At 48.2% G+C, this 143,765-nt stretch overlaps 1 protein-coding gene across 3 annotated transcripts; it reads left to right on the top strand.

Annotated features, from left to right (window-relative positions):
* Positions 1-24,988: 24,988 nt before the first annotated feature.
* Positions 24,989-141,977, top strand: MFHAS1 (malignant fibrous histiocytoma amplified sequence 1). 3 transcript variants are annotated; one of them, XM_039541207.1, is made up of 4 exons: positions 24,991-28,270; positions 122,410-122,536; positions 129,843-130,294; positions 138,416-141,977. In XM_039541207.1, exons 1-3 carry the CDS (start codon positions 25,033-25,035, stop codon positions 129,844-129,846), a joined length of 3,369 nt encoding a protein of 1,122 aa, XP_039397141.1. In that variant the 5' UTR covers positions 24,991-25,032; the 3' UTR covers positions 129,847-130,294; positions 138,416-141,977. The 3 variants fall into 3 exon arrangements, with proteins under 3 accessions (XP_039397139.1, XP_039397141.1, XP_039397140.1); XM_039541206.1 differs by having other exon boundaries at positions 24,992-28,270; positions 122,410-122,695; positions 138,416-141,976; XM_039541205.1 differs by lacking the exons at positions 129,843-130,294; positions 138,416-141,977 and adding an exon at positions 123,234-123,652 and having other exon boundaries at positions 24,989-28,270.
* The last annotated feature ends 1,788 nt before the right edge of the window (positions 141,978-143,765 follow it).

The raw sequence follows: 143,765 nt of genomic DNA, 5'->3' as shown, positions 1-143,765 counted from the left end.
GTGGGGGAAATAAAACCTGGGTCTCTCACATCCTGGGTGGTGAGTGCTTTAACAACTTGCTGTAAAGGAGCTAGCACCCCCTCTGTCTATCTTTTATGCAGGGCCTGATTCAGCAGATATGCTTTAAGACAGACTCTGAGAATATCTGCTAGATCAGGCCTAGCCCGTGGAGACAGGCAAAGGAATGTTTAAGCTGAGGATCCTGCTGGGGCCTAGGTGTGAGTTAGGCAACTTTATCCATGCCCACTGGCAGACTTTTAGGCACCTGGGGACAGGAGACTTGTTGGCAGAAATGTAGGTGTAACACCAACAAACCCTGGTTGGCGGCAGGCGGGATTGAACCTGGGGCCTCTGGAGCTTAGTGCATGAGCCTCTACCACATGGGCAAAAAGCCACCTGCCTGTTAGCTAAAGCTGTAGAGGAAAGATAAAATGATCTGCTCTAAGTGGTCTCAGTGTCACTAGGTGGGACACAACACCATACCCAGAAGGTGTGTGGTTTATATAGGCACCTAGGGACTTCAGGCACTACAGGGTTAGGCAGCAGCTGAATGGGGTTGTGAGGCTCTATATTTTGAATTTAGCTGCCTAAAGTGGAAGTTAGACACTTAAATCCTTTAGTGGATCTAGCCCAAAGTGTTTGTGAAGTGCTTTGGGCGTGATGAAAGGTGCTATAGAAGCACACATTTTTACTATAAACACACAAGAATTGGGTGGTTTTTGCCATGCCATGTCATACCCTGTTGTGGCACAGACACAGACATTTACACTGTTATTTTTCATTTAGAATGAAACCATTCCAAGTTTCAAGGGAGCTAAAAAGCCTCATTGACAAGTCAAAGTCCTTGTGAGCAGCATTTCTTCTTTAAACAAATCCTCTGTGCAGAAAAGGTTGCGAAACCTTTCGGGGTAGCCTGATACATGGTTGTTTTCCAAATACTGGCTTGAAGAGCAGTCAGTATTGAGTTCCTCCACTTATCTATGTACTAAAACAGTCAAGGATGTTAATTGGCTGTGTCCCAGTAAACCATTTATTCCAGCATTCAACAGAGACTCTTTGTAAACAAACCATCAGTGACTGTCTCTCACAGTTTCAGCAGACCTTTCCCTATGCAGGTATTAATACTTTCATCCCAGGAGTCAGAATTTCCAGTGCCACATATTGACAGTCTTATTTATGGTTAAATATAAGGTCATTAAACAATTTAAAGCAAAAGCCAAGTTGTCTATTAACTACTTTTCAGTCCATTTTCAGGCACATTTCTGAGTGGCTTTGTTCACATATTTATTAGCGATTTACATGGTGTGTGGGTTGGAGGAGTTGAGAAATATCTATCTGCTGGTTGCCCACGTAAAGTTAGATTGGCTTAATTCAAAGTACTGAAATATAAGCCTATGTTTCTCTGGAGACCAAAGCTTTGATGTCTTTGGCTTTTACGGGTAACACAAAACAGCTTCCACTCTATTGTAAAATAAGATTAGAGTTGTGTCAGTTCTTTGGTTCCAGGATCAGGTCATAAATGACACATCCATTTCTTTCAGGTTCTTTAAAGTTTAAAACAAAACATTTTTCTTATGAACACAAAGACTTACAAGTTTGTTAAAAGGCATCATGACAACAGCCATAATGCTGTCCCATGCATTTTAAAAAAAACACTGTATTTTTGTTATTCTGATTTTCAGAATTTAATTAATTAAATATTTTCCTTTAAGATATACTGTTAATTAGGAAACTTTATCAGTTAATAATATAATAAATAATATTTAATGTTGATAGCAAAGTATTTACATTTATAAAGTACTTGTAATTGCTTAAGAACGTGTTATATGTAATTTAATCAGGAAGGTGGGTGGTACTCCTGTTCATTACATTGTTTATGAAGGAACTGTAAATGTGTTAGCAACACATTTGAATTAAGACAAACATACATCTATTGCTTTCAATGACTGAGTAATAGATCAGATTTTTCACTAAGCAAAATATCCCACTCCCAGCAAAATAAGCAAATAATGGCACACTCATTAAATCTGAATGTCAAAATTGCTTGAAAGACCATCCATACAATCAATTTTTCATTGGCAGTTTTTTTACCACTAGGTGTCTCCTTAGACAGCATAATGGGTGTGTGCAGGTATGCTCCCACAAAGACCTTTCAGGGAAATACAACTAAACTGGTTTTAATCAGGGATTTCCCTACACCTCCCCACCCCCCAGTGGTCACCCAGTTACATGCATGCAGTGTTGCCAATTTAGTCATTGGTTGGAAATTTGATTTGAAATTGAAACATTAATACACACTTTAAAAACATATACAGTGTACGATAAAATACTTGTACCTGAAAAAGTATACTACACAAACCTAGTGAGGCCTTACTGGAATTTCTGGGAGGTGGGTGGACATAAGCCCTCCTGCTTCCAAAGGCTCTTCCTCCAGCCATGAGGGAGGAGCCACTGGATCTGGGAACCAACTGAATTGGGGGGACAACTAATGAATAACAGGAACAGAAGTGTGGGTTATAGGTTCAGAACTAGGACGCCCAGCAGAGAACCCTGGACAGCACCCACTGCTCCTCAAATCTGTCTAGGGAGCCAGTGGTGCCGCCCAGAGGAACTTATTGTGGCTCCTGCTTCTTCTGTGCCCTGGAGAAAAAGAGGGGAGCTATGAAGCACGTCATCTGTCTTTGGGCAGAGGACAGCACCCCCCTCAAGGATCCGAAGGAGATGCACAGAAGGGCCAGGGCCTTCTACGCCAGCCTCTTCTCCCTTGATCCGACCAGATCCTTGAGGGAGGGGTTCCATCCTCTGCTCAAAGGCAGGTGATGTGCTTTGTAACCCCCCTCTTTTTCCTCTAGGGCATAGAAGAAGAGGGAGCCACAAGGAGATGGATGCGGGATCAAATGAATGCACCATGGACCCGATGGTCTTCCAGGGCCCGGAGCTCCTCCCGCTTCTCCCGGCATGCTCTGCGGAGGGATGGATGCCCAGGGCTGGCGGCCAGATGCCTCTCCAACTCCGAGACTGCTCTATTGCCATATCCCTCCGCCAGCTGGGGACCCAGGTGTAATTTCAGCACAAGAGCCAGGTGCACACTTTCTCCATATCCCACCACCACCATGCTGAGGGAAAGGTGCACCTCTGCCCTTGCCACGCCAGCCAGAACTTCCAGAAGGACACCACGAAGTCTCCAGCAAGCTATCATTAAAGTGCCAATAGGCCATCCCCAGCCTCTCCAAGGTGAGAGAGGCCATCATAGTCACCAAGTGGTGATCTGAGAATGGGGCTGGTTGAATGCTGGAGGAGTGGGCCTGTGCCAGATGGAAACGTGACAGATAAATGTGGTCCAAATGGGAGTGGTGTGATCTATCGACCTCCACCCAGACATAGCTAAAGGTGGTATTCTCATGTGGGTGGTAGTCACAACAGATGTCCACCAGGGACTGATGGGCGATGATCTCCCTAAGGACGCCTGCGGTGGCCTGGCTGCTGTTGAGCCCTGAGCGATCCCAGTCCTCAAGGGTGGTATTAAAATCCCTGACCAGGACCAGGCACTCACGAGGATCCAAGGTGCTGAGGAAGGCAGATGTCTGCTGATAGGAATGCACCTGCTCTGGGCCTGCGTTTGGGCTAGATTCAATGTCAGCCCCTCCATACAGGCCTGGACGTGCAGCAGGTGACCTGGCACGACCTTGGCGACCCCCAGCACCTTGGACTGTAGGGGGAACAGGGTGGTCACCTCAGCCGAATGAATGCAAACGGGGCGGCTCTAGGTATTTTGCTGCCCCAAGCACAGCAGGCAGGCTGCCCTCAGCGGCTTGCCTGCGGGAGGTCCCCGGTCCCGCTGATTCAGCGGCATGCCTGCGGGAGGCAGCGACCGGCAGACCGGCGACTGGCAGAGCGCCTCCTGTGGCTTGCCACCCCAGGCACGCGCTTGGCGTGCTGGTGCCTGGAGCCACCCCTGAGTGCAAAGGTGGCTAAAGTACTCCCCATTCCCCCCTCCAGCAGCCAGCTAGCCTTGATGGCTGGAGCCATGTGGGTCTCCTGCAGGAAAAGCACAGTATATTCCCCCCTGCCAGAGGAAGGAGAGTATCTGGCTCCTGCAGACACCCACCCTACAGCGCCTAGTGTTCAAGGTGGCAAAGATGGTCTGTCTCATAGTGAGGGTTAGAAAGGATCCTTGAGGGCAGGGGTGTTGGTGGCCCCCAGAAAGCCTCACAACAATCCGTGGTGGACCCCAAAAGCCAGCAGGGAGTCACGGAAGTTGTGGGTCCGCTGAGAGGCCATAGTGTCCTGCCTCTAGGTTCCCCCTCCCCCCTTCGAAATGGCCCTCATGGCCTGGAGGACGAGATGGAAGTCCCCCCAGTGCTGGAGCGGGAGCTGCACCTTGAAGCCATGGGTTTCCAACAGGAAACAACTCATCCTGCAGCACAGCAGGGGAATGGGGTCATGGACCCGCTGTCATCCTCCAGCTGTCAGTCCCACACAGTGATTTCCCTACACCCGCTTCCTTGAATTTCCCCAACACCCCCCCCACCAGTTTTGTGAACTAGTTACATGCCAAACCTGGTGGCTGAACTTTGTGACTTTGTCCTCACCACAACTATTCCACATTTGGGGACAATATATACCTTCAAGTCAGTGTCACTGCTATGGGTACCCACATGGCCCCACAGTATCCCAACATTTTTATGGCTGACTTAGACCAACGCTTCCTTAGCTCCCGTCCCCTAATGCCCCTACTCTACTTGCGCTACGTTGATGACATCTTCATCATCTGGACCCATGGAAAAGAAGCCCTTGAGGAATTCCACCGTGATTTCTACAATTTCCATCCCACCATCAACCTCAGCCTGGACCAGTCCACACAGGCAGTCCATTTCCTTGACACTACTGGGCTAATAAGCGATGGTCACATAAACACCACCCTATACCGGAAACCTACTGACCGCTATACTTACCTACATGGCTCCAGCTTCCATCCAGGACACACCACACGATCCACTGTCTTCAGCCAAGCTCTAAGATACAATCAAATTTGCTCCAATCCCTCAGACAGCGACAAACACCTACAAGATTTCTATCAAGCATTCTTACAACTACAATACCCACCTGCTGAAGTGAAAAAAACAGACTGACAGAGCCAGAAGAGTACCCAGAAGTCACCTACTACAAAACAGGCCCAACATAGAAAATAACAGAACACCACTAGCCATTACCTTCAGCCCCCAACTAAAACCTCTCCGGCGCCTCATCAAAGATCTACAATCTATCCTGAAAGATGATCCCTCACTCTCCCAGATCTTGGGAGACAGTCCAGTCCTTGCTTACAGACAGCCCCCCAACCTGAAGCAAATACTCACCAGCAACCACACACCACAGAACAAAACCACTAACCCAGGAACCTATCCTTGCAACAAAGCCCGATGCCAACTCTGTCCACATAGCTATTCAAGTGACAACATCTTAGGACCTAATCACATCAGCCACACCATCAGGGGCTCATTCACCTGCACATCTACCAATGTGATCTATGCCATCATGTGCCAGCAATGCCCCTCTGTCATGTACATTGGCCAAACCGGACAGTCTACGCAAAAGAATAAATGGACACAAATCTGAAATCAGGAATGATAACATTCAAACACCAGTAGGAGACCACTTCAATCTCTCTGGCCATTCAGTAACAGATTTAAAGGTGGCAATTTTGCAACAGAAAAGCTTCAAAAACAGACTCCAACGAGAAACAGCTGAACTGAATTAATATGCAAACTAGATACCATTAACTTAGGCTTGAATAGAGACTGGGAATGGCTAAGCCATTACACACATTGAATCTATTTCCCGATGTGAAGTATCCTCACACCTTCTTGTCAAACTGTCTTAAATGGGCTATCTTGATTATCTCTACAAAAGTTTTTTTCTCCTGCTGACAATAGCACATCTTAATTAATTAGCTTCTTAGAGTTGGTTGGGCAACTCCCACCTTTTCATGTTCTCTGTATGTATATATATCTCCTCACTATAAGTTCCATTCTATGCATGCAGCCAATGAAGTGAGCCCATGAAAGTTTATGCTCAAATACATTTATTGCTCCCTACGGTGCCACAAGTACTCATGTTCTTTTTGCAGATATAGACTAACACGGCTGCTACTCTGAAACATGCCAATTTAGTGACTGTTTGGAAATTTGAATTTAAATTGAAACATTAATACACACTTTAAAAACATATATAGTGTATAATAAAATACGTGTATCTGAAAGTATAATAGATTTGAAAAGTATGAACATAGACTAGCTTCCTTATACAGCCATTGTTTTTTAATGACAATGTCAGTGCATTCATTTCAGTGATGTTGGCCAACCTAATAATTTCAAATGATGAGTTGTAAGCAAAGTCTAAATGAGCTCTCCCTGGCAGCTAGTGATGAGCTGGGGGGAAAGGCTTCTGGACCAGAGTGTATTTACATTCACACCTAATCTACCTAGGTATCCAGCAAACAGAGCTGCGTTGCCCAAGTGATAGATTTTGGCTGGGGTTGGGTTACAAGTCACTTGAATGCAGGGGGTGGGGTGAGGTGGGGTGAGGGAATGAAATGTTCTTATTCCTTCTTATCCCATGTTGGTTTACTTTTCAAAAGTCAATTTAAATTAAATATTTTTTGTAATTTATAATTTTTTAGAAATCTAGACCTGTTATGTGTTTTGGTGTATCTTGCATTATTCTTATGTTAAATTTGCATCATCCTAACAAAACATTTACTTTATTCATATCTCTTTTATATATCTCATTGATCTTGACACACACACCCCGTAAATTTGAACACGTACCCAATTTCAAGTCTTGTGGAAACCTCTGGTTCCACAGCCCACCGAGACAGGCAAACGGCATGGGCGCCAACTTATATGGGCTCCTGGGGCTTTAGCCCCAGGAATACTCAGAGTCAGGGGCTCTGCTCCAGCAATATTTGGAGCTAGGTTTCTCCCCTGCTCTGGGCTGCCGGCAGCCATCGGGAGCCCAGAGCCTTTTAAATCCCAGCCGCGGCCAAGAGTCAGAGGGCTCTGCGCTGCCCGCTGCGGCGGGGAGCCCAGAGCCCTTGAAATCCCAGCCGCGGCCGAGAGTCAGAGGGCTCTGCGCTGCCCGCTGCAGCGGGGAGCCCAGAGTCCTTGAAATCTCAGCCGCGGCTGGGATTTCAAGGGCTCTGGGCTAACTGAAACCGCGGGGAGCCCAGAGCCTTTTAAATCCCAGCCCCTGGCCGCTGATTGCCCCCTCCCCAGACCCCTGCCCCAACTGCCCCCAGGACCCCACCCCTATCTAAGCACCACGGGTCCTTGCCCCCCGATTACCCCCTCCCCACACCCCTGCCCCTAACTGCCCCTTGGGACCTCAGCCCCATCGAAGCCTCCCTTCTCCTTGTCCCCAACTGCCCCCCCCAGAGACCCCACCCAACTTCCCCCCAGGACCCTCCTACCTGTCCTCTGATAAACCTCCTGGACTCCCATGCCTATCCAATTGCTGCCTGTCCCCTGACTGCCCCTCTGAACCTCTGCCCCATCCAACGCCCCCTGCTCCTTGTCCCTTGACTGCCCCCCCGCACCCCCTACCTCTTCTCCAACCCCCAAACCGCTTACTGTGCCACTCAGACCAGCGTGTCTGGCTCCGTGCAGCTCCAGACAGTTGCTGCCATGCTCCCCCATGGAGCCCACAGCCCTCTCCCTCCCCCAGCACCTGCCTTCCAGATTTGAACACCTCAAAATTCAGGAGTGCTCAAGCTCGGTTTGGGCAGCTTTTACTTCATTTCTCCCAAATCAGTTTCCCCTGCAAGATGCCAACTGAAGGTGTTGGAGAACAGAGAGATCGGGTGGCCTCCTAATGCCTGGAAAAGAGACAAAGGCCGGAGGAGGGAGTGTCAGTGCCTGTGCGGACTTCTGGGAAGTGCATGGTGTGGAAGGGGATGCTGGGATGCTTTGGAACAACTTCATACAAAGCCAGGCAGGACTCTGGGGAAGCCTCCTCTCTCGGAGCAGACTGTCTCCAGGGCAAGAAGCTTACACCTTCCTGGGTCTGACCTTGGAGCATTCAGCCCTTCCACATCATGCACTTTCCACAGCGATTCTGCCCAGGCTGGTCCTGGGGCAACCAGAGGTCCCTGCACCCCAACTCCACAGTCAGATGTGACTCTCAGCCAGACAGTAAAACAGAAGGTTTATTAGATGACGGGAACGCAGTTTAAACAGAGCTTGTTGGTACAGAAAACAGAACCCCTCTGTCAGGTCCATCTTGTGGGGTGGGGAGCCCAGAACCAAGTTCTGGGTCTCTCCCCATTTCCCCAGCCAGCTCCAAACTGACACTCCCTCCTCTGGCCTGTCTCTCTCTTCCGGACAAGGAGGCCACCTGATCTCTTTGTCCCCAACACCTTCAGTTGGCATCTTGCAGGGGAAACTGAGGCACCCACATAGTATTCAGAGAAAATATTAAGAACATTCCCACTTCATCACAACAGGTGCAACAAAATATAATACTGTATATTGAAGTAGGCAAGTGCTGCTTCTGACTTTCCACTTTTAATTGACCCTCGTAATCTTGTTGTGCCGACGCGTTGTAGCTTCATTTTATATCGGCTTACAGGGTGGGAGCAGGGGGGCACCACCATTTTGGGCCCCACCAAAAATTATACAAACCTGCCGCCTATGGCAAACGGGGGTGGACCCCCTGTGCGGTGCCTGTAGCAGTGGCACCACATAACCCGTCTCCATCTCTGGCGGGGGAGAGGGTAGTGGAGGGAAGAGAGCAGCCCCTAAATGGGCAGGGATGTGAGACCCAAAAACTGCCCCCCTGAGGGTTGTCCGAGGACAGCGGAAACTAAACAACCCCAGGGGCAGCAACAATATGGGGGGATGCAAAGGAGGCGGACGACGCATCGCTGGGGACAGGGCTGGGGGCAGGGCCAGGAACAGAAGCTGGAGCTGGGGAAGGGGCAAAGGTGGGAGCAGGATCCCTGGCAGTTATGTTACCGGGGTGCGGCATCTCTCGATCGGATTCAGGGGCCGAGGGGGTGGAGACAGGAAGGGGGCCCTCACTGCCACCAGGCCTGGGCACTTCAGCAAGCTCAGTGCCCTCAACAATGGCACTGGGCATGGTGGCATCAGCAGCAGGGCCCCCAACCAGGAGGGGATGCGGCCGCCCCACCTCAGAAAGGGGCACACCCAAGGGCTCGGGGCCCAGCCGCTCAGCACCGGCCGTTGCCACCCGGGGCTCGGCGGCCATGGGCAGGCTGCCATCTGCGGCCAGGCAGATGGATGAACCCAGGGTTCGAGAGTGGGAACAGCAACCTGGGGCAAGGGGGAAAGATGAGGGGAGGGGCAGCATGAGCGAGCTGCCGCCCAGATCAACGACCACTGGCAGAGAGTCGTCGTTCTCCTGGGTGATCGGGGTCAGACCCAGGGCCTTGATCTCCTCAAAGGTGGAGGTTAAGTCACCTCCCACCGCTCCAGAGTCCTCCCCGCCAGCAACTGAGGCAGCAATTGCCCAGGTGCCAACGGGGAACACAGGAGACAAAGGGGCTGGAGGGGCTCCATCCGAGGCCTCCCCTGGGAAAGACTCCGAAGGGGGGAGGTTTCACTCCCCTCTGCTGCAAAGGCATTCCTGGCCAGCTCCACCTATTGTCCTCTATCCTGGGGCGCAGCAAAAGGCTGGGCAGCAGCGGCCCCCTTCATTGTCTTGTGGGGGACCTCCCCCCGCCACACCTAGGGGGACGTTCTGAGCCCGAGCCTTCCTTTTGCTGCACGTCCCCTGCACCAATACCCAGCCCTCCAAGGTGGCAGTAAAGGGCCGGCCAGCAGAGGCAGGGCCAGGGCCTCGGTTCCGGGGCAGCAAGCGGGGGACAGCGGGGGAAAGGAAACCTCCCCCTGGGGTGGGCCCGCTCCCTTGCCTGGCAATGTCCCTGCTGCCCTCTCCCTCGTGGGCCTTGCCAGACTACACATGATGGCGATCGGGTGCACCCGGTCATCTGGGCACTACGGGGGGCTGCCCCCAGGGCCCAAGTGGGATCAATGGCAGAAGAAGGAGGGGCAGCTACAGAAGCTGGGCCACCAGGGTTGCCAGCAATAGCAGGGCCAGTGACCTACTGGGTCTCGGGGGTTCCAGGCACCTCTCTGTGCCAGGCCAGGGGACAGTACCTCCAGACATGCCCCATCGCCTGGCAGAGGTAACACCGGGCCTCCCCCGAGGAGTAGTGTACCCATGGTAGTGGGCCCCATGGTAGGGCACTAAGAAGACTGCCCGAGCGCCACCCTGCCAGCGGAAGGACAGGACATGCTGGAGGGCCAGTTGGAGAGGGCTGATAATGGAAATTGGCTTCCCTAGGGTGGAGAGGAAGGGTAAAAGGTCAGTGTTAGGCAGGAAGGGCAGGACGGAGGTAAAAAACACACATATGCCCAGGTCCTCAAGGAACTCAATGGGTACATATATATGCCCCACTGCCAGGCCCTTCTCCACCACCTCCTGGGCAGCGGCCTCCAATCCAGGAAGACGACGATCCTCCCATACATTGGGAGGCTGCCACCATGGCCGTGGGCTCCACCACCCGCACCAGCGCCTGCATGTAGGTCTCCACTTGGGGTGAGGCAGGCACCAGGAAGCAATGAATGACATAGTGGCATGTAGAGGGGCTGCAGCCACCTGGGCATATGCTCTGGGGGGACACGGGCGGAACACCCCCAGAGCTGGTGGAGGGAACAGCAGGCAGATGATGGGGCCATGGCAGTGTGGCCAGACCCAACCATGGGGTGTGAGGGCTGTGCGTTCTGAGCAGGGCCCTGCAACATTATGTATCTTGGGGGAGCATATTATAATCCCCATCTTCCTCATTTTCATATAATTGTGATCTTGCATATAAAGCATGCCTTGTAAAATATCAGGGGAAAGGGTATGATCTGCTAAAAGTCATTTCTCTGGCTATATATGTATATCATTAATGCATATAAAGTTAGGAGAACTGTGTATTGTGGTGGTCACTAAACATGCTGTAAGTTGGGGAAAATCAGCCAGATATTAGCTCCCCAGGGGCAAAAAGCAAGGAAAGTAACCCACAGCCGGGCGGAATGTCAATCAACCCATCAACAACCCTTGTCCAGCAAGGGAGTTACAATGCGATGACTCATCTGCATGAGGCCACAGCAGGGGAATGGCTCAACCTTGCTTGGAGAGACTCAGTAAAGCTCACCTGACTGGAAGGTGGGGAGGCAAAGCCAAGAGGGAAAAAAGGACATGCTAAAAGGGAGAGAAATTTGCCATGCTGGCTCTCTCGTTTCCACCTACATCTACAGACCCACCACCAAGCGACTGAAGCGCTGAGCAAAGGTGAGCGCCTGGCTGAAGAGCAACCAGCCAGCCTGTGATGAGAAGCAACTAAGTTTGTAAGGGCACTGAATGACGAGTTTAGAATGCTTTTTTCTTTTATTTAATTTGACCCAATCTGACTTGTTATGCTTTGATATAAAAATACTTAAAATCTATCTTTGTAGTTAATAAAGCTGTTTATTCTACCTGAAGCACTGCGTTTGGTTTGAAGCGTGTCAGAGACTGCTCTTGGGATAACAAGCCTGGTACATATCAATTTCTTTTTTAAATTGACAACATATAAACTTGCAGCGTCCAGCAGGCATAACTGGACATAAAAGACAGACGTTCCTAGGGTTTTGTCTGTGACCAGACATATTGGATAGTGTCATTCAGTTGCATGTAACTGGGAGCAGCTTTCATGCCAGAGACTGTAAGTGAACAGCCCAGGAGTGGCTGTAATCACAATTATTTCAAGATTTTTCTGTCAGGCTCTTAATCAGGGATCACTCACTAGAACTAATTTTTAACCCGTCAACTCTGCAATATCAAAAATAACTTTGAGAAGCGTGTGGGTTTCATCGAAAAACCCAATTAACTTCTGGTAATGTGTAGCAAGCATGACTATGCCACTGACACCGGGGTCACAGTGGGGGCCAGCTATGGTCACTCAGTTAGGGTGAACTGTAACGAATAGGCCAAACAATTCCCAAAAAGGTGGTGGAAAATCCCCTCGTTGGAGGTGGCATAAAGAAATCGATTTCAAGAGCACTTTAAGTGGACGGCCCCAGGCTTAAATCGAGGTAACACTGCTAAATTCGAGCTAAAATCTAGTGTAGACCAGTCCTTAGCTTTACCAAGCGAGCATAAAAAAGTTTCTTCGTTACATTACTGAGCACTCAGAAGTCCAAATACTATTTCCCTTAAAGTGATACAGCCTCAGCCATCCCTCCAGGTACCCACGTCAAATATGATGAAAATTTCTGTAAATCTAAGTAGAGTCAGGAAAACCATATACCTTCTCAATTGTTGTGGTGAGACAGAAGATTGGGGCTGTCAGAATGTGTGTAGACTATTGCACTCTAAAGAACCTCACCGTAGCAGACTAATATACAATGTCGGGGTTTGAGGCTGTCCTTAACTGCTGCCATTGAAACAAGTGGTTTAGTTTATTAGCTCTTCGCAGTGGCTATTATCAAAGTGCTATTAGTCTACCCCATTGGGCTTTGAGCTTCACGCCGCACAATGGAATGGTGCCTGTGTTGGAGAGGTTTGGCTGGCACTTGATCAAGGCACTCCTGATGCCGTGGATAAGCGCAGGCACACTGAGAGTCCTCTCCTAATGAAAGAATGAGATCGACTTTCCCTGGAGAATAGACTTTCTAAGTGAATCACCAGCCATCTTGGGCAACCCATAAAAAAAAAACCCTCATTATTACCTCAACAGTTTAACACTGCTATAGAAGAATCTTTACATGCTGACAACGTGGAACTTGGGTTTGGTGAGAACTATGGGCTTGTTCAAGACCAATTCTACTGGCCACGAATGAAGACACATCTTTAGCAATAGTCTAGTTCGGGAGCCTGGTGTATTCCACGGAATTCCCAGGAACTCTTTAACATGAATATCATCAGGCGCATAGGTGAGTGTTTCTTCCTCTCGAGTAACACATTGAAGAAACTGCGTGTTTGTGTGTGTGTGAGTTTTGGTGGAACCGCTTGGATATGTGAACAACAGTAAATTCTGCTACAACAGACCATTTAATCTCATCTTTAAGGTTATTGCAGTTCTCACTATTATACTGGGCCCTACTGGAATTTAAAGAACGCTGTTGGTTTTAGTAAGCATGTTATCTCCTGGATCATGGAGCCCCATAAGTTAATGTCCTGATGTAAAAGCTAGCCGTGCCACCCATCTGAGCACTTCAACCCTGTACAGTGCTTATACACTGCGGTTGGTCCTATCTCTCGGGCACTAGAACTGTAACAATCTTTGGGAAGACCACAATTTATGATGGCCGTGGGGACTCTAGAACTCAGACTTTGTCTCTATTGGTGAGAGTGGCTGCTGAGTTGGCCGCACCGTGTGTACCCCAGCAAATCAATATTGAGCGCGCAATTGGCCCCTGGCCTGTGTTTCTACCTGGGAGTGCCCCAAAGGAGAAGCTTAAACAAGCTGGGACCCCTGATTTTTGTAGCTAAATTGAGTGCTTTGCTGCATCAAGAGGGAAAGACAAGAGGACAGCTGTTACCCCAAAATCTACTCCCTGAGCTGCTACAAAGGAAAGGAGGTGCTGATAATTGCACAAGGACAATCCATGGAAGAATCTAGTCCTCCACCCAATGAAGGAATTGGGGACGGTAAGCTAAGATAATTCTTTGGGCTAAAGCCTACTCCGTTGTAGAGGCTGACTTGTACACTTGGCTGAATGAAGCAACCCAGATAATGGCAATGTCTGGATACTACCAAAAGGCAACGCCTAGCTGAAAGTTGGAGGGCAGCAGCCTCTCATTGTATTACTGACAAGCAATCCTTCTGCTGGTGCTTTGGAGAATCTCCATGCTTTAGACAATCTAGCTGGGACTACTGAGAGTGGAGCCGAGATGTACCTTCGCTTCCTGTCACATATCGAGAAAAAGGTGACAAACTTTGACAGTACCTATGCCGTCTAGATAAGCTACTACATAAGGTAGTGGCAAAGATGGGACTACTTGCTACCCGCTTAGATCAGGTGAGGATGGAGCAGGAACTGACAGTCGAATTCCCCCTCCCCAACCTGCACTTTTCTGATTCACCTCCGAATCCCCACTCCGGCATGGGACAGTGATTGGCCAGTTGTTCCCAGTTGACGTAGCACCTCAGATGCATGCTACAGCGTCAAGAGCAACCCTAACGACTTGACATACAATTGTTTTGATTTTGGAGTGTCCGCTATCCCTGAGGAATGGAAACCGTGCTTCTGTAGAAAAATGTTGAACGTGCTGATGATGATGTCTCCCAACATGAGTGGGCTGTGGGCTGTGTGTCTAGTACGCGGCAGGAGCTCAATCCAACTGACTCTCAAGCTTGTTGCAAACGAACCCGTCTCTTGGCTCCAGCTGAGGTGGCAGCTGTTCGAAGACACTTACATGACATAATGCACGCTTGACTAAGTAGAGTCAGGAAGCTCATATGCCTTCCCAATTGTTGTAGTGAGACAGAAGATTGGGGCTGTCAGACTGTGTGTATACTATTGCACTCTAAAGAACCTCACCGTAGCAGACTAATATACAATGTCAGGGTTTGAGGCTGTAAGTGATTTAGTTTATTAGCTCTTCGCAGTGGCTATTATCAAAGTGCTATTAGTCTATCTCTTTGGGCTTCGAGCTTCAAGCCGTAGAACGGAATGGTGCCTGTGATGGAGAGGTTGGCTGGCACTTGATCAAGGCACTCCTGATGCTGTGGATAAGCGCAGGAAAATTGACAGTCCTCTCCTAATGAAAGAATGTGATCGACTTTCCCTGGAGAATAGACTTTCTAAGCGACTCACCAGCCATCCCAGGCAACCCATTAAAAAAATTTCCAACTCATTATTCTCTCAACAGTTTAACACTGCTATAGAAGAATCTTTACATGCTGACAACGTGGAGCTTGGGTTTCATGAGAATTATGGGCTTGTACAAGACCAATTCTACTGGCCACGGATGAAGACTTATCTTTAGCAATAGTCTAGTTCGGGAGCCTGGTGTATTCCACGGAATTCCCAGGAACTCTTCAACATGAATATCATCAGGCGCATAGGTGGGTGTTACTTCCTCTTGAGTAACACATGGAAGAAACTCTGTGTCTTTGTGTGAGACGTTTTGGTGGAACTGCTGAGATCTGTTAACGACAGTAAAGTCTGCTACAACAGACCATTTCATTCGTCTTTAAAGGTTATTGCATTCTCACTATTATATTGCGCCCTATTGGACTTTAAAGAACGCTGTTGGTTTTAGTAAACTCGTTATCTGCTCTGCATCATGGAGCCCCATAAGTTAATGTCCTGGTGTAAAGAGCTAGGTGTGACACCAATGCGAGCACTTCTACATGGTAAAGTGCCCATAGACACTGTGGATGGTCCTATCTCTCGGGCACTGGGAACTGTAACAATCTTTGGGAAGACCACAATTTATGATGGCCATGGGGACCCTAACACTCTGACTTTGTCTCTATTGGGGAGAGTGGCTGCTGAGTTGGCCGCACCGTGTGTACCCCAGCAAATCGATATAGACCGTGCAATTGGCCCCTGGCCTGTGTTTCTACCTAGGAGTGCCCCAAAGGAGAAGCCTAAATAAGCTGGGACCCCTGATTTTGTAGCTAAATTGAATGCTTTGCTGCATCAAGAGGGAAAGACAAGAGGACAGCTGTTACCCCAAAATCTACTCCCTGAGCTGCTACAAAGGAAAGGAGGCACTGATAACTGCACAAGGACAATCCGTGGAAGAGTCTAGTCCTCCATCCATTGAAGGAATTCGAGTCGGTAAACTAAGATTATTCTCGGAGCTAAAGCCTACCCCGTTCGAGAGGCTGACTTGGACACTTGGCTGGACCAAGCTACCCAAATAATGGCAATGTCCAGATACTAACAAAAGGCAACGCCTAGCTGAAAGTCGGAGGGGCGCAGCCTCTTATGGTATTACTGACAAGCAATCCTTCTGCTGGTGCTTTGGAGATTCTCCATGCTTTGGGCGATCTAGCTGGGACTGCCGAGAGTGGGGCTGAGATGTACCTTCGCTTCCTATCACATATCGAGAAGAAGATGACAAACTTTGACAGTACCTATGCCATCTAGATAAGCTACTACGTAGGGTAGTGGCAAAGACGGGCCTACTTGCTACCCGCTTAGATCAGGTGCGGATGGAGCAGGAACTGACAATCGAATGCCCTCCCCCAAGCTGCACTTTTCTGATTCACCTCAGAATCCCCACTCCGGCATGGGACAGTGATTGGCCAGTTGTTCCCAGTTGACGTAGCACCTCAGATGCATGCTACAGCGTCACAAGCAACCCTAACGACTTGACACACGATTGTTTTGATTTCGGAGAGTCCGCTATCCCTGAGGAATGGAAACCGTGCTTCTGTAGAAAAATGTTGAATGTGCTGATGATGATTTCTCCCGACATGAGTGGGCTGTGGGCTGTGTGACTAGTACTCGGCAGGAGCTCAATCTGACTGACTCTCAAGCTTGTTGCAAAGGAACCCGTCTCCTGGCTCCAGCTGACGTGGCAGCTGTTCGAAGACACTTCGGATAGACATTGCAGATGGTCGTATCTCTCGGGCACAAGGAACTGTCACAATCTTTGGGAAGACCACAATTTATGATGGCCGTGGGGACCCTAACACTCAGATGTTGTCTCTATTGGGGAGAGTGGCTGCTGAGTTGACCGCACCGTGTGTACCCCAGCAAATCGATATTGAGCGTGCAATTGGCCCCGACCTGTGTTTCTGCCTGGGACTGCTCCAAAAGAGAAGCCTACACCAGCTGGGAATGGAAAGAGTGCTTCGGTAGAAAAATATTGAACGTGCTGATGATGTCTTCTGCCGACATGAGTGGGGTGTGTGACGAGCACTCGGCAGGTGCTCAATCTGACTGACTCTCAAGCTTGTTGTAAACGAACCCGTTGCCTCGTTCCAGCTGAGGTGGCAGCTCTTCGAAGACACTTACATGACATGATGCCCGCTTGACTAAGTAGAGTCAGGAAGCTCATATGCCTTCCCAATTGTTGTGGTGAGACAGAAGATTGGGGCTGTCAGACTGTGTGTAGACTATTGCACTCTAAAGAACCTCACCGTAGCAGACTAATATACAATGTCAGGGTTTGAGTCTGTCCTTAACTGCTGCCATTGAAACAAGTGGTTTAGTTTATTAGCTCTTTGCAGTGGCTATTATCAAAGTGCTATTAGTCTACCCCATTGGGCTTTGAGCTTCACGCCGCACAACGGAATGGTGCCTGTGTTGGAGAGGAGGTAGACTAATAGCACTTTGATAATAGCCACTGCAAAGAGCTAATAAACTAAACCACTTGTTTCAATGGCAGCAGTTAAGGACAGACTCAAACCCTGTGTAACAGGGCGGTACTCACCCCTGCGGCGCCTCCTACTGGTTACTCCGGGAATTAGCTCTTCTTCCAGTGGAGCGCCCTCTGCAGGCTGGTGATCCACCTGTTTTGCTCTCAGCCCCGAGTCCCTCCCTGGACCTGGTGCCCCTTTAACTATAACTGGGTCTCCTCCTCCCAGGGGAGCCCCCACCCTACTATCCCCACTTTGCCTCAGTAGTGGCCACTGACAGTCATGGTCTAGCCCCACACCCTGGGGCAGACTGCAGCATCGGCCCACTCATCACAGGCAAAAGGGGTTTGGACCTGCTGCTTTACCTACTCCTGGGTTGTCCCTTGCAACCCCCAGTACCTCTTGCCCTTTCCTAGGCCGCAGCCTGGGGCTTTCCAGGCTGGAGCTTCCCTAGCTCCTCAGCCCTTCCCCAGCCCTGCTTCACCATAGGTACCTTCTCAGCCTCTAAGCAGCCGCAGCCGCGTCCGGGTCCGGGTCCAGGTCCAGGTCCAGGTCCATCTCCCTCTGGAAGCAGAGAGAGACTGACTGCTCCTGGCTTCCCTGCCTTCTTATAAGCCCTGTTCAGTTTGGGGCGTGGCCTCCAGCTGCAGCCACTTCCCCAATCAGCCCAGCCAAAAAGCCCCTTCCCAGGGCTGTTTTAAAGCCCCAAAGGGCAGGAGCGGGTAGCCACCCCGCTACACCCTGACATTGTATATTAGTCTGCTACGGTGAGGTTCTTTAGGGTTCAATAGTATACACACAGTCTGACAGCCCCAATCTTCTGTCTCACTACAACAATTGGGAAGGCATATGAGCTTCCTGACTCTACTTAGTCAAGCAGGCATCATGTCATGTAAGTGTCTTCGAACAGCTGCCACCTCAGCTGGAGCCAAGAGAAGGAGAATTTAAGCTCCCAGGCTCATCTTTTGAAAGTGTTGTGCAGGTTTCCTTTGAGGATGAGGACTGAGAGGTCAGATACAGAGTGATCGCTCTGTGAAAAGTGTTCACGCACAGGTGATAGGGCGTTTATCATTTTGAGTTCATTCGAGAGCCTAGTGTCTGGTTTCACCCACATAGTTGAACTGTGGCATTTAGTGCACTGGCTGAGGTACACCACATGTTGTGACTGGCATGTTTGATTCATGGATCTTGAAAGGTTGTGTCACGGGATCCTCGGGGTGCAGCCTGAGACTGTGGGACCACTGTACCCCCTGAACTCTCTCCAGCCTGGGCTGTCTCTCACAATGCCTTGCTAATGACCAGCAGCAACCCCTCCAGGAGCTGTTATCACTCAGCACAACCACACGTGGAGCCCCACACCCAGCTAGATTGCATGAATGCTCCCAGAGCCACTCATGAATCACACAGGGAAAGGCACCAGCCAGATCCCCCCAGCTCCCAGCACTGTACCCCAGGAATGTACCATCTTGCACTGCTCAAGACGAGCAATGCAAATTTACTAATTGGCTGACCACTTCATCAGTGGAAAGTGGATATACGCCAGCCTTTGCAAACCTGAGCAGATTACCAAACACTTCAGGCAAACTCACTGGTAAAGATAAACGGTAAAACAAATTTATGGACTATAAAAGAAAGATTTACAAAGTCAGTGTTAGTTACCAAAATAAAATAAGATAAAATAAAATATAAGCACGCAGTCTAAACTCTCAATCCTATTAGACTGGGCAACATCTAGATTAACCGGTTTTTCTCACCCCACTGGATATTGCAGTTCATAGAACACAGATTTCACCCTTGAAATCTGGGCCAGTCCCCTCAGTTGGAGTCTTCAGAGTGTCCTTGATGCTTGCAGCATAGGTGGGTGAAGGAGAAAGGCGAATCATGGGCCTGATCTGTTCTGTTTTATACCCTCAATCTCACGTGCTTGGGGAACACACAAGTCCAGACATGTCTGGTGGGCATTGCTGAGTCTCCAGGCAAGGTTGAGCAATTCCCCCGGTGTGGCCTCATGCAGGTGAGTCACTGAATTGTAGCTCCCGTGCTGAACAATGGCTGTTGATGGGTTGTTTGACACCCGCCTGGGCATTGGTTATTTTCCATGCTGTTGCCTCTGGGGACCTAATATCTGGCTGATTCCTCAATTTACAGCATGTTTAGTGACCATCATACAACACAATTCTCATAACTTCATATGCATTAATGATATACATATATGGACAGAGAAATGACTTTCAGCAGATCATAACTTGTTCCCCTGATGGCATGTTTTATATGCAATATCACCATTATATACAGATGAGGAATATGGGGGTTACAGGATGCTCCCCCAAGGTATAGTATGTCACAGTGTGTTGTCGGGGGTGTTGATTATTGTAGCAGTGGAGATGTGTCTGCAGGTTTTGCATCTGTTGTTGTGACAGGGCCTGGTGCCACTTTGAGTTGGTGTGTCCTGGTCTGTTGGGAGCTTGCTCTGATGATGAGCTTGGAGAAGTTGAGGGGTTGCTTGAAGGCCAGAAGAGGGGTTTCAGGAAAGATTTCTGGTCCCCATTGTATGAGTTATAGTTGTTTGATGGTATGCCATATGGGTTCCAGTATGGGGTGGCAAGTGACAACTAGGTGTGTTCAATCAGAGCTTTCACTCACAGGACACTTGATGAGGAACCCATCCAAAAAGAAATCTTTCCTGAACTCCCACCTTTTATTTAGCTGTCACGCTGGGAATACCTTTCCCAGACCTGAAGCAGAGCTCTGTGTGGCTTGTCTCTCTCATCAACAGAAGTTGGTCCAATAAAAGATCACTCACCTTCTCGCTCTAATATCCTGGGACCGACATGATTCCAACTACACTGCATACATGCAGCAGTAAGTCATATGCCTTACAGAAGTGTACTTATATTCTGTCAACGCAGTTATCATTAGCATTATTTGTGATCTCATCAATAGCCTTTGTGTACTGCTGTATCGCCACACAGCTTTTCATCATTATTTTTCAAGGTCCACATTTCTCCACCCTCAAAGCCCCTTGTCTTATTTGGCTCCTGGCATTGTCAGTTTCTCTACTCCTTTCTGCATCTTTATAGCACCCTTCTTTTAGCCTACTGGTGTTTCTCTCTGCCAATCTACTGCTCTGCTTTCCCCTTCATTTCCATCTATCTTAGGTATTGCGGTAGCCCCCTTTATGGTAGTGTTTGACAACCTGACAATCTTTAATATATTTACCCTCCTACATCCCTGTGAGTCAGAGTAGTGCTATTATCCCCATGAGGCAGCTGGGGAACTGAGGCACAGACTTGTGCAAGGCCATGCAGGGATCTATGGGAGAGCAGAGAAACAAACGCAGGTCTCCAGAGTCATTGGCTAGCACCAAAACCACTGGACCATCCTTCTGCTCTGAAAGTATTCCCCCACTTGTCCTCCCATTTCTAGTAACAGCCCCAATACTCCCTTCCTTCTCCACTAGTTTTGTCTTCTGCCTAATATTGCCTCCCAGTGTGCCCCTTCCTGTCTCTGTCTGTACCTCCCTCCCCTATTACTCCTTCTGCAGCATCTGTCACGTCACTCCTTCCTGGGCCTGATCGACAGTAGCAAACTAGAATCAGGTTCAGTCCTTCACAAAGACACAGTGATGGAAGCTGTAGTGTAGAGAAGTCTTTAGATGATGTGATGGAAAAAATGTGTGAGTTCTGTCTACAGTGTGGTATGCAATAGTGGGTCCCTTGGTGTGGTGGTGTGTGGACAAGGGGCTTAGCACTCCCTTGCCCAGGCCTAAGGGCAGAAGTGTGGGAGGAGGGATCTCTCTGGACCTAATCTGATGGAGGAAAGGGAACTGTGTACTATGCCCATGTTTGATCTTTTCCCATCTGTGGTGGGATTCCTGTCAGAAGAGGAAACAGGGTTTCTCCAGGGCACTACCTTTGAAAAGCAGGCCATGGGCTCAGCCAGCTTCAATTGGGAGCTGGCCTGGCTGGCTCAGCAGTGGGGAAAGGGCAGGAGATTTCCCCCAGAATATTTGGTTCTCAGTGTGGCTCCTTGGCACACCTTGCAAGACAAAAGATGGAGTGCTAAAGTGGTTGCCCAGGCCAGCTGTCACTGTGAGAAGACTATGGGGAGAGTCCATCTTCCTGCCCTGAAAGACCTACAAGATAAGTCTTGGGGTGACCCCGCGACAGAGATGGGAGTAGTTTGGGGCAACACAAATGGGGCAGACAGGAAGCTGAGATGGTAAGTGCAGCAGCAGTTCGGTGGGTAGTTAGGAAAGCAGAGGTGGGCACTAGGACAGAGTTGCCACCTGTCCTGATTTTTTTACACAATAGTCCCTGTATTCAAGATAGTGTTCCACTACCAAGGAGAGCTCAGCTCTAGAAAAAGAGAGACCCTCTGTTGACTGGATTGTACACCTTGGCTGGGGGAACCAGTCTGAGGTTCATCTCCCCACCCCATGTCTATCAATGGGTTTGTTCTCCCCAAAGAAAACTGACAAAGGATAAAGCACAAAACAGGGAACAGATTTATTAACAGGTCAACAGTTAAGCAAGTAGGTAAAACACAGATAAGTGAACACATGTAAGCATATCAAATAAACACTAAAGGACTCCCAAACGTAACAGGAAAGGGGCTAAACACAAGCCTAGGAAGGCTATAACAGAATAGAGGGCTTAAAGCCCTGACCCAAGCTCGATCCCCAGATTAGGCTAGCATACAGACATATGTTGCTCCTTTACCATACTCTTGCAGCTTGATGGGTAGCTCACCCCGACACAACTGGCTGGACTCCCGATCCAGGTGAGACTGGCAGGTACTAGAAACACGGCCTCAGGACAGTGAAATGACCACTCTGTCTTCTTCTCGTAGATCTTCTTTTCGTGGGTCATGGAGGGTGGATGTCAGTTGAACAATTAGAACAGCAGATGATGGGCCATCCTATGCGTGCAAGGTAAGAAACCCTCCTGCCAACCCTGATGTGGTACTAGGCCTACCTATCAAGGAGACAGCAGCACTAGCTATTTCTTAGAACAGCAGCACACTCTGCCTCCAGGATGGGCAGCCCCACCTGACTGGTGAACTGGCTTTATATACTGTCCCAGTTGCGGGGCAGACTCTCAATCAGGTGACCTGCCAGTTTCCCGCCTTTGGGCGGAAAAAAGCATCAAAACCAAAAAGGGTGGGGAAGAAGGGTACCCAACATAGATTCCAGGTTGTTGCTGGAAATCCAAGGTGGCATGTGGGACAAATGTGAAAAATCCCCTTGCCCAAAGTGCCCTGGGAAAGATGGGCAGAGTGAGAAGCCAGGAGCTCTTGAGTTCTAGTGCTAGCTCATTCACCAGCAGCTATTATTTCAGTCTGTTGCACAACTCTTCTTTTTGAGGTCCTGTTCATAGTCATCTGTAGAAGGCCAGCAAGCGTCATTCCCTTCCTTCACAAACATTGCTTCTGGCAGAGCTAGAACACAGATCTCTGAAAGGGTGGATCAACTCTCAGCCATGCTGCCTTTCAGAAAGGCTGGTCTGCAACCACTAGACCAAATTCCCCTCGCAGGACCAGGCACAGAACCCAGAAATCCCAATACCCAGGGCCGTCCTTAGGCATACGCAGCACACACAGCTGCCTAGGGCACCATGACATTTGGAGCACCAAATTGCCCCAAATGTCATGGTGCCCTAGGCAGCTGCATGCTGCATACGTGGCAGCACCAGCCCTGGCAACCAGCCCTATCCCTTGGCTGGCCCCCCTGCAAGGAGCAGGGCAGTCCTTAGGGGAGTGTCGGGCCCCGGACAACTCCCTCTTACCCTTCCCCCCTGCTCCACCCCCGGCCCGCCCCCATTCCACCTCTTCCCCCAGAACCCCGCACTCACTGGCAGCAGTGGGAAGCGGAGTAACCCACACTCACCAGCAGCGGGAAGCAGAGAGACGCGGTCCCAGCCCACTCCACTTCCCTTGCCCTGGCTCCAGCCATGTCCCTCGGGTTGGGGAAAGGATGCCCCCAGCTCTCACTGGCAAGGGGAAGCGGAGTGCTGCAGCTGGGAGCTGGTGGAGTAGAGTGGGCTAGGGCCGGGCTGCTCCACTTCCCGCTGCTGACGGTGGGGGGGGGGGGGGATCCCTTCCCCCAAGCACCCTCTCCCAAGAGACACGGCTGGGGCCGGGGTGAGGGAAGCGGAGCAGACTGCTCCTGGACCCCCACTAATCCCCTGGGCCACTCTGGGCCTGTGGGGCCCCCATAAGTGGCTCCCCACAGCTCCTGCCTCCCAGACCTTGGGGGGGGGAGGCCTGGGGCCCCACAAAGCCCCCCACAAATGGCTAGGGATAGCCCTACATTGGCAATATTCTACTGTTCTCCCCAATATTCTACTGTTGTCTAGCAAATGTGTGTCACTATTGGCAAAAGACACTCCCCCACCCCCAGCAGTTGGGGTGCAGAGAAAGTGACAGTCTGATTTCACAACCCCCATGTGACAAAGTGGGGTTTTCCCCCTTGTTATGTTGTATGTGAGTCTTACTGTCCTGTATGGACACTGTACCTCAGTTTCCCTGTGTGTTGCACCAGTGCCTAGGTGGTGGGAATTGGGGGTGTGACTATTGCTGAGGCCCTTGGGGCAGGTGAGACTGCTCCAGCTGTCTGCATGTAAGCGATGGCCGGTGGCCTTCATAACCTGAGAACCAGGAGCGGGATGCGACCAGGTGACACTTTGCCTGGGAAGGAGGACAAAGACCAGAGGAGGAGCAACAGGCGTGTCAGAGGCCAGGCAGCAGAGTTCAGGGCAGTCTGCCATGGGGGGCTCAAGGAGGGAGGAGTCCAGGGCATCTGGGGTTCTCCTAATATGGACTTGGCTGAAAAATCACGGATTTCTGTGCTAATAAGGTTTGTGCTATGTTGTGTTCCTGTGGACGAATAAACCTTCTATTTGACTCACTGGCTGAGGGTCATGGCTGACTGCGGAGTTGGGGTGCAGGGTCCTTTGGCTTCCTGAGAAGCCCTGCCCAGCCCAGCCCAGGCGGACTCGCTGCGGGAAGCGCCCGGTGAAACAGGGATGCTGAATGCTCTGAGGTCAGACCCAGGAAGGCCGAAGCAGGATAGGCTCCTGCCCTGACGACACTGTGCTCAGAGCCGTGCTACACCGGAGTCCTGACTGGCTTCCTTCGGAGCAGCTCCAGAGCAGCGCCCCCCGACACCCTGCAGCTCAAGGGGACCGCTTGGCTCTAGGTGGGGACACGGCAGTGGGTGGCGCTGTTTTACAGGCAGGCTCGTCACGCCGCGGGGAGGGGACCCGGGTGCGGCAGATGTGGCGCCGCTGGGCTGCCGGGGGCGGGGGGCGCCGCGCGCCGGCCGGGGGGCGCCGGGCGGGTCGGGGCGCGGGGCGCGGAGCCCCGGGGGGGGCGAGGGAAGCGGGAAGGGCGCTGGGGGCGGAGATTGGGGCCGGGCCGTGTCCCACCCCCGGCGGGGGGGCGGCCGGCTACGCACGGGGGCGGGGCGGCCGGGGCCCTCCCCCGGCGGCGCGGCGCGGCGCGGCGCTCCTCGCTCCCGGAGCCGGCCCGGCGCGGAGCATGGGGCTGGCGGCTGCCGGGGCGCCGGCGGGCTGGGGCGGTCCCGGCCTGGCGGCTAGAGGGGGCAGCGCCGAGCGCTCCGCGGCCCGGCCCGGCCCGTAGGGCAGCCCCCCTCCCCGCGGGCTATGGCCGAGCCCGAGCCCCCCGCGGCGGCCCGGCGGTGGCGAGACGCCGCCCTGCGCGCCCGGAAGCTGCGGAGCAACCTGCGGCAGCTGAGCCTGGGCCCCCGCGAGGAGCCGGAGCCCGCCGGGCCGCCCGCGCTTCGCCGCCCGCCGCTGCCGGCCGGGCCGGGCGAGCCGGCGGCGCTGAGCCTGAGCCTGAGCGGGCGCGGCCTGGAGGAGCTGCCCGAGGGGCTGGGCGCGGCGCTGGGCGGCCTGCGCGTCCTCAGCCTGCGCAGGAACCGCCTGTCCCGGCTGCCCGCCGCGCTGCGCCACCTGGGCCGCCTGGCCGAGCTCGACCTCAGCCACAACCGGCTGGGCGGCCTGGGGGACGGCGAGGCGCTGGCGCCGCTGCGGGAGCTGCGCAAGCTGAGCCTGAGCCACAACCAGCTGGGCGCGGAGGGCGCGGCGCTGCCCGGGCGGCTGGGCGCGCTGCGGCAGCTGGAGGAGCTGGACCTGAGCTTCAACCGCCTGCGCCGCCTGCCCGAGGCGCTGGGCCGCCTGCAGCGCCTGCGCTCGCTGGACGTGGACCACAACGAGCTGCCCGCCTTCCCGGCGCCGCTGCTGGAGCTGGGCGCGCTGGAGGAGCTGGACTGCTCCGGCAACCGGCAGCTGCGCGCCCTGCCCGAGGGCATCGCCGCCCTGCGCTGCCTGAAGATCCTCTGGCTGAGCGGCACGGGGCTGGGCGCCCTGCCCGAGGGGCTGTGCCAGCTGGGCGCCCTGGAGAGCCTCATGCTGGACGGCAACCAGCTGCGGGCCCTGCCCCCCGGCTTTGGCCGCCTTCAGCGCCTCAAGATGCTGAACCTCTCCTCCAACTTGCTGGGCGAGTTCCCCGAGGCGGTGCTTGCCCTGCCCAGCCTGGAGGAGCTCTACCTGAGCCGCAACCAGCTCACCCTGCTGCCCGCCCGCCTCTGCCAGCTGCACCAGCTCCGCACCCTCTGGCTGGACAACAACCGCATCCGCTACCTGCCCGACTCTGTTGTTCAGCTCCACAGCCTGGAGGAACTCGTGCTGCAGGGCAACCAGATCGCCATCCTGCCCGAGGGCTTTGGGCAGCTCTCCCGGGTCACCCTCTGGAAGATCAAGGACAACCCGCTCATCCAGCCCCCTTACGAGGTTTGCATGAAGGGCATCCCCTACATTGCCGCTTACCAGCAGGAGTTGGCGCACTCCCAGCCTGCTCTCAAGCCCCGGCTCAAGCTGGTCCTCATGGGCCTGAAGGATGCTGGCAAGACCCTGCTGAGAAGGTGCCTGATGGAGGAGGAGAGGCAGAGAGACTCCCCCCTGGCTGCAGCTGGCAAAGATGCTGGGAGAACCCAGCAGCAAGACAGCACCCTGGGCCCGACTCCCGTAGGTGTTGGGAAAATACAGCTAGGACATAGCCCCATTACTGAGCCCCGAGATGCTTTGTCTTCAAAAAGCTCCTCTCTAGGATATGCCTCCATTGAGCAGCAGGACCCGCTGCTGTCTCCGTCCCTTAAAGTTGCTGGAAAAATCAAGTTAGAATGCCAGGATGTCTGCCTGTTTCCGTCCCCAAAAGTTAATGGGGAAGCCCAGATAGGACACTTCCCCATGCTGCTGGAGCGAGATGCCCCCCTGACACCATTGGTAGCAGGACTTCCAGGCACCAGCCAGGGCATCGAGGTGACGGACTGGACGGCAGATGTAGAGAGGGGTCTGACCTTCATTGTGTATGAGCTGGCGGGTGACCCTAGCTATGATGTGATCCAATCCTTCTTCCTTTCGCCGGGAGCCCTGTATGTGCTGGTGGTGAACCTGAGTGCCTACACCCCACATTGCTTCTACTCTGCAGTGGGCTACTTCCTGCACTGGCTAGGTGCCAAAGTGCCCCATGCTGTAGTGTGCATGGTGGGCACCCATGCTGACCTGTGTGCTGAGCGGGAATTGGAGGAAAAGTGCCTGGACATCCACCACCAAATTGCCCTGCAGGAGAAGCGGGATGCCGAGGGACTCCAGAGTTTGGCCCAGCAGGTGGACGATGCCCTGGGACAGGACTTTGACCTGCGTTGCTCCAGCCCCCACACTGCCTTCTATGGGGTTTCAGATAAGAACCTGCGGCGCAAGAAGGCCCAGTTCCAGTATCTGCTCAACCACCGGCCGCAGATCCTCTCGCCGGTGCTCGCCATCAGCTGCCAGGACCCCTACCAGGTGCGCCGCCTGCGGGACAAGCTTCTGTCAGTAGCTGAGCATCGGGACATCTTCCCAAACCTGCATCGGGTGCTACCCAAGTCCTGGCAGGTGCTGGAAGAGCTGCACTTCCAGCCGCAGGCTCAGCAACTGTGGCTCAGCTGGTGGGATTCGGCACGGCTGGGCTTGCAGGCGGGCCTGACTGAGGACCGACTCCAGAGCGCCCTGTCCTATCTGCATGAAAGTGGCAAGCTGCTGTACTTTGAGGAGCATTTGACTCTGCGGGAGTATGTATTCCACAATCTGCCCAGGCTCATTGACATCCTCAATGTCTTCTGCCAGCAGGACACCACGGTGCTGCTCCAGAAATTGCTCAGTGACACCCATGTAGATGAACTGAGAACCACCCAGCTCCACCACTACGTGGAAGGATTCCTGCTGCATGGGCTCCTTCCTGCCCACGTTATCCGCCTGCTTCTTAAGCCCCATATTCAGAGCCGGGAGGACCTGCAGCTTATCCTGGAGCTGCTGGAGAAAATGGGGCTCTGCTACTGCATCAATAAGCCCAAATGCAAACCCCTGAATGGGGCCACTGCCTGGTACAAGTTCCCCTGCTATGTGAAGAATGAGGTGCCCCATGCAGAGGCGTGGATTAATGGTACAAACCTGAGTGGACAGTCTCTTGTCATTGAACAGTTGCAGATTGAATACACCTTCCCCTTCATTTTCCCTCCTGGGTTATTTGCACGCTACAGTGTCCAGATTAACAGTCATGTGGTTCAGCGGTCTGATGGCAAATACCAGGTTTATGCCTACAGGGGGAAGGTACCTGTGGTGGTGAGTTACAGGCCTGCTAGGAGCACTCTGCAACCAGATACTCTGTCTATTGCTAGTCACGCATCTCTACCAAATATATGGACAGCCTGGCAAGCTATTACCCCCTTAGTGGAAGAACTGAATGTACTGCTTCAAGAGTGGCCAGGTCTCTACTACACTGTGCACATCCTCTGTTCCAAGTGCCTTAAAAGAGGATCGCTGAACCCATACGCTTTTCCAGGTAAGGTGTGATTCAGCTTGGCTTTAGTAGCCTTTACATGCTTTAAATATCACTCATTCTTCCAGAGCACTGGTTTTCAAAGCTGTTTTGTTTTGTGGGTAACTTTTTTGGGGATAATTCTCTTCCCAGCCTAATTCCATCCCTTCCCTACAACTACAGTACATAGTTACATGGGAGAACATTAGTATGGCCTGAAGGAGACAGGATCAAAATAAACTTAATCTGCTGCATGGTCATATTTGCCTTTGTCCCCCCTTTTCTAGCTATGTGGTCTATTTTTGTCCCTCAGGGTAGGGTCTTCCCAAGTTGCCTTCGCTCTCCACTCTGCATTTTTCTGTTCACATTGTATTGCTTACTCAAAAACACAAAAAAGGAAGGCTATGAAGCAGCTACTCTGAATGCAAAAAAAGGTTTTTATTTATTTATTTTTTGTTTAAAAAAAAAAAAGCCTTCAGAAAATCTCAAATTCCTGTCTAGATCTAGGAGGAATAGTCACTTCCTGAATACTGAAGGGTGGTGGTTTGAGCACTGGCCTGCTAAACCCAGGGTTGTGAGTTCAATCCCTGAGGGGGGCACCTAGGGATCTGGGGCAAAATCAGTACTTGGTCCTGCTAGTGAAGGCAGGGGGCTGGACTCAGTGACCTGTCAGGGTCCGTTCCAGTTCTATGAGATAGGTATATCTCCATATATTTATCCTTGTTAAATAGCTCTGCAGACCACCTAGAAGTGGGTCTCAGACCTCCGTTTGAGAGCCATTGTTTGGAGAATAACTCTGAAACATTTTTTAAAACAAATTTTCATAGATGCTTTAAGTATATGTGAAACTTCACTACCACCTCTTTCAAACACCGGTTTTAATCACAATAGTACGTATTTAAGTAATGCAAATTTTCCAGTGGCCTCTGGTTTGGATTCTGTTCCATTTAGTATGTATGCAGATGCTGCTATCTCACTTTGTAAAACTGTTGCCACTTTTGCTGCTACAGCCTCAAAGAGAACTAGAAAAGGATGCGTTAGCAATCAGTGCCTATGTTGGCATAAAATCAAAATAAACTCTTGACCTTAAGCAATGCTCTGAGCTTTCTAGCTCCCCCCCCCCGAAAGTACTTTGAAATATATTTTATTTATAAAGATTTTTAATTGGAAAGGAGGTGGAATAGTACTTAAACAGAGGATAGTAGGGCTCCTGGTTCAGCTTATGTGGTATAATGTGGATAATTTAAACATTTCTTAAGCTCTTTCAAGCAGAGAGCTGCTAGCTGTGCCCCAGCCTATGTCCTGGCTCAGTCAATTATGTCTCCCCCTCAGTGTATTAAGTTATATAAGTGATTGAAGGGAGAGCTTGAGCTTCCATTTCTGAGAGCCATTGGTAGCTATTAAACTATGAGGTGCATATCTGGACTTCTCTTTTGTGGACACACAGTACAGTTTCCCTTGACTGCTGACCAATCTGGTGTTTACGCTAAATGGAATTACCGTAATTAAAAGCAAAGCAAAGCAAAAAAATTAACTGCAAAGAAAATAAGTAAAATGCACAAATAACAGCAATAAGCACTGCATGTGCCTGCTGCTCTGTCTGGTGGGTGTTTGCTAACCCCTCCCTCCCCCATGATCCATCCTGGTCACTGATTGGGAGGAGGGATAGCTCAGTGGTTTGAGCATTGGCCTGCTAAACCCAGGGTTGTGAGTTCAATCCCTGAGGGGGCCATTTAGGGATTTGGGGCAAAAATCTATCTGGGGATTGGTCCTGCCTTGAGCAGAGGGTTGGACTAGATGACTTTCTGAGGTCTCTTCCAACCCTGATATTCTATGGTTCTGTGGGCCAGCAGTGATCATTCCTGGGCTGTAACTGTAGTGTTGATAAATGGAGAACAGCACTTATCAGGTGAACTAAATGCATCTAAAAATCAAGTAGAAAGGAAAATCTCTCACTCAGAATTGGCAAAAGCTGTTCAACTAACCTGAGTGAGAGGCATAACAAAACTGCCACTCAGACCTAAAAAATCTCTTTTCCTCTTTGTGTTTAGTCTCCTGAAATTATTGCACTCTGATTTTTCCGGACTTCTTTTTTTTGGTAGCTGTGTGAAAGAGTACATGAATTGAAAGCTCAGTTGGAATCTGTATGTGTATGCAAGAAATTCCCATCGGTAGTACTGATAAATTGTGTGTGTTACTCTTTTGTGTGAATGCTTTGACTAGTTAAAAGGATGCTTGGAATGGCCCCTATATGTTCATAGAATCTGTTGCAACTCTAAGAATATTAGACCAGTGCTTCTCAAAGTTGGGCTGCTGCTTGTTCAGGGAAAGCCCTTGGCAGTCTGGGCTGGTTTGTTTACCTGCTGCGTCCGCTGGTTCGGCCGATTGCAGCTCCCACTGGCTGCGGTTCGCTGCTCCACACCAATGGGGGTGGCGGGAAGCGGCGGCCAGCACATCCCTTGGCCAGCGTCGCTTCCCGCAGCCCCCATTGGCCTGGGACGGCGAACCGCGGCCAGTGGGAGCCACGATCTGCCAAACCTGCAGATGCGGCAGGTAAACAAACCGGCCTGGGCTGCCAGGGGCTTTCCCTGAACAAGTGGTGGACCGGCTTTGAGAAGTACTGGATTAGATATTGTAATTGGAATACTTTCTACTTCTTTGAAAACTTTAACGGAATCGGCCTTCATTTTGAAATAGATTAAAAATATTTGAAATTTGTATCCTATTAACCATACAGATTGTGAGGTATGTCATTTTGATGTTCAGTTAAGAATTATTACAAGGCAAAAGAGTTTTATACACTCTGTAGTTTAAAGTGTAATTTTGGACACCCAAGAAAACAGTATCTCCAGTTTTTAAAAATTGCCCAAAGTCAGTTTCCAGGGTTATCTGATTTTCAAAAAGGCTGTGCACCCAGCAGGTCCTGTTGACTCAAAGCTTCTACTTTTTAAAGTTGGTCTCTGCATTTTACTAAAGAGGTTGAAATGTTCCTCTTTTCTTATCATTGTGCTGTAGACAAAATTCAAGTATTGTTTTAATCAAAGTCAGCTGCATTGCTGTAGTGCATCTGGTGAAGACACTGTGCAGTGGGAGAGAGCGCTCTCCTTGGCATAAACTCCGGCTCCATGGGATGCAGTAGCTGTGTTGGTCGGAGAAGCTCTCCTGCTGACACAGCACTTTCCACACCAGTGCTTAGATTGGTATAACTTGCATCTCTCGGGGGTGTGGGTTATACCAAAGTAAGCTGTAGTGGAGACCAAGCCTTAGTTTGTGTCATTTGGGGGGGTTATTTTGTTAACCTTTGTCAGACATCAGAGAATTAAAACAATCTGTTTGCTTTTGGAGAGTACTTGTTCCATTGTTCTCAGACAGTCTCACAAAACCAAATCAGAAATAAGATGTTAAATCAAAGTGGGGAAGTCTGTGCTGGTCTCGGTTGAATCTCCGCCAGCTAGCATTCATCCCAGCTGCAGTTTATGTAGGATACGTCTATGTATTTTGGGGCCAGTTTCCATACCCTTAATGAGGGTTTAAGTGGCTTTGAGGAGCCTATAGGGAATCTCTAAGTTTCACTACTGGAAAGCAGTCCGTGTTTGTACATATTGAGCTGACGTTTCAAGTCCGCATTAATATGGCCCAAGACTGTCTCAGATTGGCGGTTATATCAGGTGCAGAGAACTGGTCAAACATGGTTGTGGTGGGACAGAAGTGGCCAAATTTTCATGGAGGGGGAAAAAAACCTAGCTAGGATACAGAAAGCAAAGAATAGGATGAAATGGTCAACTTTCATCATGGCCAAAGGTAAGCAGAGGCTTCTTCTGGATACTGTGTGCAGTATTAGTCACCTAATCTTGAAAAGGCTATTGTAGAACTGGAAGAGCTCAGAGAAGAGGGATGAGAATGAATAAGAAAAACTTTCCTAGGAAGAGAGATTGAAAGACTGGGATTGTTCTTAGAAAGTAAATGAATGAGAAGGGGATAGGATAAATGTACCTACAGTAATGAAGTGTCTTCTAGAAAAGGTAGATCAGGAACTTCTGCTCTTCCTGCCTTCTATTACAAGGGGACGTGCCATGAGATTAAAAGGTGGGAAATTCATAATTGACAAAAAGGAAATAGTTTTTCATGCAATCTGTGAGCTCACTGCCACCTGAAGTCATCTGGAATTGCCAGGCTGGATGAGACCCATGTTTTCTAAGGTACTAAGTGGCTAGGACAAGGGTAGGCAACCTATGGCACGTGTGAGCTGATTTTCAGTGGCACTCACACTGCCCGGGTCCTGGCCACCGGTCCGGGGGGGCTCTGCATTTTAATTTAATTTCAAATGAAGCTTCTTAAACAGTTTAAAAACCTTATTTACTTTACATACAACAATAGTTTAGTTGTATATTATAGACTTATAGAAAGAGATCTTCTAAAAATGTTAATGTATTACTGGCATGCGAAACCTTAAGTTCGAGGGAATAAATGAAGACTCGGCGCACCACTTCTAAAAGGTTGCCGACCCCTGGGTTAGGAGCTCCTGCTGTTCTTGGGTGAAGGGGAGAACGTTGTTCTCAGTGGGAGCTGCTGGACGCTGAGCTCTTCTGAAGATTTAGCACCAGCTGACTCATGTTGAAGTTCACTTTGAAAATTGGAGTTGGTTCTGAATGAAACCACAATATCAGGTGTCAACGTGCTCTCCTTTATTTATAATTAAATTCTAGGCTGCTGTTTTTCATAGGCCCAATTGCTGTGTAGCACCATCTCATGTAATAGAGATTGAGTCTAGCATCTGGCAGCATTTACATAGCCTGCCATGGGAGCTGGGTTTCTTTTTTCTTGCCTTATTTTAACGATAGCTGCTGTAGCTGTTTTGTCCTAGACTTGCATTCTTCTAAAGGATGTTGTTTGTCTTATTGAAGCAAGAGGTCAATCTCATCTAAATCTGTGGGGCAAGGCTTAGTTTTTATATAACCACTGGGTGTTTAAAGGTTAGACTGTGCAAAGTCACAGATCAAGCTGAATCAGTTCTGTTGAGTTGGGTTAAGAGGATAGAAGATTAGCTGTAAAATGTAAATAAACTGTAAAACTCTAGCGCTGTTTGTTCAATGTGTCCAGGTTTTCCCTACTATTGAATGTTGGGTTTGGATAATGTAGTTTGCTATAAATAATGGGATACAAACTACTCTGTTTTCCCCAAAGATTTCAATCAGATCTACAGGAAAACGGCCAAAATGCCAACCTCAAACTGTACATACATACTATGAATTTCATGTTTTGTTGAGGATGCCCAGCACCTGGGATGGCTGATGTATTTTTGTTCTATATTTAATAAATCTAAATGAAATATTACGAGGAGAAAATTGGGCAAGCCCACTTCTCTCTATGGGAGAGATTGTCAGAAACACAGAGATCAGTTAGGTCCCCAGCTTTTGCAGGGTGGATTGATCTAAATCAGCAAGCAGAAAAGCTTGATTTAGATAATTGATTTTAATCATGTTTTGCATTTTGTACATTTTAGTTTCTTTTCTGAAGAAAGGTTGATTCTCTTTGGTTACCATTAAAACATGTTATTTGCAACTAAATATAATCCGTACACTACATTTGGTGGTTCTTTTTGCTGATCAGGAGGATATGTTATATCTATCCACATTTATTTAAGCAATTAAATAGCTTAACTTACTATGATTCATCTTAATGTTTATATTTTTGTGTTAGAAAATGGTGAACAATGCATTTCTTATTTACTAGATTAATTTTTTTTATTTATAATTTGTCAAGCCCTTTTTGAATGGAAAATAAAATTCAATTAAAAATACACAACTAGCATTTTATTTTTTTGTTAAATAAAACTACTCCAAAGTGCTAGATACATAAGGGAAAAAACTTGATCAAAACATGTTTTGCATTTAAAAGTAGCTGATTTATTAAGCAAGGGAAATATCTGTAGCTAATGAATTGAACTAATTTTTTCTGATCCACGTCCTTCAAGATTTTAGAGCTGGTAGAATTTATCCTCCTATAGTTTATTCAGATTTTCTGCTTTTTCAACTCCAAGTTGGTTTCTTAACTTTGAATGAGCTAGTAGTCATTGAACTGAACTAGCTGAATAAACTGAAATGAAGCAAATACTTTCTCTGCACCTGCAGAAGAGGCTACTGCGGTCAAAAGCTGGTTTAGCACTTCAGCAAGCTCTGGTTCCAGGTGCTTAGCCAGAGACTTCCACCAGTTCAGTGGTCTGACTTTCTTTAACACTGGACAGCAAACGTTAATATTATTTTTGTATTTAATTTATTTTAAGAGGTTACAATAAATTTAGGCATTAGTATAGATTGTCATAATTTCAAAGCTGAAATAAATTTATTAAAAAAAATAAACCTGTTTAAATTAAAAAAATGGATTTTTGATTGAAATCAGTTTTTTTTTTTTTTAGTTTTAAAAAAATCAGTATTTGTTCACCCTGACAGCTTGCACTGAAAGTCAGTGGGAAGAAAAACTACCGTTTGCCACCTCTTTTTGGGATTGAGGACCAAATGATCCATGTTAAAGGCGTCTTTGTTAAACTGCCACCACAGGGAATGGAAAATGCCACAAACTTGCTGCACATGTTGGCAGAAATTTACAAGTTATTTGTAAAAATACTGATACTTTTTAGAAAGTGACCCCTGGGCTAAAGTTACTGTGCCAAGCACGTAATTGATTCCTTGATACAGTGGAACCTGAGAGTTACAAACACTTCGGGAATGGAGGTTGGTTGTAGCTCTGAAATGTTCGTAACTCTGAACAAAACGTTATGGGTGTTCTTTCAAATGTTTACAACTGATCATTGACTTAATACAGCTTTGGAACGTCCCTATGTAGAAGAAAAATGCTTTTTTTAACCATTGTTATTTAAATTAAATAAGCACAGAAACAGTTTCCATACCTTTTCCTTTTTTTTTAAACTTTCCCTTTATTTTTTTAGTAGTTTATATTTCACACATTACTTTTTTTTTATTTGACTCTGCTGCTGACTGCATGCTACCAGTTCCAAATGGAGTGTGTGGTTGACTTCTCAGTTTGTAACTCTGGTGTTCGTAACTCTGAGGTTCTATTGTAGTAGTGGGCAGCCTGCGGCCCATCAGGGTAATCTGCTGGCAGGCCGCGAGACAGTTTGTTTACATTGACTGTCCGCAGGCATGCCTGCCCGCAGCTCCCACTGTCCGCGGTTCGCAGTTCCTGGCCAATGGGAGCTGCGGGAAGTGGCGTGGGCTGCAGGGACATGCTGGCTGCCGGTTTCTGCAGCTCCCATTGGCAGGGAATGGCGAACCGTGGTACTGGGAGCTGCGGGTGGCCGTGCCTGCGGACGGTCGATGTAAACAAACTGTCTTGCGGCCTGCCAGCAGATTACCCTGACGGGCTGCAGGATGCCCACCATTGTTCTACTGTATTGTTTTTTTCTTCTTTGAGTGCTTGCTCATGTCCATCCCATGCTAGGTGTGCGAACACTCATGTGTATGGTGGCTGGAGATTTTTTCCTTAGCAGTATCGATAGGGCTGGCTCTGGCGCCCTCTAGAGTCCTGTGCTCATGCGCTAGTATATGGGGTGCTGCCAGCCCCGCACCCTTTCTGTTCCTTCTTTCCACCAGTGATGGTGGCTGGAACACTCTTTGCTCTTGCAAGTGCCATTAGCATTTGTTTCTTGACTCTCAGTTGTTTTCTTGTAAGTAGCTGAATAGTTAGAGTTATCTGTTGTTTGACCTGCCCTCCGTCCCTGCTGTTGGAGCAAGAAGAAACTGAGAGGGTGTGGGGCCAATGGCGACCCATATACTGGCACATGAGTGTGGGACTCCAGAGGGTGCCAGAGCCAGCCCTATGGATATTGCTAAGGGAGAAACCACCTGCTGCTATGCATGTGGGCGCACGAATACCTAGCATGGAATGGACATGAGCAACACATCTCGAAGAACAACCGTTACCAAAAGGTAGGTAACCGTCTTTGATAAAATGTTACTAAAGCAGTAGGAAACTTGCCAACATATTAGAAGTTCCCAGTGCAACAATTATTACATATTTAAGCTGTTTGGAGTTTCTGATAAGCTTAATACTATATACTAATGTTGATTATTGATTGGGTAAAAATTCTGTAACAACTGTGTAGAAAAGCAGTAGTTCAATAAAACTCTTCTTTAAAGGAAAGAAGATTGGTAGGCTGGAAATGTGGCCTATCCTTTTTCATGTTGGCGCAGAGTCTGTACCTTTTTAATGCAAATAACACTTGATTTTTTTTATTTTTTAAAAATAAATGCTGTAAAACCCTGATTTCCGTCTCCTCCCTCCCGCCCCTTTTCTTAAAATGTTTGGGTAGCCCCAAACTCATAAATAACACTTCAGTAAGTAGTCGGCATGTCTGCGTGCAATGAAAGCAAATTGTCAAGGGACTATATTATAAATTACAGTTAGGAAAAAACAGTTTTTAAACAGTAAGGAAAGATTACAATTATTGTACTTTGTTAAGGAATCCTGGGCAAACAATATAAAATGGGTTTATTAATTCAGCAAAGTTTACCTTAATCTTAATCAGCTGGTGTCTTGGTGCCAGCGTGGCAGCACATTGCTTGAAGGCAGTCATCTCTTGCTGTAGGCCCTTATGATGATTCCCCAGCTCAGCGACAATAGTGTAATACTGTGTTCAGTTGAATGGATCTTTCAGTTTGGCTAGTGAAGCAAAACAGAATTCCGTGCCTTTATTGCATTACTTTTTAGACTTGCTGAAATTTGTTTGTGTAGGAAGTGACCTGTAAAAGGGATGCACTGCTTTGAATTGCTCTTTGTTTTGTATTATATAAATGTTAATTAACGGCCACTTTTCTGAGTTTATTTTGTTGATGTAAAGCTCATGTAGATTTTTGCTTTATGGATTAGATTGACTGCATTCATATTAAGACTCGTTTCTGCTGTGTTTCATCACCTCTGCTAATGAGTCTTGTGAACTGGCTGGAGACACTGTTCTATAGTGATCTCCTTTATCTCTGACCAGGTGTATCAGAATCTTGTATTGTTTGCTTCGTTTAAAAACTTGATAACTTGTAGTTCTAGTGGCGTTAACTTACATTGTTAGGATACAATTCAGTAGGCTTAGTGTGATTAGAATCTCATGTCTTAAATATGCGTGCCATTGACAGCAGTATAAGTGGAATTGCATTTAAGACTGGATGTTTTTTCTAAAAGGATCTGCTGTAGGAATTATTTTGTGTTTATACAGGAGGTCACAATGGTCCCTTCTGGCCATGGACTCTATGAATAATCTGCTCATGCAGAGCAAGAGTAACTTGTAAAGTAAGCTAGAGAGAAAAGGTTCAAATTTCTTTAAACATCACTGGTTTTGTGAAAAATTCTTTGAAGAGATGTTTGTTTTTAGCATTAAAGATGATAACCCTGTATGTATCTCTTACAGCGGGAAAATACTGTTAATAGGCAATCCAGTGATCAGAATCATTGTGGAGTGTTACTTTAAATAGTGGGAGCAGAAGGAGAGGGAGAAGTGTGAGGCAGTGTGAGAGGAAAAAGAGGACTAGAGAGAGTGAAGAATGTGGTGAGGTGACCTGAGGAACAGTCAGTTGGTCAAATGACCTTGTATGGCAGTGACTCATTGGTATTGGAAATCCAATTCTCACTGCCTAACCAAGCAAGAGCTGTTTCCACCTAAGCCAAGACACATTGGGAACTCATCTGAGCTGTGGCACTGCAGACACAGCTGTTCTCTTCCACTTTCTGCTGTTTGTCATATTGAGCTTAGAAAGATGTCGAAATGCCACTTAAGAAGCAGTGTGCCTTTGTGGATTTGAGCACCAGGTTGGGCATTGGATGCTCTCAAGTGCCAATCTGCCAGAGATATGTAGCCTTCATCTGTGTCTGATTCCCCATCTGTAAAGTGGGGATGATCATTCTTACCTACCTCCCTGGAGGATAATCTAATGCATGTTTGTATGGTGCGTTGCAAATGTAAACAGCTGTGCAACAGTATGGACCAGGGGTCTCAAACTCAAATGACCACGAGGGCCACATGAGGACTAGTGCATTGACCAGAGGGCCGCATCACTGACACCCCCCCCCTTTCTGCCTCTGGCCCTGCCCCCACTCCACCCCTTCCATTAGGGCCCGCCTCGTCCCACCCCTTCCCTTCCCCATTCCAACACCTTCCCCAAAGTCCGCACCCCAATGCTGCCCCTGGGGGTGCAGAAAGGGTGCGGGGTGCAGCAGGGGCTCAGGGCAGGGAGTTGGTGTGTGGGGTGCAGCAGGGGGCTCAGGGCAGGGAGTTGGTGTGTGGGGTGCAAGAGGGTGAGGGGTGTGTTATGGGTGCAGGGTGCAGCAGGTGGCTCAGGGCAGGGAGTTGGGGTGCAGGAGGGGTTCAGGGTGTGAGCTCCAGCCCTGTGTCGCTTGCCTGCCTGCCCTGGCCCCCGGCCCCCGGCCCCGCGCTGCTCTGCTCCGTTCCAGGAAGCAGCTGGAACCATGTCCCTGCAGCCCCTGGGGGAGGGGGAGGGGGAGGGGAGGGCAGGGCTCCGTGCGTGCGTCTGCTGCTCTTGCCGCTCCTCCAGGTACCTCCCACGAAGCTCCCATTGGCCGCAGTTCCCTGTTCCCAGCCAATGGGAGCTGCGGGGGGCGGTGCCTGGAAGGAGGCAATACAGGAGCCCTCTGTCCCCTTCCCCCTCCCCCCTGGACCGAAGGGGCGTGCTGCCAGCTGCGTCAGAGAGCGGCGCAGGGCTCGCAGCGCCACGGGGGGCAATCCCGCAGAGGGGCCTGCAGGGGTGGGTGGGGGGTGCATGTGGCCCGCCAAGCTCCCCGCAAGAGCCCCACGGGCCGCGTGCTTGAGACCTCTGGTATGGACAATACAGGTCTAACCTTCAGGCAGTGTCTTATGCTCTGCAGTCTCCTTGATGCTGGAGTATTAAACAGGTATCTGCTTACAGTAGCTTGGCCTGTACTCTAGTAAGGGACTCTGGTTAATGACAGCACAGACTAACTGGCTCTCACTTACCTCCTTCTGGCAGGCTCATTGCTGGGAAAAATTGAGGCCTGGTCTACACTACGCGTTTAAACCGATTTTAGGAGCGTTAAACCGATTTAACGCCGCACCCGTCCACACTAAGAGGCCCTTTATATCGATATAAAGGGCTCTTTAAACTGGTTTCTGTTCTCCTCCCCGACGAGAGGAGTAGCGCTAATATCGGTATTACCATATCAGATTAGGGTTAATGTGGCCGCAAATCGACGGTATTGGCCTCCGGGCGGTATCCCACAGTGCACCACTGTGACCGCTCTGGACAGCAATCTGAACTCGGATGCAGTGGCCAGGTAGACAGGAAAACCCCCACGAACTTTTGAATATCATTTCCTATTTGCCCAGCGTGGAGCTCTGATCAGCACGGGTGGCGATGCAGTCCCAAATCCAAAAAGAGCTCCAGCATGGACCGTACGGATGTGATCGCTGTATGGGCAGACAAATCTGTTCTATCAGAGCTCCGTTACAAAAGATGAAATTCCAAAGCATTTTTAAAAAATCTCCAGACAGAGGCCACAGCAGGGACTCAGCACACTGCTGCGTGACAAGCGTAACGGAAAGCCAAAGAATCAAATGGACGCTCATGGAGGGAGGGAGGGGGGACTGAGGACTCCAGCTATCCCACAGTTCCTGCAGTCTCCGAAAAGCATTTGCATTCTTGGCTGAGCTCCCAATGCCTGTAGGGTCAAACACATTGTCCGGGATGGTTCAGGGCATAGCTCATCAATTTACCCCCCACCCCCAGAAGTAAAAGGGAAAAAAATCGTCTCTTGACTTTTTTAAATGTCACCCTATGTCTACTGAATGCTGCTGGTAGACGCGATGCTGCGGCAGTGAACTGCAACATCCTCTTCCCCCCACCCTGGTGGCAGATGGTACAATATGAGTGCTATCCATCATCATCATCAGCCTGGTGGCAGACGGTACGGTGCAGAAGGACTGGTATCCGTTCTCATCATCAGCCGGTGAGTGCTCCTGGCTGGCCTCAGGTGAAGTCGGCCGGGGGCGCCTGGGTAGATGGTACAGAACGGCTGGTAACCGTCTTCATCATAGCAACTGGGGGCTGAGCTCCATCAGCCCCCACCCTTCATGTGTAAAGAAAAGATTCTGTTCTGCCTGGACTATCATAGCAGCGGGATGCTGGGCTCCTCTCCCCCACACTGCTTAATGTCCTGTCTGGACTATCATAGCAGCTGGAGGCTGCCTTCCCCTCATTTTATCTCACTAACAAGTCACTGTTTCTTATTCCTGCATTCTTTATTACTTCATCACATAAATGGGGGGACACTGCAGTGGTAGCCCAGGAAGGCTGGGGGAGGAGGGAAGCAACAGGTGGGGTTGTTGCAGGGGCACACCCTGTGAATGGCATGCAGCTCATCATTCCTGCATGATCTGACACGGAGCGGCTGTGCTCTCTGGTTCTCTGATGTACTAGAGAACCAGTGTACTTGCTCCATATTCTAGGCAGGACTGATTCTATTTTTAGATACCATAAAGGAGGGATTGACTCGGGGAGTTATTCCCATTTTTGTCTTTTGCGCCCCCGGCCGATCTCAGCCAGGGGCACCCATGACAGCAGCAGACAGTACAGTGCAGAAGGACTGGTAACAGTCATCTCATTGCCAATTTACAATGGCAGCAGACGGAACAGAACGACTGATAACCGTCTCTGCTATCATGCAAAAGCAAATGAATGCTGCTGGGTAGCGCTGCTGTATCGCCTCTGTCAGCGGCATCCCGTACACATACGATGACAGTGACAAAAGGCAAAACAGGCTCCATGGTTGCCACGCTATGGCGTCTGCCAGGGCAATCCAGGGAAAAAGGGCGCGAAATGATTGTCTGCCGTTGCTTTTCCAGAGGAAGGAATGACTGACGACATTTACCCAGAACCACCCGCGACAATGATTTTTGCCCCATCAGGCACTGGGATCTCAACCCAGAATTCCAAGGGGCGGGGGAGACTGCGGGAACTATGGGATAGCTACGGAATAGCTACCCACAGTGCAACGCTCCAGAAATCGATGCTAGCCTCAGACCCTGGACGCACACCACCGAATTAATGTGCTTAGTGTGGCCGCGTGCACTCAACTTTATACAATCTGTTTTACTAAACCGGTTTATGTAAAATCGGAATAATCCCGTAGTGTAGACGTACCCTGAGAGAGAGTATTCAATGAAACAAGTTCTTGGTCATGTTCGAAGGCTAGAAAATCACTAAAGTAGGATTTTTTTATTTGATTTTTCTGTTACGATTTGTCTAATGAAAATAGCTTTTTGGATTAAATATAAGAAAATTACTTATTTCCCCCTCCCTCCCCCCCCCCCCGAGAGAATTAAGAGAACTAGCTGAAGTCAAATAGCCATTTGAATGGGGCTGTTGACCCAGGTGATCTTACAGGACACTGATTAAGGGCTATGCTATTTTCAGTCTGTCTTTGTCATCTGATTACAGAAAGGAGAGAGAAATCCTACAAAAAGCAGGGTGGATAAAAATCAGTGATTTTAAAAAAAAATGGATTTTTGGATAGTTTTTTTCCCTCAAAAACATTTTATCTAAAGATAGTTTTAATTGATACATTATAGCTCAAAGTTAACTCATCACGGAATAGAGATTATAAATTCTCATTCTATAGTTTGAGACAATATATTCATGTAATGTTTAAGAAAAGTTTTTTAAATGAGTTTCAATAGTTCATGGATTGGGGACCCAATTTTATGGGGTTTCAGGGGCTTCTGTATAGATTATGTAGGTTAATCTTGCTCAGTCTAGAAGGTACCATCAGAGATGCTTAGTTTTGCAGTTCTCAAATTGTGGATTTGTGTCTCCAGAGATAACATGCTTGTTAACAACAAAAATGTTTTAAAATAAATAATATATAGAGTTGAGAAATAACAGACCTCAACCCTATTGTCCCTCTGCAAATTTGTGTACACGGAGTCAATCCCTTATTCCTTTCTAAAAGTGAAAAGTTTCAAAAAGTTCAATGAATAGAATATTGTTGGGGGCAGAATAGATATGGACAAGGAGAAGTCATCTGGAGATAAATGTAAGAAGGGCGGGACAGGCAGTAGAAACAAAAGTGAAACTGTTTGAGCAGCATATTCCAGAAATCTTGAGGTCTTTCTGAGTATAGCCTTCATTGATTTGAGATCTACCATACCGTTCTCGCACTAGAAGGGAAAACCTATAATGGCAGCAGGCCATACAAGAGACCCAGTTTGGGAATAAGAACCATTCAAGAAATATGTTTGATGATGATGTTTTAAAGAAATTCACAGCAGTGAACTGGTGAAAGTCACTTAAGCACTTGGATTCAGGGACTGTTGAAGTGATAATCTCATTTTTAACAGCAGTAGGTTCTTCTGCTGGTGTAGAAAGAATATTTTCTTCCTTTGGACTAATTCATTCCAAATTGAGAAATGGTTTCCTGAAAAAGCAGGAAAGCTTGTTTTTCTTTTCCAGATTATGAACAATCAGGAAAATGAAGGTTAAAGACGACTGAGTTAGCTGCAGAAGCCAGTATTTTAAGTTTCTCATGTTGACCTGGCTGACAGTCGATTTATTTATTTATTTAAATTTCATTTAACTATTAAAAACAATTTTAACAAAAACAAACCTGATTTTAAAAATCTTGAATGTTTAATTAAATTAAATTCATATGCTTGTTTTGTTAAAATATTATGTTTGCCGTTGAAGAAAAAAATCCAGAATACGTAACATTATTGTTTTAGTTAAGTAAAACAATTTAAATGTCTGTCTAGTGATGTTCTCCTCCTAATACAGCATGGCAAGAAAATCCTCCAATTATTAATGACAGTTCACCTCCCAATGACTTCATAAATATCTGCTTCAGTTACCTTTGGTAAATGAAATAACCAAATACTCATTCATTTTCCGATATAGCTGTAAAACTAATCTGAAAAGTTTTCAAAGTAAATCACTTAAAAATGTATAGTGTGTACTTTCTAAAAATGAAACATACATCTATCTCTGAGTTGTAAAGAATATGCATTAAGGTTATAACAACCAACAAGAATGCACTTTTATGTAGAAAACCATGATTAAATTGAGGCTTCCTGATTAGTCATTTAAATCAAATGGATTTAAATCAAATCCACCCTGACAAAAACCTTAGCGGATTCTTAAATATCATGTAAATGTACAAGCAAACCAACCCCTGTGGAACCGTGGGGTTTGCGGGTAGGTATGAATATTTCTCTTTTTAAGAAAATGATCTAAGTGGTTTGAAGCACTCCAGACCATAGTGCACTTCACTATAAACAAAGGACCTGATTTTAATTTAAGGAGAGAGTCAGTCTTTGAAATTTGATGGGATTGTAATATGGCAGATTAATGTGAATTTGCCAGTGATCCTTCTTTGCTTGCATCCGAAGAAGTGGGTGTTCACCCACGAAAGCTCATGCTATAAAACATCTGTTAGTCTATAAGGTGCCACAGGATTCTTTGCTGCTTCTACAGAACCAGACTAACACGGCTACCCCTCTGATTCTTTGATTTAGAGGAGAATAAAGAGATTTAAATAAAACAGCTGATTCCTGGTTAATGCCTCCAATAAGAAATTAATGATCCAAAACATAGTCTTTAGCTTTACAGCAAAGAGAATTCTAACAGAATGGGCATTTGGAAATGGAATATGGGAGACAACTCATGTTCTGCCTTCAGAAGGACTCCTGAAGTTGTTAAAGGTAGGGCATGCAAATCGAGGTTCAACCACCATGATGCTTTAGGCTGATCAAGATGAAGGCAAGAACTGTGGGAATACAGGTGGGTCCTTGAGCATACAGTGCTACCACCTGTGTGAATTGGATTTTATTTTCTGTAGCTGAGCAGAAGTCTCTCCAGTGGGGTTATGTCCAATCAGACTCCGACTGTGGCTGGCTGAGTTTACAATGCCGGCCTCACAGTGTTCATTGTGCCAGGAGTGCAAACCTTTTCTTGTATTTGTCTCTCAGATTCGTGATGAGACTGTAGTGGGGGCATGCTATTGGAATGAAAGGCTTGTTCAGACTTCCACACCTGTTTGTTTACTGTGAATTTCTAAAATGTCTGTCTGTGAACTTGAGGAGACTTGGCATCCTTCGAAGGACTACCTTGAAGTGCTACTAAGACCTAGTAGTGGCACATATCTGGTGCTGTTTGCTTTTTGAGGACTGGACTAAAATGTTATGTAGCTTACATTTCAGGGGTGTTGGGTGATGGGGGCACCTCACCTGTGTGTCATATAAAGATATATACCCCAAAACCTTGGACTTCATAATTCCTTGACTCCACAGGCCAACTGTGAAAATGCAGTAAACTTAGGATCACAGCTCTGGAAATGCTACCTAAAGCCCATCAGATACACTGCATGTAAAATGCAGACTACGATTGGTACGCAAGGCTGGCCAGAGAGTGGCAGAGCCCTGAGGTTGTTCAGATCGTATTCTGCACATTTCTAGACTTTATAATGCTATTTAGGGTATAAGTGTAACCTTAACTTCAGACAACCATTACAAAGCTGAAAGTCTGTTGAGAGCTCCAGACTTAAGACTTAAGTAAATGGTGATAATTAAGTTGGAGTTCAGGTTGCGAGTTTGGCGAGGTGTTTCTTTTGGTCTGGACGCAGACTTCATACAGTGTATTACTACGTCTGTTTGGAACTTTTTTGTGTTAAGTAAGAGCTCTCACTATGCACACCAGTGAGCTAATAGTGCAAGTGTGAACATCTCATTGTGAAGTGATGAGGCGTCATAGATTTGATGCTAGGAGGGCATTATAATCATCTGGTCTGACCTTCTGCATAGCACAAGGCATGGAGTTTCACTTGGTGACTTCTGCTTCAAGGCCAATAACTCCTGGGTGAGCTACAGAGTTTCTTTCTGAAAAAGCAACCAAACTTGATTTAGAGGTCCTCAGTGATAGAGAATCCGCCACATCTTTGGTAGATTGTTCCAGTGGTTAATTACTCTCACTGTGGAAAACAAACAAGTCAGTTTGAATTTGTCTAGCTTCAGCTTGCAGCCATTTGGATGTAATGCCGGCCTCACAGTGTTCATTAATTCAGAAAACTTGGCACTGTTGATTTAGTTTGAAGTAAATTGTTCAGTTCAGATGATGCAGTGCTTTGACAAAGCTCTACTTAATGGGATTTCACTATTAACTCACCCTATTATAGTACATCTGTCTAAACTTGCTTTGTAACTACCATCATGTCACTTCTTGGTACCATTCACAAGATGGCACTTTCTGAGTTGCTGCCTGTTATAACTAAATGACAGTGCAACGGATGAGGGACCCAAAGCTATCCTGACTTTTTGCCTGCCTTATTTTATTAAGAGGTTTCAGATTCCCACCAACTAAACTGTGTAATAGGAAGGAAATAATTATCAAGAACCACCATGGTGGAAAGGAGGCAAGGGGAAATTCCAGGAATATAAAAGTTGCTTTGATTATAAAATTCATGCCAAATGTAACTAACACAAACTGGACATTGGGGCACCTAACGTGAGCATTAGTCTTATATAATTTCTCTTTAGGACTTTCACCGTGTAACTGGCAAGTGTCTGACTATTAAGGGAAACGTTTTTCCATCAGGTACGCATCCTGTGTCTCAGTGTGCTCTGTGCTGTGGTGACAGATGTCGGTTACTAGTACCACTTAGTGAGCATTAGACTGCAACGTGACACAGATCATGCTGCCATAAAGCTGCTCATGTTAATGTGTTTAATTAAAAATGTACCAGCCATGGTTTTCACAGCAGCATTTATCTTAAGGACTGGCTTGGACCAAAAAGGAGTGTTCTAACTTCCTTGGTTATTTCACTGGTAACTTTCTGTGCAGCATGAAGATCCCTCATGGAAGCAAAGAATAGCTCTCACTCAGCTTCAGCAGTTTAAAAAATGTCAAAGTTCCCATTTTGGGCAGTTATCTAGTTCAGCGTGTTTCAGAGCAGTGAATAGTCTCTGAAGCTTGAAAGTGTGAACGGAGTTAGAGAGACAAGATGGGTGAGGTAGTATCTTTTATTGGACCAACTTCTGTTAGTGAGAGAGACAAGATGGTTCAGTGAAAGCTGTTGCCTCCACCACCTTGTTTCTCTAATATCCTGGGGCCCACATGGCTACAACACCACTGCAAACAAAAGGAGTTAGGCATTGTGATTGGCAGTGTCATAGTGCCTAGAAAATCACTGCAATTCACAAAGGATGAGTTAGGTGCCTAAGCTCCTATACAGTGAATGGGGGGAAGAGGTGTCTTAGATTGAGAGTGACAAAAGACAGCAGCTAGGTGGGGAGCTGCTTAAGGTAGCCAGTGAGAGATGGCAGCGAGGGTGTGTGTGCTAAGCCCTGCCCCTCTGTTGGTGTTAGGTGCCTTAGGCACATCCCTCTGCTTGGGATTCTCAGCTGCAAACTCTCCCTTGGCGGTAGGCGCCTACCCTGTTGGCAAGAAGCTGAGCGGAGGAGGAGCTCCTGCAGTACTTCTGGGGCAGTGCATAGGGCACTCAACTAGAATGTGGGAGAGCCCCATTTCTAGTCTGTCACTGCCAGAACAGGGATCTGCCTCCTCTCGGGTGGGCTCGAACCATGGGATAGAGTTGTGGGGCTCCCTTGGTCTCTCCTATTGAAGCTGTTGCACTGTGGATAAATAATCAGAGTGATTGGAGCAGGGGCACTGGATCCTGGGGCTCCCACCTGCCAGGTGAGTGCTGCAACCCCTAGGCTGCGGAGTCATTCTCATAGCTGTGTGTTCTGTCTTTTAAAGAGTAATTTGGGCCAGAGAATTTGTGAATTGTTCTGGGGTTTAGGTGGGAAATAGCCACCCAAGCGCCTAGATGGAGGCAGCAGTGCGCATGCCCGGAGGCAGAAACGTGGGTGCTAAGGAGACTGCAGAAACTTTTACTTTTTACTTTACTTTTACTGCAGAAACTTAAGTGCCAAATGAGTTTAAGTGCATACAGGATTCAGCAAGAGTTGTATGCATCACAATGGACCCTAGACTGGGGTTTAGGCACCCACCTCCTTTTGTGCATTGCCACTAGAGATAAGTGTACAGTAGCACAGATGCTGTGTGCTAAATGGGGTTATTACAGTTCAGATCAGAAAATGTTTAGAGCCCTAATGTAATGTATTCTTTGTAAATGAAGGTCTGAATAGCAAGGAAAACAGTACACTTATGAGTGAAGGGGCATTGGGATGGCTGCTGTAGGTCATTTCATGGTTACCTTGTGCTCCTCTGCCTGTTGGCATCCGTGTGTTGTGCACCACCTGTTAGAGGACTTTCCTTTCACTCCCTCCCCTGGTTCATGTCACGGAGACAGAAAGCAGAAGACCGGAAGTGTGAAGTGCAATGTTTATTGGGGTTAGTTTCCAGCAAGCATGTGTCCCATAACTCTGATGTTAACATAAAACATAAGAATGGCCAAACTGGGTCAGACCAAAGGTCTATCTAGCCCAGTATCCTGTCTTCCAACAGTGGCCAATGCCAGGTGCCCCAGAGGTGATCCATCCCCTGTTGCCCATTCCCAGCTTCTGGCAAACAGAGGCCAGGGACACCATCCCTGCCCATCCTGGCTAATAGCCATTGATGGACCTATCCTCCATGAATTTATCTAGTTCTTTTTTTAACCCTGTTATGGTCTTGGCCTTCACAACACCCTCTGTCAAAGAGTTCAACAGGTTGACTGCACGTTGTGTGAAGAAATACTTCCTTGTGTTTGTTTTAAACCTGCTGCCTATTAATTTCATTTGGTGACCCCTAGTTCTTGTGTTATGAGAAGGAGTAAACAACACTTATTTACTTTCTCCATACCAGTCATGGTTTTATAGACCTCCATCATATTCCCCCTCCCATCCCCTTAGTCTTATTAATCTCCTCATACAGAAGCTGTTTCCGTACCCCTAGTCATTTTTGTTGTTGCCCTTTCCTGAACCTTTTCCAATTCCAATATATATGTCTATATATATTACTATGATAAGTCTTTTAGTATACTTTTAAAACTGGATTTTTTTTTTAAGGCACACTTCCACCTCCCATCCTAACTTACATATTTTATCAGTCTACAAACTGATCTAAACCCAAAAGTGGGCTGCAAGCACTGCTGTAACATATACCTAGTTTTCAAGTATTATTTACAGAATTATGCAGAAGCCCATTTGGCCTTCCACAATGAGAATTAGAACTGTTTATACTGCATCTCTTCAGAATTAGTGACGAGACAGATTAGGTCTTTCCACGCCCCTGGCCAATGCAAGGTTGTACTTTGCAGTAAGAACTTTTTTCCAGTTTTTTGGACCCCTATCACTTGAATAATCCTTTCCCCTTCCAGACTGGAGAGAGAGAGCTTGGATTACATTCAGCAGAAATGCTCTTTTTCCAAGCTTCATCCCGTTATTTCTTGCAGCACTCTGGGCAGTCTCTCTCACTCCCAGCATTTTCAGATTTCGGTAGGTCAACAGTGGTTCTCCGTGGCTGTGGGAGAAGGAGGAGATTGCCATAAAGTCAGTGTCTTTTAGGACCTGTTGCCAGTTTGTGGTGTGATATATTTTTTTTTCCCCAAGGGAGGTTTCTCCAGGGCAAAACATTGGTAACAGCAAGGTGTTCATATCGACCAGGATGGAAGGCTAGTGCCATTTTCCAAATAGAAATTTTAGAATCTCATTTTAGTCTAAGCAAAAATAAAGTACTGGCCAATGGATTAGTTATGTTAGTATCTATAAAGCTTGTATTCACTCCTATGTTATGAACCTTGTTAGAGCACCTTACAAGTCTGTCCCAGCTCTGCCTTGCCCTGTGTCCCCATTCTCCCCTCCCCATTCCCTCCTCCTTAGCAGGCCCAAATATACCTGCAATTCATGCCCTCAGTCCCACCCCTTACAACTTATGGTCATGTTCCATTTTGGAGGGTCATGAGCCTAGGGTCTTCGTTCCACCTCTTTTGTATCCTGTGGGAAGGATGAGGAGTGCGGTCGTGCTATGGTCAGGGACAGACATTTCTCTGGCTTTTTAGTGTTTTATATCTCCCCCCCCAATCCGCCATTGTCCCTCCCGACTGGTTGCTTGATCTTGCCTCGAGAGAAGAGCCAGGCAGCCTTCCAGTGTGCGCTCAGATATTAAACTCCTACCATACCCTGTAACACTTTAGTTCCATCTCTTATCTCTCTTCCCCCATTTTCTTGTGGGCAGATGTAACACACAGTGTCTTTGATACTCATCTCTTATACTACTGAAAAGACAAAAAGTCAAACCCAAAAGTCTATCTCAGGCTGACAAACAAGCCTATATACGAACACTGCCCAGCACGAGGTGGCCCGGAGATACAGATAAGTGGGGAAATTTTCCTGCTGTCCCCTGTCACAGCTGACCTGAGTGAGCACACTAGGAGACTGATTTCAGAGTGGTAGCCATGTTAGTCTGTATCAGTAAAAAGAATGAGGAGTCCTTGTGGCACCTTAGAGACTAACAAATTTAGGAGAATGTAACTGGGCTTAGGTGAATGGCAATGGGGGAGGCAATTCGCCATGTGAGAACCAACTCTTCTATCCTGGTGTGTCCATGGTGCAGCAGCCTTTTGGAGCTGTGTGTGGCAGATAGATTCTGCACCCAGATGCCTACCACCAACCTAGACCCTGAACACTGGTAATTCAGAGTGACTGTCGTACATGTTTACAAGCATGACAGATTGCATGGTGGTTAATTGGTGTCATACTGTGGAGAGCCTTAAGCTGTTAAAATATGAAAGGAGTCTGACAAATATGGCAGCTTCCTTCAGTGTTCTTGAAAGACCCTGTTGTGTTAAGTTTATGTATTATTGTGGCCCTGGATTGTATGTAACTTTTCTAAGTGGGAGATGTGACAAATGACCATATTGAAAATGTGCCAGACGAGTATGGACTTTGGGACAATAAGTGTTAAGAGGATTCTCCATAGGGATTCCCCAGGAAAGTTAATGCAAATTCCCTGGTTATGTAAAAACCAAGCCTTGTGAAGCTCTGCTCTGAGGAGAGAGCCATTTTCTTCTGATCACTTGTTACACAATGCCAAGATCAAATTGCCCAAGGAGCGTAAAGAAAAGGCTGTTCTGCCCAGCCTCGGTTCTGGTTCGCAGATGGATGTGAACTTTGTAACCACTGGGAAAACCCACTTATGGTTGTGAGAGACACTAACGTAGGGCACTGGTAGGTTTCAGTTTAGTGTGACCTCTGGTAAGCTTTTTAGCATGCATGTAGGTTCTTTTACAATTAAAATGTGTTTTCTATGTAATGTTTTCACCTTAAGAATATGTGTGCTTGCTCAGAAGGAGCTGTGCAGTAACTTTTAACTGCAGGCAATACACTGTTTATGGTCCTCCGAGGGAAACCCAGTTTGTTTAGGCCAGGGGTCTCAAACTCCCGGCCCACGGGCCATCTGCGGCCCGCGAGCCTCCCTAATGTGGCCTGCGGGGCTCCCAGGAGTTTTTTGGGCCGGGTCTCTCCCTTGGCCCCACCTGCTGCCCCCTGGCGCTCCCCCCTCAGGGGCACCGGCGCTGCAGCAGAGCTGAGCAGCGTCTGCCTGCTCGCTCTGGTGGCTGCCGGCCCCTCCCTGCGGCCCAGGGGTGGGGAGGGGCTGTGCCTCTGTGCACTGCCCCCACCCCGATCGCCCCTGTGGCCAATGGAATGCTGTGGGGGCAGTGCCTGGGGGAAGAAGTGCGTGGAGGCCTCCCGGCCCACCCCACCTTGGAGTCCCAGGTAAGTGCCGCACCCCCGACCCCCTCCCAGAGCCTGCAGCCCCTTCCCCTTCCCACAAATCTCCTTCCGCCCCCAAACTCCCTCCCAGAACCTGCACCCTCTCCCCACGCACCCCACAGCCCCAAACTCCATCCCAGAGCCTGCACCCCAGACCCCCTCCCAGAGCCCAACCTCTCACCCCTTCTGCACCCAAACTCCTTCCCAGAGTGTGCACCCCAATCCTCTACCCTAGACTTCCTCCCCCACCCAAACTCCGTCCAAGAGCCTTAGGCAGGTGGGGGGTGGAGTTTTTTTGGGGGGGCGGGTTCTGGGCGGCATGAGTGACATTGGGCTGCTGGGAGGATTTGAGGACTAGCACTGGATCTAAGGTAAACTGAGTTTGAGACCCCTAGTTTAGGCAGTCTGACTAGCTGGGGATATCCGTGTAGATCAGGGCTGTGCAGCCTTAAAACCCCCAGTGGGGAGCGGGAGAGATGCGGGTCTCCGCACAGCAGAGGTGATGGCTGGGAACTGGGAGGCTAGAGTGGGTACCCGTGGTGGACCATGGAGTGGGAATACAGGCGCAGTTGCCCTAACCTGTGACAGAGTCCTCTCATTCTCCCTCCTTACTGTGTGCCTGTCGCACACAAGGCCTGAGTGGAAAAAGGGCCGATTAACTCTGTGACGGGTCGCCCCGGGAGGGGGAGACCGAGTGGATGATGAAACCCAGCAGGGCAGGGGGAGGCGGAGCAAATATAAAACCCGGACGTGTAGAGTAAGCTGGGGCTGCAGGGAGGAGATCTGCAGTCCTTCCACACAGAGCAGGGAGTTGGCTAGAGACGAGGAGGTCTGGGGAGAGTAACCCCTGGGATCCTACTTTGTACTATAGACTCTGGAAAGAACCTGAGTGGGGTGAAGTAGCCACCGGGAGCGGAGGAAGCTCCAGTGGTGACCTGCAGGGAGGCCCAGAAGATAGGGAAGAAAGGTAGGAAAGAGTCCAGGGAAACAGCAACAAGGTTAGAGCTTGAGCAGACCGTGGTTTCTGGGTTTAGGGTTTCTGGGTTTAGGGTTCCTGGGCTGGAACCTGGAGAAATGGGTGGGCCTGGGAAAGTGGCACAGTGGGTTGGAAGACTGTCTGAGTCTGCAGATAGTGCTTGACTGGTGGGCCTTTGTTATCCCGGAACGGGGGGCGGTAGTGACCTGGCTAGAAGGCAGTGTCACAAAGAGAGAGTAACCTGCGTGCGTAGAGAGAGACGGACCACAGGGCGAGCAACCGAAGGAGGGGGGCATAAACCCCATAATCTGGGGAGAGCTAATCCCCAGATGAGTCACACGGAGGTGCCCCAGGGCAAGTACTAAACCCTATGAGAATGCCATTGTCTCTTGTGAATGCTTCCATGTTGGGGTGTCTCTAGGTTATTCTCTAATGTATTGAGTGATCAGTCAAAGATAGGAGTCAGATGATCACTACTGCACAAAGAGGTCACGGTCTGGAGAACCCAGATTGTTATAGGAAGTACAGAATGATGTGTGGGAAATTTCAGTGACTTCAGATGAAGTGGGATTGTACTTGCATACTCTGGTGAGCTTTTTTGCCTTTAGATTAAATATACTGCTCCAGGAAAGCTTCTAATTGGGTATGAAAGATAACTGGTTCAACCTGAACTAGCTTGAAGGATGAAATAGTTGTCTGGAAAAGTTTGCGTGTTACAGCAGGAAGAAAGAGTGTAATGTTTCATTTGAATTCCCTCTCCAAGCTGCATTGTTGTTTTCTCCGTTTTACAGTGATGGATTTTTAGAGCAGAGCAGCAGTCAAAGCTGAAGTACTGAACCATGGCATTTGGTGGCAAATATCCAAAGACAAGAGGCTGCAGAAAGCACCAGGCCTAGTTAAAAAATGTTTTATAAGTGGACAGGTTTTCTTGTCTTTTTTTTTATTGCAAATCTGTTTTCCTTTAGCACAAGCTGAAGTTGTCCAGCTGAGAGAGATTGAGACTCATTTCAAAAGCAGCATACCCCGATATAACACTGTCCTCGGGAGCCAAAAAAATCGTACTGCGTTATAGATGAAACCGCGTTATATCGAACTTGCTTTGATCTGCCGGAGTGCGCAGCCCCACCCCCCGAAAGCACTGCTTTACCGTGTTATATCCGAATTCATGTTATATCGGGTCGCGTTATATCGGGGTAGAGGTGTATTCTAGCCACAGAAAACACCTAGATAAACCCAGTCCATTGGGATATAGGTGGCTACAGTAGGAAAATGATGTAAAAACAAAACCACATTGCTGCTTCTGAGATTGTGCATTCTGATGGGTGCAGGATTTTTGACACTTGGCAGCTGAATGTGGTTTGGGAAAGCACTAAAAGATAGCAACATCCTCTAGTAGCAAACAATAACTAATTTCTGTCAGTGTGTATGGGGGTGGGTAGGGGGTACAAGGGCTTCAGCTTATACCAGTGCTTGCGTTAGCATGGTACTGAGTTGTGTGGCAGTGCTGCTGTACTTTTAGAATGCTGGCATTCAAAGAATCATTAAACTAGAGTCTACCCTGCCTCCCATCAGGGGAATTTAAGGATCTTTAAAGAGCACTTTAAAAAAATAAATACCCTGGTGCCTTTGCCAATGGTTCATTTTCCAGTACCACAGGTTCTCAGGTCCAAGGTTCTGGGAGTGTTCATACTGAATGAAGGCAGAATAGCAACTATTTGCCTTCACGTTATCTCTCGCTGCCAGACTCAAACTCCTGGGAAACCTGAGGAGATACACAGGAGTAGTAAAATACTGTATAAAATCAAATGGCCTTGTTTTAGTACAATAGGAAAACACTCAAGGACCAGTCCAGGCTCCAATTCAGTTTGTGTCTTTCATCCACTAATTACTTCATTTAATGTATGAACATTATGTGAATTATTCTAATATGCAAGATTGGCTATGAACCATCTGAGAGTTGGGAAAGCACTTGGCCCAGACATAGTGTTCATCTGGGAGTGACTTGGATTCTCAGTGTTTTAATGCTTGTGATTAATGGAAGCACTTCTGAATACAAGCTTCTCGAATCTCGTAGCTTAAGAGTTACATTATGGATTCCTTAGTGTTGGTAGTTCTCTGTCTACTCCTGTGCTGGGTCTGTGTCTGAAGAACTTGTTCAGATAGGTGCTTTGGTCATCTGGGTACTGATGAGAATAGAGCAAACCTTTCAGGAGCTGGAGTAGTTTAGCTGTTCTCGCTCACAGCAGCTATTGCTGGAAGGAGGGGGGGAAGAGGTCACTAATGGCTCAGGGTGTGCCTCACTATGTATTTGTGGTTCCTTTGCAGTTGTGGGGAGCAGGCAAAGGGATTGAAAGAGACAGAACTGAGGGCTTGGCTACACTTGAAAGTTGCAGCACTGGTGGAGGCTTTCCAGCGCTGCAATTAGTAACCGTCCACACCTGCAAGGCACATCCAGCGCTGCAACTCCCTGGCTGCAGCGCTGGCTGTACACCTGGTCTGGTTGGGGTGTAGCGATTGCAGCGCTGGTGATCCAGCGCTGCTCATCAAGTGTGGACACACACCAGCGCTGTTATTGGCCTCCAGGATATTAGCAGATATCCCAGAATGCTTTTAACTACATTACTCTTTGTTTTGTTATGCTGCCTCTCTTTGTTTTGTTGTGAACTCGGAGCTCCGCGAAGCTCCTTATCTAAAAAACAAACACAGCTCCTGTTTGCTGTGATCAATCTGTACCTGGTTGTGAACAATCAAATGAGATAATGAGGCAGGCAGGGAAACAGCGGGGAGTCTGTTGGATGCAGGCTGTTTGCAATTAAGAGTTAAGACTAAGGGGTCGGGAACATTTTCTGATTTTTCAAGGCAGGAAGGTAACACAGTGTTGGCTCCAAAAATCCACTTTCTCTCTCTCTCCCCCCGCTCCCTGTCACACTACACCACCCCCCACCCCCCTCTTTTGAAAAGCACGTTGCTGCCACTTGAACGCTGGGATAGCTGCCCATAATGCATCACTCCCAACAGCGCTGCAAATGCTGTGAGTATGGCCACACACCAGCGCTGTCCCTACACAGCTGCACAACCAGTGCTGTAACTCCCAGTGCTGCAACTTTCAAGTGTAGCCAAGCCCTGAGAGAGGGAAGGAAATGGACAAAGTTGCAAAGGGAGAAAGACAGGGAGGTATGAAGGGCAGAAGAATGGACCAGAGCAACCAGGAGTTTCTTCTCCTACCCCTGAACTCCTGGGTGGCTGTTTTGACTTTGTGAGGACACAGTGTGCTGCCAGTCTCTGAGCTGCAGTGGTAGCAGAGTTTAAAGGGAATGATTTGTGGGCTTATTTTCTGGATGGGTGAGGAGGGATTGGTTGAATCTTGTGAATGAGGCAAATACAAACCTCTTTCAGTTCATCAGTTCTGGTCTGTCTCTCCCTATAGCAACCTCACATGTTTCCAAACGCCTCTTCCCTGCCTTGCATGGAAGGTCAGCAGTTGGAGTTCTGATCCAGTATGCCAAGCTGAACCACTTCTAGGCTGACGGATGATCTTACTTTGGTGAAACCTTGGAACACCATGCAGAAATAATCAGTATATGATAAAAATGTAGTTCAGGGGGCCCTTGATTTCCAGTTCTGAAATATGTGTATTGAGCTCCAGGGAGTTGACTTTTCAACCTTATGATTTAGTTTTTTAGCCTATTTTCTGACTATAGCAGTGCATGAGGAGCACTGTGTTTGTGTTGTAATGGTGGTTCATCGCTACTGTATTCTTGCGGATAGGTAATGTGTGTATATTGCAGTGTGTCTGGTGACATGGGTATGTTAGATGCTGCAGATATTCTCACCAGAGAATTTCAATGAAGTCCTAGATCAAGAATTTGCGAACTTGTTGAATGGTCTCATTGACTTAGCATATTCGGACTATGCTACAACTTTGTGGCAAGAACTGTGTGTTTCCTAAGTGCTAAGACTGTTTGGAAAATCAGCATAGATGTGACTGGGGGCAGATTCTGAGCCTTAGTGTTCCAGAAAAGGGAGATTCTTGATGAGCATCTTTGCCTGACCTCCTCTTCCCCCCCACACCAAAACCTGGCTTTGTGCATGGCTGAAGTGGAAGAACTTGCAGCTAGAGTGGCTCAGTACTGCAGGCTGTGCCTTTGATACTGCCTTGCAGTGCAAGTTGTAGAGCGGTTGCTAGGGTGCCAAGCAATCTCTGATGAAAAAAGATGAAAGAAAAGGAGAAAACTCAGGAGTGAGGGAACGATTTCTTTAGATCAGTAATTGTTATAGAAAACACAGGTAGATACAGAAACATAGTCATTTACAATAAAGAACTGTCTCAGCTCTTTCATGCTGCTTCTCTTCTAGCAGTTACTTTCGCTTTTTCACAACAACCATATAAAAAGGGAAAATAGTAATGCAAGACGTGGCCATTCTAAAGCCTATTGGGTCAAATTAATTTCTGACTTAAATCTGCTGATGGGCTGAAATTGGCTCTCATGTCTTTATAAAAACTGATGTTTTGCAAACATTATCCTTATTTGTACTTGTTCTCTTAACTAACTGCGTCAAGGAAGCTGTGCTTGTGCGGGCAAAACATTCATTGCAATTCGTGGTCCATTGCTGCTGGGTATGGACTTCAAAGGGCGCTGTGCCCATACACGCACTGAAGGTTTTGGCTTTGGCCTTGAATTATTTTGTATATTTGATCAACTAAAATGTGGAAGTCTTCCTGTGGGCGAATTAAAAGTACATTTTTTTTTTCTTTTTCTTCCAGAAATCTACCTAGAGCCCTTTCTTCTTTTGAAGGTGCCTGTTATTCTTAACTTTTCCCTTGGCCTTTATAAAGTAAACTACTTGTTCCTCCCCCAGCAGAAGGCTGCCTTCTGGAGAGCCTAATGCATTATGTTTAGTTTCTCTGCAGACACTTGGAATATATCTAACATTAAGAACATTTTGCCAAACAAGGCAAGTGTTAGAAATTGAAACACAGCACTGTGATAAAGTTCTTTAGGCTGAAGAAGTAATGTTGAATAAACAGCCTTTGGTCAGAGCAGACATTTGCTGCTTTTGTTGTTCATGTGATCTTTGATTTAGTGTTGTCTATTTGTCCTTTTAATGGAATAAATCAGTGTTGGGACAGAACGTTATCTCTTTGCATAACTCAGGTGTTCGGCATAGCACTGTTGAGGACTGGAGCATTGGCTTCGAAAAGCTTTATTTACTGTGGTAAAGGTGAAGTGGAGTTGTCTGTACATTACAATTTCTCTCACTTTTAAAATACCCTCACTCACACCCCTGATGATGGATACCAGGCCTGACAACACTGGGAATGTCAGGCCTCTCTCCTCAGCCTACATGCAGCTCTGGCAGCAGCAGTGCTGCAAGCGTTCCCTTCCTCCTGCACCAAGGGGCTTACTTGTGATGTGGAAGAACTCTCTCTAGAGCCTGTTATTACGTGCTTTATATTAGTGCCATAGCTTCATAGATGTTCAGGTGAGAAGGGACCATTGTGATCATCATCTAGTCTGCATAGCACAGGCCAGAGAATCCTACCCAGGGATTCCTGCACCCAGCCCAATAGCTTCGTGCTGAACTAGAGTGGTCCCCACCAAGTGTGTGGTCCTGTTGTGCCAGGCCCTCTACACACATGATCCTTTGCCTGAGAGTTTACAGTCTAGAGCAGCGTTGTTCAAACGGCAGGAATGTCAGGCACTGGGTCGTGGCAGCTCTGGTCAGCGCCACTGACCGGGCCATTAAAAGTCCCGTTGGCAGTGCTGCAGAGCTAAGGCAGGTTCGTCCCTACCTGTTCCGAAGCGGCCAGTAGATCCAGCTCCTAGGCCGGAGGGGGGGGGGGGGGAGCACGGGGCTCCACGCGCTGCCCCCACCCTGAGCACCGGTTCCGCACTCCCATTGGCTGGAGCTGAGGGGGGCAGTGCCTGCGGGCGAGAGCCGCGCAGAGCCACTTGCGTGCCATCACCTAGGAGACGGACCGGCTGCTGGCCGCTTCCGGGGTGCGGCGCTGGATGGTGGCCACTACACCAGTGGCGTTCCGGTAGTAATCCGTTACCAATGTGCTGGACCACCCACTGCTCCTGTGTGGCTCCTAGCTCACATTCTTCACTTCAGTCTTTAGACTCTTAAAAAAGAGGAGGGATCTAGAATCTATCTAGGGGTATGGTCACCCAGCAAAAAAACCCCAAAGCACCTGTGGCAGTGAGTCTCATGGACTCGCAGATCTCACGGTATAGGGCTAAAAACAGCGGTGTAGACGTTCTGGCTCCGGCTGAACCCTGGCCTCTGAGACTCTTTCCCTCCTCTGGGTTTCAGAGCCCGGGCTCCAGCCTGAGTGAAAACTTCCACACTGGTAGTTTTAGGCCGGTAGACTCGGTGCAATGGTTTGTTTGTAGTATAGACCTACGCATACGCTGTAAAGGGTCTGGCTGCACTGTAAGAGAGTACGGGGGTGTACGTGGGTCTGCTCTTTGGAACACATCAGCACACAGAATCCCCCTCTGAGCTTTCATGTAGACACTTGGATTGAGAATTGTCTGAAAAATTGTGGCTATTAGATATCTGCGAAAACATGAACTTGTGGATTTTTGTTTTGTTTTAGTCTCTGTTCTGCTTTATCCTTAGTTGTGTAATGCCTGAGTCCATTAATCTACTCATCAGTGCCAAAAGATTTAAAACTCCTGTAATCAGAAATTATTTTTTAAAAATAAAGTGTTGTCTTACTTGGAACACTGCCCTCCCAGTCACGTAGTTAAACAGAGCGTAGGCTGGCAGGCAGAGTGAGATCACTGGGGAAAAGGTTACTATGCTTAGTACCTGGGCAAGCAGTGATGTAGTTACAAAATGTGTTATTAGCAAGGCATTGCCATCCCAGGTCAGATCTGAGGGCCTTCTAGTCCTGTATCTACCGGGCCAAACCTGTCAAAGAAGGGTGCAAAGAACCTGTCGATGCATGTGGGAGTTAGGTGTCTTGGCTTTTCAAAATCTTCCCCTTAATAACCTGCCCATAGGAAGGGATGAGTTATTCCTAACCAGTCAGGTCGTGGCTGGCTCATGCTCTGAAGCACAAGGGGTTATATCTCTGTTTATTAAAATCCTGTCTAAAATAACATGGATAGTCTCATGAATTCCTTCCAGTGGGTGTTGCCATGAGTTTGGCAACACTGAATTTCATCTGACGTGCTGGCTGTTCACCTGCTGTGATTAGGTCCCTCTGAAATTCTTTGCAGTCTTACTAACCTAGGTAATTGTCATCTGCAAACTTTGTCGCATCCTTGCTTACACCTCTTCTTAAGCTCATTACTATATTAAATGGTTCCAGTTGACCGTTTGATCACTTATTCCTACTTCCGATTTTCTCCCTGAGGCTGTTTCTGTTCAGTGACGTTACTTTGCCTCTTAGCCCATGACTACTTGGTTTCTAGTAGTGGTTCTGCTTTCCTCTGCAGTGGCTGGCTGGTTAGACCCTATCCTAGCCTGTCCATCAAGCTGTTTTATCATTTGAATTTGATTATTTCCACCGGTTTTCTGGATCATGAAGTAAGATTAACTGGCCTATAATTCCTAGGGTCATCCACAGTGTCTCCTACACAGACAGCAAATGTTGTCCCTTCCTGCATATCTTTGTTGGTAGCTTAGCCCCTTTGTTAAGATTGTTCAGAATTCTTTGAACAGACTCCCCAGGACCGGGTGGCAATTAATCAGCTTGTTCAGTCCCCTCTCTACATGTCAGTCTGGCAGTATTTTATCAATATTGCTTGCAAAGAGTTGGCCCAGGGTCGGTATGTCTGTAACCTTTCCTGTGGTGAAGACAGATTCGGAGATCTCATTCAGCCTCTTCGCAGTGGCCAGCCCCCCTCAACTGCTCCTGTCACTCTGCAGTGGTCCAGCAGGCCCACCGGTTCTTTCACAGGCTCCTGCTTCTGATACTCTGATAGCATTGCTTGTTCACTTTTATGCCTTTGGCTCTTGGCTCTTCAAAATCTGAGTCTCCTAATTTCCATCTGACATTTTACCTGCCTTTGCTAAGGCTTTTTTTCCTTGACTTAATTTGGTCTGGATTTCTAGTATTCTGGAGGATTTTTGTTTGTGTCATAATCTTTTGATTCTAACCATTTAATGCTGTTAGGGTTTTTCCCTTGCCTTTCAGTTTCCTCTCTTTGCTTAGAGTGTGCATACCTTCTGGGACTTGATCCCAGCATGCTTAGGGAGCCTCAGTGCTGAATCTAATGTCTGACACTAGGGGTATGTCTACACTTCGGGATTATTCTGGTTTTACAGAAACCGGTTTTTTGAAACAGATTGTATAAAGTCGAACGCCGCCACACTAAGCTCATTAATTCGGCGATGTGCGTCCATGTACCGAGGCTAGCGTCGATTTTTCCGGAGCGTTGCACTGTGGGTAGCTATCCCATAGCTATCCCATAGCTCCCGCAGTCAGGGAGCCCATTGGAATTCTGGGTTGAGATCCCAGTGCCTGCTGGGGCAAAAACCATTGTCACTGGTGGTTCTGGGTACAGCCTCACCCCTCCCTCCGTGAAAGCAGCAGCAGACAACCGTTTTGCGCCTTTTTTCCTGGGTGAACTGTGCAGACGCCATACCACGGCAAGCATGGAGGATGGCAATGCTGATTTCAGCGTTGCTCCCCTTGTCGGGGAGGATTACAGATACCGGTATTAAGAGCCCTTTATATCGATATAAAGGGCTTCGTTGTGTGGACGGGTGCAGGGTTAATTCGGTTTGACGCTGCTAAATTCGGTATAAATGTGTAGTGTAGACCAGGCCTAGGTGGTTTGACCTTTTTTCTATTTCTGTATTCACATCCTGCTTTCTAAAGTTTTATGTCTCTAATACCCAGTCAATAAACTGGGAGTTTCATGATTTAGCCCTGTGTGTGGATTTTAATGATGATGTGTGTGAAAGGAGAAAGGAAGAACCTAACTCTACAATTCTGACTGACTTCCACATGTCTGGTTGAGAAGGAATTTCCGCCCTCTCCCTCCCCCCTGGTCATATTGGCAGTGATCGGAGGGGGGAGTGTTCGCTTTCCTCTGCAGCATGGATTGTCACTTGCCAGGATGATCTGGGTACATCTCATTTAATCTTTTCCCTGCCGTTGTGGGGGCTTCAGGCATTGATGACACCTTGGTCTCTTCTGTTCTCTGCTTGTGGCACAGTTATGGGCTCTAGTCAGGGGCGAAAGTAATTTCAAGGACTTAGCAGTACTCCGGAGTCCTCAGGAGGGGGCGGGGCCTCAACCAGAAGAGGCGTGGTCTCTACCAGAAGAGGTGGGCCTTTAAATCCCCGGGCATTTTAAATCATCATCAGAGGGGGCCTCCGCCTCTGGCGGAGCTTTAAAGGGCCCTGGGCTCCGCTGCAGTAGCGGCAGCTGGGAGCCCCTGGCCCTTTAAATCACCCCCAGAGCCCTGCTGCCGCCGTCGCTACCCCAGGGCTCCAGCAGCGGGGCTTGGGCGGCAATTTAACGGGCCCCGGAGGATAGCGGCAGTGGGAACCCCGGGCCCTTTAAATCGCCACCTGAGCTGCCGGAGCCCTGGGGTAGCAGCGGCAGCCGGGGGCTTGGGTGGTGATTTAAAGGGCCCAGGGCTCTGGCTGCTGCTACCATCCTGGGCCCTTTAAATCATCGCTGGAGCCCCGCCACCGCTACCCCAGGGCTCCGGCAGGCTCCAGGGATGATTTAAAGGGTCCAGGGCGGTAGCGGCAACTGGAGCCCCGGACCCTTTAAATCGTCCCCAGAGCCCTGGGGCGGCAGTGGCGGGGCTCTGGCGCCTATTTTAAGGGCCGGGGCGGTAGTGGCTGCGGCAGCTATTTAAAGGGGCTGGGGCTACGGGAGCACCGCCGCCCCTACCCCAGGGCTCCGGGGATGATTTAAAGGGCCTGGGGCGGTAGCTGTGGCAGGCGCTCTGGTCCCTTTAAATAGCCACCAGGGGAAGCCAGTCCACCCCGGTACGGTGCACTGGCTCTTGCCAGCTAGGCAGCCCATTTTATCCGGGTAACTTCACATGAGCATTGGGTTCTCTTCCATTTCCACCTGCTGGCAGGACTGTTGTATTTGCTCTCTGGGCTGCCACAGAGAGACCTAACACAGGGGTTCTCAAACTGGGGGTCGGGACCCCTCAGGGGATTGCGAGCTGTCAGCCTCCACCCCAAACCCCGCTTTGCATCCAGCACACACATAATGGTGTTAAATATATAAAAAAGTGTTTTTAATTTATAAGGGGGGTCACACTCAGAGGCTTGCTATGCGAAAAGGGTCACCAGTAGAAAAGTTTGAGAACCACTGATTTAACGGGTAAGGAATTCTGCAGCGTAAGAGGAGAGACTCCTTGATTTAGTTCCGAATAGCCAACAGGAGTGAGTTCTGAAAGTCTATATGGTTGATCCACTACACAACACTGTCCCTGAATAATTCAGCTGCTTATCACCTTCCCAGGGTAATAGTCCTCTGCCCTGGCACTTGGACGCTAAACCTCAAAGGAGGGGGAGACTTCTAAAATGAGGAAGATAGAAACAGCTTGAAGGGAAAAGTTGGCAAGCAAAAACCCATACAGTCATCAGGGAGGCGTCTTAAGCATACTGTGTTGGTGCTACAGGGGAATGGGTAAAAGAAGCAAATCCAAACATGCCTGAATGAAAGTGCATGACTTTATTTAGCTACAAAACTGTCTCTCTAAAAATGGCTCTCCTGTCTAAATGGCGCTAATAAAACAGACCGGCAAAATGTAAATAGGGGTTAAGAGACAGTGTGAAGAACAGCTATAAAGACAAGCTACGTTTTGAATAAATCCAAGAATCCCACAGAAGAGATGGGGACCCTTAAGCCAGGAGGGCGGAAGGGGCACAATCAGAAGATAAGGAGCTAAATGATTTTTTGGCATCAGATTTCACCTGCCTTGGAGGCTGATGAATTATTTACTGCTCTCAAGGTTATTCTTCTGGTAATGAGGTAGGAGACAGAGATCTTAGAGCAAAAAAAAAAAAAAAAAAATTGCATTAAGTGACCCAGAACAGATGGCCTTTATCTGAGAATTAATTCTGGAGGAACTAAAGAGCAAAGTAGCTGAGCTACTGTCTAAAATTATATAACTTATTGATTTAAAAACAGCTTCTGTCTCCGAGGACTGAAAAGTGTCCATAACTTTTAGGTTTTGTTTTTTTTAATCAATCAAAAGTGAGTAAGATGTTACCTTGTAACGTCAAGGTAATAAAGAATAATGCAGGAAATATGAAAACGCCATTCTAAATGACTGCTACATCATTGGCCTGACTACAGAGCTTGGTTTTAGTCACCTCATCTTAAAAGAGACATCATAAATGGAAATGTCTAGAGAAGGACAATGAATTGATTGGAAACAGTGGGGTTTAGGGATTCAGCACAAAAAGGATTTAAAAGATTGGGTCTGTTCTCTTTTAGAAAGGGGACGAATAGGAGGAGATATTTTATAAGCGTTTTTAAATAAAGGCTAGTATTAGAGAACTAATGGAATGAAGCTATTTACCCTTTCTTTCAATGCAAGACCAGCGGCTTGTTTATGAAATTAAAAGGCAACAAGTAAAAGAAGGAAATGCTTTTAAACAAAAGATAGCAGGCCAGATTTTAAAAAGAGCTACTCTGTCTGGGAACTGCCTGGTACTGAGCTCTTGTGGAAATCTGCCATCTTAACCTGTCTGTGTGGGGAGCAGGGCCGCTCACCCCACTGTATAGGAGTAGTAGTGCACGGTTGATAGTGGAATCTCACTGGTGTGAACAGGAGAGTTGCCCCATCTGGACTAAATCCTGTCCTGCATCATGATGTGGTACATCTAGTGTAACCCCATGTATTTCAGTGGTTATACTCTGCATCGACAACCATGTCACCGAGAGGAGAATGTGGGTGGATGTCTCAATTTCCAGTCACAAAATGGGATGGTGATAGTTGCTTGTTCTTGGGAGTGTTGTACAGTCCAACAGAATACATTCCACAAAGTGCTGTGTGGGTAAAGGGGTACTGCAGATGTGTACGCAGTGCCTAGCTTGTGTCAAGCTGAGAATTGCTAGCATCATGTGTATTTCAGAACCAGCTTCCATCTAGAAAAGAGAAAGTGACATAGGAAGAATGTGTGGGAGAGACTCTAGGCTTGACATAAGCTTGGTACAGGAGTTCGGAAGGGACACAGGGAGCAAGATTCACCTCTCTGATTCTCTGCTGGCCCATCAGTGTAAGTGAGAGCAGCTTAGGGTATGTCTATACTGCGCACTCTTTTCAGAGGAATGTAGACATGGGCAGCAGGTGGAGCCCCCCTTTGGGGAGGCTAGCCCCTGGCTCCGCCCCTTCCGCCCATGCCCTTCCCATGGCTGGAGCCCTGAGACCTTTACCCCCCCCCACCCCCCGACTGCAGGAGCCCCAAGCTGGTGAAGCCCCGAGGCTCCCCCCCCCCCTGCACCTGCCCGGAAGAGCAACCCCACCTTTGGCTGGAGGAGCCCCGGATCAGCCTCAGCCCTGAGCCTGCCTCCCCCTGCTCCCTCTCCCCTGAGGAGCCCAAGCCTCCCCCCCGCTGGCCTCAGCCGTGCTGCGCCTCCCCTCCCCGGACCCAACGCACCCAGGAGAAAAACGTCTGTTAGAAGATGCTTTTGATATGCCCCATGCAGGTTCCAGGGCAGCTGAGGAAACACACAGCGCCTCCTCAGCTGCCCCGGAACCTGCATGGGCTGTAATAAAGCAAAAACTTCACTGCCAAACCTCGCAACTGGGGGTCCAGCGGCTGCGGCAGCACTGGGGGAGGCGGAGCCTCCCCTGGCCCATTATACCCACCGCCCATGAATGTATAGTACATACATTACGTCATCCCCCGAGTATACATAGCAGTGTAGACGGTGAGGCACTGCTGAGGCAAGTAAAGACACTCCTGAGCCTGTGGGTATGTACCCACAGAACTCTCCACTCGCCCAAGCCTTGCCTCCTCGTCTACACTGGTATTTTTAGCAGTGTGGTGTCCTGCTGCTGGATTCTTTCCTCACTGCAGGGAAAGGCTCCTGCAATGGGGAGCTGCCAGAGACTTTCCTCTTTGCCTCTCTCCTGCCAGAGCCTGTCACTGACATATGTAGCTATGCAACACAGGATGGCTGTAGCCTGTTTCTCACTGCAGTGTGTAGCTATGCACACCCTACATGCTGCAGCAAGAGATTTTCAGCATAGATGTAGCCTTAGAGGCTGTGAAGTGGTGTGGTGTAGTGTGGGCCTAGAAGCCAGCTGTGCCCCTACACTTGGATGAATTCTGTGCATTTTTAATTCAGCTTGTTGGGAACAGTTATATGCAGAGAATGAGACATCTATCTCTCCCTGCTGATTACTGTACAGGAGTGCCTTGACAAGCCAGGTTTAAAGAGAAATCTATGACAAGACAAGGGACCCATGCTCCTATGCCCCACCCTCTCCACTTTAGTGAGGGGACTTTAATTCAGTACATTTAAGCTGAGGCAGAACGTGTTCCTTTTGCACTGAAATTTGACGTTTGAGAAGGTTCTGAGCAAGTGAAGAAAGCAAGTTAGAATTCCATTCTGTTTCTGTCGGGGTTGAGGTCCTGATGCAGCATGTTCCTTCTCTCTCTAAGTTGTTGGAGAACCAGACACTTGACTTGTGAACTTTTCAGGATAAGCTCTTGTTGTCTCATGTCTGCCCATGCACAATTCTGCTGCAGCAGAAATAACTATAGTGTGCGCTACTCAAGTGTGGTGTTGCTGAGTAACTAGTTGAAATGTCAGAAGACTTGATAGAAAAATTGAAGGCGTGCATTCAGGCTGAGTCATTCAACAGTAGGTTCTTTTACTACAGGTGCAAATAGGAAACTGACTAGACAAAGTGATGATAAATGCACAAAATAAACTCAATTTTTTTTCTCTACTCTTTCAGTTATATGATCATTTTAGGTGTCACTTCTAAAAATTTAGACAGAAATCTGACTTCTACATTGATTCTGTTGCGTCTTTTTAAGTTGGGCAAAAAGATCAGCTGATAATGAGGGGAAAGAATTTTCTTACTGTTATCAAGCAGACTGGCTGCTTATCCTATTGCCTAGAAGGGGGGAGGGATAACTCAGTGGTTTGAGCATTGGCCTGCTAAACCCAGGGTTGTGAGTTCAATCCTTGAGGGGGCCACTTAGGGGTCTGGGGCAAAAAATCAGCACTTGGTCCTGCTAGTGAAGGCAGGGGGCTGGACTTGATGACCCTTCAGGGTCCCTTCCGGTTCTATGAGTTAGGTATATCTCCATATATTATAGTCTGTACAAATCTTAATATATTTTGTTAAGACTCCAAATATAGCTTTAAGATGGACCAAAATCGTTTTAAAGTGACATACATAATAGAGTTATATAAATTAGAGAAAAGTGAACACAATGCTATTCAGTTAAGCCAGGGCATAACATGAATTTTAGGAAAAACCCAGCCTGATGGATCAATTGCTTACACATTTAAGCTTTGGAATGACCCTGCAGCAAAGGCCATTGCTATAGAGCCAAGTTATCTTAACTCAGGGAGCAGTTTATTTAGTCACAGGAAAAACTGTTCTCGTGTGTGTGCTCACCCACTCTGTCGAAAGCCAGGTAATTAAAAATTAAGGCAACATCACTGGAGAGAGAAAAGATTCTGACAAGCAAATTAATGAGAAACCGTTAGGCTTAAATTTAAATATTCTGATTTGTGTCATAACCTTAGTGTGCCTTAAATGTGTATAAGGAAAATAAATACATCGCTATCCAACATAGTCTTCTAATGGAGCCTTAGACACTCATAGACTCTTAGACTGGATTGTCTAGCATGCCACCCAGGCAAGCTGGACTATGTGATCAATGGTCACTTACACCAAAAATCACGAATATTCCAGGTTACTCCCAGTTCCAAGAGACCAGTCAGTCCCCAGGTCAGTTTGCATCCTAGATCTCACGCAAAAGCCAATGCTGGTACTTAGTAAACTAACCAAAGGTTTGTTAGCTAAGAAAAAGGACTGAGAGTTATTGAGAGGTTAAATCAGGTAAAATATATGTACAGGTGAGTCAGTCTGTAATTCCAAATGGTAGCAGAGATACAGTAATCTGCCAGTTTCCCAAAAGTCTCTCAGGGCTACCCAGAATAACTCTGGGGATATCCCCCTCCCCCAGCAAGCAGGAAGCTCCCTGGAGCAGCTCCAAGGCAGAGGGCAGGGCAGGAGCAACACGGCAGTGGGGGGAGGGCCACCTAAACTGCTGCTGGGCAGCTGCCGAGCCACATACCTTACAGGGAATTTAGGGGGGTGATGGGGGGGCGGGGCTGCTGCCGGCTCCCCCTGATTCTAATCCCCACAAGGAGGGGCTGCTCTTCCAGAGAATCCTGCAAGCAGTGGACAAAGCAGGCAGCTGCCAACCAACGTTATAAGGGAGCATTGTGCAACTTTACAGGAGCTTGTTCCCTAATAGATCAGCAACATGACAACATTGACTGGGACAACATTAAGTGAGGGGTTACTGTAATTGAAAATCAATATATTTGAAAATGTAGACAGCATCCAAAAATATTTAAATAAATGCTGTTCTATTATTGTTTAACAGTGCGATTAATCAAGATTAATTTTTTTAATCACATGACAGCCCTAGTCCATACTTACAGCTGCTTGTCACAACCACCAAACTGACAGGGTCACTACCCACCTTGGCTCTTTCTTTGAAGGAGGGAGAGAGGAGCACATTTAGTCTTTGATCTCTGATCATCATGCACAATGACTACAGGCCTTCAAATGTGCCAAAAATAGCACATTCCAATTAAAGTTCATTTGCATTACACAAGGCTTCTTTCTCATTTGATGGTTTATTTTATTTACAGGGCTATATAAAATGTAAATGTTTGCTATTACTTTATAACAGGGTACAGATAAGTGAAAACAATGCATGCAGAGTCTCATTAGTTTTCATGAAGTTTAAACATCAACTACATTCTTGTACATTTAAGAATCGCTTTGATCTATGCTAGTACACAAGGGAATTGGCCTGCCTCCTAGCTGTGCATTTGTAACATTCATTGAGGCCTGAGATTTTGGCCTGAGTTGGCACCTCTTCTGCCAGCATCACAGTCATATCTTGGACATTGTAACTATTTCAGGTTAGACGTGAATGCTTCTTGTTAGTGATTGATCTTGTGTCTAGCATGTAACGCCGTCATTCATTAAAACTTTCCGTGAGTTTCATAGAAGAAATGTCTCAGGAGTTTGCATCACTGTTCTCAGTTTAGAAGAGGTGGGGATACAACCTTGGCTGTGCCCATTTATTGTGTAAGGGTAGAAGTCCATTGGATTCTTAGTCACTGGGGACTCAAGGGATGCTTTGAAACAGTTTCTTAACCCAGCTCTTGTGGGTTCTCTTTGTGTCAGAATGCCTGGTGCGTTGTTGCCGCCATAGCGGCTTCTATATGGTACAAAATGTTGTGTCCAAACCCAGGTGCCAAGAGTCAAGTTAGATGGCCAGCTGCTGACCCTGACTAACCCTTCTGCCTAGACCATGGCAAATTGTGTTGGTAAATTCAACTCATAATAATACAATAACATTTTGTATCACAGACCATTTTCTACTAGTGGCAACTGTTGCAGCATTCCTACCGTCCCAACGAAAGGCTAGGTACATGCACTAAGACCTGGAGAGTGCATTGTCTGGGGATTATGCATTGTTTGGAAAATCTGGATTCATAGTTTAACGTTAGTTAAGTATTTGGATTGGCTGCATGCAGAATTGTCCAGCGTGCAGGTGGAGGGTGTGTGTTTTGTCTTTGGTGGGTGACTAAGTAGCAATGTTGTGTGAGTCTGTCAGCTCATTCTTGTGGGTTGGCCTTGGTTCTGATTCTTTGTCTTGGCAGACTCAGAGCTAATCATGTCTAGGGTAGGGAAATAACCAAAATGCAGATTCTAGGCAAGGTTACTCTGTTATTGCCTGTTTCTATTTGGGGATGGTTGTTTTCACTGAGCCTGCTAGCTTAGACTGTTTCTAATGCCTCTACAGTGCCCATTTCACTTCAGTTAACATGGTTCTAAAATGTTAATGAATTACATTACTGCACAACCAAGTGATGAAAAATGGATTGTAATGCAGCACTCTCCACTATGCTAGCTGCAGGGATCTGTTCACGGCTGGACTGGTTGGTACAGGAAGCCTGCACAACAACATCTGAGCAGCTTGCAAGGTATCCAGTGACTTTGGGGGCGTAACGTAATAAGCCACGTCTGGAGGGGTTCTGCTGTTGAGAAAGTTAGAGTATGTAACACACCTGGAGCACTCAAAGGCTGAACTCCCCATCCCCCCAGAAAAGCACCATCCATTATTATTTGTATTGCTGTAGCACCTAGGAGCCCCAGGCATGGACTGGGATCCCATTGCACTAGGTCAGGGGTCGGCAGCCTTTCAGCAGTGGTGTGCCCAGTCTTCATTTATTCACTCTAATTTAAGGTTTCGCGTGCCGGTAATACATTTTAACGTTTTTAGAAGGTCTCTTTCTATAAGTCTATAATAGATAACTAAACTATTGTTGTATGTAAAGTAAATAAGGTTTTTAAAATGTTTAAGAAGCTTCTTTTAAAATTAAACTAAAATGCAGAGCCCCCCCCCGGACTGGTGGCCAGGATCCGGGCAGTGTGAGTGCCACTGAAAATCAGCTCGCGTGCTGCCTTTGGTACACGTGCCATAGGTTGCTTACCCCTGCACTAGGTGCTGCACAGATGGAGCAGAAATATGATCTCTGCCCTGAAGAGCTTAAAATCTGTCTCTTCCAGCGGTCCCTAAACTGTAGGGGTGTGTGGTGGGTCCCAGGCCAGCCCCCGCAAGGGACAGGGAGGAAGTGCCACCTAGCCCCCCTCAGGTCAGCTCCGCCCTCATTCCCTCTCCACCCCCAGGCCAGCTCTGCCTCTAGCCCCAGCTCCTTCCCCACCCCCAGCTCCGCTTTCAGCCCAAGTGCCTCTGTGCAGTAATGGAGCGGGGGATGGACAGATTCCATTAGTGGTGGTGGTGCGGGGGCTGAAAGGAAAAGTTTGGGCCCTACTGGTGTATTCAGTACAGCCAGGTCTCCCAGTCATCTCTCTGACACAGTTGTGTACCCCAAGGGATAGTGTGTCATTTACTGTAACACCTGGTTTCGTAGACTGATACCAATGTAAGTATATTGAACTTACTGCTCCACCCTCGGTGACTGGCCTTCTCCCCCTCGTGCACTCACTCCCTTTTCTCTTTCCTCCGGTCTCTGCTTGCCTCTTTCCATCAGGCACCTGTGGGATTTTCAGCTCTCCTGATTTTTCCATCTGTTTAACTCCCCTGCCACCTTATGCTGTGTGCTGCTTCCTCTCCAGTCATTCCCCCCCACCCCCGTTCCCTTCAGTCTTTCACCCTCAAATCTGGTTACCTCAGTTATGCATTTCCTTGTGCCTGTCGACTTGCTCTTCTTCAGAGTGGGAGGTTCTGCAGGAGCTGCCCTGCTTGGGAAGGAGGTGAATACAAGGGGGAGACAGGCAAAGGTTGAGAGGCCTAAGGACCCACTCTGCTGCGCTAGGAGACCCAAAGAGCCACTGCAGCCTTTGGGTGTGGGCTGCCTCGCTCAGAAGAACAGTTCATGCAGGTGGCTTGGGGGCACTGTCCTAGCAAGGTAGTGCCTCAGCAGGGAGCCCTGCAGTCTGTGCTTGCCTACAGCGGTGGGAGGGAAGCACCCAGGGAGCTGTCCCATGGGGTGTTGGGCTGCCTAGCCTGAGCCGGAACTGCATGATGCTGCTAGCCTGCTAGAGGCATCTTAAAAAGACACAGCTTTAATATTCATCATCTGTTACAGTTCATGAAACAAGTGGCTCATACAGAGAAGTATCAGGTTTGGCTGGTACTGGTCACGTTATGCACAGGTAACTTAGACCTTCATTACCACCACTGTATCTCTTCCTTCGTTATTATCCTGAGTGAAGTGGTCTGGGGACAGTGCAGAATGGCGAAGACTTGTTTTGCCCAGATTGAGTTGGAAGTCTGAGTGCCATGCGAGGAGGAGAGGCCTCAAGTGCAGAACTGGCAGCTCAGATGACTCATGACTAGGGTGTGGAGAGCACTGCAACCTTTTGGGGTTTCTTTACGCTGACCTAAATTAATAGCTCAATGCATGGCATGGGAAATATTTTTAAATGTTGTCTTAAAAGTGAAAATTGTCTCTCTGAAAAAGCATTTTTGTCTGCATTGCTCATCACTCAGAGCTGGGCAGCTAAAGCTATGCCCACACTGCACTGCATAACATGAGCACCCAATACCAGCTCCAGTTAGAGGAAGACTGCTTTTCTTTTCCGTCATTTTCTTGTTTTGTTACTGGACGGTAGAGAAGAATTTCTCTTTCATCATCCTAACCTCTCCTGAAGGAAGGTAAATTACTATCCAGATAAAGACGTGGTTTGTTATAACTTAATTAAAATTTGGATTCAAATGAGAACATCTAAGCTAAGTATGCAGAATGCTTTCCCATGTAATAGCAAAGTAATAACAGGGTTTGCTCTGAGTTCTGGGCGCAATCTGAGGGCTAGTCTACACTGGCAACACTAAAGTGCTGCTGCGGCTCTAAAAAAACCACCTCCACGAGAGAGCGGCTTCCAGCACTGGGGCACTATTTACACTGGCACTTTACAGCGCAGAAACTTGCTGCGCACAGGGGGGTGTTTTTTCACACCCCTGAGTGAGAAAGTTGCAGTGCTATAAATTGCCAATGTAGACAAGCCCTGAGAGATTGCTGTTGTGGTTGTTTGGAGGACTTTCCACCCTGCTTTGCAAGTGTGAATAATGGAGAGCTTTCTCTGTAATTAAACAATAAGAGAATACAGAGTTTATGGAGTGCATTTTAAAAAAATCACATTGAGAGTCAGGACTAATAGCATCTCTATATGCCATAGAAACAGATAAAGAATTAACCACTGCATCTTGCGTGAACATATGGTTCTCCTAGTTACCTTTAAATAGGTGGCTTCTTATCACATAACTTTCATTAGATGTTTACTCATCAGATTTTGTTCATGAAAATTAGTAGATGAAACCTAAGATCAGAATTAGTATTTTAAACATTTTCTTTAATTCAGCTGATTATTTTGGCACCAGTTTCAGCAGCTGATTCTAACATACAGTCATGCACGTTTTTCTGAATTTCCTTAGTGTAAGGAGGGAGCATGGACTGTCCCAAATAATCCAGCTCAGGGATGCCCAGCATTGTGCCTGAGATTTCTCCAGTTTAATGTTTGTGTTCCATTGCTCTTCAGGGGACTGGAAAAAACCTGCATTTACAGCTGTGAGGAATGCATAATCAACCAGAGCATAAGGGATTGCATGCAAACCGCTGGGATCTGGCGATAAGCGGGAGAGAGCGAGATCAGTGATTTCAGGATTGGAGCCATTATCTTTGCAGCCCACTGAAAGTAGGGAAGGGGGGGGGAATGTTTAATTCCTAGCAAGAATGGAAAGGCCTTTAATTTACTCAGCAGCAACAGGGGCTATGCACTCAGCCCACCCCAAGGAGGTGAGTGGGGGAAGGGTGAATGAAGGACAGGGGGAGGGCTTTGTCAGCGTGGCAGAGAACACAGAGTGCTGAGGTGGAGAGTTAAACTTTGTTCTTGGCATCTAGGGACATGGCTACACTTGCAGATGTAGAGCACCGGGAGTTAAATCAGCCCTCGGAGACCGCAGCAGGGAAAGTGCTGCCGTATGTTCACACTGTCAGCTGCAAGTGCAGTGGAGTGGTCACATTTGCGGCACTTGCAGCAACATTGGGAGCAGTGCACTATGGGCAACTATCCCACAGAGCACCTCTTCCCGTTCTGGCGCTTTGGCTTGTGGGAAGAGGGTGCGGGACATTCTGGGTGCTGTCCCAGTGCCCCGTGATGCATTGCTTCGCATCCCAGCAATCCCTGTGCTTGCCAAATGTGGATGGACCATCTTTCAATGTTTTTTGTACTGCGTGCTCTGTCTTCCTTTTCGGTCTGCGGGAATGGATCCTGAACTTGTGAGGAATATGCTGATGGGTCTCACCAGCACGTCACGAATTGCAGTCGAGCTACTCCTTAAGCTAGAAAGTGACAGTGAGGCGTCCGATGATGTTGACTCGCATAATGCATATGACACAAGATTGCTTTTGGCATTGATGGACATGCTCACCACAGTGGTACATTTTGGGCTTCGGAAACCAGCACTGAGTGGTGGGATCAAATCGTCATGCAAGTCTGAGATGACGAGCAGTGGCTGCAGAACTTTCGGATGAGGAAAGCCACTTTCATGGCACTGTGTGCTGAGCTCGCCCCTACCCTGCAGTGCAAGGACACGAGATTGAGAGCTGCTCTGCCAGTGGAGAAGTGAGTTGTGTGATAGACCCAGGCCAGTTGGGTATAGCAGAAGGCAGATATACTGTCCACTGGATTAACAGTTTTCTGTTCCCTGACTGACCAGAGCAGGGGCTGCTCCAGGCTAATGAGAACACCTGACTCTAATTAACCTGCAAAGAGTCAGGTGAGGCCATTGAGGTAATGTGCCCACCTGACTCTAATTAAGGCCCCGCTGATACTATAAAAAGGGCTCACTCCAGGCAGGCAGGGGAGCCAGAGGAGAGGAAGTGCGGCTGAAGGGCTGGCTAATGAAGACACCCTCAAACCATCGTTAAAGGAGCCCTAAGGTAAGGGTGAAGAAGGGAGAATCAGGAGAGCTGAGGGGAAGTGGCCCAGGGAAATGTAGCAACTCTGGCAGTGAAAGGTCGGCTGCCAACAGCTGCTACCATTAGGGTCCCTGGGCTGGAACCCGGAGTAGAGGGCGGGCCCGGGTTCCCCCCAACCCACCACTACAGGAACATCTCCTGGGAGGGGAAGTCAGGCCTCTGTCAGGACAGGAGGCTGAACAGAGACTGTGGGAGTTCTCTCCCCAACCTCCTTGCTGGCCTGTGATGAAAAGGGTTCAGTAGACTGTAACCCTGGCCCCAGAGAGAGAGAGGCTACGTGGAGGGTCACAGTGAGCCACTGAGGCTAGCGAAACCGCCTAGAAGTGCAAGACCCACAGTTGCTATTGTAATCTGGAAGCTGGCAACTCCAGACAGCTACCGATCGGTCGCTATCCAGTTTGGAGTGGGAAAGTCGACAGTTGGAATTGTGTTGATGCAAGTTTGCAGGGCCATTAATCGCATCCTGCTCAGAAGAACTGAGACTCTGGGGAATGTGCATGAGATTGTGGCTGACTTTGCACAAATGGGTTTCCCTAAATGTGGAGGGGCAATAGATGGGGCGCATATTCCAATTCTGGCACCAGCCCACCTAGCCTCCGAGTACGTTAATCGGAAGGGGTATTTCTCGATGGTTCTCCAGGTGCTTGTGGATCACTGTGGGCATTTCATGGACATTAACGCAGGCTGGCCTGGAAAGGTGCATGACGTATGCATCTTTTGGAACACTGGCCTGTTCAGGAAGCTGCAAGCCGGGACTTTCTTCCCAGACCAGAAGTTCACTGTAGAGGAAGTCGAAATGCCCATTGTGATCCTTGGAGACCCTGCTTACCCTTTAATGCCATGGCTCATGAAACCCTACACAGAGAGCCTTGACAGCAGCAAGGAGCGGTTCGACAACAGGCTGAGTCGGTGCAGAATGACTATTGAATGTGCTTTTGGCCGTTTAAAGGGCCGCTGGCACTGTGTATGGGAAGCTGGACCTGGCCGATGACAGCATCCCCATGGTTATATTCGCGTGCTGTACCCTCCATCACATTTGTGAAGGGAAGGGGGAAAGCTTCACTCAGGCATGGACCTCGGAGGTTCAACAGCTGGAGGCTGAATTTGCACAGCCAGAGAGCAGGGCTAGTACAGGGGCCCAGTGTCGGGCTGTAAGGGTTAGGGATGCCTTGAGGGAGCAATTTGATGCTGAAAGCCACCAGTAATGTTTGGTGCCCTGCACAGGAGTGAAGTGCAGTGGTTCCAGTGCTAGTACACATGTGTGTTTGCTACGTATGATGCACTGACTTGCAGTGCCTGTTGCTTTCCTGGGCTATGGTATCTTTTACTCAATGCAATAATAAAGAATGTTTTCAAAGCCAAAAAATGCATTTATTAAAAAGAAACACAACTGCTGTGTGGGATGAGGGAAGGTGGTGGGGTGCAGAACGGGACAATCAGAGATTTGAGTATGTCCTGTTGTTATACTCAGCCTTCCTGTCTGAAGTGCCGTGCAATGAGTGCTGGACTTCAGCCTGGCTAAAATGCATGGTGATGGGGGTTGAGTGCAGTGGGTAAGGGTCATAGTTTACAGGGCTGGGTGGTGAAGCTACAGGTGTTGGGGGCAGCTGGTGCCGATAAGAAACCGGATGTTGGGGGAAGTGTTTTGGGACAAGGGCTGCAGGGGGGCAGGTGCAGATCTGCTCCATCTGCAGTGCTATGAGCGCCTGGATCGAGTCCGCTTGGTGCTCCATGATGCTTAGCAGCCACTCCGTGTGTTGGTGCTGGCAGTCCACATTCTGCTGGCGGAGCCCCTTTCAGTCTCCCGCCACTCCTGTACTTTTTCATTTTCATTAAGGGACTGCTGCATGACTTCATGCAGCAGGTCCTCTTTGGTTCTTCGCGAATGCTTCCTGATTCTTTGGAGTCTTTCGACCATTGATAGCAAGGACGGCTGGGATCTCAAGGTTGCATCTGTAAAGCCAAAATGCAACACTTAACAGAGGCAGACTTGTTCACACTAGATAGAGCAATGATTCGGCTGTACTTAAAGAGAAGTACAGTGTACGCAATAGCAGAAATTGCCCGTCCCAAAGTGAGCACACATAACCCACAGGAGTCCCCAAATGGTGAGTAAACATGGGCAAGAGGGACTGATTGTTTCAAGGCTGTACTGTCCTCTGGGGTTCTGTGCCTCGGGGAGAGCTGCAGGGGGTCCCTATACTGAACACTGTCTCCACATTTTCCACAGGATGAGTTCGTCCTGGAAGATATCTCGCTGCTGAGGGTGACCTGGGTTAGTTAAACAGAAGTTAAAAGGTACAGTGACTAGAGTGAAATCCCTGCAAACTGCATGGACACTTTTCAAAGTCATCAGAATAGAGGCCCAACTTAAATGTATACCCCAAATTAAAAAATACAGTAAAAGAACTAAAAAAGAGCCGCTGTGGCTTAACAACCATGTTAAAGAAGCAGTGAGAGATAAAAAGGCATCTTTTAAAAAGTGGAAGTCAAATCCTAGTGAGGTAAATAGAAAGGAGCATAAACACTGACAAATTAAGTGTAAAAATGTAATAAGAAAAGCCAAAAAGGAATTTGAAGAACAGATAGCCAAAAACTCAAAACAACGTTTTTTAAGTACATCAGAAGCAGGAAGCCTGCTAAACAACCAGTGGGGCCCCTAGACGATTGAGATGCAAAAGGAGCACTTAAAGACGATAAAGCCGTTGCGGAGAAACTAAATGGATTCTTTGCTTCAGTCTTCACGGCTGAGGATGTTAGGGAGATTCCCAAACATAAGCCGTCCTTTGTAGGTGACACATCTGAGGAATTGTCACAGATTGAAGTGTCATTAGAGGAGGTTTTGGAATTAATTGATAAACTTAACAGTAACAAGTCACCGGGACCAGATGGCATTCACCCAAGAGTTCTGAAAGAACTCAAATGTGAAACTGCAGAACTATTAACTCTGGTTTGTAACCTGTCCTTTAAATCGGCTTCGGTACCCAATGACTGGAAGACAGCTAATGTAACACCAATATTTAAAAAGGGCTCTAGAGGTGATCTTGGCAATTACAGACCAGTAAGTCTAAAATAAGTACCGGGCAAATTAGTTGAAACAATAGTAAAGAATAAAATTGTCAGACACATAGAAGAAAATAAATTGTTGGGCAAAAGTCAATACGGTTTCTGTAAAGGGAAATCATGTCTTACTGATCTATTAGAGTTCTTTGAAGGGGTCAACAAACATGTGGACAAGGGGGATCCAGCGGACATAGTGTACTTAGATTTCCAGAAAGCCTTTGACAAGGTCCCTCACCAAAGGCTCTTACATAAATTAAGTTGTCATGGGATAAGAGGGAAGATCCTTTCATGGATTGAGAACTGATTAAAAAACAGGGAACAAAGGGTAGGAATTAATGGTAAATTCTCAGAATGGAGAGGGGTAACTAGTGGTGTTCCCCAAGGGTCAGTCCTAGGACCAATCCTATTCAATTTATTCATAAATGATCTGGAGAAAGGGGTAAAAAGTGAGGTGGCAAAGTTTGCAGATACTAAACTGCTCAAGATAGTTAAGACCAAAGTAGACTGTGAAGAACATCTCACAAAACTAAGTGATTGGGCAACAAAATGGCAAATGAAATTTAATGTGGATAAATGTAAAGTAATGCACATTGGAAAAAATAACCCCAACTATACATACAATATGATGGGGGCTAATTTAGCTACAACTAATCAGGAAAGAGAACTTGGAGTCATCGCGGATAGTTCTCTGAACATGTCCGTGCAGTGGCAGTCAAAAAAAAAAAAAAAAAAAAGGCAAAGAGGATGTTAAGAATCATTAAAAAGGGCCTAGAGAATAAGACTGAGAGTATCTTATTGCGTTTGTATAAATCTGTGGTACGCCCACATCTTGAATACTGCGTACAGATGTATTCTCATCTCAAAAAAGATATACTGGCATTAGAAAAGGTTCAGAGAAGGGCAACTAAAATGATTAGGGGTTTGGAGAGGGTTCCATATGAGGAAAGAGTAAAGAGGCTAGGCCTTTTCATCTTGGAAAAGAGGAGGCTAAGGGTGGATATGATAGAGGTATATAAAATCATGAGTGGTGTGGAGAAAGTGAATAGGGAAAAGTTATTTACTTGTTCCCATAATATAAGAACTAGGGGCCACCAAATGAAATTAATGGGCAGCAGGTTTAAAACAAATAAAAGGAAGTTCTTATTCACACAGCGCACAGTCAACTTGTGGAACTCCTTGCCTGAGGAGGTTGTGAAGGCTAGGACTATAACAGGGTTTAAAAGAGAACTAGATAAATTCTAATGGACTAGTTAAGTCCATTAATGGCTATTAGCCAGGATGGGTAAGGAATGGTGTCCCTAGCCTGTGTTTGTCAGAGGGTGGAGATGGATGGCAGGAGAGAGATCACTTGATCATTACCTGTTAGGTTCACTCCCTCTGGGGCACCTGGCATTGGCCACTGTCGGTAGACAGGATACTGGGCTGGATGGACCTTTGGCTATACTGGGTCAGACCATTCTTATCATAGAATCATAGAATCTCAGGGTTGGAAGGGACCTCAGGAGGTCATCTAGTCCAACCCCCTGCTCAAAGCAGGACCAAACCCAACCAAATCATCCCAGCCAGGGCTTTGTCAAGCCTGACCTTAAAAACCTCTAAGGAAGGAGATTCCACCACCTCCCTAGGTAACCCATTCCAGTTCTTCACCACCCTACTAGTGAAAAAGTTTTTCCTAATATCCAACCTAAACCTCCCACTCTGCAACTTGAGACCATTACTCCTTGTTCTGTCATCTTCTACCACTGAGAACAGTCTAGATCCATCCTCTTTGGAACCCCCTTTCAGGTAGTTGAAAGCAGCTATCAAATCCCCCCTCATTCTTCTCTTCTACAGACTAAACAATCCCAGTTCCCTCAGCCTCTCCTCATAAGTCATGTGCTCCAGCCCCCTAATCATTTTTGTTGCCCTCAGCTGGACTCTCTCCAATTTATCCACATCCTTCTTGTAGTGTGGGGCCCAAAACTGGACACAGTACTCCAAATGAGGCCTCACCAGTGCTGAGTTGAGGGGAATGATCACATCCCTCGATCTGCTGGAAATGCCCCTACTTATACAACCCAAAATGCCATTAGCCTTATTGGCAACAAGGGCACACTGTTGACTCATATTCAGCTTTTCGTCCACCGTAACCCCTAGGTCCTTTTCTGCAGAACTGCTACCCAGCCATTCGGTCCCTAGTCTGTAGCAGTGAATGGGATTCTTCCGTCCTAAGTGCAGGACTCTGCACTTGTCCTTGTTGAACCTCATCATATTTCTTTTGGCCCAATCCTCTAATTTGTCTAGGTCCCTCTGTATCCTATCCCTGCCCTCCAGCGTATCAACCACTCCTCCCAGTTTAGTGTCATCTGCAAACTTGCTAAGGGTGCAGTCCACACCATCCTCCAGATCGTTAATGAAGATATGGAATAAAACCGGCCCCAGCACCGACCCTTGGGGCACTCCACTTGATACCAGCTGCCAACTAGACATGGAACCATTGATCACTACCCGTTGAGCCCGACCATCTAGCCAGTTTTCTATCCACCTTACCATCCATTCATCCAGCCCATACTTCTTTAACTTGCTGGCAAGAATACTGTGGGAGACTGTATCAAAAGCTTTGCTAAAGTCCAGAAATAGCACATCCACTGCTTTCCCCTCATCCACAGAGCCGGTTATCTCATCATAGAAGGCAATTAGGTTAGTCAGGCATGACTTGCCCTTGGTGAATCCATGCTGACTGTTCCTGATCACTTTCCCCTCCTTTAAGTGCTTCAGAATTGATTCCTTGAGGACCTGTTCCATGATTTTTCCAGGGACTGAGGTGAGACTGACTGGCCTGTAGTTCCCTGGATCTTCCTTCTTCCCTTTTTTAAAGATGGGCACTACATTAGCCTTTTTCCAGTCATCCGGGACCTCCCCCGATAGCCATGATTTTTCAAAGATAATGGCCAATGGCTCTGCAATCTCATCGGCCAACTCCTTTAGCACCCTCAGATGCAGCGCATCCGGCCCCATGGACTTGTGCTCATCCAGCTTTTCCAAATAGTCCCAAACTACTTCTTTCCCCACAGAGAGCTGGTCACCTCCTCCCCATACCGTGCTGCAGAGTGCAGCTGTCTGGGAGCTGACCTTGTCTGTGAAGACAGAGGCAAAAAAAGCATTGAGTACACTAGCTTTCTCCACATCCTCTGTCACTAGGTTCCCGCCCTCATTCAGCAAGGGGCCCACGCTTTCCTTGACTTTCTTCTTGTTGCTAACGTACCTGAAGAAACCCTTCTTGTTACTCCTAACATCTCCGGCTAGCTGCAACTCCAAGTGTGATTTGGCCTTCCTAATTTCACTCCTGCATGCCTGAGCAATACTTTTATACTCCTCCCTGGTTATTTGTCCAATCTTCCACTTCTTATAAGCTGTTTTTTTTGTGTTTAAGACGAGCAAGGATTTCACTGTTGAGCCAAGCTGGTCGCCTGCCATATTTACTTTTCTTCCTACACATTGGGATGGTTTGTTCCTGCAACCTCAATAAGGTTTCTTTAAAATACAGCCAGCTTTCCTCGACTCCTTTCCCCATCATGTTATTCTCCCAGGGGACCTTGCCCATCAGTTCCCTGAGGGAGTTGAAGTCTGCTTTTCTGAAGTCCAGGGTCTCTGTTCTACTGCTCTCCTTTCTTCCTTGTGTCAGGATCCTGAACTCAACCATCTCATGGTCACTGCCTCCCAGGTTCCCATCCACTATTGCTTCCTATGTTCTTATGGAAAGGAAGGAAGGGTCTTCTACTGTAATGTGGGTTCCGCCCTGGCCCTTATGCAGCTTGCCTGTGTGCAGCAGTGGTCCCCCTGCCCATCATGGCACAGTGGTACGGACATGTTAGCCTTACTGGAACAAAGAGCTCAGTAGCTCTGCCAAGGAACCTACACAAGTGGATTGTCCAGCTTCTGCCTTTGAAGAGATCACTGAGGACGATTACCGTGATGTGAGAGAGCACATCAATGCCCTATTCTGCATCTAGGCATGCACGCAGTCCTAACCCTTCTTGCCTCAAGAGCCCGCACTGAACAACAACTTTCCCAAAATAAAAGCCACTTACCGGGCACCTCCTCTGCTGCTTGTTCTTCCCCAAGCACTGTCCGCTGTGACTGGCTACCTTCCTCCTGGCTTGAAAACAGCTCCTGGCTGCATGCGTCTAGGGATGCCGGGCCTTCCTCTGGCTCTGGGCCCCGCTCCTCCTCAGCGCCCTCGCTCCCGCTTTCCTCCTCCTGCCTTGTGGAACGCTGTGCTGCTACGGTCTCTGAAGTGTTCATGGTGCTCTTCGGAGTGGAGGTGGGGTCGCTCCCAAGCATCGCGTCCAGCTCTTTGTAGAAACGGCAGCTCGTAGGGGCAGCACCGGAGCGGCGGTTTTCCTCCCGCGCTTTGTGGTAGGCATTCCGCAGCTCCTTCACTTTAACCCTGCACTGCGTCCTGGTCATGGCCCTTTCCATCATGTCCCTTGATATCTGCCCGTAGGTATAGTAATTCCTACGGCTGGAGCGCAGCTGGGACTGGACAGCTTCCTCCCCGCAAACACTGACGAGGTCCAGCACCTCGCCATTGCTCCACGCTGGGGATCACCTGGCGCGTGGAGGCCTGGTCACCTGGAAAGATGCGCTGAGAGCACTCCACGCCTGGCTGAGCAAACAGGAAGGGGAATTTCAAGGGAGGTTCTGATGGTTGGTCACCTGAGGACAGGGCAGTAGAGTTCAAAGTGATGACCAGAGTGGCTAGAATAGGGATTGTGGGACACTTCTGGAGGCCGATCAAAGCACATGAATGGACCAGGGCATCCATACTGGCACCGTGGCACTCCAGCTGGGGCGCAGCAAGCTTTATGCTTCTCGTGGAGATGGATTACCAGGGGGACTCCAGCCACGGAGTCCGGGTGCTCTACGTGCCTTGCAGGTGTGGACACCTCAGGAGTTAGGGCACCTGGGACTGATTTAATTCGTTCTAACTTACAAGTGTAGCCAAGGCCTAGGTTTCACTCTTAGTCTGGAGGTGGGGACTGACCTTTTGAATGCAGTTGAGATTCTGTTCTACTGGAATGTGGTAATAGCTGAGGGGTGACTCCAGCCCCATATGAGGGTGGTGTGACTGGGGCTATACTTCTGGAGGTCTCCCAGGGAATGCAGGCCAAGCCAGCCCATGTTCCTCCTGGGACTCCCCGCTCAGGCACTGCCGAGGGAGCCCCACCAGTTTGTGAATGTGCACCCCTCTTGCCCCTGCCACGTTCTGCTGGCTTTGCTGTTTGGTAGGGCATGTCCTCTCGCTGTGCTCTCCTCCATGAGGCTAAAGCTGTCTTGTGCAGTGTGTGGGATCCCCGCATGCATTCTGACATGGCCTCATGCAGGGTGTGTTCTGGAGAAAACTTGGCTGGTGGTGCTGTTTTGTTTAATGCAGTGCAGGCATAGGTGAGAATCTCCCATTCATGTGTCATTAGAAGATGCCTACGAAAATGTGGTCAGTAGTGCGGGGGAATGATGTTTTTTTTAAATGAATTTTAGCACTTGACACAGACTCTTCTCTATCTCCCTATCCCAATTCGCAGAAAAATAACTTGCCAGTTGATCATTTAAAGACCTCATGGTTTTCTGTGTAAAAGGAATATGAGTGACTGCATTTTGCCTACCTAAATTACTCATGCAGTTTCAGTAGGACATGTTGTTCTACTCATCCTGTCCTGGGTGCTCCACGCTGGAGGTGGCTGCATTTCCATGTTAGGTTATATAGAATCAGAGAATCACAGAATATCAGGGTTGGAAGGGACCTCAGGAGGTCATCTAGTCCAACCCCCTGCTCAAACAGGACCAATCCCCAACTAAATCATCCCAGCCAGGGCTTTGTCAAGCCTGACCTTAAAAACCTCTAAGGAAGGAGATTTCACCACCTCCCTAGGTAACCCATTCCAGTGCTTCACCACCCCCTAGTGAAAAAGTTTTTCCTAATATCCAACCTAAACCTCCCCCACTGCAACTTGAGACCATTACTCCTTGTTCTGTCATCTTCTACCACTGAGAACAGTCTAGATCCATCCTCTTTGGAACCCCCTTTCAGGTAGTTGAAAGCATCTATCAAATCCCCCCTCATTCTTCTCTTCTGCAGACTAAACTATCCCAGTTCCCTCAGCCTCTCCTCGTAAGTCATGTGCTACAGCCCCCTAATCATTTTTGTTGCCCTCCGCTGGACTCTTTCCAATTTTTCCACATCCTTCTTGTCGTGTGGGACCCAAAACCGGACACAGTACTCCAGATGAAGCTTCACCAATGCTGAATAGAGGGGAATGATCATGTCCCTCAATCTGCTCGCAATGCCCCTACTTATACAGCCCAAAATGCTGTTAGTCTTCTTGGCAACAAGGACACACTGTCAACTCATATCCAGCTTCTCGTCCACTGTAACCCCTAGGTCCTTTTCTGCAGAACTGCTGCTTAGCCATTCGGTCCCTAGTCTGTAACAGTGAATGGGATTCTTCTGTCCTAAGTGCAGGACTCTGCACTTGTCCTTGTTGAACCTCATCAGATTTCTTTTGGCCCAATCTTCCAATTTGTCTAGGTCCCTCTGTATCCTATCCCTACTCTCCAGCATATCTACCACTCCTCCCATATTAAATGATACTTTTGTGTATTAATGAATCTGCAAGGCAGGGTGGATAAAAAAATCAATGTTTAAAAACAAATTAAATCATATTTTTTTATTTTTGTTTAGATTATAATATTTTTAAACAATTATTTTTAAAGAAAAAATGAAATCTGAATTTAAAACAAAATTAAAGCTGAATTTATTATACTATCTTAAAACATTTAAATAAAAAATAAACTTTGCTGAATCCGTGAGCCTCTGTCAGAAACTTGAGTTAAAAGGCTGCTTTTCTATATAAAGAGAGAATTGGGGGAAAACATCTAACTTTGGAGGTCAAGCTTTATAAATATGGCACAATAGGTCATGAGCTGTGTGAAGGGCTTGATCCTGTGGGGGGGACCCAGGGGCTGTGCTCTTCGCAGCAGGAGACTGGAAAAGACATCACAGGTATTGGGACCTAGCTTCTGACTCCAGGAAACACAGTCATATATCTCATCAGAGTCATCTGCTGAGCCCACCTGAGTGGTCTTGTACTCCTGTTTTATAGCTTCTCCCCACCAGAGCTCTGATTTTCTCAGTTCTGAAATTATGAATTTTTATGACTCCACCCATCATTCACCATTTTCTGACATACTAAAAATGTACAGTTAATAAGTATCTGAAAATGTTAAGGTATATAATTGCTTAAATAAATGTATATAGTTGTACTGGACTCTCCTAAGTAGCAAAAAGATGTGTCAAATCTAGTGTAAAGGCTCTATTTAGTTGTAAATCAGCATGTTTTAATGATCAACTAATGACAATGCACCGTTCTTTAGAAAATCACTGAAATACAAGTGGAGAAGTTGATTTTAAATTGAGGCTTTTCACTTGGTGATTGAAATTAGTCCACCCAAAGTGCTTCGGAATCATTTTGAATGGAAGGCACTGTATAAAGGAGAGACCACTGTACTACCTACAAACAAAATATTAGGGAAAATCCAAGAAGTGATTGTGTCAGTCAGGAATACCTGTAAAATCAATTATACAGCTTGCTAGAAAACGGACCCCAAACTTGTCAGCACTTAATAAATAACATCATCCAGCTCCTTTTAGCTATTATGGGCTGGTCACGTTCTTACATTTTGAGTGGTTTTTTGTTCCAGAGAGTTGGGGTTAGTTTGGCATCATGGGCTGCAGTTAAATCAGTCTGTTGTGTGTTAGGAAAAGTGAGAACCATTTTAGGTCCGAAAAGAATGGTGCTCTTTCAGGCATGTATAGTTTCCGGTCCATGAAAGAAACACACTTTCAGACTTGCATCTTGTGAAGAGGGCATCTATGGTAGGAATGGAAAAATCCTCAGTGTTCTTCTCTTAGCTTCTGGCAGTTCTCCAGACATTCTAGATAAGTACTGTTCATGCTGGCACTCCAGCCATGCAGTATTCAAACTGTATCACCTCTTTGCGCAATAATGCAGTGGTCTCATCTCATCCTAGAGCAAGGAGGTAATAGTCCTTCCCCAGGTGGCTAAGAAAAGATCACACCTACCATGTTATAGCAAGAGAGATGTAGAGTAAAATTTTCAAAAGTCCCATCTCTGAGATGACTGGAGAGCCGAACTGTCAGTGCCTTTTAATGTCACCTTGGCCCTTAAAACACGTGCTTTTGAAAACTTTACCCAGAGACAAATTGGAGGGAATTCTGAGAAGAGCAACAAGAGTGAGGCGGGCTGCAGGGAATGTGTGGTGAGTGAGGGATTGCAAGGACCAACTATGAAGACACAGGGTGGAAATGTAGGATTACTACTTGTTCTGGCATTACATAGGCAAGTTAATTCTTTCAGGCTGGCATGTCTGCTCTCAACTGGAGAGTGTTCTGTGCCTCGTTTCACAGATCGTCATGTGTCTAGTTTTGAGTTATTGTGACCCTGGATTAGCATCACCTGATTTAATAGCGGCACATGTGCTGTGGAAACTGCAAAGGGAAATGTAGGATGCACATCTTTCCAGAGTAGGCACCACGAGGCTGGCGTTCAGCACTAACATGGTGCTGCGTGTGCTTGCTCTGGAGATGGCAGCTTCGAGCTTAGTGACGAATGCACATGAACCATCTGTGCTGCTCTTCCTGTTCTTCTGGCACTGGGAAAGCAGGACTAGTCAGAGCTCTGTATTGTTGGCGCCGGGGTAGTGCTGCAGTGCATAGTGGTACGGAGAGCAGTGAGGGGGATAAATAATAAAATAGGGGCTCTTCACAGAGTTGGGAATTTTGTATTGAAAGCTTTTGTTCAAAAAAGGCCTGTGTATGATAAATTATTGATGTTACTGCAATTTTCCATTTTCATGAAATTTCCCTCCATATTTCATAGAATCATAGAAGATTCGAGTTGGAAGAGAGCTCACAAGGTATCTAGTCCAACCTCCTGCTCAAAGCAGGACCAACACCAACTAAATCCACCCACCCAGGGTGGTGATGCGGCGAGGGTCCTGGCTTCAGGATTCCGGCCTTCCCCACCAGGTCCAGCAGACCATCCAGGACCTTCCCTTTGAGTGGCCCACGTTATTTTATGAGAAATGGACAAGCAGCTCCATAGCCTAAAGGACTCAAGGGCTACTTTACGCTCGCTCGGCCTGCACACTCTGGCCACTCAGCGCAGACAATTTAGGCTGCAGCCAGCCCCACAGCCATATCAGCCCCAGAATCTCCCACAGGCCCCATGCAGAAGGAGTAGGAGTGGCAGGGGCAGGCAATATCTGTCTGCTGGACTGTCTTTGGGCCAACCAAGGCCTCCGTCGGGGCCTAGACCCCAAATTTGATGGTGCGGTCGAGGATGACCTATCAGTCGGGACCTTGGATCCTACCAACCTTACCTTCTCGTCCCATCTATCCCCCTTCTACCGTGCTTGGTCCCGAATCACGTTGGACCGCTGGGTGCTCTGCACGGTAGAGAGGGGATATTCTATTCAATTCTCCTCCTTACCGCCCCACCAGCCCCCCTCCCCATCCCTCTTCAGGGACCCCTCTCATGAGCAACTTCTGTTTCAGGAAGTGCAGTCCCTCCTCGCTGTAGGGGGAGTGGAGGAAGTTTCTCAGGAGCTCAGGGGCAGGGAAAGTAGCAGAGTCCTCTGGCACCTTATAGACTAACAGGGGCAGGGGGTTCTACTCATGGAATTTCCTAATACCGAAGGTGAAAGGGAGCCTCAGACCCATTCTGGACTTGCGGCGTCTGAACAAGTTTGTGAAGAAACTCAAGTTCCGTATGGTCTCTCTGTCCTCCATCATTCCCTCAATGGATCAAGGAGACTGGTATGCAGCCCTCGACTTGAAGGATGCGTACTTCCATATTGTGATAATACCTCAACACAGACGTTACCTCAGATTCGTGGTGGGCAACACCCATCTTCAGTTTGCAGTCCTATCAATGGCCCTGAGGGTCTTCACAAAGTGCATGGCAGTTGTGGCAGCCTTCCTGCGCAAGCACCAAATTCAAGTGTGTCCCTACCTTGATGACTGGCTCATCAAGGGCCGCTCCAAGGTACAGGTGGAGGCTCAGGTGGTCTTTATCAGACAGACCTTCCTCGAGCTCGGCCTCCTGCTAAATGAGGCCAAGTCTACCCTGTCCAGCGGATAGAGTTCATAGGGGCAGTCCTGGACTCGACTCAAGCCAGAGTGTACCTCACAGAGTCCAGGTTCCGGTCCATGTGTCCGACGACATTCTCGGTCTCAGGCGTTTTCCAACCACTATAGCAAGGAACTGCCTGAAGTTGCTGGGGCACATGGCTGTGAGCACCTGTGTGGTGAGTCACGCCAGGCTCAGACTGCGCCGTCTCCAGTCCTGGTTGGCAACCGTGTACTGACCAACCAGGGATGCGCTGGACTCTCTGGTGACGCTGCCCCGTGCGGTGCTAGACTCCCTCTGGTGGTGGCTCGACCCACGAGAGGTTTGTTTGAGAGTGCCCTTCACCAGCTCTCAGCCCTCCCTATCCTGGTAACCGATGCATCTGACCTGGGGTGGGGGGCAGGGCGCACCTGGGGGATCTCAGGACCCAGGGCCTTTGGTCCTCGGAGGACCTCACCTTGCACATCAACGTCGGGGAGCTGCGGGCGGTGCATCTTGCCTGCCAGACTTTCAAATCCTGCTTGGCAAGCAGATGTGTTGTCTGTGAGAACCGCAATACCTCGTCGCTGTTCTATATCAACAAACGGGGGGGGGGGGCACGCTCCTCTCCCCTGTGCCGGAAAGCCGTCGCGCGATGGGACTTTTGCATAGAGCATGCAATTCACCTGTTGGCGTCTTATCTTCCCGGGGTGCAGAACGGCCTAGCGGACACCCTCAGTCGATCGTTTCACCAGTGGGCTCTCCGCTGGGATGTGGTACATTCAATCTTCCGTCTCTGGGGCTCTCCCCAGATAGACCTGTTTGCCACGCGGGACAGCAGGAAGTGTCAATGGGGCGCAGTCTGGGGTCACTCACAGATGCCTTCCTCCTCTCGTGGGAGGGTGGCCTGCTTTATGCTTTCCTACTGATCCCGATGATCCACTGGGTGGTACTCAAGATTCGCAGGGATAGTTAAATAGTGTAACTGTGAGCATGAAGTCACTGCTGTCTGAACCCCCCCCCCCTTTTTAAAAAGGAGCAAGTGTCTAGGTTCCCATTATGGAAAGTTTTTTAAATTGTCTACAATTCTATAGTCATGCTCTAAAGTGCAAATAACTGACCTGCTTTTCAGAAGTGCTAAGCATCCAGCAGCGCTCATTGAGGTCAATGGGATTACTCATGTGTCTGCAGGACTGGGGCCTCAGTGAACAAGACTAGCATTAGATAAGAGGAAGGCAGTCTGTATATCCCATTTTGCAAAGGGGATCACTGAGGCACAGACAGACATGGCAAAGTATTTTCTGTGGGGGAAAAGGGGGGAATTCTAGGTAACCTGGAAGGATCTGGAAGAGGTGTGGATGTGGGAAATAGGAAAAGAGAGTGATGTGGGAGGAGGGGGTTTGCATTGATTAGAGACCAGTAGGAAGAAGCAAAGGCAAAGCAATTAACCCCTTTTAAGGATTTCAGTGGTTACAAAAATTGATTTCTACAAATTTATGACCTTTTTGCCATCTTCAGTGTTCTAAATCAAAAAGAGGCAAAATATGTCAAGGATCATTTCCATTAAATGCTAAATGCAATTGCATTTGAGCTGACAGCTTGTGCTGCACCATGTATGGAATAGTAACAAGAAAAGGTCCAGTTTTAGTAATGGAAATACCGCCAAAAGTAGTCACATTATAAACTGCCATATGTAAATGTAATAGTGTACTGTATCAAAGTGTGGTATTCCATGTATGGAATACTTAACAGCACTTAGAAGAGAGCGTTTGACAGCAGAATATGCTTAAGAAAGAAGTGCATGAATTAGACTTATTCCTAAGGGAATGAAATGATTGTTTCTCTAAAGATGCTACTAATGCCTGATAAGTTGATGTCTGATTACAGAATCTTTCAACTAATAGCTTGCTAGCCTATTTGTGGATTTCGGTTTCAGAACAAGTGGCAGAATTAGCAGTTATAGCCATATAGTTCTACATGCAGTTTCCATGCAGTATACTGTATGCAGGTGCATAACATTATAGGGGGTGGGCTGTGTGTATGTGATATATATAATATAAATCTATGTGGCTGAAAAATGTGTTTAAAAACAGTCTTACTATAAACTCCTGAGTTGCATTGCTTTCTATATGGAAACTAAATATCTGCAATTTTATTTGACTTCATATTTTTTCTTTCTGCCACAGAAATTCACCTGAAAGTAGAACAGCTGTTTGTGAACTCTCAGCCCCATATATTATGCATGATATCACTATGTGGGTTGGAGCTGGAGCAGGCAGGCATGGCTCTGATGTGGAAGGCCTTAATGACTTACTGATTTGTTTTCAGCATGCTGCTCACATCTCTAACTCTGGGACTGGGAACACCCATCATTTCTGTTTATTTTTTAGCAGCCAACTGCCTTTTCCGGTGATAAACTGATTGAAATAATTGGCTAGCATGAGGTGGATTTTTCTACTAGTGGGAGGTTTGTCTCTGAATAGGACAGTTCTTATTTTATTTTTACCTCCTCCGGTGCTTATGTTTGCATGGTTATAATGCTCTGCAGTGAGGGGATGCTCTGTGTTTGGTGCGCGCTGTAATTTCTGTTAACACGTGGAAGTCGATCTTGCATATTTGGGGGGCGGGGCTGTAAAAATCAACTCTTGTAGGCACGCTCCTACAACTGATGATAAGAAAACATAAATTTACATGAAACAACTACTTGTGTAGAATAGCTCTCTTTGACCGATGTGAGCATGTCCCACATCCTCTCCACATACATAGCTATAGAGACTTAAGCCGGGTTAAGTGGAGTTAAAATCCAGGGTATTTGCTGGGAGGAGGAGTTCAGATGTACTCCTCAAGTTGCCAAGATGAGAAAGGCATTCCGCAGATTTCTAGCTTAAAACAACTTTTATGTGCATTCCTACCACGTCCTGCCCCACTCTGTCTCTGGGCCCTGCTCTGATTAATATCTTGGGATGCACTGTGCTGTGACGCACATCAGTCACCAAGTTCTGGCAGAGCCTTGGCTGCAGGGAGTAGATGGAGGGCACTATTGTGCAAGTCTACAAATATTTTACATCCTATGAAATGATGCCAGCTCTAGAAAACTGTACAGTTTTGCTGGGAAGAGACCTCCGTGTTAGGAGGAGTTCATTGACTGCCTCCATGCATTGCCAGAATTTGGTTGATATGACCTCATCAGAGTTGTCACTCACAGCAGGAACCAGTGGTCTGGCTTTAATGTGCTGAGTGCTTTGCTAACCTGGCTATAAGGTGCCTGAAGTTAGATTGATTATTTATTGATTAATACAACCCTAGTTGCTGGTTGAGGCTAAAGGATTATAAGTGATGGCTTATCTCCTTTACTCCTACAGTGCTGATGCCCTAAAAGCAAGATTCAGATCCATGCCACATAAATGCTTTGGTAACCAATGAAATTTTACAAAAACTGATTTCTACTCATTGAAGAACAAATCCTTCAGTTCAGTATTTTCCATGTTTACTCACAACCAAATATTACATAAATGATCTGGAGAAAGGGGTAAAAAATGAGGTGGCAAAGTTTGCAGATGATACTAAACTGCTCAAGATAGTTAAGACCAAAGCAGACTGTGAAAAACTTCAAAAAGATCTCACAAAACTAAGTGATTGGGCAACAAAATGGCATCCATTTAATGTGGATAAATGTCAAGTAATGCACACTGGAAAACAATAACCCCAACTATACATACAACATGATGGGGGCTAATTTAGCTACAACTGATCAGGAAAAAGATCTTGGAGTCATCATGGATAGTTCTCTGAAGACGTCCACTTAGGGTGACCAGACAGCAAGTGTGAAAAATCGGGATGGGGATGGGGGGTAATAGGCGCCTATGGAAGAAAAAGCCCCAAATATCGGGACTGTCCCTATAAAATAGGGACATCTGGTCACTCTACATCCACGCAGTGTCCAGAGGGGGTCAAAAAAGCAAACAGGATGTTAGGAATCATTAAAAAGGGGATAGAGAATAAGACGGAGAATATCTTACTGCCCTTATATAAATCCATGGTACGCCCACATCTCGAATACTGTGTACAGATGTGGTCTCCTCATCTCAAAAAAATATATACTGGCACTAGAAAAGGTTCAGAGAAGGGCAACTAAAATGATTAGGGGTTTGGAGAGGGTCCCATCTGAGGAGAGATTAGAGGCTAGAACTTTTCATCTTGGAAAAGAGGAGGCTAAGGGTGGATATGATAGAGGTATATAAAATCATGAGTGGTGTGGAGAAAGTGAATAGGGAAAAGTTATTTATTTGTTCCCATAATATAAGAACTAGGGGCCACCAAATGAAATTAATGGGCAGCAGGTTTAAAACAAATAAAAGGAAATTCTTATTCACGCAGCACACAGTCAACTTGTGGAACTCCTTGCCTGAGGAGGTTGTGAAGGCTAGGACTATAACAGGGTTTAAAAGAGAACTAGATAAATTCTGATGGACTAGTTAAGTCTATTAATGGCTGTTAGCCAGGATGGGTAAGGAATGGTGTCCCTAGCCTCTGTTTGTCAGAGGGTGGAGATGGATGGCAGGAGAGAGATCACTTGATCATTGCCTGTTAGGTTCACTCCCTCTGGGGCACCTGGCATTGGCCACTGTCGGTAGACAGGATACTGGGCTGGATGGACCTTTGGTCTGACCCAGTACGGCCGTTCTTATGTTCTTTTGTACTCAAGGGAAGAGCAGGAAGCATTGGCTTTCTTGGGTAGAATCTATGTAAGTCTCAGTCTTGTGCACAGCATTGTGAGGAGCGTATTAAAAATGGATAATCATCAGCGCAAAGGGAGTTCTCCCATGGGATGTTTGGAGGAACAAGCTTGCCTGCATAGAGACAGTCATTGAGCGTATGTCTGCACTGCAATAAAAAACCTGAGGCACAGAGTCTCCGAGCTCGAGTCAATTGATTTGGGCTTGTGAGGCTTGGGCTGCGAGGCTAAAATTTGCAGGGTAAACACTGGGGCTGGGGCCCAGGCTCTGAGACCCCTCCCCCTTTGCTGGGTTTCAGAGCCCAGGCTCCAGCATGAGCCTCAATGTCTACACTGCAGTGTTTAGCTCCGCAAGCCCGAACCAGCTGACCCGGGTCAGCCATGGTCTTTTACTGCAGGGTAGACATACGCTGAGGGCTTATGTCAGTATAATGCACTTTGCTGACGGGTGTGACGTACATTGCACCGACCTACCTGCTGGTGTGGACAGCGCTATGGCAGCGGGAGAGCTCTCCAACTGACCTAGCTGTGCTGCTGGCAGAGCTGGTTTTATTATGATGACGGTGGCGCTGCACTGCTGTAGCGCTTCTAGCATAGACTAGCCCCGAGGTGCAAGTCTTTTATAAGCCTCACCTGTCATGTTAGCCTTCCATGATCTCTGCTGTGATGAAAGCTAAGATTTAAGTAGTCCAGACAGGAAAGAGTCTTGTGAGCATGAATCACTCTTACCTCCCCACTCGCACCTCCTGAAAAGCCTTTGACCTTTTCCCAGGGAGGTCTCAAAAGTACTGAGTAAGCTTTACACAGAAGTCCTTTAATCCTACTGCAGAATGCATTCTGTTTACATCTGGCAGCTGCTTGCATTCATGCTGATGCTTCTTTCAAAGAGCAGCCCCCTTGTACAGTGACAGATCTCTGCAGCACAGAGGTAGGTCCAAAGCCACTGCACGCCATGCTGTAACATGGGCTTACAGCTACACAGCACAAGTGGCTTCTCCCCAACCCAACCCTTATTTGCAAGATGCAGAAGCATGGGGGAGGGAAGGAATGCTGGGTGCAAGAACAGTGATCTCAGTGAAGTGGTGTGCATGGTCATGGCTTTGTTTTCAGTCACTTAGAACTCTTTAAGGACTTCTTCAAAGCACTTGGACTCTTGCCATCATTAGTGACTACACTAAATACACAGTCTAAGCCAGGGGTGGACAGACTATGGCCAAGGGCTGCATCCGGCCCTTCAGACATTTTCATCTGTCCCTGAAGCTCCCACCGGGGTGCAGGGTTGGGGGCTTGCCCTGCTCCGCGTGTGCCATGGCTCCCGGAAGCAGCGGCATGTCCCTCCTCTGGCTCCTATGCGTAGGGGCAGCCAGGGGGCACTGTATGCTGCCTCTGCCCCAAGCACCACCCCCGCAGCTCCCATTGGCCAGGAACCATGACCAATGGGAGCTGCAGGGGCGGTGCCTGCGGACAGGGCAGCGTGCAGAGCTGCCTGGCCAGAGCCTGCACCTCTGACTCCCTCCCATTCCCCAACCCCCTGCCCCAGCTGTGATCCCTCTCCCGCCCTCCGAACCCCTCGGTCCTGGCCCCCAACCCCTCATTCCCAGCCCCATCCCAGAGCCTGCATCCCCAGCCGGAGCCCTCACCCCTCCCCACACCCCTCAACCCCCATTTTTGTGAGCATTCATGGCCCACCATACAATTTCCATACACAGATGTGGCCCTCGGGCCAAAAAGTTTGCCTATCCCTGGTTTAAGCTTTAAAAGTGAACTGGTGTTTGAGTTATCAAGATGCAAATCCACAGACAGACAGACAATCCTTACCCACCCTCTCCTGGCTGTCTCTTTCCATTTGCATAGATTAAAAAAGAAACAAACATGAAATCACCAACTTTATTTTTTTGTGTGGCTTTAATAAGATTTTTTTTCCTTTACACTGTGCAGTTAAACAGCCTCTTTTCACAGCCACTAACCTGCTCAGAAAAGCATAAAGAGCAATAGAAGCTGGTAGGGTGTATAAAATTACTCATCCTAGCTCTTTAGGTTATTCTCCAAATATAGGAATATTTCCATGTTTATTGCTTTACTTGATCTGGTGCAAATCTCACAGGAAGTTTCCACACGCTGGCATGATATCAGCACTTGTCTGGTCATTGGTGTGGTGACTCCAGTGCTTACCTCCTGTGTCACGTTCATTGTCTTTAGCTAGGAGCAGCCACTCTAAGGATTCTGGGACCTGGCCTCTCCAGTACATCCCATTCTCTGTGGCTGTTCTTGGGGTCCAAGCCTTAATGAGGTATGTAATTTATAAGTGGAGAGCTCAGAATGGGAGGAAAAGTGCTTCTCTAGTGCCATCTCCTTGCAGGGCTTGAGAGAGAGAGAGAGAGATGTGATGCCAGAGCTGCAGATCTTGCAGTCCGTGTCAGACGTAGGAAATCAAGAACAGGTAATGGTGGGGGAGGGCATGGAGGAAAGGGGGGGGGAACACAACAGTTGGAACAAGCAAAGGTAGCTTGGGCTGCATTATACTGTAAAAAAATGCTCCTGAGTTGTGATATTTGAAGAGCTGCAGTTTAAGGTGGGATGAGGGTGGCATGCTCTAACGAGGCAAGGCGGAAGAGGGGAGAGGAGTGTGGAGCCTAGGAGTACATGCAAAGGGGGGTTGTTCCAGACCTAGGGATCAGCATGTACAAAGCACAGAGATGAATGTGGGTGGAGGAGCTGGAGAGCAGTGGGCAGAGGGAGGGATGGGATATAGGCAGGCAGAGCTGTGCAGAACAGTAAGTGGGGATGAGGTGGAACTTGATGCCGTTTTGGGGGGCCCATTGGCATGTGCATGACACTCCTCTAGCTGCAGAACGCTGTATGGAGTGAAGAAGGAGTCTGAGCTGTCCTGGCAAAAGAACCGGTGCCCACCCCCCCCATAGGCTTAGGCAATGGGTCTTCCTCTGTGCTTTGTGGGCTGCCCTCTCTCCTCATTTTGAAGGCAGAAGAACTGGAGTTCCGAGTGCAGCATGCATTTGCCATGAAATCCTTTTGAAAGCTGTTGATTAGGATAGTGTTGTTGGTGCTGAGGAGTAAAGGCTTTAAAACTACCAACTTCTTTAAGCCATTTAATGGTGGTAGAAGAATATCATGTAAAGGGCAGCATCTTACCTTGGCTTATCTGCTATTGCAAAATTAGAACAGCCTTGTACTATCAGTGTTAGCTGTTGAAGTTGTGTAGTGGTGGTTTGATCCTTATGTAGGATGCTGGACATTAGCTGTTTGCAAGCCAGCTGTCAAAGTGTAACCTGAATTCTGACTTCAGAAGAGTCAATATAATAGTTAGAAATAAGTGCTTCTGTTTTTCTGTGTGTTCTAAACAAAGCTACCGCTGCGTAGTACAGGTTTTAAGGCAAGCCGTTTTCTAAGGTCAAATTTTTCCACCCTGGGTGCCTAAATGTAGGTTCCTGAATCCATATTTAGGCACCCCAATAGAGACTGCCAAATGGAGGCTTCTGGCTGGCTCACTTGCCAGGATGCAGTAATGTTCTTGTCAATACACAATTTTCATTGTTGCAACATGTTTTCGTCCTAGTCTTGGCCAATCAGAGGTTTATGTGGCATTTTATGGGTATCTTATTTGGCTCTGTGATACGCACACTGCAGAAGGATGGGTTCCAATGGGTTACAGAATCTGTTACAATGGGTCTAACCTTTTTTGTTTTTCATTCTTTCCCTTAAGTTAGAAGATAGCTTTCTTTGAGAGGGTAGCAAGCCTTGTGGAAAGGGGGAAGCAGTAGACATGGTATATCTTGCCTTTAAGGAGGTGGTGAGCAGCCCTCAGTGGTGAAAGAACAGGTTAAGGACTATTTAGAAAAGCTGGACATGCACAAGTCCATGGGTCCAGATCTACTGCATCCGAGGGTGCTAAAGGAGTTGGCTGATGAGATTGCAGAGCCATTGGCCATTATCTTTGAAAACTTGTGGCAATCGGGGGAGGTCCCGGACGATTGGAAAAAGGCAAATGCAGTGCCCATCTTTAAAAAAGGGAAGAAGGGAATCCGGGGAACTACAGGCCAGTCAGCCTCACCTCAGTCCCTGGAAAAATCATGGAGCAGGTCCTCAAGGAATCAATTCTGAACCACTTAAAGGAGGGGAAAGTGATCAGGAACAGTCAGCATGGATTCACCAAGGGCAAGTCATGCCTGACCAACCTGATTGCCTTCTATGATGAGATAACTGGCTCTGTGGATATGGGGAAAGTGGTAGACGTTATATATCTTGACTTTAGCAAAGCTTTTGATACCATCTCCCACGGTATTCCGCAGGGATAGCTCAGTGGTTTGATCATTGGCCTGCTAAACCCAGGGTTGTGAGTTCAATCCTTGAGGGGGCCATTTAGGGATCTGGGGCAAAAATCTGCCTGGGGATTGGTCCTGCTTTGAGCGGGAGGTTGGACTAGATGACCTCCTGAGGTCCTTTCCAACCCTGATATTCTATAATTCTTGCCAGCAAGTTAAAGTATGGACTGGATCAATGGACTATAAGGTGGATAGAAAACTGGCTAGATTGTCGGGCTCAATGGGTAGTGATCAACAGTTCAATATCTAGTTGGCAGCCAATATCAAACGGAGTGCCCCAGTGGTGAGTCGGTCCTGGGGCTGGTTTTGTTCAACATCTTCATTAATGATCTAGATGATGGGATGGATTGCACCCTCAGCAAGTTCGCAGATGACACTAAGCTGGAATGGGTTACCTAGGGAGGTGATGGAATCTCTGTCCTTAGAGGTTTTTAAGACCCGGCTTGACGAAGCCTTGGCTGGGATGATTTAGTTGGTGTTGGTCCTGCTTTGAGCAGGGGGTTGGACTAAATGGCCTCCTGAGGTCTCTTCCAACCCTGAGATTCTATGATTCTATGATTTTGTAAATCTTTTGATACTGGCTGGCATGACCTTCTCATAAACAAACTAGGGAAATGCAACCTAGATGGAGCTACTATAAGGTGGATGCAAAACTGGTTGGAAAATGGTTCCTAGAGAGTATTTATCAGTAGTTCACAGTCATGCTGGAAGGGCATATCAAGTGGGGTCCCGCAGAGATCAGTTCTGGGTCCGGTTCAGTTCAATATCTTCATCAGTGATTTAGATAATGGGATAGACAGTACACTTATAAAGTTTGTGGACGTTACCAAGCTGGGAGAGGTTGCAAGTGCTTTGGAGGATAGGATTAAAATTCAAAATGATCTGAACAAACTGGAGAAATGGTCTGAAGTAAATAGGATGAAATTCAATAAGGACAAATGCAAAGTGCTCCACTTAGGCAGGAACAGTCAGTTGCACGCATACCAAATGGGAAATGACTGCCTAGGAAGGAGAACTGCGGAAAGGGATCTGGGGGTCATAGTGGATCACAAGCTAAATATGAGTCAAAAGTGTAACACTGTTGCAAAAAAAGCAAACATAATTCTGGGATGTGTTAGCCGGAGTGTTGTAAACAAGACATGAGAAGTCATTCTTCCGCTCTACTCTGCTCTGAATAGGCCTCAAATGGAGTATTGTGTCCAGAGAAAAGCAACAAAACTAGAAAACATGATCTGTGAGGGAAGATTGAAAAAAAATGGGTTTGTTTAGTCTGGAAAAAGGAAGACTGAGAGGGGCTATAACAGTTTTCAAGTATGTAAAAGATTGTTACAAGGAGGAAGGAGAAAAATTGTTTTTCTTAACCTCTGAGGATAGGACAAGAAGCAAATGGTCTTAAATTGCAGCAAGGGAGGTTTAGGCTGGGAATTAGGAAAAACATCCTAACTGTCAGAGCGGTTAAGCACTGGAATGAATTGCCTGGGAGGTTGTGGAATCTCTGTCATTGGAGATTAAGAGCAGGTTAGACAAACATCTGCCAGGAATAGTCTAGACAAACTTTTTGGCCTGGGGGCCACATCTGGGAATAGAAATTGTATGGCAGGCCATGAATGCTCACAAAATTGGGATTGGGGTGCGGGAGAGGGTGAGGGCTCTGACTGGGGCTGCGGGCTCAGGGGTGGGACCAGAAATGAGGAGTTGAGGGTGTGGAAGGGAGTTCCGGGCTGGGCCGGGGAGAGGAGTTTGGGGTGTAGGAGGGTGCTCCGGGCTGGGATCGAGGGGTTTAGAGGACAGAAAGGGGATCAGGGCTGGGGCAAGGGGTTGGGATGTGGGAAGGGGTGGAGGCTCTGTGGGTGGGGCTGGAGATGAGAGGTTTGTGGTGCAGGAGGGTGCTCAGGGCTGGGATCGAGGGGTTGAGGGCAGGAGGGGGGGATCAGGACTGGGGTTCGGGTGTGGGGGGAGGCTCAGGGGTGCAGGTGGCACTTACCTCAAGCGACTCATGGAAGCAGCAGCATGTCCCTTCTCTGATGCCTATGCAGAGGTGTGGCCAGGTGGCTCTGCACGCTGCCCCACATGCTGTCCCATCCGCAGGCACCACCCCTGCAGCTCCCATTGGCTGCAGTTCCTGGCCAATGGGAGCTGCGGGTGCAGTGCTTAGGGCGGGGGCAGCGTGCAGAATGGAGCCTCCTGGCTGTCCCTATGCGTAGGAGCCGGAGGAGGGCCAGGCTGCTGCTTCCGGGAGCCACATGGAGCAGCCCCTGGCCCTGCTCCCCAGCTGGAGCACCGGAGGGGGGCCATGCCCAGACCCCGGTGCTCCCCAGCGGGAACTCGAGGGCCGGATGTGACCCATAGGCCGTAGTTTGCCCACCCCGATCTAGATAATACTTAGTCCTGTCAGGAGTGCAGGGGACTGGACTAGATGACCTCTCAAGGTCCCTTCCAGGTCTAAGATTCTATGATTCTAAGTTGTAGGTATACAATCCTGAGTGAAATAAAGGAGTGGTGCTTGCCTGCAAGCTTTTTGTCAGGCCATTCACCAAGAGCAAAAATTCTTAGTCCTGTAAGGCAGCACAGAAAACATGTTAAATTTATGACATGCTACTTTATTGCTTGTCAGAATGAATAGCATCAGCTTCAGCAATTTAAATTTTTTAACATCCTACGCTGTAGTTCCAGTTCATCGGGTAATGGGCTAAATCTGTAACAAGCAACATCTTTTAACCCATAGAGCGCTTGTATTTTCCAGACTGCCACCTATATAAATGGTCTCCCATCAGCTTTCACATGAACAGAGAAAACAGTTGCAGTGGGAGTTGTATTTCTGGGGCATACACACTCAACAGTAATCGTAGGGATTCAGCTGCATGAGGCATACTAATGACAATGGGAGTAATAGGCCTTATTATGCAGGGTATTAAAACTGCATACCTAAATTTGTAACCATCAGAATCACATCGGCATTTATAGCATTTAAAGTGTCTCCCTTTCTCCTGCTCCTTTGTTGTATGTATTACTTACTGCGAGAATCTCCTCAGTGTGGTCTGTTCCCAGCAATTGTTTATGCTGTGCACAGGGGGGAGGTCAGTGCCCTGACCAGAAGGGCTGACAGTCTAAAAGCACAAGCAAAGACAGTACAGGCCATACACAAAGCGGGTGTGGCTGTGTTAATGTGTGTGCAGGAGTGGTGGGGTTTTTAGAAGTTTCCTGAAAGGTGAGTTGGAGGGCTGTTCGTGGCTGTTGTTCCAGAGGCTGTTCCAGGCACAGGGAGATGTAAGGAGAGCATCAGATGGGGGTGGGTCAAGGAGATGACTGGGGTTAGGATGCTAAAGTGCACAAGGTGTGGGTTCTGTCTCCAGGGCTGCCTTAGGATTGCAGTGTGCCTCAGTGTCCCATCTGTGAAATGCAAAGCAATAAGAAGGCTCATTTCATTAATGCTGCCAAAACAACAGTACTGGGTGTGAAGCCCTGCACATCGTAGGCATGGCTTTGAAGTGCTACACTCGTTCAGTCACCTAAGTAGCAGTAGAGGAGATTAAAGCACTTCTAGGGCTGCGTTCAGCGCTAGGAATGTGTGACTTTCAACCTTCAGTGTGATGGCTCACTAGCTTTCTCGGTGGTCTCCGGTCCATCTGTGGGTCTTTATTTTAAAGGAGTTGGGACAGAAGATTCTTCTTTGAGATGTTTTGTTTGGATCCTGCTCATGGTGTGCATGCATCTTGTAAGTCCAAGGGACTTGCACACTGGAGGCGCACATGCAGATTGAGTGGGATCCCCACGGGCAAAACATCTCAAAGAACTACAGTTACTGTAAAGCAAGTAACCCTTCTTTGTACCACATCAACTCAGTAGAACCCACTCAAACCTCTCCCAGATAGATATCTGCTGCTTCTACAATATGCTGAGGGTGGTAAGGAAATGCCAAGCAGTATACTACTTATTCGGGCTGTCGATTAATAGCAGTTAACTCACGTGATTAACTGAAAAAAATTAATCATGATTAATCACAGTTTTAATTGCACTGTTAAATAGAATACAAATGGAAAATTATTAAATTTTTTGGATCTTTTTCTACATTTTCATAGATAGTGTATTCTGTGTTGTAACTGAAATCAAAGTGTGTATTTTTGATTACAAATATTTACACTGTAAAAACGATAAACAAAAGAAATATAAATATCTTGCAATGCCAGCTACAACAGTGCCATGCAAATGCCTGTTCTCACTTTCAGGAGATGTTGTAAACAAGAAGTGAGCAGCATTATCTTCTGCAAATGTAAACAGACTTGTCTGAGCGATTGGCTGAACAAGAAGTAGGACTGGGTGGACTTGCAGGCTCTATATTTTTACATTGTTTTATTTCTGAATTCAGGGTTTTTTTGTACATAATTCTACATTTGTAAGTTCAACTTTCATGAAGAGATTGCACTACAGTACTTAAGTGAATTGAAAAATACTATTTCTTTTGTTTTTTTAGTGCAAATACTTGTATTAAAACATAAATATAAAGTGAGCACTGTACACTTTGTATTCTCTGTTGTAATTGAAATAAATATATTTGAAAATAGAAAACATCCAAAATATTTAAATAGTATTCTATTATTGTTTAACAGTGCAATTGATCGCAATTAATTTTTTTAATCGCTTGACAGCCCTACTAATTATAAATGAAAATGAAACTTTTTCTTTGCAGAAATGCATGGGTCTAGTGGAATAGTAAGCTAACGCAATGAATGCATGGATTTATATATGTCTTATGTCAAAGCTGAAAATGAGTTCAGTGGTTTCATAGCCAGTTTTGATTTATATCACAGACACTGCTGTGCAATTGTTTGTGATTCACTTTCTGCTTGAGAGGCTTGGGGCCAGGACAGCAGTGATAATGCATGGCAAAGTTCAGGTGTGTTAGCAGAGTTCTATGATGGTAGCCTTGTGTATTATGTGCTTGTGTATTACCCATTTTCTGTTTGCGAAGAGGAACATTTTCAAAAGCACCTAAATTCCATTTGCAAAAGCGATTTTGGCTTTCAGTGAGACTGAAGCTCCTAAATGCCTAAGTTGCATTTTAAAATGGGATGTAAGCTTCTAAGTCACTTGTGTGCTTTTGAAAATGTTACCTAAATCTCCTGTTACTTCTGCTCCTGTTAAAAAATTAAATTAATTCCTAGAAATTGATCATTTTAATTTTTATAAAGAATCTAATTAATCCTCACTGTTAAAGACAGCATTTTACTCAACAATGTTTAGGGTCAAAGCTCTCTATATATTGATTTTAAGAGGAAAGCTGTTCTGAGAATAGAAAAATATTTTGGTGAGTGTTTTCTGTATGTGCTGGTTGCAGTATGACTCTTGGAGGGGTAGAAGGGGAAGTGTGTGACATGCTGCTGAAAGAATGCACCATCCAAATGCAGAGTGATTGGCTAAACATTTCAGCCAGCAAAAGCCTGGGTTTTCTTGTTTCTTGTGCTTTGAGAGAGGAGGGGCGTGTTCACTCCAAGTGACCCTCTCCTGACTCTGCTGCCTCACAAAGCATGTCTAATCTGTCACCAAGTGACAGGAAATGTATGCCACAGAACAGGAAGATGGAGTATTTTCCTTAAGTGGATTTATATTTCTATAACTCTTGGCACCAAACAACTAGCCAAGTGGCGGACTCGGAACTGGAACGAGGGAGAGGGGGAAAACCCTCATGGAAACGAATGACAACAGAATAATCCCTCCAGGAAGAGGGGGCTGCTCAGACTGTGTAGGATTTTATGATTAAAACCCCCCAAATAAACGTGCATGCCAGTGGTCTGGTTTTACTGAATAGTAGCATGGTAAGTTACTTCATCCCATCCCACCAGTCCTGCTTCCTACAGAAAGATGTCAGTATTTTCTCCAACTTAACACCACAAAGTAACTCTAAACAGAAATGGTAAGGAATTGAAATACTAAAGAGTTACACTCGAGTGGTGCCCTAAAATTATTTTAACATTAAATAGACTTTAAAAGTTCTTTGTCAGGAAAAAAAAATGGTGTCAAGCCTCCCATTTTGGTATGACACAAACTTCCATTTTGGTTCAACACAAGCAGTCTTTCTCTTAGCAGAGACGGGCTCTCATCAGAAAGACATAAAAACAAAAAGGAAAGTAGTGCTTTGGTGGAAAAGCAGCAAAGTATGCTGTCGGATGTGTGTCCAATCGGTATGGGGGGATATGGGGAAAAATAAACTACAAATTAGTTAATAGTATAGGTGTGTAGTCTTTAAAAAACGAGTGTGTGCATGTGTGAAGGTAGAATCGCTGCTGATGGGAGCACTGTAAGGGTGATATTTTGCGTACACAATAATGAACATAACTGCTATGCTGCTGATGATGATGATGTTGAAATCACACAATAGCCATTGGTCACAAGTGCTGGAGACGGTAACTTCTTCTTTGATTGCTTGCTCATGTCGATTCCATTTTAGGTGAGTGTGCCCACATGCACAGTTGGAGATGTCTGCCTTAGTGGTATCCGTAGGGCCGGCTCTGGCGCCCTCTGGAGCGATGCACTCATGTGGTGGTATATCAAGCGCCGCCAGCCCTATGCCCTCTCAGTTCCTTTTTATTGCCTGTGACAGTTGGTTGGAGTGCCTGGTCTTGCATTGCAAGAGTATTAGTGGTTCTTCACGGTTCAGATTGTTGTCCTTCGGTATTTAGTCAGTGGTTACTTAGCTGTTAAGTGTTTTAGTAGTAGTTTAGTACTTTGTTCCAGAGCGGGGCATGCCCCGTTCCCCAGGCTTCAAACCATCTTCTGAGTGCAGCTGGCCGGTGCCCATCAGTGACCCTTACGAGGGCTGTTTAAAGTGTCTGGGGGAATCCCATAGAAAAGGCAAGTGCCAGATCTGCAAAAACTTTCGTCCCCGGGCTCAAAAAGTGCAGGACATTTGATTGAAAGCCCTCCTCATGGAGGCTGCTCTGCGACCGGCAGCGGAGCCCTTGCACTCGGACTCCGCGCCTGGTGCTTCGGCTTGCAGTGGACCGCCGGCACTAGAATCTGCCCGGCACCATTTCCCCTCACCGGTACTGAAGAAGCGGTCTAAGTTGACTGGTCTGTAGTACCACACAAGAAGGGAACTTTGGGCAAAGGACCTATGTTAGACCTTGTGTCCGCCACGGAGGCTCTCCGGGGTACTGCTGTGGTCAGACCCCCTAGCCAAGCCAGGGACCCAACTCGGGGGGGGGGGGCAGGGCATCGTTCCCCTTCACCGCAGCCCAGGACTCCGGCACCGCAGTCTCGGTCTCCGGTCACGAGGCCCAGGTCTCTGACTCCACGACCCCCACCGACAAGACATGGGGCTGCAGTCACGACGCCAATCCCCATACACATGGTACCATCAATCCTCCCACCAGAGATCGCCAAGACGCCAATCACCATCACCTCACAAGTCTCCCAGGCGTCGATCCCCTTCACCGCAGCCCAGGACCACTCCTGGTCACGGCACCGGTCACCAGGGCCCTGGTACTGTTGTGCAGGCAGGTGCTGGTCCTCGCCTTCTCTGCACCAGTTGCTGAGGAGGGTCAGTCGACAGACTCAGGTTTCGACCTGCCTTGGTCACCAGAAGGGCAGTGGTCAGGGTCAGAGAGACAGTTCAGCCCTTCCCCAGTAAAGGGCGAATTGCCTCCCAGCTGGGAACTTGTCAAAGTGCCTGCGGCACCGGCATGGTGTCAAGGGCAATGGCCCACCCGGTGGCAATACTGGAACCTGTGGGACAGGGGTGGGCAAACTTTTTGGCCCGAGAGCCACATCTGGGTGGAGAAATTGTATGCAGGGCCATGAACGTAGGGCTGGGGCAGAGGGTTGGGGTGCAGGAGGGAGTGCAGAGTGTGGGGGGGTGCGGTGTGCAGGAAGGGGCTCAGGGCAAGGAGTTGGGGCAGAGGAGAGGTGCAAGGTATATGAGGGGCTCAGAGAAGGGGGTAGGGGTGCAGAAAGAGTGCAAGGTGTATGAGGGGGCTCAGGGAAGGGGGTCGGGGTGCAGAAGGTGTGCACAGTGTGGGAGGAGGCTCGGCACTGGTGCAGGGAGGGGTGCGAGGTGCAGCAGGGGTGCAGGGTGGAATGCAGGGTGCAGAGGAGGCTCAGGGTGGGGACTTGGGGTGCAGGGAAGGGAGTTGGGGGGCGGGGTGTAGGAGGGGTTCAGGCTCCGACCCTGCACCGCTTACCTGGAGCGGCTCCAGGGTGGCAGCGGCATGCACCGGGGCCAGGGCAGGCTCCCAGCCCCGCACCGCTCCAGGAACTGGCTGGCACCATGTCCCTGTGGCCCCTAGGGCGGGGGGGCAGAGGGCTCTGCATGCCGCTCTTGCCTGTGAGTACCTCCCCTGAAGCTCCCATTGGCCACGGTTCCCCATGTTGTGGACCCACGCATCACTTTTAGTTCAGAGACTCAAGCCGAGGCCCATTGATAACACACCAACGCGTTGGGGGTAGCAGTATTGGAACTGCTCCCCTGATGATAAGCACGCAGCAGCCTTTTAAAGCTTAAAACCGCAAACAAATTACACACAGTTAAGTAATAATTGTCCATATTAGGAATTAAGTTATACACACGTAGATAATAACCTTATTAGGAATTAGAGAGTTAGGGTCTCTTGGTACTTTCCATCGTTCTTTTGCCACCTCCCCCCAGTATGGGTGCAATTTGAGTTACAGTCCTTTCGGTTTTATGGGGTGCTTATTGCACAATTGCCCTTTTATGGGGTCCAGTTACACAATGGGGTAGTTACAAAATGGGGTAGGGAGTGACCTGGTTACACAAATGGGGTAGGGGGAGGTATGGTCTGATTGATTCACACTTATAGGTTACCTTATTGCTTCACACAAGTGGCTATTATATTTTAACAGTAATAGGCACATACTGTGAATTGGTCCTGTTTTGGGGGCTTTCCATCGCCTGCCCTCTGGCCCCCCCTCCCCACGTCCCAACCCCTGACCACCTTTGTCAGGGAGCACAATACATAGCTTAGCTCAGGTATAGCTCAGGTATAGTTTTGGGCCTGTCAGCCGCCGGGCAGGCCCAGGCCAAGCAGAAAAGCCTAGACCCATAATTTTCCCCCACACCTATTCCCAGTCAATGGGAGCTTCAGGGTAGGTACCCAGAGGCAAGAGCAGTGTGGAGCCTTCTGTTCCCTCTCCCCCAGGGGCCACAGGGACGTGGTGCTGGCTGCTTCTGGGAGTGGCGCGGGGCCCGCTGCTCCATGGGGATGGCAGTCCCATGGGCCGGATCCTGCCATGGGGTATACCTGTTATGCCGGCATTGTACTCCCACCGCGCCTCCCAGGCTGCATCGGACAACCTACTGCCAGTGCAGCTGGAACTAGAGTCGGAGCCTGGTGCCGAGTCTGATGCGGGAGCTTTGCAGCAGTCTCTGGCGGCCGCAGAGCGGTCCCCAATTGAGCAAGGGGATGCTCCCCACCCTCCAGTGGTGCAGATATCCTCATCATCCCTGGATGAGGCGGTGGCAGGGCCCTCACAAACCAATGGCCCCCCGATGACTTCAGTGAATACCAAGCCCTGCTCAAGAGGGTGGCTGCCAACCTGAATTTGGAGGTCGAGGAGCTAGCTGAGGAGTCTGATGACAGCTTCAATGTCATCCCCTGCTCTGCCCCAGCCCAGGTCGCATTGGCCGTCCACCCAGGGGTCCTAAAGAGCGCCAAGTCTGTATGTCAGACGCCATCTTCCATTCCGCCCCTCTAAGAAGTTGGAAAAGAAGTACTACATCCCTGCAAAGCGGTTTGAATTCCTGTACATGCACCCTCCTGCGTGTCCCTGGTCACGTCCGCCATCAATGAGAGGTACAGGTGAGTGGTAGTCCCAAAAATAAAGACGCCAAGAAGCTGGACTTACGTGGCAGAAAGATATAGTCAACAGCCAGCCTCCAATTTAGAGTCTCTAACCATCAGGCCCTACTTGGCAGGTACAATTTAAACCTCTGGGACTCCATCAGCAGGTTCAAGGAGAACATCCCCCAGGATGGGGTGCAGGAGGTGGAAGAGGGCAAGGCAGTGGCCAGAGGTGCCCTCCAGATGGCCTGGGGTGCAATGGACTCTGCGTCCAGGATGGTCACCTCTGCGATAACCAGGAGGTGCAGCTCCTGGTTACAGACCTCTGGGCTGTCCCTGGAGATGAGTCCACCCTCCAGGACAGGGGCAGGCAAACTTTTTGGCCTGAGGGCCGCATCGGGTTTCGTAAATTGTATGGAGGGCCGGTTAGGGGAAGGGGTCATGGCCTGCCCCCCTCCATCTGCCCCCCCCGGGACTCCTGCCCCATCCACACCCCTGTTCCCTGACCGCCCTTGGACCTCTGCCAGCCCATCCAACCCTCCCCTCTCATTCCTGATGGCCCCCCCGGGACCCCTTCCCCATCAAACCACCCCTTCTCCCTGGCCCCTGACTGCCCCCCGCTGGCCCATCCAACCCCTCCTCCTTCCTGACTTCCCCAGCACCCCTGCCCCCATTCAACCCCTGTACCACCCACCCCTATCCACACCCCCACCCCCTGACCACCACCCCAAACTCCCCTGCCCTCTATTCACCCCCCACCCTGCCCCCTTGCCACGCTGCCTGGAGCACCGGTGACTGGCGGCGCTACAGCTGTGCCAGCTGGCTGGAGCCGGGCCACGCCGCCGCCACCACGCAACACAGAGAGCAGGTCAGGCCCAGCTCTGCAGCTGCGCTGTCCCAGGAGCTCGCAGCCTGGCCGCCCAGAGCATTGCGCGGCGGCGGAGCAAGTGAGCTGAGGCTGCAGGGGAGGGGGGCAGCAGGGGAGGGGCCGGGGGCGAGCCTCCCAGGCCTGGAGCTCGGGGGCTGGGCAGGACGGTCTCACGGGCCGGATGTGGCCCACAGGCCGTAGTTGCCCACCTCTGCTCCAGGACCTCCCTTTCGCGGGAGCGGGGCTGTTCTCAGAGCTCCCTGATGCAAGGCTCCATGGCCTTAAGGACTCCCAGGCTACCCTCTATACTCAGCAGGCCAGAAAGCCGTTCCGCCCACCGCTCCTCCGTCTTCACTGCCGTGCCCCCGGGTCCGACTCCTACAAAAAGGATAGAGACAAGGATTTTAAGCGGTGCCACCATTCGTCATCTCATCCCCCCAGCCCAGCCTGCTCCTTCCAAGGACCAAGGCCGCTAGAAGCAGGTATTTTGAGGGTGTGCCCGAGGACGACACCCCAGTCAATTCACCAAATCTGCTCCCCGTCTTCCTCAGCTGCCTCCTCCCTTCCCGGTCGGCCTGGTCCCATATCACCTCTGACTGCTGGGTGCTTGACGGTTTTGGGCTATATCCTGCAATTTATAGCCGACCAGCCCTTCCACCCTCCTTCCCCATTCCTCTTCAGGGACCCTTCTCACGAGCAGCTCCTTGTCCAGGAGTTCAAAAACCTTCTGCAGCTGGGGGCAGTGGAAGATGTTCCTCAGAACATGGAAGGAAGAGGATTCTACTCCTGCTACTTCCTAATTCTGAAGGCAAAAGGGGCCTCAGACCTATGCTAGACCTGTATCGCCTCAACAAGTCTCTGAAGAGGTTGAAGTTTCACATGGTCTCCCTGGCCTCCATCATTCCATCCCTTGATCTGGCAAACTGGCATGCCTCCCTCAATCTAACTGACGTGTATTTCCATATTCCCGGGGCACTGGCGTTGACTCTGTTTTATGTTGGGCAAGCACCACTTCCAGTTCATGGCAATGCCCTGCCCTTTGGTCTCTCGTCGGCCCCGAGAGTATTCACAAAGTGTGTAGTGCCAGTGGCCACTTACCAACGACATCAGGGAGTCCAAATCTACCCGTACCTCGACGACTGGTTGATAAGGAACTGATCCCCAGATCAGTTGCAGAGGCATCTTGAACTGGTCTGTTCCACCTTCCGCCACCTGGGGCTTATAATAAACGAGAAAAAGTCAATCCTCACTCCAGTGTAATGCATAGTTTCTTGAGGCAGTACTTGACTCCACTCGGGCCAGGGCCTTCCTCCCCAAGACTCCGTTCCAAGCCATGGTGGGCTTCATTTCATGTCTGCGAGCCTACTCGCTCACCAGCACCCACATGTGCCTGAGGCTGTTGGGCCACATGGCGGCATGCACTTGCATGGTCCGGCACACATGGCTGGTGTCTGTCTATGTCCCCAACCGGCACAGCATGGCCCAGGTGGTCAGGATTCCAGACAGCGTACTGTCATCTCTCACCTGGGGGCAAGATCCCACCTTGGTGCTGGAGGGAGTCCCATTTGCAGCCCCAGTCTCTTCGGTGACTCTCATCTCCGACGCTTCGGGTCTGGGTTAGGGAGCCCACTTAGGCGATCGCAGTACTCACGGTCGTTGATCCTGTCAAGATCGATCCCTGCACATCAACATCAGGGAACTGATGGCGGTTTGCCTAGCCTGCCAAGCCTTTCTGCCTCACATACAAGGCATGGTGGTTCAGGTCCTGATGGGCAACACAGCCATAGTCTTCTATATCAACAGGCAGGGCGGAGCCAGGTCGTCTGCCTTCTGCCAGGAAGTTCTCCGGCTCTGGAACTTCCGTCTGCAGCACGACATCCATCTCGTGATCACTCACCCACCAGGGGCCAGGAATGCTTGGGCGGACTGCCTCAGCAGGACATTCTCGTCTCACCACGAATGGTCCCTTCGCTTGGAGGTGGTCAGTTCCATCTTCCACAAGTGAGGAACTCCCCGGGTCGGCCTATTTGCATCCAGGCAGAACAGGAAATGCCACACTTTCTACTCGATCCGGGGCATGGACAGAGAATCCCTGTTGGATGTCTTCCTACTCCCATGGTTGGGGGCTCTGATGTATGCTTTCCCTCTGTTGCCCTTGCTTCCCAGGGTCCTCATGAAGATCAAACAGGACAGAGAGAAGGTCATCCTCATAGCGCCGTCTTGGCCACGCCAGCACTGGTTCAGCACCCTGCTGGGTCTCTTGGTGGCGACCCCATTCCAGCTGTCACTCAGGGCAGACCTGTTGTCCCAGAACCATGGAAGTCGTCTGCATCTGAACTTGGCAGCGCTTCATCTGACGGCGTGGCTGCTGCATGGCTAAACGTGCAGGAGCAGCAGTGCTTGGACGAGGTCCAGCAAGTCCTGTTGGGAAGTAGAAAGCCCTGCACCAGAGCGACCTAGCTGGTCAAATGGATGCAGTTCACCTACTGGACCATGGATAAAGGTGTCCATCCCGAGTGAGCTTTGCTGCAGTTCAGTCTAGACTACCTCCTGCATCTCAAGCTCCAGGGCTTGTCCCTCTCATCAGTCAATGTCCATTCAGTGGCCATCTCAGTCTTCCACACGCCGTTCGAGGAAAGGTTGGTTTTCACTCAGGATATCACGGCCAGATTCCTCAAGGACCTGGAGCACCTCTACCCGCATGTCAAGGATCTGGTTCCTCTGTGGGACTTGAATCTGGTGCTGTCACAACTCATGGGTCCCAACCTTCAAGCCTCTGGCGTCTTGCTCTCTTCTTCTCCTCTCCTGGAAGGTCACATTCCTGGTCACTGTGACATCAGCCCACTGAGTATCTGAGATTCAGGTGCTCACTTCAGAACTGCCTTTCACAGTCTTTTACAAGGACATGGTCCCGCTCAGACCGCACCCGGCGTTCCTTCCCAAGGTAGTCTCTGTTTCATTCGAGCCAGGACATTTACTTACCAGTCTTCTTTCCAGAGCTGCACAAGTCGGAAGAGGAGCACAGGCTGCATGCCATGGATGTCAGGAGGGCTCTGGCCTTCTACATCAACAGGACCAAGCCATTCCGCGAGTTGACACAATTGTTTGTCGCTGTGGTCGACAGGATGAAGGGTTGCTCTGTATCTGCTCAAAGGATTTCCTCCTGGATCACTGCCTGCATTCGCTTCTGCTATGATCAAGCGAAGGTGCGATCATCACCGCCCACTTTACAAGGGCGCAAGCCTCTTAGGCAGCCTTTATGGCCCAAGTGCCTATCCAGGACATCTGTAGAGCAGCCACCTGGTTGTCCGTCCATACCTCTACATCCCACTATGCACTTATCCAGCAGGCCAGGGGTGATGTTGACTTCGGTAGGGCAGTACTGCAAGCCACTAAGCTGTGAACTCTGAGCCCAGCTCCGTGGATACTGCTTGTGAGTCACCTAGAATGGAATCGACATGAGCAAGTACTCGAAGAAGAAAAAATGGTTACCTACCTTTTCGTAACTGTTGTTCTTTGAGATGTGTTGCTCACGTCCATTCCATGACCCGCCCTCCTGCCCCTCAGTTGGAGTTGTGGGCAAGAAGGAACTGAGAGGGTGTAAGGCTGGCGGCACCTGATATACCGGTGCATGAGCACGCCACTTCAGAGGGTGCCATAGCCGGCCCTACGTGTACTGCTAAGGCAGAAATCTCTGACTGCACGTGGGCGTGCTCACACCTATAATAGAATAGACATGAGCAACACATCTCGAAGAACAACGGTTACGAAAAGGTATGTAACCGTGTTTTGTCTGTTTTTCCCTGTGACTGGTAGAGTCCTAGCCTGCTGTATGAGATGTAACTGCGATTCACACTTCAGTCTAAGGTCTGGTCTACACTGCCAAGTTTTTTTTTGCCAAAAGGCAGCTTTTGGCGCTGAAACAGCAGAGGTGTACCCATTGCAAAGCCACTTTTTGTGATGAACCCTCAATTGCAGTGCTGTAGTAAAACCACCTTGACGATAAGGTCAGGCTTTTTGCGCCGAGGCTTTAGTGCCGTAGTGCCAGTGTAAACACCTTGATAGCTTTTATTGCTGCAGTTGGCCTCCGGAGGTGTCCCACAATACCTGCAATGACCACTCTGCTCATTGTTTTGAACTCAGCAGGCATGCACCCCTCCTCTTTCAAAGCTCTGTTCTGATAGCCAGTGTGCTGTGCTGCTCTGCAAGGGGAAACAAAACATTAACATGGGTGGATGTGTGTGAGAGAGCGAGAGCGCCTCTCTGCTGTGCAGAGCCAGAGAGGGAGGCGGGGTGGTGGTGGTGTCTGATGTCGGGGTTTCCCCTGCCTCAGGACTGGTTGCTTCTGGCAGGGCAGCTATCTGAACTTACAAGGCAGCATGCTGAAACACTCTACCCCCCCGCTCCCCACGCATGCTCCCTGTCTCTCACACTTCAGTTGAAAAGTGGCTGGCAAGCTAGTAGAATGCCCATGGAACAATGGGATTGAGAAACCTGCATCATGTGACGCTGTACCTGCCCCACGAGGCATTGCAAACCCTTCTCAAAGCACCCCAGGGCCAGTTGCACACTGTCGATACAAGAGCTGTTAGTGTGGATGCACTCCAGCAACAGGAGCACAGGGTGGACATGCAACAGAAGGTGAATTAAAGCACTTTCATGAAAGTGGTATAACTTTTGGTGAAAAAATTTGCCAGTGTAGACATAGCCTAAGTATAATCAAAGAGAGGCTTAATATGTCTTGCTGTTAAATTACAGAGTCCATCTCCCTCTGGGATTGCAGCAGAGGTTTTGTGGGCTCTCTTGTATGGAGCTGGGTGTGGGGCAGGAAGGGGCTGATGATGCAAGGCTTTTATTCTTAAGGACAGACTTCCTCTGGCAAGAATTAAAAAGGCACTTACACCTTTTATCAACACTAACATTAACTCATTCAGGTCAGTGAGGTTTGTGACTGTGGAGTACAGGCACTTTATTACTTAGAATGGTGTCTCTTTTTCTGCTGTAATAGATATTTGTATTTTTAATGCAAATATTCCTGCTTGACACAGTTTTCTAGTGCTCTGGCTGTGAACTCAATCTGTTGCAGTTTGTGCTGGTACAAAACACAGTTTTGGCGTCATGTATCAGTTCCAATGAGAAAAGACATTGAAGACAATTGTTTAAAGAGAATTATGTTTCCCAGAGGTGCTAAGGGAGTCAATGTAGGTACCAATTTTTTACTTAACAGTGCTCTCCATTCAGAAAGTCCATCCTTAAGGATTGTTAATATGGGAGAGTTACTTTTCAAACCAACAGGTTGAAAATTGGTCCTGAAGCTCAAGCACAGGGAGCAGTCATTCTGTGCTCAGCTGTGCTGCTTCGCGTGACGGCCCCGATTGTATTCCACAGAAGGTTATGCACATGCGCCCAAAGCCGGAGCTTTTCAAAGTAGAAGTGTCCGTTGGGCCGCGCATGCGCCCTTGTACTGCCTTATAGTTTTGACGGAGGGGACAAAAGGTGGGGTGAATGAACCACGCCGTCAGTTCCTTCTCCCTGCCGCATGGACTGAGTCGCAGCTGCTTCTGTTCTCTCGTCCCTTGTGACACACTTCCCAAACTTAGCAAAAAAGGCTGCTTTGTTCCTGTATGTAGTTAGCATTTTATTGTTTTTGTAGTAGTTTTTCATGTTAGTAGTAGTTTTCTTAGGATTTAAAGACTTCTGGATGTCACTTTGGTGGTTCCCCCCCCCCCCCCCACTGCCCCCCAGTACCCACATCTGGGTACTGGATTATGCCGAAGATACTGGGGTTCACGATCTAGGCCTCCTGCCCTCACTCGTTTTTGATCAGCAGTGAGCACCAGCACTGTCTGTACTTCTTGGGGGAAGCCCACATTGTGTCCCAGTGCAGTGTCTGCCTCTTGTACCAGGAAGTAGGACTCTCCGCCTTGAGAAGCACCTCATGGATCCTGGCCAGGAACCCCCATGTACATCAGCTTAAGCAATCCAGGAGTGTGCCTCCTATCACGGAGCTCCAGTCCAGTTCTGCTGGTACCAGCACTATGGACCCTGTGCTAGGTCTAGACATGAGGCAAGGAAGCATGTGCATAAGCATGGCAGTAAGTCTTCCTCAAGGCCCAAGAAAGATGACGCATAATCCATGAGGAAGTGGTGTGATCCAAGGCCCACAAACATGACAAAAAGTTGCACCACATACCGGAACTGCTGGCCCTGGCTCCTGAGCAGCATACCCGTTTTGCACCAGTTCACCCGGAGTCCTGTGAATCGTCAGTTCTGAGGCAGCTTACCATTCTGGTTCCCTCAGTGGACTGTGTGCCATTGACATGCATCTGCCCCTGAGCCTCATGAATTGTTTCATGGACTCAAACTGTTTGCCCTGGCCGAGGTGAGGTCTCCGTGGGCATCTTTGCTAACGAGGGAATGCTTGTCTGCAGTGTTAGATGTTTTCTCGAGTAGCAGGAAGGAATCCATGAGGCGATTCTATCAAGGCAGCTGGAAATGTTTCACCTCCTGGGACCAAGCGAAGGGCCTTCCCCATAGGCCATAAGTCCATATTTTCTTGGACTATCTTTTGTCTCTGAAAGAGTTGGGGCTTGCTCTGAACTCCATCAAGGTGCATGTAGTGGCCAGGAGCGCTTTCCACTCTCTTTTGGAGGGGCACTCAGTTTACACTCACCCATTGACTGTTCCATTCTGGAAGGGCCTTATGCAGACATATCCTCCCATTCAACCCCTTAATGAGGTCGCCCTTCGAGCCCCTGGCCTCCTGCTCCCTTTCTCTTCTCTCCATGAAGGTCGCTTTCCCGGGAGCTATTACCTCTGCAAGAAGGGTTGGCAAACTAGGGGCCTTTCACCACGTTCCATAAAGACAAAGTTTCCATGCGTTTACAACCACGATTTCTGTCAAACGTGGTTTCCAACCTTACATTTACCTGCCTTCTTTCCGAAGCCGCACACCTTAGAGGAGGAACGACATCTTCACTCCCTCGATATCCATAGGGTATCTTTTACCTGCAGAGGACGAGGCCATTCTGGAAGTCTCAGAGACTATTTGTTCCCATAGCGGAAAGAATTGAGGACCAGGCCATCGCCTCTCAGTGGATTTCCAAGTGGGTTTGGGGTGCTTATGCTCTACTATCAATTGACAGGGCAGAGACAGCCCTGATAGATATGGGCCAACTCCATAAGAGCGCGAGCATCAACTACTGCCTCACTTACTGACATAAGAACGGCCAGACTGGATCAGAGCAAAGGTCCATCTAGCCCAGTATCCTGTCTTCCCACAATGGCCAGTGCCAGGTGCCCCAGAGGAAGTGAACAGAACAGGGAATCATCAAGTGATCCATCCCCTGTTGCTCGTTCCCAGCTTCTGGCAAACAGAGGCTAGGGACACCATCCCTGCCCATCCTGGCTAATAGCCTTTGATGGACCTATCCTCCATGAATTTATCTAGTTCTTTTTTGAATCCTGTTATTAGTCTTGGCCTTCACAACATCCTCTGGCAAGGAGTTGACTGTGCGTTGTGTGAAGAAATACTTCCTTTTGTTTGTGTTAAACCTGCTGCCTATTGGTGACCCCTAGTTCTTGTGTTATTTTTCTCCATACCAGTCATGTTTTTATAGACCTCTATCCTATCCTCCCTTAGTTGGCACTTTTCCAAGCTGAAAAGTCCTAGTCTTATTAATTGTTCCTCATATGGAACACGTTCCATACCCTTAATAATTTTTATTGCCCTTTTCTGAACCTTTTCCAATTCAATATCTTTTTTGAGATGGGGCAGCCACATCTGCACACAGTATTCAAGATGTGGGCGTACCATAGATTTATATAGAGGCAATATATTGTCTGTCTTATTATCTATTCCTTTCTTAATGATTCCCAACGTTCTGTTTGCTTTTTTGACTCCCGCTGCACGTTGATTGGATGTTTTCAAAGAGCTATCCACAATGACTCCAAGATCTTTCTTGAATGGTAACAGCTAATTAAGACCCCATCATTTTATATCTATAGTTGGGATTATGTTTTCCAATGTGCATTATTTTGCATTTATCAGCACTGAATTTCATCTACTGTTTTTTTGCCCAGTCACCCAGTTTTGAGAGATCCTTCTGTAGCTCTTCGCAGTTTGCCTGGGACTTAACTTTTGTATAATCTGCAAATTTTGCCACCTCACTGTTTACCGCTTTTTCCAGACCATTTATGAACATGTTGAACAGGACTGAGCCCAGTACAGACCCCTGGGAGACACACCTATTCACCTCTCTTCATTCTGAAAACAGACCATTTATTCCTACCCTTTGTTTTCTATCTTTTAAACCAGTTACCAGTCCAGGAGAGGACCTTATGCCATGACATCTTACTTTGCTTATGAGCCTTGGTGAGGGACCTTGTCAAAGGCTTTTTGAAAATCTAAGTACACTGGATCCCCCTGAGGGAAGCTCAGTGGTTTGAGCATTGGCCTGTTAAACCCAGGGTCGTGAGTTCAATCCTTGAGGGGGCCATTTGGGGATCTGGGGTAAAAATCTCTGGGGATTGGTCCTGCTTTGAGCAGCGGGTTGGACTAGATGACCTCCTGAGGTCCAGCCCTGATATTCTATGATTCTATGCTTGTTGACTCCCTCAAAGAATTCTAGTAGATTGGTGAGGCATGATTTCCCTTTACAAAAACTATGTTGACTCTTCCCCAACAAATTATTTTCATCTCTGTGTCTGATAATTTTGTTCTTTACTATAGCTTCAACAAGTTTGCCTGGTACTGAAGTCAGGCTTGCAATTGCCAGCGTCACCTCTAGAGCCCTTTTTAAAAATTGGCATCACATTAGCTATCCTCCAATCATTTGGTACAGACGCTGATTTAAATGATAGGTTACAGACTACAGTTAATAGTCCTGCAATTTCACATTTGAGTTCCTTCAGAACTCTTGGGTGAATACGATCTGGTCCTGGTGGCTTATTACTGTTTAGTTTATCAATTTGTTCCAAAACGTCCTCTAATGACACCTCCAATCTGGGACAGTTCCTCAGATTTCTCACCTAAAAAGAATGGCTCAGGTTTGGGAATATCCCTCACATCCTCAACCGTGAAGACCGATGCAAAGAATTCATTTAGTTTCTCCGCAATGCTCCTTTAGCAGCTCGATCATTCAGTGGCCCCACTGGTTGTTTAGCAGCTTCCTGCTTCTGATGTACTTTAAAAAGTTTGCTATTACTCTTTGAGTCTTTGTCTAGCTGTTCTTCAAATTCTTTTTTGGCCTTCCTAATTATATTTTTATACTTCATTTGCTAGAGTGTATGCTCCTTTCAGTTTTCCTCAGTAGGATTTAACTTCCACTTTTTAAAGGATGCCTTTTTGCTTCTCACTGCTTCTTACTTTGTTGTTTAGCCACGGTGGCACTTTTTTGGTTCTCTTACTATGTTTTTTAATTTGGGGGATACATTTAAGTTGAGCCTCTATTATGGTGTCTTTAAAAAGTTTCCATGCAGCTTGCAGGGATTTCATTTTTGGTGCTGTACCTTTTAATTTCTATTTAACTAACCTTTTTTTGTGTAGTTCCCCTTTCTGAAATTAAAGGCTACTGTGTTGGGCTGCTGTGGTGTTTTACCCACCACAGGGATGTTAAATGTAATTATATTACGGTCACTATTACCAAGCGATCCAGCTACATTCACCTCTTGGACCTGATTCTGCGCTCCACTTAAGACTAAACCAAGAATTCCCTCTCCTCTTGTGGATTCCAGGGCTAGCTGATCCAAGAAGCAGCCATTTAAGGCATCAAGAAATGTTATCTCTGCCTCCCATCCTGAGGTGATATGTACCCAGTCAATATGGGGATAGTTGAAATCCCCCATTATTATTGAGTTTTTACCCCCTGCCTGCACACAGTTCCTAACTACGCCTCTCCCTGCACCCTGAGCTACCCCCTACGTGCACACAGCCTCTAGTTACCCCCTCCCTGCACCCTGAGCTACTCCCGTCCTCACACAGCCCCTAGTACCCCTCTCCCTGCACCCTAACCTACCCCTCTCCCTGCAGCCTGACCTGCCCCCCTGCCTGCACACAGCCCCTAGCTACCTGGCTGTTATCAAACTTTTTGAGCTAAGCCCCCCTTTTCAGTTATAATTTTTGGTTGTGGCCCCCCCCCCCCGCCCCCCAACCCAGACAGGCTGGGCCATGCCCCTCCCAAATAGAAGTCAAACTATGCTATGCCCACTCCCCACCTCCTCCCCCACGCTGGGCCCTGGAGTTTTTATAGCATGTCAAGGGGGTCCTCTGAGAGAGAGAGGTTGAGAACCCCTGCTCTATACCTGACCTGATTTCCTGATGGCTTTGAGAACATCTGCATTCTGTGTTAGAGCTTGTACCACTGCTAACAGCATTGCAGCTGCCCTGGTGCTGGAAAATGGGTCTGGAATTGTGTAGTGTAGATGCCCTTTAGTATGTTGTTCTAGTTTATATCCTGGTTAACCTGGGACTTTTCATGTAATTGACGGCACATTTTTAGAATTAACTTCTAATTTCAAATACAAATAATATTCTTCTATTCCAGGAAAGTGGGTGGGCCTTAAAAGCAACTAATATTTTTTAAGATAAAATATGGGTGAGAGACTTACGTAAATACGGTATTAACTTGAATTTAACTGGTCACTATACAGACTCTTAGGGAAACATTTGAACTAGCAGCTATTTATTAGGATGATAGAAGAGAAGGGAAGAGTCCCTATAGATCATATCAAACTCAGGGTGCACATGTGCGCTTTCTGCTGCACTCTGCTGGCCATGCTGCTTTTTTCAAGCAGCGAACTGAAATTTACAAGAATCCTGCTTTGGTTGTTTTTAAAGACCAAGTATTTTGTACATCTCCTTGCTCACAAAAATGGAGAAGATAACCACAACAGAAAAAAAAATGCGGTATTTGGATACTCCTGAAATGACAGCGCTAAATTTCACAGTGCTTGTTGTGGGGTCACTATCAGTGCAGTTGTTCTGTTTGGCTTTGGGGGGCGGGGAGTAATCTTTTGTAATAGGATTTTTTTTTAAACTTAACAGCAAGATTTATCAGCAGAATGCTTTGAATAAATTTATTCTTGGGACCAGACAGCTTGGGGTTGGTAATGGGAACATGTCAGCACGTGGTTACTGCTTAGCAAATGAGAATAGTTCATAACATCATGTGGACAATGTCAGTGCCACCGTTCAGAGCAACTGCGCCTGTATTCCCCCTCTGTGGTCCAACCAGGCACCCACTCTAGGCTCCTGGCTCCTCAACAGGGTGGATTAAAAAAATCAATGCTTGTTTTTTTTAATTTAAATTATTTGTTTTTAATCTGTTTTTAAATAAAAGCTGAATTTAATACAAAATTTGTTAAGGCCTAAACTACTTATAATCTCTTAAAACATTTAAATAAAAAAATAACTGCTGAATCCATGAGTTTCTATCAAAATCTTTGATTTAAAGGCCACTTGTCTATATAAAGAATTAGAAAAAAATCTGACTTTTGAGGTTAAGCTTTATAAATATGGCACAATAGATCATGTTGTGATACTGTGTCAATGGCTTTTTTTAGTAAAAATAAATTTGGTACTCTGTTGTGTGTATAATTAAAATTTCAGTTACCATGCTACTGCAGCTTGACCCAAATCATGAGCAAAAAGTTAATTATCTGGTAAATAAACAATATATAATTCACTGTTTTCTAACATACTAAAATGTATGATTAGTAAGAATCTGAAAATATGAAGCTATATAATTGCTTAAATAAATGTATATAGTTGTAGTGGACCCTCCTAGGTAGCAAAAAGATGTATCAAATCTAGTGTAAAGGCTTTATTGTAAATCAGCATGTTTTAGTGGCCAGATCAAGTAATGAGAACGCACTGGTTTTTAAGAAACTGAAGTACAAATGGAAAAGTTGATTAACATCAATGATTTAAATTGAGGCTTTCCACTTGGGTACATAAATCACCTTGATTTAAATCAATCCACCCTGCTCTCCTGCTATCACCTCTCTTGCACAGAGACCTGCCTCTTTCTGCCTCTGGACCGGGGTTTTTCCAGGCTCCACTGTGAGTTCTCCAGCAAGTCAGACTACCTAAGCAAGCCTGCTTTGCTTTCTCCTCACAGCTATCAAAGGCGTAATTGCCCACAGTTAAGTTACAACACAGCTCTTTCTAAGGAAGCACATTTATGCTTAAAATGAAAATGGACTTATCCCTGGCATATTAGAAAATACCTGTTTGTGGCTTTGCAGCACAGCCGTTATTTCTGCCTTCTCAGGGTATGGCTACACTTGAGATTTGCAGCGCTGGTGGAGGCTTTCCAGCGCTGCAATTAGTAAGTGTCCACACCTGCAGGGCACATCCAGCGCTGCAACTCCCTGGCTGCAGCGCTGGCCGTACACCTGGGTCTGCATGGGGAATAAGCATTGCAGCGCTGGTGATCCAGCGCTGCTCATCAAGTGTGGACACACACCAGCGCTGTTATTGGCCTCCAGGGTATTAGCAGATATCCCAGAATGCTTTTAACTAAATCACTCTCTTTGTTTTGTTATGCAGCCTCTCTTTGTTTTGTTGTGAACTCGGAGCTCCGGCTCTCCGGAGCTGCTTATCTAAAAAACCAACACAGCTCCTGTTTGCTGTGATCAATCAAATGAGATAACCCCTGTGAATGAGGCAGGCAGGGAGTGAGTGTTTGCTTGACAGAGAAGATGCAGGCTGTTTGCAATTAAGAGTTAAGACTAAGGGGTCGGAAACATTTTCTGATTTTTTTCAAGGCAGGAAGCTAACACACAGTGTTGGCTCCAAAAATCCCCTCTCTCTCTCTCTCCCCACGCTCCCTGTCACACTACACCCCACCCCACCCCCCTCTTTTGAAAAGCACGTTGCTGCCACTTGAACGCTGGGATAGCTGCCCATAATGCATCACTCCCAACAGCGCTGCAAATGCTGTGAGTGTGGCCACACACCAGCGCTGTTCCTACACAGCTGGATAACCAGCGCTGCAAACTACCAGCGCTGCCACTCGTAAGTGTAGCCATACCCTTAGTCTGTATAGGCTCCTTGCATATCTCAGTGCTTTCAAATGATGAGTCATCCTGCCAACTCCGCCACTGTGAGGTTCTGTCTGGACACAACAGCCTGTCTGCCTTGTCAGTAAACTCTCTGGGACTTTGCCAGTCTAAACCTTGTCTTGCAGGTAGCCATCAGCAAATCCCAGTTCTCAAGTCCCTCCGATGTCTCCTTGCAGTGTCCCTTTCACTGGACAGTCACAGGACTTGTTTGCTGCCTCCAAGGAAACAGAGCACACATCAGCCTGTTAGGTTAGCTGACGACTCAGGCTTTCATTCAGAATAGCAGTACTGAGATGGTTTGGTAATAAAACAAGCACATTTATTAACAAGGAACAGAGATTTAAGTGATATTAAGCAAGAGAAAAAGAGACAGGTCTGGTTACAGACACCAAACCAGCTTTAGAGAAGCTAGAGAGATTACAATGAGAGCCGTGCTGTGGGAAGGCTACTTGCACAAGCTAAAGACTAAGGTGAGGCTTAGAAAATAAGTAAGAGTTCTCTCCTAATGGAGCTGGGGAAACCTCCAGAGATTTGACTTTTTATTTGATTTCTGATTTAGCCTTCCTGTCTCTCCCCCTCCCCTCCCCCATTTACTTAAGCTTGGAAATACATGTTATCGCGAGATTGGTTGTTGTTTTTTTTGCCTTCTAATGTGCAATAACCTCAAGGACAGAGATGATAGGGGGAGTGTAGAAACATTCTACACTGTACGATTCTGGGGGGACTGCATGGTCACCTGTGCTGCTGAGTTTGCCATGCTGACCAGACAGGAAACGAAATTCAAAAGTTTTCCTGTGTACCTGGCTAGTGCATCGGAGTTCAAAGTGCTGTCCAGAGCAGTCACAATGGAGCACTCTGGGATAGCTCCTGGAGGCCAATAACGTCAATTTGCATCCGCACTACCCCAAATCCGACCCAGCAAAGTCGATTTTAGCGCTACTCCCCATGCCAGGGAGGAGTACAGAAGTTGATTTTAAGAGCCCTTTAGGTCGACGGAACGGGGTTGGTTGTGTGGACACGGTCATTTTTAAATCCACCTAACACGGCTAAATTCGACCTAACCCTGTAGTGTAGACCTGGGGGTAAAGGGATGTTGCTACCACAGCTCTTCATTCCAGGATCAAACACTTAGGGCTTGGTCCATTTGTCTCTTCACTTATGTCCTCTTCACATGACTGTAGCTGACGCAGGGCCCTACCTTGTCTCTTCTGTGATGTTGGGTGTCAGTAACTGGCTAACCAGGAGTAGCTTTTTATCAACCAAATGAACTTGCCTGACTCATGGCATAGTTGCTGTAGTGAGCCCTGGCATATGGGTCAGCTGTAGAAATTCACCACCACTGCCACTCAGCAGGCAGCTGCAGAATGCTCTTTTATTTGCTATGCTTAATTCCATAAGGGCCAGTGCAGAAGATGGACATGCTGTGCAAGAGGTCAAAATAAGAGGCCAACATTCTGCCATGGAATGCACCTCTGGCACTCCCATTGACTGCATGGAGGGTTGTGCAGGAGCTTCCGAGAGCAGGATTTGACACACAGCATTTTGCTCTAAATAGGAGCATAGGACACGTACTCCAGCCAGCAAACAAAGAGCCAGCAGCCTGGTGCAGCGTGATCTCTGAGCTAGAGAGCAGCAACCCCTGGGAAAGTTGCATCCCAGAATCTAAATTTTTAATGACAGGTTTCAGAGTAGCAGCTGTGTTAGTCTGTATCCACAAAAAGAACAGGAGTACTTGTGTCACCTTAGAGACTAACACATTTATTTGCGCATAGGCTTTCGTGGGCTACAGCCCACTTCATCGGATGCATGTAGTGGAAAATACAGTAGGAGAGAACACACACAGAGAGAACATGAAACAGTGGTAACACCAATGGTAACACTCATTGTTCATGTTATCTGTGTATATATATCTATCTTCCTACTGTATTTTCCACTGCATGCATCCGATGAAGTGGGCTGTAGCCCACGAAAGCTTATGCTCAAATAAATTTGTTAGTCCCTAAGGTGCCACAAGTACTCCTGTTAAATTTTTAATGATGCTCAAATTTGGCCTCTTCTGGTTAATGCAAAGGAATAGAGTCTCCACTGGGTAGTCATAGAATCCCTCTAGCTAGATTTGTACTGACTTATTCCATGGTAGGATAATCTCTCCAGGTGTGTGTGTGTGTGGGGGGGGGGGGTATGGTGCCAATCACTGTACTGCATAGATGCAAATAATAGGGGGATGTCTATAGCTGTCTCCACTGGCCTGCCAGCTGCCTTACTGACACCTATAATTCATATTGTGTATGCAGAGCTTTGTTGGAAGGTGAATTTCAGATCCCATCTGCCCTTGAATCCTAATTAGGAACACCTACTCTGCAGTCCTTGCCTCATTAGACTCTAGAGACCGACTTCAATTTGCAGTGTCTAGCTAAAGATCTTTTGAGTCAGTCTGTGGTGATGCAGGTTAGGGGAGCCGGGAGTAATGGCTGATATTGCCTTTGTCTGGAGCTACGTTCTTCCAGCTATAATCACCACCATGGTTATGCAGATGAGAATTCTGTTGGGTTGAAAAATAAAATTCCTTATAGAACATTTTATGACATTGGTCTTAGCTGTCTCCCTTAGGGGTCTTTGTGAAATGAGCTGTGTTGTGAATATGGCTGTGATGTTCAATCTCTCTCTCTCTCTCTCTCTCTCTCTCAGGAGAATTGCTGAGTCAGCCTAGACCAGAGGGAGTGATGGAAATAATCTGCCCCAGAAATGGCAGCGAGAGAGTCAATGTCGCATTGGTTTATCCCCCAACCCCGACGGTCATCAGCCCTTGTTCCAAGTGAGCTCTGAGAGATGCACGGACCCCCAATTTCAGTACATACCAAAAACCCTACATAAGACAAGCCCTCGCTAAGCATTTTTGAAAACTAGCCGCCACAGAGCCCAGGGACTGTTCTAATTATTAGTGGGATGTGGACATCCCCTTCTCAGAATAAAGGTACAGTAAAGCAAAATCCTCCTCAGTTTGTTTTGCTGAATGAAGGAAATGTTTGACTAACTGGTGATTCTTCTTTGAGTGCTGGTCCGTGTGCATATTCCATGTGTGGGTACACATGCACACCATGCTCCCGTGCCCAGAGAATTTAACAAGTAGTGTCTGTTGGCGCAGTAGATCTCCTCGTGTTCCCAAGTTGAGGGTATCAGAGGCAGTGTGGGTAGACACCACCTCAGTTCCTTCTAACCACCACATGGCCAGAGTCAGAATCCAGTGTCCTGTCCTTCTTCAGCTTTTCAGAAAACCTGTAAATAAAATGGCTGGTGAATAATTTATTCTTTTTAGCTTAGTACAATTATAGTTCTAGTGTAGTTTATTTCCCCGGAACAAGGACTTCTTCCCCATGGTCTGGGACTATGCCCAGAGTCCCATGTTCAAAAACTGCATCTCCCGCCCTAGATCCTTTTCCATCAGTGATGAATAGCAATGCTGCCTCTACTGTTTGGGTGACATGCATATTTTGTCTCTTGTTTCCACTGAGAAATCACAAAGCCCGTCAGCTTTGCCTTAGGAATGCTTGATGAAGAAGGCCATGAGGCCCCTCTCCAATGCAGCCAGGGAGAGACACATGTTCTTCAGCCTCAACAAATGAGCAGCACCCTTATGAGCACATGCTTAGGAGTGGAGCCCTCCAGGACTTCCCACGAAAATAAGGGGCACTCATGGGCATGAGGACAGACCCCCATCAGTGACTGTCCATAAGAGATGCACTCCTTCCCCGAGTCCATTGAGGTCAAGCAAACCCTTACATGTCCTAAAGAACCAGTTCTGACAGACCAAAACAAAAACCCACAACAATTTAACAAACAAACAAACAAAAAAAACCTAAACCACACACAACCCTGGCTTAAGGGTAAAGCACGTAGGAAGAAGAATGCACTGGTGATTCTGGCACTGAAGCATAAAGACAGCCGTGTGCTGGTCCTGTCCACAACGGTCCAGACTCTTTGGTACTGACTTACCTGCCCAAAGAACTCATCACGCCAGGAATGCACCCATACCGTCGGTGCCGACCATGTGAACCTCCCGTGCATTAGGACATATTCAGACCTACAAGGCACCAGAGGATACTTTTCTCCCCGATCCACATTCTCCCCTCTTCTCTGGCCCAGCCCTCCTGAGGGACATTACTACACCAGAAGACGATAGTATGTTGTTGTCCCAGGAACCATCTCACTTACAACCATCAGGCATCATTTACAGCTGCTGCCAGATCCGCCATTCCAACAGGAGCAATTTTCAGATTCAGATGAATCTGATGAGCTGGCTCCTCCTTCATCCCCCCCAAGAGAGAGCCAAGCCCAAACAGGCAATCCAGGACTTACAGTTGCTACCTTTATAGTCATGACTTTCTTAGGGACTGATGTTTCCATGCCACGGGGTCCCCCTCAAACAGTTTGCCCCTTTCAGGCCTTATTTGGGATTGTAGGATCCTGATAGCAGATGCCTGGGACTCACCCAGGAGACTTCCAACTCTTCTCCTTCTCACCCACAACCAGATTCATTGGTGTATGAGGAGGAGGAGGATGTCAAACCAGAACCACAGGTACAGACAGTCCCGATGGGAATCTCCTCTTCCCCATCCCCACTGGACAATCATCAGCAATACCATGACTTGTGCAAAGAGTGGCTAATTGTCTCTAGATACCTCTGGAGGAAACCCAAGGCCCACACCAACTGGTTGGACATTTTGCAGCCTCAGGGCCCAAGTAAGTTGGTTCTCCCAGTTAATGAGGCCATATTGGAACTAGTAAGATTGGCAACCCCATCATCCTGTACCCCCACACCTCTGAGGGCCAACAGGTGCATTTTGGTCCCACCAAAGGGAGCCAAATTTTTATTCCTCCACCCTGCTCCAGACTCCCTGGTGCTCCAGACTCTCTGGTGGTACAGGTTGCTACAGAGAGGACTAGGTCACTATACATAAGGACCATCCTGTCAGACAAAGGCTTCAGGAGACTGGACCTCCTGGGGAGAAAGGTCTTCTTTGTGGGCTTGCAATTCCGCATCACCAAAGTACAACTTCAACAACTATTCTAGGCTGGTGGCCTTTCAGGACAAGCTTTCCCCTGTTGACAGAGCCCAATTCCTCTCCTTACTAGAGGAGGGCAAGTTGGTGGCAAAAATGGCTGTTCAGGCTGCAGTTGATGCAGTGGATAGAGCATCAACAAGCTTGGCCACTGGTATTGTTGTGAGGAGGGATTCTTGGTTGCAGTCCTCAGAATTTCCCAGGGAAGTGCAGAATACTATCCAAGATCTTCCCTTTGACAAGTTGAACCTCTTCAGTGAGAAAATTAATAACTCTTTATTTGTTAAAGGACTTGATGTCCGACCTTTGCTCCTTGGGGATCTGCCCACTAGCCCAGAGAAGGAAGCACTAGAGGCAAACCTATAAAACAAGACCACTTCCTCCTCCTCCTCCTCATGCTTTCTACTACCAACATCCTGCTGAGCCTCCATGCAAGCAACAGAAGACTGAGAGGCCCTGCTTTTAAGCCCCCTCTACCACCTCTACCACAACCCATTCCCAGCCCACTGCTAGGAGCCACTTTTGGCATCTTAGTCGAGACCCATGTGCCATTGGAGGAGGGATAGCTCAGTGGTTTGAGCATTGGCCTGCTAAACCCAGGGTTGTGAGCTCAGTCCTTGAGGGGGCCACTTAGGGATCTGGGGCAAAAATCTGTCTGGGGATTGGCCCTGCTTTGAGCAGGGGGTTGGACTAGATGACCTCCTGAGGTCCCTTCCAACCCTGATATTCTGTGATCTCTGATTCCACCTATCCTTTTTTCCATCACCTTTGGGGGCCATCTTACTCTTTTTGCCTGGAACTGGGAGCTAATCATGACAGTTGGTTGGGTCTTGGAGATTATCCATCAGGGATACTCCATAGTGTTCCTCCCCTTCCCTCTGCACAAGCCCCCTTCCCGGTCCCTCTTTGGGGACCAGTCTCACTAGATGACCCTTCAACAGGAAGTAGAATCCCTATTATACCGATGGGCAATAGAACATGTCCTGCCTCAGTATCAAGGAAGAGGATTCTAGTGTCCATTTTTCCTAGTCCCCAAAAACATGGAGGATGGAGACCCAATCTGGATCTTTAGCACCTCAACATCTTCATTTGAAAGTCAAAATTCAGGATGGTTAAGTTGGCATCAATAGTCTCCTCTTGAAGAGGTAATATGGGTCACAGCTCTCAACATGGATGCATATTTTCATATAGACATTCACCCTTCCCACAGGGGGCTCGTACAGTTCATGGTGGGTCAGGAGCACTTCTAATTCCGAGTCCTCCCTTTTGGACTAGTGGTAGCCCCCAAAGCATTTACAAAAGTTTTTTCTGTGGTGGCAGCACTGATGAGATGTCAGGACCATACAGTTTTCTGTATCTGGATGACTAGCTCCTGTTAGGACCCTCTCGATGGGGGATCACATCAGCTATTCAATTCCTCATTCAGCTTCTCACAGCACTGGGGGTTTGCATGAACAGAGAAAAATCCCCTTTATCCCTCATGAAGCTGACAAAATGTATTGGGGGCAACAATGGACTCTTTCTGCAAGAGCCTTCCTCCCTGCAGAAAGGTTTCAAATGATGTGCAACCTGATTTATTTGATTTCCCGCAGACCAAAGGCTACAGTGAGAATGTGCATATCACTGCTAGGCCATGTGGCAGCATGTACTAATGTGACAACTTTGCCAGACTTCATCTGTGTTGCCTACAGGCCTGGCTCAGCTCAGTCAACTCACCCAACAAGGACCACATCGACTCCAAGGTTCCCACCAGGATCATGGCCTCCTTTGTTTGATGGTCAAAACCTAAAAAGGACCCTTCTCTACTCCCCTTTTCTACTCCCCTCCCTGTGTCACCATCCATGAAAGTGGTGTTTTGGCCATCGCTTCACCCAGGAGGGTCAACAAACTGGGAGCCCTCTTGGCGGATCCTCCCTTTATGGTATTTCAGAAGCACAAGGTATCCCTTTGCTTTCACCCTGAATTTCTTCCCAGGCTAGTCTCTGAATTTTACCTTAACCAGCGTATTCACTTACCTGTCTCTTTTCCCAAACCGCACACTTCTCCCAAAGAGAAGAGACTTCATTCTCTTGACGTCCAGCATTCGCTGGCTTTTTACCTGCAAAGAACCAAACCCATCAGAAAATCACCAAGACACTCCATCATGATACCTGAGAAATCCCAAGGTCAATCTGTTGTGACAGGATCCCCAGGGTGCAGCCTGGGACTTGTGGGACCACTGTACCCCCTGAACTCTCTCCAGCCTGAGCTGTCTCTCATGATGCCTTGCTAGTGACCAGCAGCAACCCCTCCAGGAGCTGTCATCACTCAGCACAACGGCATGTGGAGCCCCACACCCAGCTGGACTGTGTGAATGCTCCCAGAGCCACTCCTGAATCAACCAGGGAAAGGCACCAGCCAGATCCCACCAGCTCCCAGCACTGTGCCCCAGGAATGTACCGTCTTGCACTGCACAAGATGAGCAATGCAAATGTATTAATTGGTTCACCACTTCATCAATGGAAAGTGGATATACCTCTGTCAAACCTGAGCAGATTTGCCACACACTTCATACAACCTCACTGGTAAAGATAAACACTCAAAACAAATTTATTGACTACAAAAGATAGATTTTTAAGTGATTATAAGTGATAGGGAAAAAGTCAGTTAGTTACCAAAAGAAGTGAAATATAAGCACGCAACCTAAACTCCCAACCCTATTAGACTGGAAAACATCTAGATTAAGCTGTTTTCTCACCCCACTGGATATTGCAGTCCTTAATATACAGGTTTGTTCTTTAAACCTGGGCCAATATCCTCTGTTGGAGTCTTGTCTTATCAGTGTCTTAGTTGCTTGCAGCATAGGTGGGGGCAGGAGAAGAGGCCAAACATATGGCCCTTCTGTCTGTTTTATACCCTCAGGCCTTGTGCTTGGAAAACACAAGTCCAGGCATGTCTGGAGGCATTGCTGAATCTCCAAGCAAGGTTGAGCAATTCCCCTGGTGTGGCCTTATGCAGGTGAGTCATTGAATTGTAGCTCCCTTGCTGGACAATGGCTGGTGATGGTTGTTTGACACCTGCCCAGGCATTGGTTATTTTCCATGCTGTTGTCTCTGGGGAGCTAATATCTGGCTGATTCCCCAACTTACAGCATGTTTTAGTGATCACCATACAACACAATTCTCATAACTTCACATGCAGTGATTATACACATCTATGGATAGAGAAATGACTTTCAGCAGATCATAACCTTTCCCCTGATACCTCACATGGCCTGCTTTATATGTAAGATCGCGATCACATAAAAATGAGGAATATGGGGATTAAAGCACACTCCCCCAAGGTGTAGAATGTCACAGCTATGTCGCCTCAAAGGGTTTCTAAGTGGGTTTCTGGCTGCATTATGAAGTACTACATGCTCGCTCACATTCCGCCTCCCGGAGGCATAATAGCACACTACCCGAGGGCACAGGCCACCATGATAGCATCCCTGCAGGAAGTCTCAACGCAGGACATATGCAGAGCAGCGACTTGGAGCTCCAGACACACACTTGCTGTAGATTGCGCACTAGTCCAGGCCTCTGCTGCATTTGCAGCAGTGGGATCTGCAGTAGTGCACACATCTTTGTTGCTGACTTCCTTGCCTCCACCTCCAGTCTGAGCACTTCTTGCCAATCACCCACGCGTGGAATACATGTAGGGACCAGCTCTTGAAGGAGAAATGGAGGTTGCTGACTGTAATGGGAAGTTCTTTGAGATGTATTCCACGACCCGCCCTCCGTCCCCTCTGCTTTCACATCTGGTTAAATTCTCAGGAAGAGGAACTGAGGGGGCATCAACCCACACTGCCTCTTGTACCCTTGCTCAGGAGCATAAGGAGATCTACTGTGTGAGGGGGGGCCAGCTGACACTACTTGTTAAAATCTGTGGACTTGGGCGCATGGCGCACATGCCTGCCCATGCGTGGAATACAGATAGGGACCACACATCTCAAAGAACTCCCAGTTACAGGAAGTATCCTTTATTTTTGTTGTTCTGGCTACACATCACTTGATCATAGAATCTCAGGGTTGGACGGGACCTCAGGAGGTATCTAGTCCCGCCCCCTGCTCAGAGCAGATAGAAAGCTCCAGGTTTTAAAATGGTGTCTTTGCTTCTCTGGATGCAAGCGTCCGCTATGGCAGAGGTTCCCAAACCCGTTGCTGAGTCTCTCTTCAGAGATTCATGTCCCATGTGTTCCCCCGTGTGGGGAGGGGTGCACTCTATAATGGTAGCAGACAAAGGTGTGCAAAGCACGTCAGCTGGACACGTGGCTGGCTGGCCTCCTCTTGGGCACCAGCCTTGGTGTTCTTTCCTGCTTTTAGATCCTCACTGGTCTCGTTCACTGTCTGACACTAGTTCTGAGCACAGTTTGCCCTTGTCTCCCTGCAATGGGCCAACTGGGTTTAAATCCGCTTGGGAGAGGGGGGAAGCTGTGTTGAGTTGTGTGTGGATGCAGTTTTCAAACACAGCTCTGTCTGTAGACCTTGCATCTCCTGAAGCCCCTGAACCACAGCTGCACATCTCGCCTTTTGTTTGCTTGACACTGTTAGATCTCAGAAGCAAAGAAATTTCTACCCTCAAACTAAACAGTGTGAGATGGACTGTAAGGCTTGTGCCCCCAATATTCAGTCTGCCCTAGGTAGCACCTAACACTAGTGCCCCCATCCCGGAGTAGTTGCCAGCAAACCCGTGACAAAGAAACCCCGTCTGTTCTGGAAAAGGGCTATTTTATTTAGACTGAGTACTCCCCTTATTTGGCATCTGGAAGAAAACAGAATGTGTATTAATCTGTTCATCATGAACACTATAAGCCATGTATCAGAGGGGTCGCCGTGTTAGTCTGGATCTGTAAAAGCAGCAAAGAGTCCTGTGGCACTTTATAGACTAACAGATGCATCCAACAAAGTGGGGATTCACCCACGAGAGCTCATGCTCCAATTCATCTGTTAGTCTATAAGGTGCCACAGGACTCTTTGCTGCTACTATAAGCCATGAAAGACTGCTGCTACAAGACGGTTTCTTTGTCCTTCTCTCCTCCAGATGAATGGTAATGCTAGTGCTAAAGGTTTTACATCGGGCAGCGTGTGAAACTGCGGTGTGGCTGAAGGATCTGTAGTGCTACTGTCTCTCTTGGGTTTGGAGTCCTGCCTTTACAACGAGACCAGACTTTGGAACTCTGAACTATTTGAAGTGGGAACACAGCTAAGTGTGTCTCTCCTGAGAGACCCTTGAGAACTTAAGTGTACAGTGCAATCTGAAGGTCACTGATGAGCAGATGTGACGTGGAACAATAGTCTTGCAGCAATCAGATGGCAGCATTATTGGCTGGAGATGAAACACTGGGATTGAAATTCTATGGACCCTGCTGTGCACCCATTTGGACCTGTTGATGAATGTAAAAATTTTCTCAGTACTTTTTCATTCAGATGTAACTGAAGAAAAGTCAGTTGAGACTTGCTTTTGTGGAGCTTCCTGGAGTTGGTTCCTTACAGGTGAGTGTCTGGGGTTGCATCAGTCATATTTTTTAGTGGGGTTTGACAGCGTGCATGTAGCTATCGTATCTCTTTAAAAGCAGACCGGTAGAGCAGGCCAGTGCGGTCTGGCTCTTCTGCACCGTAGCAATCTATGGCACAAATGTTCCTCCCATAATTTGGTGGAGGGGTGGACTGGGGCAGCTTGTTAATAGAGAGAGTTTCACATGGTATGAATTCCAGTATCAAAATTACTGTCCCAGACAGTTAACTGCAGATGCATTTTTTAACTATGAGATTGTAAATGTACGTGAACCTAATTCGCTCGCTGGTGGGTTTCACATATCGAAGGTTGAGATGGAATAAGAGGACAGTCCAGCTCTGGGCTGGCATGTGCTAGATTATAGTTGACACATGATGCGTGGTTTGTAGCAGGTTGAGTTTTGGAGCAGCTGAACTGCACCTAACCAATCAGTTACGTGTTTTAAGTCCCCGATGTGCTGGTGCTGTCTCTCATTTGCACAAACCCACACGCTGCCTGTACGTATCCTGCTTTCTGTGGCGTTTGTAAACCTTCTTTAAATCTCAGCCAGATCGGTTACTTTGAATCCTCTCCTAAATTCACCATGGTGTAGAGCTAGGACATTATCCTAACCCTTCCCATTCAAATGACACTCACTGGTACAGGGCTGGAAAGATACCCCTGCCCCTCGCTGTTCCACCCGCTTTCTTGCAGGATGGATCCTCCATTCACTACTGCTCCCCACCAAACACCTAGTGCTGGCTGGACATTCCATCCAAGGATTGGTTTGGTGGGATCGGAATGTGCCGTGTAAACAGGCTGATTCCACCAGCACTTGTGCTGGGAACCAGGCAGGCAAACTGGCCACTGGGGCTCCCTTGTTCTCCACAGCTCACCTGGTGGGCTTCCCAGACTGTCAGCTCCTTGTGCTACCGCAGAGCAGGTGATTTCAGGGAGCACATTTTGTTTTGGAAACACTGAAATGGTCCCACTGTGGGAATGTGTCAGTATTTCCAAAGCAAATAATTTAGGAATTTCATCCCCACAAAACATTCAAGTTTTGTGGCTTTTTGTCCTGATTCGGGATGATATTTCCCCTCAAACTCAATTTTTTTTTTGCAGAACAGAAATCCCATCTCCTGGCTGGCATTACAAAATTGCTTTTACGAGCACCAGTGTTCAGTGGCTCTAAGCCCAAGCTCATTACATGACTGGCTGCAGCTGAGTTAATATCTACAGTGTCCTTCTAAGAGACAAGCACTCCTCCCCCTCACCTCCAAGTCATGTCTGTGCCACATGCAGGCTCAGTTAATATCGATGCCACACCCCATTACAATGAATCCATAGAATCATAGAATCTCCGGGTTGGAAGGGACCTCAGGAGGTATCTAGTCCAACCCCCTGCTCAAAGCAGGACCAATTCCCAACTAAATCATCCCAGTGTGTCACTCCCCACCCCCACCCTGCAGTGAATACTGGCCATTCGATCCTCCACACTGCTAACATTGGCCACCCTCTCCCAGTGATTGCTGACTTCCCCTGTCTTCTCTGTCCCTGCAAGGACTGGAGCTGCCAGGTCACTGGCTAGGGGTGGCAGGAGTACGGGCCGCACGTTGTTCATGGATGGCAGGGGGCAGAATCTCTCTGAAAAGGGCAAGTCTCTTTCTTCCTTTCCAGTTCTCTCCCTGCTTCTGGGAGGGGAGGGCAGAGCTGAAGCAGGAGCCACCTTGTCCCATGCAGGGGAAGCCAAGTCAGTGAGGATGGGGCACAGCTCCGGGGCAGAAGAAGGCTTTAGTTGGTTAGGTCATTCTCTGTATGTGCTGGACCCTTCCAGACCCTTAAAGGGCCATCCCAGGGGGTGGGGTAGGCTGACCACTAGGTGCTACTACCCCATCACAGAAGGGTACGGGAGCCATCTTACATGGGCTAACATGGGGGAGAACGCCACCACAGGGGGCTTGATATGACTGACTCCTCTCCCTCCAAGGGACCCTGTCAGTCACCTTTTAAGGCAGACAACTCTTGCGCGTCTTGCTGCTCCTCTCCTCCTCAAAGTGCAGATGTGTTGAGAAAAGCAACTGAAAAAGCGCCACGTATTGGTCAGACACACGTCCCCAGACTTCAGTTGCAAATTAGCGCTTTACCTCTGGGAGAGTGTAGCGGGGTGGAGACTCACCCAGCAGCCCCTCCTGCTGATATATCTGGGAATTAGCTCTTTTTACCAGCTCCAGAGCGTCCTCTGCCAGTGTCTCGCTGTTGCTGGCCCCCGTGTCCCTCCCGGCCCCTGGTGCCCTTTTACCTGGGGTGCTGCCCCTCCAGTCTCCCCTCCCTGGGGAACCCCCACCCTCTATCCCCACCTTGCCTCAGCCTGTGGGCCACTGCCAGTCACCATCTCGCCCCCTTTCACTGGAGCCGACTGCAGTCTGTATAAGCCAGTCATCAATGGCAAGGGAAGTTTTGACCTGCTGCCTTTCCCTGCACCCAGTACCTCCAGGGGCTTTGTACAAGGCCCTGCAGCCTGGGGGGTTGCTGGCCCGGAGCTCCTCTGGCCTTTCCCCAGCCCGGCTTCACTCCAGCACCCTTTAGCACTCAGGCAGCCAGGTCCATCTCCCTCCTCAGCTGGAGGGAGCCTGCCTGCTCCTGGCCCACTGCCCTCTTCTAAGGGCCAGCGGGGCCCTGATTGGGGCGTGGCCACAGCTGAGGCTGCTAGGCCAATCAGCCCAGCTGATTGCTCACCTGGCCACAGCCCTGTTTACCCAGGAGCGAGGCAGCCGCCCCACTACAGAGAGCGAGCCGGGTTCTCTTCCAGCTTGTGCATCACACACACTGGTCTAACTCTGCCGATTGCGGGTCTCTGGTGCTGACGATGGCTTATCAGGCAGAGCTTTCCTCGGGCTGTGCTGACAGATACGACGCTTTGCTACCCGGAGCAAAGTGCTGGCTCCTTTCCTGGTGGGCCACGAGGGGGCAGTCTGGCCTGCAGGGGCTGCAACTGCCATCTTACAGCTGAAAAGTCCTGCACTGTGTGTGCTGGGCTCTGGCCATCTATTGCCAATGGCAAGGTGGAAAAAGGAAGTAGCAGTTTCTCACTAGGCTGGGATGCACAGCTCCCCTAGCGTACCGGAGTCCTAGGAGCTATCTTGGGAGGAGAGGGGCTGATTCACCCTGCACTTACTGCAATGCAGAGCAGGTGTGAAATGCCCCCAGCGTAGTAAAGTGGGGACAATCAGGCCTGTATGCTCCCTTTCTCACTGCTAAGAGAGGGCTGGCTGCTGCGCGAACCCTTTGGCATTTTAACCCCAAACAAATGCATGGTGTCCTCCTGACGCTTCACTCAGTGAGAGCCTGCTCCTGTAAACAAGGAACCTGACTTGGTCATTGAAATCGTGACAGAATTACTGCCTGTCTGGGAACCAGAGCTCCTTGAGGTCTGCAGGGAAAGGCTCTGCCAGTCATGTGTCCCTACTCAGCAAACCGCCCAATGGTCTGAAAGCTGCCAGGCTGGGCTTGTCCTTAGGGAGCTGGGCTGGAAAAGTGCACACTCCCCGTTCTCGGGTACTCTCTTGGTGTGGGCACACGTGGCAGGAGTGTCAGACTGACCAGCTGCTGTGGAGCACTCACGCGTGCGGTGGCTGCTCCTCCACAGAGGGAGCCACGTAGTGCAGTCATGTTGTGTAGCGAGCTGGTAACAGCCTTCTACCCGGAGAGCATTCAGCCACGGACTTGAGCTCAGGGCTTGGAGGAGCCCGTGGCCAAGTGCCTTCAGCTTCTGCAGACTCTCAGGGCCTGCTTCCTACTCGTGAGGGCTGTACCCCTGCAGTTCCTAAGGGAAACTCGCAGCAGTGTCCTGTGTGGGGCAAGGTGCAGAACTGCCTTCCTGAGGCTGCCAGCAGATGGCTCCAGCACTGCTGCTCATGCGTGGCACTTCCTGAAGCTGCGAGCAGCAGTAACATCACTGAGAATAGGGGCAGCCTCACTCTGCTGCTTGGCAAAGCTGTGAGTAGCATCAAAGACCGGCCTGCGAGCTGTGTTGGGGGAGCAGAGTGACAGTGGACTCCTCACCTGCACTGTGAGCTGCCAGGTCCCTGGGTGGGACAGGAGGCGAGAGAGAGCTCCCTCTCCCTTCCAGCAAGCAGAGGGGTTATCTAGAACCCACCGAAGGCTAACCCCAAAGACCTCTGCACTGCCTCCAGGAACAGGACCATAGTGGGGTTGAGGGGACCCTTTCCCACAGCTGTGGGGAGGGATTGGCTTCCCACATGAATGTTTCCTGTGGAGAAGGATGGGTGGGTAAGAAAAAGGGGTGGGGAAACTTAATAGGAGCTGGGGAATGAGGCCAGAAGCTGGGAATGGGCGACAGGGGATGGATCACTTGATGATTTCCTGTTCTGTTCATTCCCTCTGGGGCACCTGGCATTGGCCACTGTCGGTAGACAGGATACTGGGCTAGATGGACCTTTGGCCGTTCTTTCGTTAGGACAGGAAACCACTCTGCATAGCGCAGAGTCTGAGGGATTGGGAGCGACGCCCTGAAACAGAGCGCTCTGTCTCCCTCGTGCTAACTGTGGTGCTTTCCAGGGTTTTGTTTTGGAGCATTTTACGTTCATCCTGGCCTATCAAACAGAGATCACTTGGGGTCGGTGACCCCTGAAATAACCGGATACCAGAAAGAGCAGTTCAGCACTATTGAGATGCACACTTGCTGTGAGAGCCGAGAGGGGTGCTAGGAAGCTATTTGGAGAAGAAAAATGTAGGCTGACCTCAACTCTTTGTTTCTGATCAAATAGTCAGTGAGCCGCCTGGGCACTGGAGACCACCTCACTTCTCAGCACAAATGTAAAATGCACTGATAGCATGCGTGGCCAGGGGAGTGCTGGTCTTCTAGGCAGCTCCAGGCAGCTTGATTGAAGAGGTTTTTTTATAGTAATAAAAATGATTTCTCTGTAGCATCTAATGTACTGATCCAGAAGGTTAAGCTGATCCAGAAGGTTAAGCTGCTAAGCTACACCCCTCAAGCTGCTGTTTAAACACTTCGGTGCTGTGGAAGGTAACCGATATGTTGTGATTTTCCACTGAAGTCAAGAAACCTCAGTTGCAAGGGCTTCCTGAGGTGCTCCCGCAGATATGACAGCTGAATCAGCACGCTATGGAATGCGTGAAGGGCAGGGACCTTGGCACACCACACTGAGTTACTCTTGAATTCTGTGCCCAAAAAATAAAAATTCTGCACACAATATTTTAAAATTCTGCAAAAATCTGAATATTTGTCAAAGTAACACAATATAATCACACTATTTTCAATTCTTTGCTGAAAAGTATTTTGAAATAAATTACCAAAATAATTGAAAATGATGTGATTATATTGGCAAATAAAATATGCAAAATTTTAAAACTTTTAATTCATTGGTGCAGAATTTTTAAATTTTGATTTAGAATTCCCTCAAGAGTACCAGATTCTGTGTGGAGCAATCAGGTTGCGGGAAGCCCGGTGTGGGGGAGGAGATCTGGATGCACAGGAGCTCGGTTGGGGGTTCTAGGTGCAGGGGGAATAGGACTCTGCAGGGGAGTCCAGGTGAAGGTAGTTAGGGCTCAGCAGGGGGATCTGGGTGCTGGAGGAGTGGATCTTGGTGGGGTGGGGGTCAGGATGCAGCTGTGCAGCTGGTTGGAACTCAGTGGTGCGGGGGTCTGGGTGTGTGGGGCTCCCGACGCATGGGGTGAGTCTCTGTAGGGTGGGGATTTGGATGTGGGGGGCTCAGTGGGGGTGATCTGGGTGTGGGGAAGTCTAGGTACTGGGGGCTCCTGCTGCAGGGGTGAGGCTCAGCATGGTGGGAATTCTGTGGGAGGTTGCAAGGGGCTCCCAATGCAGAGGGCCCTCAGAGGGTTCTGGGTGCAGCGGGGAGGGATCCAGATGCACGGGGGTTGGGTGGACACGGGGAGCAGCTCCCTGTACAGGGACCCCTCCCCCTGCGGCTGAGGGGCGATAGGGCCAGGAGATGGCAGGAGAATCACTGTATGGGGAGTTGCTCCCCTGTCTGCCCAATGCCCCCCGTGTATCTGGACTCCTCCCCTCCCCCCACCTCCTGCAGTGACTTGCCTCTCCCGTAGCTGCTCCAGGTTCCCAAACAGACGTGCCTGCACTGCCAGGGAGGAGTGAGTGTGTGTCACGGAGTCACCGGGCGCTGCTCTGGAACTACTCCCTACGAAGCCAGTCAGGACTCTGGGGGAGCCTCCTCTCTCTGAGCAGACTGTCTCCAGGGCAAGAAGCTCACACCTTCCTGGGTCAGACCTCGGAGCATTCAGCATCCCCTGCCCCTCTGTGCGCTTCCTGCAGCGAGTCCATCCAGGCGGGGCTCCTGGGGCAGCCAGGGGGCCCTGCCCCCCAACTCCGCAGTCAGACGTGACTCTCAGCCAGCTGGTAAAACTGGATTAACACAGCGTAAAACAGAACTTGTTAGCAGAGAAATCAGTGACTTTCATCCAAGTCCATCTTTGGGGGAGGGGAGCCCAGAGCCAGGGCTCTGGCCCTCCCCCAAGCTACCCGAGACTGACTCGCTTCCAGCTGCCTGGCCCCTACCCTGCCTGTTGCTCCTCCTCCTCTGGCCTTTGTCTCGTTTCCCTGGTCAAGAGTCATCTGGTTGCATCCCCCTCCTGGGTCTCCATGGCATCCGTGCAGGCAGCTGGAGCAGCCCCCGCAAAATTCACACACCCTTATTCCCATCACCTAGACATTGGTGCAATACACAGGGAAACTGAGGCACACACAGCATTCATGCAAAATAGTAAGACTCACATACAACATAACAAGGGGAAATCCCCACTTTGTCACAGTGAGCACTGGTAAAGCTTCTCTTTGCTTCCCCACAGAAATAATTTTTCTGCGAGGAAGCAAAGAGAATCAGTGTTTCTGTGCTTGCGCAGTGGCGCAGAATCCCTCCCCAGGAGTACTGAGGGCCCCTGTGGCTGAGAGCTTGAGAAATGCCACAGAACCACAAGGCACACATTAAAATAGGAAGGCTTTGCCTCCTTTTCAGGAATAGTTTGGTGTTTGTTCCCATGAACTGTGCCACAGCTGGTGCTGGTCAGGTTCGGATGAATACTGAATCATCAGCTTCTCTGGAAGTCCCCTAATTAAACCTGAGCTTGAGCGGTGAAGACCTGTACACCCCCAAATCAGGAACTCGGACACTCTCAGATGGAGCTCTGCATTGGACCAATCTCTAGTCATGACCAATTGAAGCCATACAAGCCAGAGTCAGCGGGGAGTGGGTAGCTGGCTTCTTTTCTTTCTTAACTTGTTTACAGTTAAAATAATGTATAGTTAGCTAAAGATGCAGGTCCTCTGTCTTTACAATAGCAAAGCTGTTTGAGTGATGTGCTAGTGTGTATTAGGTGTTGGCAAAACCTTTCCAGCATGAGAGGGCTGGAAATGCTAGTCTGGGCTAAGAACTCCCTAGCTCTGGTTTTGGCAAAAACCTCCAAATCCTCTGGCTCAATAAAAAGGAGGTTCCTCTAGGAGCAGAATGTCTTGGAGACAAGGCTCTGTTGGCCCCGCATTCATGGTCTACTTAGCACTATCGTAAAACCCCCCAGTGAACTACATTCACCTACAATGTTGGGGGAGTGGGAGGACACAGATGTTCAAAGGGGCATAGAGACAAGGTCAGCCTTACAGGCAGGGGCGGCTCTAGGAATTGTGCCGCCCCAAGCATGGCGGCACGCTGCGGCGGGCACTCTGGCGGTCGCCGGTCCCATGGCTCCAGTGGACCTCCTGCAGACGTGCCTGCGGATGCACCACCGGAGCCGCGGGACTAGCGGACCACCCGCAGGCATGCCTGCGGGAGGTCCACCGGAGCCGCCTGCCGCCCTCCCGCGGCACGACGCCTCAAGCGCGCGCTTGGCGCGCTGGGGTCTGGAGCCGGCCCTGCTTACAGGTTGCATGTTCTCCAGCTGTTGGAGCTCAGTGTCACTGCTTGGAGGGGGCAGGAGAGGCACAGAATTCCCACATGGATACAGGCTTTGTGCCCAAAGCTGGGGCTGGGATCTCCCATCATTTCCCGCATTTGGAAACATTCTCCTGTTCTCTTCATTGCCACTGATGTGTCTGTCTTTATTTTCCCCAGAGGAAGAAACTAGTGATTTGTTGCTGTGATGTTAAGTGAGGAAAAGAAAAGTCCAGACTGGAATCTCTTTCCCAGATGGAGGACCGTTTCCTGATAACTCAGCGTGATCTATGGACACACTTAACAAGAAGAGTTCAGACGTTTTCAAGGAATAAATGCTGTGGCTTGGTAAAGCACAACTGAGTAAACGTTTTACACCTGAACCTCAGAATCATGATCATCCTCCAAGGAAGAGCTGCTTGACAAACGAACAGTGTGAACAGCTTCTCAGGGATTCTGTTTGCTGTACACAAATAGCCATAATGTCAGGATTGATGGCAATATTTAGAGCACTCCAGTTTGGTTCTGTTTCATGTGGACGTGGGATCACTCATCTGAAGTTCACTGCTGTTCAGTAACTAGTGTAGAACAATGTGGTTTATCTTTATTTTTGTAATGTGCAAAACCATTTAATTTTCTACAGTTTAAAGCTTCTAGCATTAGTGACCACTGAGTGCAATATTCTGCTTGGGAGCCCTGCCAAAGAACCCGTGGGTTCTTGGTTTGTTGTCGATATGTTCAAGTATCTATCACTGTTCTTTTGTCCCTCACACCACAGTGTTAGCTCACCAAGTGCGCTCCAGGCTATCACTGAGCAGCTCACAGGAGTGGCTGCTTCTGGGGATGTTCTCCCCTCTCCACAGTAAGGATATGCTGCCTGATGTTCATTGTCCCTGTCTCTCTCCGCTTCCAAGAAACCCAGAAGAACCCCCCAGCCTGAGGCAGAACAAGGTGGTGGCAGCCAGAAGATGCTAGTTTGGGAATACCCTCACTTGCAAGTGCCATCCTTCAGCACAGCACAATGGCAAGGAGCAGGGGGACTAGGCATTCAATGAAAATAATCTGTGGTTAATCCCAGGCCAAGCACCAGTGAGATTGGTGTCGCTGAGCTCGTAGTGGAGGAGACCAGGGAAAGGTGGGCAGGGAAACATTTTCAGCCAGCATGCCCACCCCTCACTGTCATACTGTGCTTGGGAGTTAATGAACTGTCGCAGTCAAGCAGGGTTTTTAAACCACTTGGGTGTCATGTACCATGGGCCCTTGGCAGGAGGGCAGGGCACTCTGCTATTTGAGAATATGTTATGAGAGTGTAGAGCGCACTGACTGTATCAGAGAAGAATTTATTTCAATTAGTGGGGAATTCAACCCCTTTTAAGTAGGAGGATAAATTCCCAGCAGCCAACATTCTCAACCAGAGAGCACAATTCTGTGCTCACTAACCTGTTTCCAGTCTCCGGGTTGCTGGCTGATTTGTGTTCTGCAGAAATAGCACAGTTCAGAAGGGCAAACCAATAAATCATTTACCCTTGGAGCAACAATGGGAGGCAGACAGCACCATTATTCCTTGGGGTGTGACCAGTAGCATCTTGTATTGCATTTAAAAGCAGAATCCCAGCACTGAAGATGTGGTTCCAGTTAAATGAAGCTAGCAGTCACTCTGCTTGCTTACTTTGTGTGTGGACAGAAAATGTGCATAACTATATGTACGTAATCAGTGAGAGCATGGAAAGGTGGGAACTCTGTCAGTGGATATTACTTTATATGTTTTGTGTAGTGAGAAATCTGGAGTATTCTTGCAGAACTGGATTGTTGTTGAACCACGTACATACCTGTTGTAACTGCATTGACATCTTTGGAGTTCTTACCGGAGAGTTGTTTGGCTCTGTAGCTCCAGTTTCTGCTGACTGCTTAGCCTAAGGCGAGTTGGGCTGCCTAGTCCCTTTTCAATGTGCATTGTTCTCTCCAGGTTCGGCCTTTGCTAAACGCTTTAGAACTCAGTTTTAAATCTGAATACAGCTGAAGTCTTAAGAATTAATTGGAGTTAACCAGGCGTGTCTGTACTGCAGTCTCTGAAGGCAGCTCGGGGTTTGTGCAACAGGAGTCAGAATGAAGGAGATGGTTTCCCTTGGGCAGTCTCCCGGTAAGGTTTTTTGGTAACTGTAAACCTTGGAAGTAAAGGCAGGTGTATGTGCCCAGCTTCTCTGGGGACAGTGAGCATGCCTGGTCCCTGCTATAGTGCTTCTGGTCAATGGGGGTCATGCCAGGGTGAATTATTTTTTTTGCTGTTACCTAAAGCTGTCAAAGTGGCGAAGCCTGTGCCCAGGTGTGACAGGCGCTGTGCTGGCAGGGTGCAGGAAATGTGTGCGAATGGCTGAAGAAACAAACAGTTGGAAATGCTCCTTCGCTGGGCAGGAACATTAACCATCTGTGCAGGAAGCTCCTTTCTGTCTCATCACCTGGGAGTTTTGCAGCCAGACTCCCAGGGAGCTCAGCTGTTGAGACCCCCGGCTGGATCCTGTTGGGACAGCATCATTGGAAGAACTGTGCCAGGCTCTTCAGGAAAAGGCCAAAGTTCTACTCCAGTAAGCACAAGAGCAACTATTCTGCCCAGGCAAACCCCCATCCCCCCCAACCAGAAACTGCCCCTTGAGGCTGTTCTGTCTTCTACTTATGTCTCTTGTGGTAGAAAAGCCAGTTCCCAGGTTTGTGTCAAGGCACAGCCCAAGTGTTTTTCCTTCCTAAAAGGTTCACTTGCTTATGTTAGACCTGTCCTTGTGAGTTGCACTCTTGCAAGAACAGCAAGTGGCGTTGGTGTAAAGCTGATGGTGCAGCTACAGTTATCCATTAATTTCCATAACTGGGTAGAAATTTACAAATTATTCTTGCCAAAAAGATTGAAAATAAATCTGATCTTAACTTGAAACAAGGCATCTCTTCCCATTCATTTAATGCAGCTCAAAATGTGCACCACTTTTTTTCCCCAAAATTGATTTCTGGCTTTGAAGACCCAGGGCCTAGTTATATTTTTGAACTGTGAACATAGAAGACTGATGCACACCCTGCAGAATTGGGATTTGGTGGTGGAGCTGAGTACTGAGTACTAATTACTGTGGTAAAATACAAATTCAGACAGCTCATATAACTGTAAACACTTGTTCTGTAACACCACGTGTGCCCCTCTAGACCTCCCATAGTCCGTGTTCCCATATCTAAATACTAGAGAACATAAACTCCACCTCTTTTTGTTGCTGTTTCTCCAAATGGCACTCACTCACAGTAAGTGTAGAGAGAGTGACCACACGTACAATGTCTAAAACTTGAGCTCTACTGAAGTAGACATCAGAGCCACAAAAGATGGGAGGGATAGATTAATCAGCGATGAGGTGCTCAGGCAGAGGCGACTGGTAACTGCTCATAGTGGGAGGGCACAATTTAAAGGTTCTGGTGTCATGCAGCGGAGCTCAGGGCAGGTACTCGAGATAAAGGAGTTTCGATTTCTAGAGTTACTTTTGGTGTCATGATTTGCAATACTACGTAAGAGCAGATGGAGACATTTCTAAAAGAGAGCTACACATGAAGCAGTTCTGGATTATACTGGCATATTATCAGTTTGAAGCAGTTCTCAGCCAGGGGTGCATGTACCCTTGGGGGTATGCAGATGTCTTCCAGGGGGTACATCAGCTCATCTAGATATTACTGACAGAACAAGGAGTAATGGTCTCAAGTTGCAGAGGGGGAGGTCTAGGTTGGATATTAGGAAAATCTTTTTCACTAGGAGGGTGGTGAAGCACTGGAATGGGTTCCCTAGGGCGGTGGTGGAATCTCCTTCCTTAGAGGTTTTTAAGGCCCAGCTTGACAAAGCCCTGGCTGGGATGATTTAATTGGGGATTGGCCCTGCTTTGAGCAGGGGGTTGGACTAGATGACCTCCTGAGGTCCCTTCCAACCCTGATATTCTATGGTTCTATTTATTTGCCTAGTTTTACGGCAGGCTATTTAAAAATCACTAGCGAAGTAATAGATTCATAGATTCTAGGACTGGAAGGGACCTCGAGAGGTCATCGAGTCCAGTCCCTTGCCCTCATGGCAGGACCAAATACTGTCTGGAGTAGACCATCTCTGATAGACAACTGACATTTCATACAGGCAATTACTTGTTTATATAATGCTCTATGTACTATATTGGTGTTTCTCAACCCAGGGGTGGTGGGCTGGGTTTGGGGGGTTGCAAGTGCCGGGCTGGCATTAGGGGGTGGCAAGCAGGGGCCCTGTGAAGCTGAGAGACATGCTGAAGCCTGAGTCCTGCTGCCCTTGGCTGAAAGGGGTTCAGTAGTCTAGAAGGATTGAGAGCCGCTGATTCAAAGAACAGAGATATTTGCAGACAATCCTTTGATATGATCTTTTAGAGCTCTTGTAATAATATCAGCCCCCAATAATTATCTCAGGAATCTGTTCTAATTTAACCGTATCAAATTATTTTCCCTCTCCATTTGAATCCATTCTCTCTTGTGGGTTTACAAGGAGACCTTAGCTCTCTTGGGCATCACAAGTACCAGAAATCTCTTGCTAACCCTCCCGGTGGCTGTGATGTCTGCTCTGGCAGCTGACTCTTCAGGTACCTGTAGTATCACAGAATGCTGAATATAGGGCATCATTAGCAAACCTGGATTTCATGGCCGGAGAATAGTGGTTTGAAAGAATTTTTTAAAAGTAAATGGAGCACAGAAATCTGTTTTAATCTCCTTTGCCTAGGCCAATTAGCAGTGATGTTCAAGTCACATTTCTGAGCTTTCCTACCATTCAATTTTCTCTCTACAGTTAATTTCTAACTAGAGATGGACCTAAAAGTCGGACACAGAATCTAAACCACTCAGAACCATGAGGCAGTTCAGCTCTAGGTCCAGATTTCAACTTCACAGCTCAGGTTTTATTTTTATGATGGACCAGTTCAGAACCACAAATCCCAACCATTTTGTGAAGTGGGTTGGGTTTGGATCTGAAGTTGAAGAACCAGAAATTGGATTGAAGCTTCATAACTGACCCACTTTTCCTACTAAAATTACAAAGTTTAAGAGTGTGACTTTCCAGTTCTTACTATTTAACATATTCCAACATGAAGGCCCCAGTCCAGCAAATTTGAAAGCATATGTTCAGTTATGTTCGGCGTGGTCCATTAAAATCAATGGAACTGCTCAAACGCTTGGACTTCACATGTAAGTACTCTGTTGGGTTAGTGCCTTCAGAAAAAATGAAGTAAAATGTCAGTCATAGTTTCAGGGGAACTGCACTTGTATTCCCCTGCCTCCCAATCACTCCTGGAACCTGCTGCCACCCCTGCTGCCTCTGCACCTGCCTCCCCATTGCCCTTGGGCCTGCTGCTTCTCACACCCCCTCATCTCTCCTCTGGTCCCCTGCTGCCTTCCCCCACATTGCCCTAACCTCCTTTCTGCAGCCTCACATGCACACCATGCAGGCTCCGCTGCTGAGCTGTTGTATCTGCAGCTGCTACTAGCCCGGTCTCGCTTCCCTGCT

The sequence above is a fragment of the Mauremys reevesii genome, linkage group 5 (genome assembly GCF_016161935.1).
Source record: "Mauremys reevesii isolate NIE-2019 linkage group 5, ASM1616193v1, whole genome shotgun sequence".
In the NCBI taxonomy this organism is placed as follows: domain Eukaryota; kingdom Metazoa; phylum Chordata; order Testudines; family Geoemydidae; genus Mauremys; species Mauremys reevesii.
This window is presented reverse-complemented; position numbering and strand designations above follow the sequence as displayed.

What these genes read in the sequence shown, in the direction of transcription:
- MFHAS1 (XM_039541205.1), top strand. Translation starts at nt 25,033, where the DNA reads ATGGCCGAGCCCGAGCCCCCCGCGGCGGCCCGGCGGTGGCGAGACGCC. An exon ending in GAACCCATACGCTTTTCCAG is followed by an intron (nt 28,271 to 122,409) that starts GTAAGGTGTGAT and finishes TCTCTCTCTCAG; the next exon opens with GAGAATTGCTGAGTCAGCCT. An exon ending in GTCATCAGCCCTTGTTCCAA is followed by an intron (nt 122,537 to 123,233) that starts GTGAGCTCTGAG and finishes GTTTCCACTGAG; the next exon opens with AAATCACAAAGCCCGTCAGC.